The 136,792-nt window shown below is 52.4% G+C and overlaps 9 protein-coding genes across 18 annotated transcripts in view; 4 read left to right on the plus strand and 5 right to left on the minus strand.

Annotated features, from left to right (window-relative positions):
* Positions 1-8,134: 8,134 nt before the first annotated feature.
* On the minus strand, positions 8,135-42,202 carry USP31 (ubiquitin specific peptidase 31). 6 transcript variants are annotated; one of them, XR_007629175.1, is made up of 19 exons: positions 41,580-42,202; positions 30,691-30,828; positions 30,125-30,213; positions 28,989-29,081; positions 27,862-27,997; positions 27,201-27,345; positions 26,255-26,438; positions 25,418-25,529; positions 25,116-25,210; positions 24,519-24,596; positions 24,210-24,339; positions 23,336-23,455; positions 22,938-23,163; positions 22,387-22,545; positions 21,592-21,744; positions 18,537-20,601; positions 12,946-13,023; positions 11,933-12,486; positions 8,136-11,898 (listed from the first exon to the last, which is right to left on the minus strand). XR_007629175.1 is itself a non-coding variant. In XM_050317242.1 (16 exons), exons 1-16 carry the CDS (start codon positions 42,153-42,155, stop codon positions 19,061-19,063), a joined length of 3,975 nt encoding a protein of 1,324 aa, XP_050173199.1. In that variant the 5' UTR covers positions 42,156-42,202; the 3' UTR covers positions 13,277-19,060. The 6 variants fall into 6 exon arrangements, 1 of the variants encoding a protein (XP_050173199.1); XR_007629178.1 differs by having other exon boundaries at positions 8,135-12,483; positions 19,046-20,601; XR_007629177.1 differs by having other exon boundaries at positions 8,135-12,486; positions 19,046-20,601.
* A 453-nt stretch (positions 42,203-42,655) lies between these two features.
* Positions 42,656-54,100, plus strand: SCNN1G (sodium channel epithelial 1 subunit gamma). Its single transcript, XM_050317511.1, has 13 exons — positions 42,656-42,761; positions 42,937-43,261; positions 44,095-44,389; positions 44,818-45,011; positions 45,675-45,778; positions 46,290-46,453; positions 49,167-49,265; positions 50,446-50,563; positions 51,072-51,150; positions 51,236-51,293; positions 51,636-51,697; positions 51,894-51,969; positions 52,348-54,100. Exons 1-13 carry the CDS (start codon positions 42,731-42,733, stop codon positions 52,735-52,737), a joined length of 1,995 nt encoding a protein of 664 aa, XP_050173468.1. The 5' UTR covers positions 42,656-42,730; the 3' UTR covers positions 52,738-54,100.
* Positions 54,101-64,868: 10,768 nt separating this feature from the next.
* SCNN1B (sodium channel epithelial 1 subunit beta) lies at positions 64,869-75,485 on the plus strand. Its single transcript, XM_050317249.1, has 13 exons — positions 64,869-65,006; positions 67,080-67,398; positions 68,464-68,848; positions 69,543-69,736; positions 70,549-70,652; positions 71,101-71,264; positions 71,704-71,811; positions 72,507-72,624; positions 73,203-73,278; positions 73,465-73,522; positions 73,976-74,037; positions 74,416-74,491; positions 74,911-75,485. The coding sequence occupies exons 2-13, from the start codon at positions 67,088-67,090 to the stop codon at positions 75,274-75,276; spliced, it is 2,022 nt and encodes a 673-aa protein (XP_050173206.1). The 5' UTR covers positions 64,869-65,006; positions 67,080-67,087; the 3' UTR covers positions 75,277-75,485.
* A 2,607-nt stretch (positions 75,486-78,092) lies between these two features.
* COG7 (component of oligomeric golgi complex 7) lies at positions 78,093-93,756 on the minus strand. The gene is made up of 17 exons (XM_050317364.1): positions 93,501-93,756; positions 92,641-92,789; positions 91,870-91,986; positions 91,526-91,694; positions 90,436-90,518; positions 89,550-89,672; positions 88,002-88,200; positions 85,919-86,046; positions 85,212-85,366; positions 83,872-83,988; positions 83,288-83,353; positions 82,346-82,532; positions 81,337-81,477; positions 80,808-80,891; positions 80,370-80,484; positions 79,819-79,962; positions 78,093-78,402 (listed from the first exon to the last, which is right to left on the minus strand). Exons 1-17 carry the CDS (start codon positions 93,664-93,666, stop codon positions 78,236-78,238), a joined length of 2,310 nt encoding a protein of 769 aa, XP_050173321.1. The 5' UTR covers positions 93,667-93,756; the 3' UTR covers positions 78,093-78,235.
* Positions 93,757-94,016: 260 nt separating this feature from the next.
* GGA2 (golgi associated, gamma adaptin ear containing, ARF binding protein 2) lies at positions 94,017-104,508 on the minus strand. 3 transcript variants are annotated; one of them, XM_050317237.1, is made up of 17 exons: positions 104,428-104,508; positions 103,778-103,862; positions 102,873-102,948; positions 102,275-102,373; positions 101,221-101,344; positions 100,621-100,724; positions 100,092-100,172; positions 99,146-99,283; positions 98,925-99,006; positions 98,292-98,399; positions 97,951-98,118; positions 97,652-97,707; positions 97,225-97,376; positions 96,245-96,414; positions 95,680-95,849; positions 95,142-95,252; positions 94,019-94,549 (listed from the first exon to the last, which is right to left on the minus strand). In XM_050317237.1, exons 1-17 carry the CDS (start codon positions 104,459-104,461, stop codon positions 94,439-94,441), a joined length of 1,869 nt encoding a protein of 622 aa, XP_050173194.1. In that variant the 5' UTR covers positions 104,462-104,508; the 3' UTR covers positions 94,019-94,438. The 3 variants fall into 3 exon arrangements, 2 of the variants coding, with proteins under 2 accessions (XP_050173195.1, XP_050173194.1); XM_050317238.1 differs by lacking the exon at positions 100,092-100,172 and having other exon boundaries at positions 94,017-94,549; XR_007629173.1 differs by lacking the exon at positions 94,019-94,549 and having other exon boundaries at positions 95,680-95,785.
* Positions 104,509-104,640: 132 nt separating this feature from the next.
* Positions 104,641-111,076, minus strand: EARS2 (glutamyl-tRNA synthetase 2, mitochondrial). Its single transcript, XM_050317239.1, is given in 10 exon segments — positions 104,641-105,394; positions 105,990-106,125; positions 106,385-106,515; positions 107,618-107,771; positions 108,310-108,418; positions 109,217-109,689; positions 109,963-110,152; positions 110,299-110,454; positions 110,922-110,961; positions 110,963-111,076. Coding segments are annotated over 10 exon segments (1,587 nt in total). The 3' UTR covers positions 104,641-105,310.
* A 238-nt stretch (positions 111,077-111,314) lies between these two features.
* Positions 111,315-118,348, plus strand: UBFD1 (ubiquitin family domain containing 1). Its single transcript, XM_050317240.1, has 7 exons — positions 111,315-111,427; positions 111,723-111,989; positions 112,068-112,276; positions 113,373-113,438; positions 113,642-113,747; positions 116,679-116,761; positions 117,978-118,348. The coding sequence occupies exons 1-7, from the start codon at positions 111,403-111,405 to the stop codon at positions 118,086-118,088; spliced, it is 867 nt and encodes a 288-aa protein (XP_050173197.1). The 5' UTR covers positions 111,315-111,402; the 3' UTR covers positions 118,089-118,348.
* Positions 118,349-123,461: 5,113 nt separating this feature from the next.
* ERN2 (endoplasmic reticulum to nucleus signaling 2) lies at positions 123,462-134,810 on the plus strand. 3 transcript variants are annotated; one of them, XM_050317502.1, is made up of 22 exons: positions 123,462-123,587; positions 125,892-126,009; positions 126,546-126,579; positions 126,663-126,756; positions 126,860-126,932; positions 127,070-127,192; positions 127,278-127,379; positions 127,597-127,858; positions 127,953-128,031; positions 128,108-128,258; positions 128,673-128,794; positions 128,950-129,123; positions 129,245-129,494; positions 129,754-129,844; positions 130,112-130,301; positions 130,507-130,606; positions 130,743-130,942; positions 131,593-131,740; positions 131,862-131,989; positions 132,173-132,296; positions 132,571-132,638; positions 132,715-134,810. In XM_050317502.1, exons 1-22 carry the CDS (start codon positions 123,480-123,482, stop codon positions 132,904-132,906), a joined length of 2,931 nt encoding a protein of 976 aa, XP_050173459.1. In that variant the 5' UTR covers positions 123,462-123,479; the 3' UTR covers positions 132,907-134,810. The 3 variants fall into 3 exon arrangements, 2 of the variants coding, with proteins under 2 accessions (XP_050173459.1, XP_050173460.1); XM_050317503.1 differs by having other exon boundaries at positions 126,684-126,756; XR_007629202.1 differs by lacking the exon at positions 132,173-132,296 and having other exon boundaries at positions 132,715-132,733.
* Positions 134,811-134,913: 103 nt separating this feature from the next.
* The window catches only part of PLK1 (polo like kinase 1), a 4,943-nt gene continuing 3,064 nt past the window's right edge, over positions 134,914-136,792 (minus strand). The window contains exons 7-10 of the mRNA XM_050317504.1: positions 136,753-136,792; positions 136,136-136,290; positions 135,535-135,717; positions 134,914-135,169 (exon numbers count right to left, since the gene is read on the minus strand). The exon at positions 136,753-136,792 is cut by the window's right edge and continues 38 nt beyond it. Coding sequence (XP_050173461.1) covers positions 134,963-135,169; positions 135,535-135,717; positions 136,136-136,290; positions 136,753-136,792 — 585 coding nt within the window. The 3' untranslated portion in view covers positions 134,914-134,962. The remainder of the gene's footprint in view (positions 135,170-135,534; positions 135,718-136,135; positions 136,291-136,752) is intronic.

A 136,792-nucleotide genomic window follows, 5' to 3' on the forward strand; every position in this document is an offset into this window, starting at 1 on the left:
GAATGACTGAGATTAATTATTCTGCTGTTAATCCCTTGAAGGATCCAACCTGTCAGCTGAATTGAAAGCCCGTGATCCATCTCTCCTTGTCACATACTGTGGCTGGCATGTGGTGATGGTGGCTGCTGGGGGGCCAGGTGCCCAGGCTCACACCTGGCTCCATGCCCTGCCCTTTCCACCTCACCTGAGTGCTGGTTGGTCCTGATGAATTTGTGTGTTTTGAATAAATTTATTTATTTAAAACACACAAATTTTATTTAAAACATCCAAAGAGGCTGATGCCCTCAGCTCCATCTCTGCCTGCTGCAGAGCTGCCATGTGACAGTGCTGTGTTTAGTCATGGCACAGTTTTGAGACCAGTGCAGTCATTAAGCTCTCATCTTTAAAACAAAGATAAAATTATGTGATTAAGATCTAATTAAAGTCTAACTACCAGCACCATGAATCACTTCAGCACACACTTTAATGGATGCCTTTCGAAGCCATTGTGCATCTGGTTTCCTTCTGTGGCTGATGATTTCCCTGCAGGGACTGGGTCTTCTCAGGCTGATGTTTGTTCTCGCTGGCTCTGATTTGGCTGGGGACCACTAAAAATGTTTACATGTGAATGAGGAGCTTGAAAATCCATTTCTAACCAGACAGAAAATTTCATTTGACAAGCTCGTTCAGATGTGCTGTGTCTCTGCAGAACAGAGCAGAGCGGGGGGGCTCCTCACCCGCCACCAGCCCTGGCCTCAGCTGGGACCATCTCCTCAGCACTGAGGTGTATTGGTGTGGCGTGCTGGGTGCTTGGTGCCCCAGTGGCTTGGTGCGTGGGCAGTTGGTGGCCTGAGTTGCACTAAGTGAGGAGAAAAAGCAAATGAAAACCTCCCTCGTGGCTCTCGGGCTGTCCGGCCTGAGGGACAGCGCTATAATAATGTTGATGGAGAATATTGTCATTTTCCTTTTCCCCAGCAAATCATTGCCTGTCACTGTCCCAGCACTGCCTCTCCCAGATCAACACAAGCATTTTAAATCCCTTGCTCCTGCGCCCACAGCCTGCCAAGGCAGAGACTCTGCCAAGGACTGTCTCTGCCAAGGGCTGCCTCTGCCAAGAGCTGCCTCCCTGGGACCAGCAGACCTGCATCTGCTGGACATGCCGTGGTCTCACTTCCACAGCACGGCATGGCAAGATTCTCCCTCTGCACTGGGCACACCAGCCTGGCCCCGACGAGCCCATCTAGAGACCCTGACTGCTCTGTGAGGCCAGAGAGCACATTTCCCACTGGCTCTGTGCACTCTCCATGGGCTCTGTCTGCTCTCCACAGCCTCTGTGCTCCTCACAGCCTCTGTGTGCTCGCAGGCACAGTGAGCCTGTAACGAGCCAAGGCAGCTATGGCAGATCCCTCAACTCTGCATTGACCCTGAAGGATTATGAGCAAGAAGATCTCATATTGACATCAATCCAAGGAAGACAGATGGGGAAGACCTGGCAGAAGTGCAAGTTAAAATTATTAACACAACAGCCACCCTGCTGCTCACAGCAGCTCAGCCAGGGGAGCTGCTGAGGGATCATCCTACCTGCGGCCTCACAGCCCTGCAGGAGCAACTGGTGGCACACGATGCCAGCAGAGCTGCCGGGGTGGTCCTTTCCCTTGGAGCAGCCAAGCACTGTGACACCAGCCCCCGAGGCCCCTGCAGCAATTGACACCATCCAGGGCAGGATGTTCTGCACCTGCCAGGTGAGGCAGTGGCTGTGACCCTCCCCATGGCACTGCCAGCACTGTGTCCGTGGGAGCACGGCCCCATCAGCACCAACTGCTCCATCACATCCACAGAGTTTAAGGTGAAGACAGCCCACTATTTCCCTTGGGGAGAGCACAGTGAAACGGCTTCTTTCCTGTTGCTCACACATGTGGGATGGATGGAAATAGGTGTTTTAGGAAAACAAGGCAAAGAAAACTTACAGCCCCATTTAGGTTTGTTTGGTGTCTTTTTCAGCAGAAGGACAGCTCGTTTTCCTGGTGGTGACACATTAAGTGCACATGTATCCTCTGGGGATCGCAGCACTGCAACAGGTACCTTTGAGGCTCAGTGGGAGGGAAGATTATCATCATTAATCACTGCTGGGAAACAAGGCATTTCTCCAAACTGCACCCCCATATAATAGTGATTGTATACACACAGAGCCATACATCAAGGGAATGCTCCCTGGATGACTCAGCCAGCCAGAGGAGATAAAGGAATTGAAATTCAGGAGTGCTGCTGGTTTACATCTTCAGAGGGATGAGCTTCCTGAAAACGCTTGTTTCAACACAGCGGGGCTCAGAACTGGGTCATTTCTATAAGGAACTGGACAAACACACCCACTTGGTTTTGGGAAATACAGAATACCAGCAGGACAAGCCCAGGGGACAGGTGGGCTCATAATGCCCATGGAGCTGCCACAGGGGACCTTGGTGCCAGTGGCTCCCCTCACCCCTGTGCCAGGCCGTGGCAGCTCACACATAGACACTAACAAGCTCTGGCTTCTCCAGCTACCCACTTAAACTAGCATGGGTCAGCCCTGCCTGCAAGCACACAGCTTAGCTCAGAATCCAGTGTGGCCTTTTCCCACCTCCTCAAGCTCTTCCCTGGCTGCAGGGCTGGGTTGTGTGGGAGTGTGAGCGGTGCTGCACTGCAGCAACCGGCACTTATGTGTTGGTTCCCCTGACTGTAGGTGACTGGTTTGGGTGGCTATGGGAAGCACAGGCAGTTTGCACCTGGCTAAGCCAGGAGAAGGCAGACTGTCATGGGATCGATGAGGGGAAAGGAAGGGAAGAGCTTTGGCATGGATGGCACGGGGCAGAGGATGTTGCAGGACAGTCACACTGACACCCAGCACCCCTCCCTGCCAGATCCAATAGGACCTGGCTCACCTTCACGCCAGGACAGGGGCTGCTAGGGCAAACTTCAAAAGAGGGAGAAAATGTTGTTTCTCTGAGTTAATATTCCCTTGTGGATCTTGTTCTGCTCATTATTCTGGTCGTTACTTAAGCAGCAGCCGCTCGTCATTCGTGGTTTGGCGGTGAGAAGGGCTGAGTGCAAGAGGCTAATTTATTTTCTTTTAGTGCTTCTCATCCATGGCAGCCCCTGGCTGCTCCTCACCACTGGAAACCAACCAGAGGCATTTCAGATATTTCTAATGTATGACAGCAACTGGGAAACAGAAATTACCCTCTCTGAAATAATTCCTGAGACCAATTTCTTTTGGCACTTTGCAATGGAGACACGGAGGAGACATGGGCTGCATGTAGCAGTTTACCTTTCCTGAGCAATTTATTAGCCCTGCCATGTGGTTAGACCTCGTTCCTCTCCCCAGACAAACACACCTCATCCAAGGGATGGCACCTGGAGCTACTTTGGAGAGCAGAGGAGACGCAAGGGGCTTCCTGCTCTGCCCGACCACACGGTGCTCCAGCCCACCAGCACCTTCTGCCACATGGGGCTTTGATGAGCTGGGCTCTGGCCCTGATGGTGCTCGTGCAGCACTGAAGAGTTTGGTGGCCCCACAGGAAGGACCAGTGGGTGCCTGCCCGTGCATTCTGCCCCAGAGCCTGGCCCTGCAGCAGGGCATTAGGTGCGAGGGGCAGCAGGACTCAGTCCTCTCCTGCTCTGGCCATCCTCCCAGCTGGCTTCCTGGTTCCATCTGTGAGGAGCTGCTGGCATCCTCCACATGCTGGGACCCTGATGAGATCCAGATTGGGAGACAAATGATCTGCTCAGGATGCGCTGCCTCTGCTCTGTCTGCTCAGCCAAAATGAAATTAAAATATTGACAGAAACAATTTCTAGGGCGAAATTGGAAAAGTTACTCTCGGTGCTGGAGCTGAGCAACTCCTGCAGCCCGACTGCCCGTCAGGGTAGCTGGGACAGGCAGCGACCTCCAGCCCGGCAGCACCAGCGGGTGCTCTGGCATGGGGCAACAAGTTGTTCCAGCTGTGACATGCCACTGTGGACATGGACATGTGGGAGCTCCTGCAAGGGTACCAGAGATTTAGGCACAGTTTCCACTTATTTGGATACACTCAGAATTATCTTCACGTAATAGCTCGGGTAAATAAAGCAAACTTGACATTTTCTCCACATGCGCAATTTCCCTGGAGAGCCAGTGGTTACTGCTGGGAGGCCACTGCTCGCTCCTGTGCCAGCTGGGCATCACTGCCCTGGAGCAGCAGGGTCAGCACTCGTGTCTCTCCTCCTCTCACACTGCCCTAGCACCGAGCACCCGCGCCCCCCACACTGCAGCACTGCCACAGCCAGAGGAGGACGCAGCTCCTCGGGAAGATGCCACCACCACCACCCCCTGGCTGTGAGACAATGGTGGTAGCAGTTCCTCTGCCCCGTTTTCTAAAACCCACTTTCATCACCCTTTCCCCAGGGCATCAGAGCACTGGCCGGAGGCTGCTATTTCTGTGCCACCACCACACCCGGAACCTCATCAGAAGATGAAATCAGGTCAGTTTGACAGGACCTACTTCTGCTCAACCACACTGACAGAAATTTATATTTCCAGGCTCTAATTCTCCCATTAATTAAATATTGCAGTGGTTTTTCCACCTGTTTGCCCAGGATTAATGTCAGCCTAATTGGATACAGTTGTCCAAGCCATCTCACTCATTCACTCTGCTGTCTTTTCATACATGTTCTCCTCCTGCCTGGTGCCATGTTCCAGCTCTTCAGAATCAAGAGGAAAGCTCAAAGAGGAGCTGCTTCTGACTCTGGTTTAAACCCCTCTCTCACAGCCAGGCTGCCCAGGACCCTGTGGCAGCCCCTGGCACTGGCACTGCACTCGCTGCCTGCCCAGCACCCACACGGCTCCCCCTCCTCAGCCCAGCGCAGCTCGGACCTGCACTGGCACGTTTGTTTCCCTTCATCCTCACCAGCCACTGCACGGCATGAGCAGAGCAGGAGGTGATGCTGTCGGAGTGAGATGAGCAAGGGGAGGAGGGGACGCCCTGCACCTGCAGCCACAGCTGATGGAGCATTCCCTGCAAATCCCTTGGGACCAGAGGATCCTGTCTGGAGGGATGTCCTTCGCCAGGCACTGGGCACAGCTGACTGCACGGGGCCACCCAGACCTGCCTGTGGGAGGGTCATGAGGACAGCCATGTCCCCACGGCCACACGGACAGCCATTTCCCCCGTGGCATGACTGGCTCACGTGGCACAGCCCACTCTGCTGCCCTGCACAGCACAGCCCACATCACAGGACTTGCAGAGCTGTTGCTTTTCTTGTGCCTTTTTTCCCCACTTAAAATCTTCTTCTTGAGCATTTAATAGGTAATTTGCATATTGCAGATTCATTTCTAAAAACTTTTTAATGAAGGTGCTTGGCTGTGTATTTACCTGCCTGTGCCACCTGTCCCAGCTTGTGCCATAAAAACCACCACTAGTTGTGGAAAAGTTAATTAAAGGTAATCATGAAAACCTCATTAGTCCTCATTTACATAAGTTACACAGAGAAATTTCCTAACCTTTGATCCTGGCCGTCACAATCCATTAGATATCTCTGCACACTTAGTTCAAAGGCAGAAGCACATCTCCAATCCCCACTGCACATGCCAACCTCTGAGCTCCGCTCTCGGCTGCAAGGACAGAGACGGCCCGGCTGCTTCAAGTGCAGCTGGCAGAGGCTGGGCCAGCACATGCCAGTGTGCGTGGCACGGTGAGTGTGCCTGCAGCACAGGCAAGCACACCTGCACCACCGCATCAGCACGCCCTGCCTGCCCTGAGCATGCTCTGCCTGCCCTGCAGGAGAGCACATCCTGCAGCACCCAGGACCTGGCTCTGCCCTGGAATCCCTGCCCTAAGAGGTCTTTGTGGTCCCTGTCACCTCCACCTGGCACTGGCCTCTGCCCCCTGGCCCCAACCCAACTGCCCAGCAGCAGGAGCAGCACTGCCATGGACAGGAAAGATGAAAAAAATGCCTCTGGGGAACACCAAGTTCCTGTTCCCTGCACAGCTCCGTCATCTCCAGTACCAGCCTCGTCATCACCTCAATAACCTGTGTTGGTGGCTGTGCTGGGGCTTGGCACTGCAACTGGTGACAGTGGCAATCGCTCTGCCAAGGTGCCCATAAGCCACCACGTGCCAGCACAGCTCCCTCACTCCCAGCAGAGCCCAAGCCTCCCGTGCTCCCAGTACTGCAACAGCACAGTTAGGACCTGTCATGCCATAAAAATATTGGAGCATTAAATGTATTAGATAAAATTCCCTCTGTTATTAAAGTAGCTCACGTCCTGGAAATCTGAGCAGTGAGCAGTGCAATTTCACCCAGTGATAGGACTGGATTAAGTTCTTCCCACAAAAGCCTCTTATTGTATGAAAAAGACCATTAGCAACCAATGTTGAAATCAATAGGGACCGGCCCTGGTGCTGCAACACTCGGCTCAGCCGGCACTGCCGATAGCACCAAAGAGCCTGGGGCTCCTGCACGGACTCTGCAGGAAGGAGCCGGGCTGAAGCCGGAGCTGGTGCCGGTGCTGGCAGCTGCTCGGCAGGACTGGCCCCTGAGCACTGGGAGCTCTTCCCAGTGGGCAGCCGGAGCTGCGGGCACATGCCAGGGTAACAGGGCAAGGGATGGGAGCTGGCAAGACAGCAGACCCCTTCTCATCCTTCTCCCCAGAGCCTTTGGGGCTGCTCAGCTTTTCTTGTTATAAACTGGGCTGGGAGCTTCTCCCCTCAGCCCCTGTAAACAGCCACCACCGTTCCAAAGCCCTCTGCTCCAGGAGCCCAGCAGAGCCCTGACAGCCTGGGAGACGCTGGGCAAATTTTTGTTATAATATTTCAAATCTCACAGAGTACATGAGGATCCATCCAATGCTGGCACAGAAAGGAAAATGCTTCCCTGGCACTGCTCCAGACAGGGCATCTTTGCTGTGCTGACAGTCCCCCTAATTTAATTATCCTTGCTCCAGCACCCCTGTATCACCATTCCCAGGAGACAGGGTTCTCCAGAGGCCTGTTTTCAGTGATTCCAATTTCACTGCAATTTGCTGCCATCCAAATGCAGGACAGGAGCTGTGGGGCCAGCCAGGACCACAGGCACCTGGCTGCCACCAGTGGGTGGGTGGGAAATGACTCCTCTGGAGCACCTGGGGCTGGATTTCAGCCTGGGCTTCTGCTCCCCACAGGGGACACACCTGGTGGGTACAGCTATAGTCACACCAGGGCAGTGGCTTTGAGACGGAATTTCCAATGACTCTCTCAAGGGTAATTCACGCCCTGCAACAAACAGATGCAAAATACAAGCGAGAAGGAGAAAGCCCCTGGATTTTTAAAAGACGTAGTAACAGCAAGTGAGGGCAATACATTATTTAAAGGCTTTTCCAAGGAAAGAAAATAATTTCAGCTTAGTTAGCTTTTTAGGACAGCCTAGCAGAGAGCAGGGAGCGCAGCAGGCTGAGCACTGGAGCAGGGTGATGCACAGAGCCTGCTGCCAACGGGCATGTGGCAGCAGGACCAAGCACCACGGGGCTGCAGGTCCCACCCAGCACCTGTGGCTGTGGCCAGAGCACAGAGGGGATGCAGGGCCACAGCGCCTGGCTCCATGCGGGGTGCCAGGGACGTGCTGATGGGTGCTGTAGGAACGCAGCGGTGATGGAGAGCACGGCACAATGGGCACTGTGGTGCTGGGCACTCTGATGAATTAGGTGTCAGTGGGTTTAATCCAGAGTCATTAGCCATGTTGAATGCTTGCATATCATTTGTTAAATTAATGGATCGCTGGAGGTCATTCAACAACAAGAATGGGAGAGCAGGGTTATTAGTTTTTATCAGACGTTAATTGGCCAAAATCGATTACTTGTTTGGCATTTGCAGTGTTGTAGGGGTGTCCCCCCTGCAGCCCTCCAGCCGGCAGAGCGGCTCCTGCGGGGTGGACCCTTGGGCCGATGCCATCACGAGGGGCTCCAGTCCACCTGCTTCCCATCAGCTTGTCCCAGGGACTGATGAGAGGCACCCAGGACCCCAGAGTGGCCTGCCCCCCAGGCTGCCTCCTGCCCAGCCCAGGGCAGCACTGTCGGCAGTGGCCCTGCAGGTCTCCTGGCCCTTCCAGGTTCCCCAGTTCCCCCCATTTTCCCAGCCCTCCCACCTCCCTTGGCTCCCCTAGTTGTGGCACAGAGCAGCAAAACGAGCTGGGAACTCACTCAGGTGAGGCCACATCTATCTAACAAGCTTCTAAATGAAAACTAGCATTTGGACTTACTGCATTTGGGCTCAAAATTTGATTACATTTTTCTACAGCTGTAAATCTGCCTCCTTCTCTGCAACATTATTATTAAAGGCAGTATTGAATTGGTGGTGTGATACGTAAAATTTCAATCCTGCCTTTGACATTCCAGGAAGTTAAAAACCAATTACAGTGTGTGCTTTGCCTCAGGACAGAATGAATCATTGAACACAGCCACTTCACCGAGAGAAATTAAAGGTTGAAGCAGCAACATGGGGAAGGTATTAAGTTAAAAATCAAAGGTCAATTAAAGTAAAACTGAGTCTATTTTATTTTTTATATTTTGCTTACATTTTCATTCCTTTCTCATGAACAAGGAGGAAAAATAAACTTGCACTTGTATTTATTTGCCAGGTTATAAATTCAGGGTGAAGCTGGTTTCAGAAGCTGAAACACTGAGGTGAAAAAAATCCCAATAACCAGCATTAATCTATCTGCAATGAAGCCAGCACAGCAACAGCGTAGCACCTGTCCCCACAGCAGAGCAAGGGTCCCCATGGGACACTGTTCCCATCACCATCACCCTGAGCCCACAGGGTCCCACTTGGCCCCAGAGCTTGGCAGTGCCATGCTTGGACGGGCAGCACCAATTGCAGGTGTGAAAGAGGGTCAAATCTGGCACTGAGAAGTGCAAAGAGCTTTGTGTCCCACAGTCAGCACCTCCCTTGGGCCCACTGAGCACAGCAGGATGTGCAGGGTGGGAAGCACAGCGGGTCCCACAGCACAACCAGCACAACCAGCCCCACCACACAAATCACTTCATAAATCGGTTAAAGAATCACTCTGCTCCCTCCCTGACAGGGGAACTCTGGGAAGGAGATCACAGCCCATGAACCGATCCAGTGCCAGGGCGAACCAGCACCAGGTCCCTCCCAGCCAGGCATGACAGGAGCCCTGGTTTGCTGGATCCAGTGGCCATGCAGGGGCAGGATCGGTGCTGCCTGGCCAGGGTCACCAAAGCAGCAAACAGGGCAGGGAGTTATCTCTGAGCTGTGGCAGGAGCTGCTGACTCCTCCAGTGACACAAGGATCGGAGGCACTTCCCTTGCTCGGCAGGAGCCTGTTAGCACAAACACCTTCAGCGTGGTTCTAATAGATAATCCATACCTTGAAGTGCCGTCTATCATCTGCTTGTTACCCACGATAAATCATTCGCAAAGTATTCAAACGCTTCAAGACTGTCATAGGGGCTCCAGGAATTGCTTTGCAACATGCACAGTCTGCCTGTTAAAGGAGCAAATGGATTCACGGTGGAGCCAGGCAGTGCCAGGGGACACTGTTATTTACAGTCTGGGGCACAGAGCTGTGGAGCAGTGCGGGGCAACCCCTCCTGGCCCCCTGTTACCACTGCCAAGACAGTCTGATCCCAGCTCTGGAAATTAGTTAAGGCCATTAGGAAGCACAACTGTTTTCCAAGGAACCAGTTCTGCGAGATTAAAAACGGGAGCACAGGCACTGCCGACTGTGGGGTACTCACATCCACATCGAGTGTGAACCACAGGGAGACAATTCAGGTTCATTTCCATAAAACCAGAATTAGACAGTAGCTAACAGCAAGGAGAGCAGCTGTTACAGCACCGAGACACCTAAAACAACACTCCCTGGCACTGCGTGACAGAGACAGCACATCCACCCCAGGGATAACAGGGGTGGCTGGGCTGGGACAGTGACAGGGGTCACCTGCTCCAGGGACCTGCTCCCCAGGAACCCCACATCCCCAGACCTGCAGGGATGCACAAGCAGGACAATGACCCACAGGTCCAGGAATCCACCACCAGCCTTGACCTGCAAAGCCACCGACACCCATCACTAGAGGAGTGCGGCAAGGGGGCTGGTGGAGCTGGAGCAAGGACACGTGAATGGGTGGGGGGGTGCCCTGCATCAGAGCCCTCCACGCAGCAGTCCCCTGCCAACCCCAGCCCCAGCTTTGCCCACTGGCCATCACCTCCTGTCACCCACAGCAGAGAGACCAAGCTCCGGGCAGGAGGGGACACATTATGGACCCAGGTCCTCTGGCATTTAGGGCCAGGAGACCCCATCCAGACCCTCATCCACCATGGGACGGAGCACAGGAGACCAGAAAAGAGAGCCCCACACCTTCAGAAGCCACTCAGGCCACCCCTGCTCACAATGTGGCCCAGCCTGAGGGACTTTTAATGGTCCCCTTCCACCCATCACACCCTGAGCCCCACACCTGGGTACCCACTGTAAACCGGTAAATACACCTGGGAATCAGCCAGAGGCTGGTGTCAGCATTTCTTATTAAAAGCTGGGTTTTTGCTCTACGACAGACTAGCTTTATGTTCCCATAAATTGCCAACAGTTGGTCAGATCCCCACAGAGCCAGGATCGATACCCAGCCGAGGGGAAAAAGTGCTGAGGAAGGAAAAGCGATACTCCAATTAGAGCAAAATTTAAGAGTCCAGGGGTAGGGGTGACAGTGCCTAATGTGTTACAATTTATTGATGGTCTCCCAAAGATTGGGTTTTGTTCTGGCTCTCAGAGGCAGTTGTTAATAAATATCCAGCCAGGCAGCTGCAGCAACTCGCACCTCCATCCACTGCACCCTTGGCCCTGCTTGGCACAACCAGGGACCATTCCCACATGGTTCTGCTCTTCCAGCCTAACATGGGGTGTTCTGGGCTCCTCTGGTTCATCCATTGGTGGAGGGGCTCCGCTGATGCCCCCTGAGCTGGGACAAGGCAGCCAACAGCCTTTGTGTGGGTGGGTGGGTGCCTACCAGCCACAGACCAGGCTCTGGGGCAGAGGGGTCAAGGGAATGCCTGGCACCCCACCACCACCAGTGCTGCCCAGGGACACCTCCACCTCCCCCCGGGTGTCAGAAATTTGTGCCCAGCTCCCCAGTAATCTAATCCCAATTTACCACAGCATAATCCCAGCCCAGGAGTGACATCTGGGAGGCCCAGCCCTGGGCTCCCCTCCTGACACAGCTTTAACCACCACTGAGTCCTGCCCTGCTCTGTCCTCACTGTGCACCAAGCACCTGCGACGGACCCTCAGAAAGAGGGAGGCAATAAAATTAATCTCTTGAAGATCAAAGTTCTCATGTGTTTTCCATGGGCCTCTTGCTCCCTCCCAGCAAGGCTGGGGAACAGCAGCAGGGTCTCTGTTAAATCCCACGGCCAGAAAAACCCAGCTGGATTGGAGAAACATTGGCAAATATAATAAACACAAGTACATTAACTCTAATTCTGCAAAGCCTTTGGCTATATTAATCTCTCTTTAATGTAATCACCTATAAATAAGTGATGACCCCATGATTTAATACGACATCTGCCATCCCCATTTCTACACAAGTGAAGCAATGCCTCTAGTACGTGGTGAGGGTGGGACTCATGTGCGTGACTGCCCAGCACAGCCACCAGCTCCTCAGCTCAGCACCCAGGCTGAGGCTCTGGCTTGCCTTTCCCAGCAGGATAGACAGAAACACAGACCGAAGCTGCATGGCAGGGGCTGGCAGGGGCCATGTGTCCCCAGAGGCTCAGGGACCCGTGGGAGCAAGGAGTGATGCAGCACAGCTGTTGGCAAACACACCATCAGCATTTCTGTAACCAAAGCCAGGCAATGGGAGATCAGGATGGACGATTTGGAGATCTGGGGACCAAGGGGGATTCAAAGGCAACTCCCACCTTGGTGAGCACTGAAGGAGCATGGGGCACACACCAACAGTGCTGCTGACCTGTGTCAACAGTCCCCTCCCTGCAAAAACGTGCATGGAGGAGGAAGGAGGAGAGAGGAAAAAACCCTTGCAAATCAAAAATTGTGTTGAAAGGTGAGTTTGTGAAGCTTGACCTAGCCCCTGTTGCACCAATCTGAGGGCTTAATGGAGCAGTAGGATCACAGTCTGCAGTGGAAATGCCCTCCGAGAGCCAACCACATTGTCTTCCATTCTTCCCCGTTCTTCAGCCGAGAGGACATGCTGGACCACTAAAGCATTTTGCACCTCATTTGACCTGAGACTGGGCAGCCCAGCAGCCACAGGGATGGTGCCGGCAGCCACGGCAGCTGGAGCAGCTCTCCCAGCCCAGGGGGTCACCTAGAGATGATGCACCAGGGATAGAGGTTTTCCCTTCAGCAGCTGGGAGCAACAGCCCATCCTCCTCCTGCCTTGCTCCATCCTCATCCTCACTGGGCAGGTGGCAGGAACAGCCCATCCACATATTCCCATCTGGCAGCCACACGCTCCCCTGGGTCCAGAACCACCACTGCACACCCTGCTGAAGGAAAAATAGTGTTTAATTAGCACAGACCTGGAGGAGCTTCAAGCCTCCAGAGTCTGGTGACAGCAAGAAGGGAACAGGCCTTTGGCCACGTTGTGGGTAGAGGCAGTCTAAGGGGCTTCTGGAAGTGTGGGGGTCTGGCTGGGGATCTCTTGGCCTCAAATGCTGCAGGGCTTGGGTCCATAAGGTCCCTCCTGCCTGGAAGCTCAGTCTCGCTGCTGCGGGTGGCAGGAGCTGGTGGGCAGCAAGCAGGGATGGGGCTGGGCATGGCAGGGGACTGCTCTGGTGGTGGGAGGCCCCCCAAGCCCTTTCATGCTGGGGGCTGAGCCCAGACATGAGGCACAACAGGGCAGACAGAGAAGAATCCCACCTCTGCCTGGGCAGGCAGGAACCCCAAAACCCCAAAGAGGAGCCAGATCACATTCCCCTGCCCACAGGTTCACAGACCAAACTCACCGGCACAAAGGCTCTGGTGCAGGTCCCCCACCCGCTCTCGGGACCGTGGCCGAGTGCCGCAGGACCTGGGCTGATGGTCTGTGGAGAGAGAAGCATCAGGGACAACATGGGGAAAGGCAGGAACCCGTGTCTGCCCCGCCCCAGCACACAGCTCTGTGCCCAAATCCAGGCCTCTGTTTCCCCAAAGGAGCCCTGACCAGGGCACAGGGGGAAGGTTTCCAAGCCCATGCCCCCATCCCATGCCTGGAGCGAGGCAGGGAAGAGCATCCCGCAAGCGGGAACACGGCGAGGCTGGAGCCTGCAGCCTGGAAAAATGCTCACTCAGGCAGGATGCCTAGTAATAAATTTATTGTATTTTATTACATATTCCCCTTTTTGCACTTAATTCCAATTCCTCATATTCAAACTCTTCTTTCTGAAAGAAAATGATTTTTAACATAAAAATATAAATTCTGCATATTAAAAGTGCATACACCTTGAATAATAAAACATACAAATAAATAATAAAAGGCATTGACACAGTCTCATGCACTTGTCCTCAAATAATTTAAAATTTATGGTACAATGTTCAACCCCAAGTAAAGACAGCCTGCTTTCCAATTACTGTACAGGTCAAAAACATTAAAATACAGAGGAGAATATCAAAGGTGTGGGCAAACCCCACGTCCCTGTACCAGGTACAGTGATGTGACATGCAGTTTGAGAACTGTAGATATTCCAGTGTAAAATCTGACATTGTGTCCAGAAGAGAAACTGCATTTGCAACAGGACTTAAAATTCAATTTTAACCAATGGTGAGGCACAGGTGGTGAGCAAATCTGTAGAAATTCATACCTGGAAGGCCACAGGGCAATAATGGAACCACCTGTGGCCTGGATTCCCTTGTGTCACCCTACCCAAGGCAGTAGAGCACCTCCAAAGGGGTTTATTGCACTCACAAATGCCACACGAGCCTGAGGCCAGCGCGCATGTGCTGCAGGGCCGAGTGAGCCAGTTACACTTAGTTTTAATCTGTGTCTTATTTGCAGATAAATTGAGTGCTATCACCTTTATAAAAATAGAAGAGTCCCCTAAGCCTTTAGACCTAACAGACATTGTACAAGTCTTCAGGTGCTTTTCTTTTACAAAATAAAGCTCCTAACTGCTTTATGGTGCTTTTGTTGAGAAAAACATGTAGGACTTTCATCTCACCACAGATTAAAACTAAATTTCAGTTCCCTCCACAAGTAACATCAGATACTGCCAAATTCTTTTGGATTAGTATGCAAATGACAAAGATACAAAAAAAAACAGAACAAAAGAAAAAAACAAAAAAAAAAGAAAACACCACCAAACCAACAGTACAATTATTTGGAATGTCATTTCCAAAGCCCCTCCATGCTGGCTGACTGAGGTGAGGGCACCGGGCCCATGGGGCCAAGGACCAAGAAGCCCTCACCGGCTGCCCCAGCCATGCAGCACAGCCACCCCGGTGGGACCTGCTGTCCAACAGGACATGGGTCAAACCTTCCACCATGGGGTTCTGGAGCACAAAGGGGAAGCCCAGTCCCCTCCACGGGCAGCTGGGACTCTCCTGGGAAGGCAGGCAGAGCCCAGAGACCAGTATGGGCAGCACCAACAACTGGGAGCCGCTCCCCTCGCACAGACACTCGGCAGCAGCTCCTTGAGTGCCCTCCGTGAGCGCCCGCACAGCTGCCTGCCCCTCCTGACAGCGCTGAGCGAGCCTTTACATCACCTGGAATGACAGGCTACACACGGAACCCTGACCGGGATTGCCCTGCTAAGAAAAGAAAAAACAACACAAAACAGAAATCAGTTGTTCTCGTTTCCCCGCTCCGATCCCTCTGACCTTACGCTATGCTCCAGCCTTGTCAGTAACGCAGAATCCTGCAAAGGAAAGAGTCAAAGATGTGCAAAGGAAGCAGGAACCCAGGGACATGCTCCTGTGTGCCAGCAGCAGCTGCACCACGAGGCAGCAGCACAAACTCCAAGCGGTGCTCCGGAGCCTCTGGAGTGGCTCCAACACTGAGCACAGCCACGGCTGGGCAAGAGGCTTGCATAGTTAGTAGGGACATGCATCGGGGACAGCACGGCCATGCAAGCTGCCTGGCACTGAGAAAAATGGTTAGTCATGCTCAAGTTTTGGCTTCAGAAAGCAAACCCCTGCAGCGACGGCGGATGAGGGCACTTGCAGTAGGAGAAGTGCAATTAAGCTGGTAGCTTTCTATCCTAAGCATCTTGTTTTTATTAAGCCATATTTGATAAGTCTGAAAGGGTTAACAATTTATACACCCAAAGTGAGACACGAGTTACAGAGAACTGCAGGCACCAAATTGTCTATCAAATGTGATTAATACAAATAAAAGGTGCCTCTTTAATATACATCATTGAAAATGTGCTTGTAACTTGAATACTACTAAACACTATCCAAAAGACATAGCCCAAAAAGGGTAAAAAAAAGTCTCTAGGTGACTCCAGTAGGAACTGAGCACTGGAATGAAGGCGATGCTCTCCTGTGCCCAGAGGGCCAACTGCAGGAGCAAGTGGCAGACTAGGGACGTAGGGTGAAACACAAGTCACACACACTGGTACAGGTGAGTCCAACCCAAAGTCAATTGAAAATATGCTGCCTGGAAGCCTGTTTTGCCTTAGAGCTCACCTAGTTGGTTGGGGAGCAGGGACCCCACCGAACCCCCCTCTTCCCATGCATTTCCCACCAGCTCGAGGCTGCCCTGTACACCTTTGCTCCCAGGTCCTCGGCACAGGCGTCCCAGATCCCACCACCCCCAGCCAGGCACGGTTGTGGTGTTGGCATCTAGGACCTGGCAGATCTCTGTCTGGAGTGTTCCCTGGTACCATGCCACATGCTGACAGTTGGACAACCATACATGTGGACAGGAATTCCTATACCTGAAAGGGCCAAGCAAAGTCTAGTTTAAAGCAAGGAGAGAAGACTGATGTTGCGTTTCCCCAAATCCCTTGAATTAGGGCCTGCAATAACTTACATTTAGTTTCAGAAACATTTACCTTACATCACTGATGGAGCCCTGACTGTAACAGCAACAAGGCTTGGATTGACACTCCCAGTGAACAGTGTTTCCTGGACCCACAGCCTTCAACCCCCTCCCGTGCAAGGAAGCTTATTTACTACCAAAGATCCATGACACCAACAAGCAGAGGTGCAGAGTGACAAGTGGCTGCATTCCCAAGTGCTCTGTTACAAAAAGACTATGGAACAGGGACTGCGCTTCCCAGGGACCACAGGCACACACCTTGCACATTTTACCCAGTGCCTGCCTTGTATTCCATGAACACTCCAGCACACCCTTGTAAGTCAAACTGTTTTGCCTGAGGACACAGCAAGTCAAGCCCTCCTGAGCAGAAAACCCATCACAGAAGAGCAGCATCCCACCCGCTCCGAGATGAGGGCACTGTCAGTGCAGCCTCTCCTGCCCACTCGCGCTCCACCGCAGAGTAAGGAGCCTGTGCACCAGAGCTGCTGTTCCAGAGTGACAGAGAAATCCAGTTTGGCAGGATACAAAGAACAGATAGTGTTGGAGCTGGTAGCAATTCCCATCAGGAATTATGGGGAAAGAGAGCAAGATTGCATCTCATGGGATTGCAGAGGTTCAACTGCTTTTATCAGTTGCTGGAACACCAGGACCTCCATTCCCCTTCTGTCCAAATGGGAGCTCCAAGGACCATTCTCTTACCCCAGATACAAACACCGAACTGGCATCCAAAATGCCAGTTTGGACATGGCTTCAAATTCCCTTCAGCCAAGGCATGCAAAACTACCTCAAAACCCACACAACAGCTTCCAGTTCAAACTCCTTCAGTGAGCGATGGCATGAAAAGAAAATGTCAACTGATAAAAATAACCTTTCACAAATGTCCAAGGTAAAAATCACAGAAACTAGTTCTGTCTATTAAAAGATCCCAACCCGAGTCAGCACAAGCCATCGGAATTACATTCTTGCTACAAGAGTTGTTACAAGAGAAGAGCCAAGACAGTGTAAGACCTTAATACAGATAAAACCTTAAACAAATACTTCAACATCAACATTTCAGGGAGTAATTTAAGTACTACAACATGAAGCAGGTCTTATCTGCTCTGCTGGATATAACAGAAAATAATCCAAGAATAATCCAAGTCATACATTTCAGAAGCAAGCAATACAATCTTTGCTTCTTGTCACTGCAATAAATGAGACTGAAACACCCGGGAGAAGGAATGCATCGAGGGGACAGTGACACTGGGGTTAGAACAGTCAGGGCACAGCGCCTAGCACAGTGTTACACGTGCAGGCTGCAGGTGGTGCCGGGCTGCAGTGGGACATCACTGAGACATGGCAAAGGTGACACCACAGCTGGGCTCACCCTCACAGCTGATCCCAGCTCAGTCTCACACACACTCTGAGGTGCCAGCTACCCCCAGTCCTTGCCTCCCAAGCTTGCTGCAGGTGTGTGGTGAGCAGAGAAGTGATCATGGAGCAGCAAGGTGCCCAGCAGACCTGGGGGCAAGGCTGCCTGCAGGGCCAGCAGCACCTCAGCAAGGAAGGAGGTGGCACGGGACAGTTTGTTACACTGACAGGACAGAGCACACTGCCTGGCCCCAAGCTACACCCAGAGAAGCTCTGTCATCAGACTGCAGGACAGGAACAGACCTCACTAAGAGTAAAGCGTGCCCAGCACACTGCCCAGCACGTCGCGACCTACACGACAGACTGCTGCTGACATAAGCGATATGCAGCACATCAATACAAACTGCAGAATTCAAAACAAAAAGATTACACCACATGTATACAAAAGAACTTGAGGAATCCACCTTAAAAGGAATCTTACAGAAGTTGAGGAATCTACTCTGTAAGAAGGGCATGTAAACGCAGTAGATGTAGCGTTCTGACCCTGATAGAGGCTGTCACCCAAACAAGAAGGGGACCATTCTGCTGAGGGACGTGTGGCAGCCAGACCTGCAGGGAGGGGACAAGCATGCCAGGAGGAGGAACATAGAGCACTCTGGAGAACAGGAAAATTGCTCCAGGGGTTTGGGTATGGCCCTTCCAATCCCTACAAAGAGGCCTGTCAAAGCCTGCTCAGAGAGGGCAGGGACACACTTGATCTAAACATCACCTCTAGAGATAACGGAGGCTTAATCTCAACACTATGATAAGGGTCTGGGCACACTAGGAAATGCTTCCCAGGAGTTTAAACAGAAGGGTCCTGAGAATATCACGGCCACCCAGGTGTGTGGACACAGATCTCCTATAGCACTGCTTCCACAGCACCTCCACATGTACGAGCTGACCACCAGCTGCTGCCCAGGGATTTCTTCTGTCACACAGCAGAGCATTTCAGAAGAAAATAATTAAAGAGGACAGAGTAGAGGTTGCCTTAGGTATGGACAGAGCAAAACTCTTCATACACTTAGTGACAAAAAAATGCACATTACATTTCATGGAGAAAACCCAAACTTCCTTCCATTGGAATGCAAAAATTAAATCTATTACACAGACGCGCGCACACGGACACACAGGTACCTTTCTGTCCGTCACTAATGCTAGTCACTCCTATACTGGCTGAGTATATACCTGAGAAACAACATTAGTGTTGAAATATTGCCCTTTAGAAAGCTTGAAAATGGAGGGGAGCAGGGAGAGAGGGTTGAGAGCAGAAAGAAGCGGCAGTCTCTCCAGATTCCTTTGCATCCTCCACAGCTCGGAACAAGGCCATACACCAGTGTGGACACAGTCCACTCGGAGCAAGACCAAAGGAGTACCAGTTCACAGCTCTACAAAGCACACAAGTGTCAGTACAACCAGGGGTCAGATTCCAACCCTCAAATCTGAAGAAAGTTGTTGCACTTTCAACAGAGACTCCTGTACAAGTGCTATGGGACAGCTGCATTCATGTTCAACAATGACTCCAGCTAGGCTACTTGCACCAGTGCTGGCTGCCTGTGGCTATTTGGTTTGATGGCAGAATCAAAAGGCGCTTTAACAACTTGCAGTTAACTTCTCCTCAAAACATACATTAGGCACATGAACAAAAAAACTCAAGAGCTCAGAATAAATTAGCTTTTCAGCAGAAGAAAAGACACCTGGATTGCAGCATTTCACTGAGGTTCCAGAGAAGGCTGTACAGACACCTGCATGCTGGAAGGTAATTTTTTCAGCGGCTTGTCAGCAGACTGCTTGCCACTGGAAGGAGGAGACTGGACTCCAGGATCTAGCTGGGAAGACTTGGACTTGCGACTGGATAGCAGAGAATGTTTGTTGGGTGTGGTATCCTTTGAGACAAGTTTTTCTTTTGCAGTAATGTTGGCATTGGTTTGGGAGGCTGGTGGGACAACACCTTTCTCTGGTTTGTCCTCCAGCATGTTTTTACTGCCTGACTTGGAATTGACACTCCCTGTCTTTTTTGAGAGCATTGTTGTCTTCCCCAGGTCTGCCGACCTCCGGGTCTCCTTCTGCCTTAAGGCTGATTTAAAGAAAGACAACCCTTTCTCTTCTGACTTGCTGTCCCTCTTCAAACCAGAACGCGCCCCAACATTTGGAGACCGCAGGTTGGCCATGGAGGAGCTCCGCACGTGCTTGCTGTCCACTGCCCTGCTGTCGCTCCGGGAGTGGCTGATCCGCGGGGAGCTCGTTCTTGAGCTGCTGGTAACGCTTGTTTTATCCGACCCCAGACTTATCTTGGAGCCCTCCCTGCTGAGGCTGCGGTCGGAAGTCCGGCTCTTCCCAGCAGAAGAGCCCTTAGTCAATGAGCCTGATGGGGTTTTCTTGGCAGCTGTGGAGGATGGAGAAGAACCTGACTTTTGCCTCTGTTGCGCCGATGGGACAGATGCCTCCAGTGGCTTCGTGCTGTGATCCTTCCTAGCCTGAGCAGGAGCAGGAGACCCATGTCGCCCACTGGCCCTAGAAGAGTCTGTCTTACTTCTAGACCGGGAAACTTTCTGGGAACTCTTCGGTGGAGGAGAAGAGTGAGAGACTTTGGTCTCTTGGGTAGATAAAACCGTCCTTCCCTTCCTCATACTTTTGTCCGGCTCAGAAGCTCCCTTGGAGCTGTGACCCTTCTTAGGGGTGTCACGTGCCTTCTCTGCAGCCAGCCCCGTCCCACAAGGGGCTTTCACCTCCTTCACTGGGGAGCTGTCCACAGAATCGCTCTGGTCAACAAAGGCGATTTGATTGTTGTTATCAAAAGGGTCCAGAGCAGGGTGATTCCTGTCTGGCTGCACAGAGCTTTTACCATACCCATCTGAAAGGTCTGAGCTTGATGTCCTTACAACCGACTCTTCCCTGAAGGCCCCTTCCATGACAGCCAAAGGGGCTCTGCGAGCCGTCCTGTGCTCTCGCCGACTGCTGTCACAAGGTTCCAAGTAGCTACTGGAGAGATTCCTCAGGCTGCCAAAACACGAGGTGGAGACTTTGTCATCAGTAGCTTCCCCAATCTTCTCCAGGGTGGAAGCAGAAGTGTGCACTGGGGAATCTCCAGAGAAGCGCGACGGGGAGTTGGAGCGGAACTGGAGTTTTGCAGAGAGTGACCACGAGGGCCTGACACCGTTTTCACTCACTGCCAGTGGGCTGGTGACAGAGGATCTGGACGACAAGCTCTGACGCTGGACACTCCTTACAAATGGCCGAGTTGAAAATCCTCCTACGGAGAAAACAAGCAACAGTCTTAATGTGAAAGCCAAGCCTGCAGCTGGTTTATCCCACCCATCCACGTTTCCCTACCAGAGCCGGCAGCCCACCCACACCACACTAAGTCTCTGTCCATGCCTGCTCCAGGCACAGCTTCTGGGACAAAAGCTGAATAAGAAATCCAACAACTATTATTTGCTAGTGGTCACCCAGGAGTAACACTCTGAAGCCTGTCACTAAAAACCCAGATTCTTCTCTCATCCCTGAGCAGCAGGAGATCAAACACAGGGTTTGCACCTTGGAAGTCCTTGAAACTGGCAAGGGGTTCACCAGCTAGGATTCTGATTCTGTATTAAAGATTATTTCCCAGAGCATCCTATGAAAGGCAGAGTAGGATTCCTACCTCTAGATCAAGTGATGTATTTGTATTTACAAACACAAAATATAACTAAGCATTTTAGAAGTGTGACTTCCATGGCCAGATCTGACAGCTGTTACATTGCTGCTGCAGGGACACATCCACACGCTTCCAAATGCCCCAGCTGACCTGTGAAGCTCCACATTCTCAGAAATTACAAGGCACTGTGTGGAGGAGCCAGGCAAAGCCAGGAATTGAAGAGTTACCTGCACACAAGTGCATTTGAATCTTCCCCGCTCCCTGGGAGCAGTCAGCAGCACAGCAGCAGGCAATTAGCAGGCTAAGCTGTAGCACTGTGTCAGCCTCTCTGCCAAGGTGCTGCAGTGAGACCCAGAGAAAACACAAACACAAGAATTTCTTGATTGAGAGGTTTCATTTATAGTATTTGCTTTCTTTTAAAGGTTCCTGCCCTGCTCTCCTCCATCCTTTCATACCAGAGAGAAGCTCACCTGTGCTCCTACCAACCAGGCACCTGCCTCCCCCAGCTGCTGGAGCAACTGTCCCTTGTAACCACAGATTTTGCAGCTATTTTAGTAGGGATCTTGCTGCGGCCCAGTTTCCTGTCCCCCCCGCACTGATACACACCGTCATCTTCACTCCGTTCCCCAGTGAGCTCCACTGACTCCGAGAGCGAGGCGAGGGAGGTGCGGCGCGACGAGGCAGCCGAGGCGACGCTGGGCTGTTTGCTGCCAGGGAGCCGGCTGACCCAGTGCTCGCACAGCGACGAGCTCGTGGAGCCTGCAAGGACCGGGCACGGCAGTCAGGGACGTACCACACTGCTCTGGCTTCGGCACACAGCCAGAGCCTGGAGCTGGCCCACACGGCCACAGCAGCCAGACACTGCCAAGGGAACGGGCCTTTACTCTTATGGATCATTTACGGTCACAAGAGAAAGGCATAACTGCAACTTGTCCCAGTGTGCTGTGAATACCAGCGTGCAGGCAGTGCTTGAGCTGCCACCACACCACCACGAAAATCCCTTCCTTTCCAAAGACAGGTCACCAAGCCCGCACCTGCCCCCAGCTCACCCTGGATTCCACCAACACATGCGCTACTGGTGCCTCCTTGGGGCCGACAGCGCTGCCACAGGGAAGGAATAGGTCACGTTTTGATGTGCTGGTTTTGACAAGGGCAGCTCTGAACAGAGCCACGCTTAGGGGTGAAGGGGGCATCCCCCATCTCCACAGCCTCCCTGACACAACTGCCTTAGCAGAAGAGGCGGGAGGTTCTCATGGCCTCTAATGCACGCTCACAAGCGTTGCTGGGCTCCGGGGGAAAGAGTGAGGGCTTAAGCAGAGCTGGGTGAAAAATTCCTCAGAAAGACAAACTATCCATGGAAAACAACTTAGAGCCACCCTGGAGAGTGCCAGCAGGGCTTACCTGCCACCGAGCTGTTGGCAGACCACGAGGGGATTGCTGTGCGTCGCTGGTAGAACAGGATGTAAGCTGTCTGCTTGCAGACTTCGCTTTCAGAAAGTTGCTGAACTTCACTGTCATCGAAGCAGTACCACTGGCCATCAACAGAGTTCTTGCAATATGCTGAGAGATAATACATTACTGTGAGACTTTCCTCACTCCTACCACTCTCAGGTTTGCTGTATGATACTTAACATGACCTTATTTGCTATGATGGACTGAGAGGAGAATGAAAGGAAGAGATTTATTCATGCTTCATCTTCCAGTTTGACTAGCAAGATGGGAGCCTGAGGCTGCCAGAACACAATAAACATCTCACATTTCAGGACTTTGTCCAACATTACTGTTCAGAACAGAACACCATTTGAGATGGCTCCATTCACTTCACCTTCTGTTACTTGTGGCATTCCGCCTCCATCAGGGCAGAATGCCACAAGGGCTTCTGACTCCACACAGAAATATAACTGGTTTCTCTGTGAAAGGCTCCACCACAGACAACATTGCAGGACACTTGCCTGTATAGTGTCCCCCTTGCATGGTGCCATGGTGGTTGCAGACAGCATACAGGTCATAGATATAGTCCTCAGGATCCCTCCCAAGGCCATAAGGTCTCCTCCAAGGTGACCAGTGCGATGGCAAGCTCCAGCTGCTCTGGCTGCGTTTCACAACATGAGGAGTCATGTCCAAGCCACTCAGGGGGAATTTAACCATGTTCTGAAGTTTCATCCTTCGGTCTCCTTCCTGTGTGCAAAGAACAGCATGAGCTGCAGTGGCCCAAGGCCACCCAACTGGGAAAACAAAACCCAGGAGAGGCACGTGTAGGGCAAAGCAGCTGCTTCTGAAGAGAGGGGGTCTACTCAGGTCACTCCCTGGCTCTGCAGCAGTCCTCCAGCAATGCTGCAGGCATCCTTACCTGTCTAAACCTTTTGAGATGTATGATGAGAACATCAGGTAAGGTCCAGAGGCTCAGTGTGATGCTACCCTGCTGCAGCTGCTTGCAGTGTGGGCATCGCCATGCGTCATCTGGGGCAAGCTACAAGGGAGAGGCAGGAATGGGTATTGGTTTTCAAATTCTAAGGCAGCTTTCACCACATCACTGTTCCTCTGCTGCCCCAGGGCCCAGTGCAGACTGCCTCATCCCTCTCTAGCCTTTGTCAAGCTCATTGGAAATGCAGGGTTCCCAATGATGTTTTTCAAATTAGTGACAAGCAGATACACACGTGCCTCACACAGGAGGCACTTGTTGCTGCAAGACAGAATTCAGCCAGTGCTGCTGTGCAGAGGAGCTGTTTGCACCTTACAAACACCGGTCCCTTTGAAGTGGGGAAGAAGGAAAAACCAAGGCAAAAAGCAGGCAGGCTTAGCAGCCTGAGAAGGAGTATTCTCACAAGAAAACCAGCAGCAAAGGAGTCAGAACAGAAAGAAAGGTGTACTTTGGATATCATCTCTGACACTTCACTGCTCCCTGGAAACCCTCTTCCTTCCTAGTCTGAACCAGAGTTATACACTGCAGTGTCCTTCCAAAGACACAAAGGCGATATGCACTTCCCTCTACAGCCAAGTGCTCAGAGAACTCAGCATCCACATGTTAAGCTGTCAAACAACTCTTCCCTCAGCTGTGAAAGAAGCAGTAAGAGAGGGACTCCATTAGCAGCACAGGTAAGTAGTCTTGTGCTACAAATTTATTCTCCTGTCTCAAGGAATCACAGTTTATGGAAAAGAGCTGCTCCAGAGTGTGAGAGCTCCTGCAGCACATGGACCAGCCAGAGCACACAGTCTGTCCCTACCTGTTCCTCTTTGGTGTACAGTTGGAAACACTGAGATAAAGTGCAGATCTGAGGTTGATGATGAAGCTCTCTCTGCTGGCGGACGCTTTCGGAGTCTGGAATATACTCCTCTTCTGTATTCACAAACAAGCTGCACCAGGGAGACACCACATTTACCACCCGCTCCCCAGGCTGCCCCTGCAGACAGGGCCTGGGCACAGGTGAAGTTTGAGGGGGTCTGTTTGCTGAAGGGTGCACAATTCACATAAGCAAGCTGCAAGCAGTGCTCGTGAGGTGAACACACTTAAAGGTTTTTTATTTTATACTTACTAATCTTTAGTTTCTTTGTCCCATTCTACCACTAATTTCACATGAGCAGTTCCCCCCTGTCCACATGACTTCAATGCCCTGCAGAGAGGAGCAGACAGGAGTCAGACCATCTTTCCATCTGAAGCCTACATTATCTTCTGTGTACATATAATTTCTCTCCATGAGCCCTTCATCCTTCCTCCACTCCCACAGGTCAAGTTTGCAAAGCAGTAAAAGGAATTCACACAGCAAAACACATGGCAGAACTGGCAAATGCATTCACCCAAGTATGTGAGTTCTGCAAGGCACTGTACACTTGTTACAGAACAGGCATCTACCGATACTTCTAAAGAATAACAGACAAAAAAAATTATAAATGGGGGAGTAATATTCTCATTCTGTTCTCAATTTCTGAGGACAAACTCCAGATGGCATGTCACACAACTGAGCTATTCTTACACAGTTTCCTGCATTGTTTCCCTGCTCCTCAGGCCTCTGCAGTGCATTCCACACATCCACACCAGGACTGTCCCTTTCTGCACAGCTGCACACCGCATTTCCAGCTGACAAGCCTCTCTCCACTGCTGGGAAAGACCCAGCACCCAAGGGCCAGCTCACCTTTCCACTGTTGGGTGGCAGAGGGGTCGCTCCTCCTGAGGTAGCAAGTACGTTATGCCCACAACACTGACCACTCGCAAGCTGAACGGGCAAACCTGCAACAGAGAAAGCAGAGGCCACCTCAGGGGCTTCAACCCAACGTGCCCACGTGCAAACTGCTTTTGGCACTGGCTGTACAAATGTACAAATGTACAAGGTCTAAACATCCCTCCGCCAAGGAGCTGACAGTGGGCGAGGTGCAGCAACGGAGGCTGCGCACCCAACAGCTCCTCTGCGGTGACCACAGAGCACATTTGCCTCACCTGCAAGCAGGCTGCAGGCCGCAGGAAATACTGCATCTTCTCCAGAATTTCTTTCTGCAGAATATCCCAAGCAATTGTTTTTTCCAAATGCAACACAAAGGGCAAGCCAAACCTATGGGAAGAAGCAGCATTTGAGGGAGCAATGAAAAGATTATCCTGTTCAGCAATCAGATCCCCAAACTCTACCAATGCCCCTCTCCCCCTCCCCTCGTCTCAGCACCTATGGAGCTCAGCACACTCCCCCAAACAGGGCGTTTAGAAATTTGTCTTCAGAGGAGAGGGGCTTATCTTTGAGGCAATGCAGTTAGGGCTGCCCCTACAGAGGGCCCTTCAGAGGGGCTGCAGCCCCACTCTGTGCCCCAGTGACTGCTTCAAGCTGCAGAGCTTTGTGATCTGCCTCAGAGAGCTTCCTATGAAGTTCTGTGAAGCTTCAGTGGCAGAGGCACTTCCCAGGCTGTAGATGATACAAATGCCTTTGCCATGGCTGTTTCTCACTTCACCTCATCCCTATTTTGACTCCAGTTTAAAATTGCCACCCATCACAGGGTTTGGTCAAATGTGCTGCTCTCAAGCCAGGCAGCTCTACAGAGGGTGGTGTGTCCTCCCAACCAGGCTGCATTTGCCACCTTCTAGTAACACTGCACTACTTGAAGTTCACCAAAAATAGAAATATTTTGCTCCATCCATTAATGCTTTTTGATCAGCATGTTCTTTAGCACCTGATGTGAGCTGGGATGCAAGCTGCTGCTCCTTCACTTGGTGTCTGCACTACAGCAGAGTAAAACCCCAGTAAATTTAAGAAGCAGCCAGAAGAGCCAAACATCTGCTGCCAGTCACCTTTTGCTCTGCTGTCCAGTGCACGCTCTGTTACACACCAGCAAGACAATCTTGTCATTTGCTGCTGGTTTAGTAGAGGACTGTTCCAGTTTTCCAGACTTCACCATTCCTTGAGAGTAAGCTATTGTTCGGGAGTGCTCAGTGCCACATTTCAAGTTATTCAGGTTATTGTTCACATGTATTCCTGAAAAATTAGAAGAAAGGAAATGTTTTATTATGTGATTTGCTTCTAGTGCCCTGATGCCCCCTTAAGAAACCTTCCTTAGAGTGCAGAGGAGCAGACAATCAGAAGCATTTTCATCACTTGTATGAAGGTTTCAAAGAGCAATTACCTTTCACAGTAACTATTTCTTTATAGAAGGACATTATATGCAAGTGCCCCCTTACCTGAGTTTTCACAGCAGTTTGCACAAGCACCCACAGCTTGTACTGCCTGCAAGAAAAATTAAAGTGCCAGGAACCCTACTTGTTACCTTCCAGAATAAAATTTTCCTTTGATTACACTCCACTTGCCCAGGATGCCATGATTCCCTTTCATGAGGGGAGATGCAGAGAGGTTGAGGGGTTTGAGCTTGGAAAGAGAAAGTGTTTGTTCATTCCTGAGACTGTTTATTCATCACTGGAAATCTGATTTTAAATAACACAATTTCAGTGGCTTCATCTGGTCCCTAGCAGCTCTTTAAATTAAGCCTGACATGAATTTTCACATTAAGCCAGCCTAGACTGCAGCATCAGCCCTGGGAAGAGGCAGAAAGGAATGTACAGCACTGCTTGATAACCTCCCAGCTGACAACACTATTAAATCTTCTGCAACGAGCCTGGACAAAGTCAGAGATGAAATCAATACACCAGAACATCAACAGCTTGTGGGACACTTACTCTTTTCCCACACAAGCCTCCCTCATGAGTCACCTGAGGTGGGCATTAAGCAGAGTTATCGACTCACCTCTCTGACTGAGGATGCCCTCGGGCCTGAAGATCTCTGGGGTCTCAAAGGCAAAAATGCAGTCGCTCTCATGGATGGTGTCCAGGTCATCAGTGTCGCAGAAGGAGCGATGGAACCCATCGTAGTACATCTCCGTCAGCACGATCTGGAGGCAGCACAAGCCAATTGGAACCCCTCACACCACCCGCACCTGGCCCACCCGAGCTACCCCATCTCTCAGCTGGGATTTTCCTGCTAAGGGATGGCATTCCTCAAAACATCCTGGCACTAGCCAGCAGCAGGGAACAGGGAAGAGGATGGCCGTAAAAGAGAAGATGGGATAAAGGCAACACATGGGGAGGTTTTGGTGGGATCCAACAGCTTTCCTGAAGCTCCTCCTACAGAGGAATTCCTCGCCCAATGGTTCCCTTACTGCCAGCATGCAGAGATCACCAGGGGGTCAGGCAGGTCTGCACCATCCACTGAGGGCTATTCCAACATCACTGGGTTTCAAGCAGCCAACACACAGGGGAAAGCATGATCCAGATTTTCCACTCCCCTGCTTCCCACATTCAACTACAGGCAGCAAATTTCAATTCTTACATATCTGACAAGGGATGAAAGCCCCCTCACTCCCTCCCACTGCAGGGATGATGTGCAGGTGGGCAGCCCAGCCCATTACCTGCTCCGTGGGTATCTTGGTTTCTGAGGAGACAGCCTCCCGCAGCCTGGCCACCGTTCCAGAGATGGGCACAGCCACTCCAATCCGCATGCAGTGCGAGCACTTGCCCTGGTACACCACAGTGACAAAGAGTGGCCTGCAGAGAGCACGGGAGCGCTGCTGGGGCTGGGCACCTCAGGAGCAGCCTCAGCCCAGCCTGGGCACACCCAGGCTGCCCACCAGGTTCAGGGCCTTCCTGGCTGTCTGGATCCACCTCACACTGGAGTTATGCTCAGCTGCAGCCCGAAAAGTGCATTTGATTTACAGACTCCTTTCTTACTACATGGCCTGGGGTTACTCGCTCCCCCAAGAGGAACACCTCAAAAAAAGTCCCACAAAGTTAAAACCAAAACTGCCTATGACAAAGCAATCAGTTTTCTGGCAAGGAGCCAGCTTGGGACAGTTTGAGGTAGCACTTTAAGGCACTTAGCTGTTGCTGTGAACAGGTTACCTCCCAGCCCTCAATCCTGCCAGCAGCCAGCAGCACTACCTGGGTAGAGAAAAAGGGAGACACCTTCCCTGGAGAGCCCACTCAGCCTCCACCCGGTAGTGAAGCAGAGATTTCCAAAGCAAATGCGGCAGAGCAATGTTTAATCTCTCCTGTCATCGCTCTGTTCCATTGCTTCTGGAAGTAACATAAGTTTTCCACATCCAAAACACCAGGTGAAGGAGTTTGTTTATATCACGGATAGGTTTTCTGTGTATCTCTTTATCTTTACTCTGAACATTTTATGTGGATTTTTTTCCCCTCTCTGGAGCTTTTTTCTTTATTTGCAACAGCTGTCTTTCAAAAAAGCCAAACATTTTGCAAGAAAGCTTTTAACTTCACTCTTTGAAATTGGAGCAATCAGTGAGACTGTTTGAAAAAAAAAAAGCGTTTCATCCTTTTCCCCTTTCTGAAACAACTAAAAGGCTCAATTTTCCAATTTACCTGCAAAGCAAAAAATTAAAACCCCATATCTTCCCATCTATCTTTCTTAGAGATCTACCAGAGAGATTTTGCTGACATCTCTCTTCCTGCTGTAGCAGATTAAACAACACTACATGCATGAGAAACAGCCAACGTTAAGTTCAGGACAGTTCCATACCGCGTGTGGGGCAGAGGGATCGGCAGCGAGATGCAGAGGAAAGGGTCAAAGGTGTTGCTTTGCTTCTGGCAATGAGGGCACGTCAGGGAGGACCTGGAACAAACATGGGTAACAGGGCAGAGTTACACCTCACTTCATCAGGAATGTGAAAACCACGAAATCCCAAATAACAGCCTTCACACATCAATCTGGCTGTTCCTTTCTACTCGTCTCTAAACCCTTTTAAAGTAATTAGTCTCAAATATTCATTACAGGGCATGCCAGGAAATATTTCACTCCAGTCCCTGAATGTGGTTTTTAATAAACATTGCTACAAAACTAATAATTCACCAACAGTAGCTCCAGTGTGGATGGTCTGGAAAGGTTTTGTCTTTGGAGAGAGGTGAAGTGATAGGATAGGGATGCTGACAGTCAGCACTGAGGTGCACACAGCTCTTACTCAAAAGGGGAAAAACTCCAGACAAGAATTCTCTCACATTCACAATTAACCTGCATCTTACACTGGTTTTGTGACTTAGACCAGGCTTAAGGTTTCTCCTCTGCAAAGGAAAACTTGGCAAATACTGGGGAGTACGCCAAGCAATTACAATTCTTATAGGAGCACAGATGTAAGCCATCCAGGAACACTGGCAATTCAGCTGTTCTCTTCTATTGGCTCTGAAATTAGAAAGCTTACTTCCCAGAAAGTAGAGAAACTCATGGGAGAACCCCAAAGAGACAGTGACAGCTTCAGCTCAGAATTCCCAAGTCATAGGCATTCCCCAGATAACAGGCACTCTGCACACACCAGGGATCTGCAACTCCCAGGCACCTCCAGACCCTACTGTGGGCTCTTCCCTCTGATAGCCAGGGTGAGCCTCAGAGCATTGGGCTCTCCTGAGGCTTCAGTCCACTGAGTACTGACTCACTCTCTCAGGAGGCACTGGGGCAGGTGTAGTGCTACATACTGCAGGTTTATACAGAATATATTAAATTTGAAGTAATGAAATTCTCTCTCTCCTCTGGAGCAACGTCTTAGTTCAGACTCCCTTCACAGGAATTCAGAAACAGCTGTACTGGGAGCTAGTGTCAGTTTAGAATTATACTGGGGTCACCAGTATAAGCAATTTTGCCTCCACACTGACAAAATACCATACCTGTACTGGGCTTGAAAGAGTTCCTGCACGAAAGTGCTACTGATGGGAAAGGCTGGGCCCTCGAGCAGCACATCATCCTCCAGTGGCGGCTGAAAGAGAGAAACAAACTCTCGAGGCATACCCAGGTATGCCAAGCAGGTGGCTCCAGGACTCCAGTCAAATTTATGCCCTCCTTGCCCAAAACCACCCAAAAAATGTCACAAGATTTTTAACTATCAAGTGTGCTCTCCTCCAAGGGGTGGGCATGCAGGAAGGTGAGGCAGGCAGGGCAGCCCAGGGAAGAGCAGGGTGCTCACACCTGATGAGGCCCAGCAGCCCCCTGGTACCTCCCAGCCCTTGCAGAGCCTATGGCCACGCACACATGATTGTCAGGGAACCCTCACCAGGAATTAGTGGAACAGCTGGTTATATTCCCAGGGCAGAAACAAACAGTATTTTAACCCAAGCTTTTGTTCCATCTGACTTATTGGAGTTGAGAGGCCAACAGGGAGAACTACTTTAAAAGGAAAACCTCTTTGCAAAGTTAGAGCTGCTCTCCCACGTTGGCTCCCAGCAGAATCCCTCACCTTGAGCGGAGGCATGCTGCTGGAATTCACCACATTGTTCAGATCCTCGTGGACTCTGTCGAGGAGCCAAAGGAGGAACTCCTGGGCATCGTGCTGGGCATTCCCACGGTATTGCATCGCATTCTTGGACACAATGTTCTGCAGAGAGAAGGGACAGCAGTGCAGTGACAGCGCCAGCATCGGGCCCTGCCCGCACCAATGCAGAGAGGAGGCCAATTCCATCACCCCTACCCCTGCACCACAGGGTGTGACACTGCTCCCCTCATGTAATCTTGTTTGCTCAAGATGAATCAAAACAGCAATTTAATCTCCTCGTGCCCACTCGCCCTGTCTCACTCATTGCAGCTTTGGTGAGGTCACAGATTTCTCAAAAATTGATGCAGATGCTCTGTGCTAATCTAGGTCTACAATTCCTGGACTCAGTCAGGATCAGGACATCTAAATCACAAATGCCTCTACAATCTGATCATCATCATTCAGGTAGAGCAAAATTATTCCACATCAGCACCACCTCAAGCACTGGAACAGCACAGTACAGAACAGTCACCATGGAATTTTCTCCAGTGCATATCAAGGATCCACTATGCACAACTTACTCATCCTAAATACCATCTTCTACTGCCATCCCAGCCAGCCAGGTGCAGCTTTCCCTGCACACAAGGAACCGAGGTGTCCCAGAATGACTGACACCAGAGCAGCACAGCACAGGACAGGTGCTGCTGGACAAATGAGCTCCAAACCAGGGGGACTCAGCCACAGCTGCAATAGGCTGGCACTGCTGGGGATACACACTGAGAGCCTGGGGAAACATCTCATTTACTTTTGAATTTCCAGAAACACCATCTCAGAAGGACACCAATACACCCAAGGGATTTGTTCAGACCTGGGTTTTTTTCAGATACAAATGAGAAGGGCTTGAATCTCACCAGCAGCCAAAATCTACTCTTTGCAGATTTATCCTTGCCCTGCAGCTGTGGAGACACCTTTTATAATGCTGAAGTTTGCTCTGACTCCTCCAGCTGAGCCACACGTGCCCCTTCCTCAGGGCATCTCCTCCTACTACTCGAAAAGCCTCTGGGAACCCACACAAGATTTAGTAGGGAAAGCTGTTCCCCAGCATCAGAAAACACTTTCTCGGCTCCAGCTCTCTGATCTCATTTTTACCTCCACAATGCACCCCGAATGGCCAGCCAGCTCTTCTCACTGCACACTGGGGAACATGGCACAGGCTTTGGAGAATGGGAGCCAGGCACTAGCCCCTGCACTCAGCTGGAATTGCCTCTGATGGGCTGACCCCAGCACCTGAGCCAGGGTTCCTCCCTCAGCAGCAATCACCACCGCCACAGAAAAGCCGGCCCATTCTGCTGCTCCAAGGAGGCACCAGCTACAGCCGGGAGAGCCAGCCTGCTCCTCCCAAAACACCTTGGTATGGGGCAGCCACCCACACACACCCACTCCAGCAACTGTCCCCAAAGTCACTACCAGGCTTCTCTGCAAAAACAAGGCTCACGGCAAAGCTCACATCAGTCACACGGCCTCTCCCCAGTTCCCCTGTGCTGCGTGCTCCCGGGAGGAGAATCCTGCCTGGGATGTGCCCCGCTAGCACTGCGGCACCTTCACCCATTGGCACACCTGCGGAGAGACAAAGTGCTCCCACCAGACTGAGACTTACTGAGCAGGGTCCCCAAGAGGGACAGGGGCACCAGCAGAGGCCAGACAGAACCTGCAGAACAGGAACAGGCGGGAAGGCTGCAGAGCCAAGAGCCTGGCAGGCTGCACACACACCCCGTACCAGAGCTCTTCCGCTCCTCTAATCAGACTTTGCAACAGATTTGAGAAATGAGGTTGGGCTGCTCGCTTTATCCCTCTGAAAATGGGGTCACTGGGGGCTGGGTAGTGGTGATGAAAGAGACAGGAAAGGACTGATAAACATATACTCTCTATCCTCTATAATCTGTCCACCTGCCTCAAGGCAGCAAAATAATGGAAAACAGAAATAATCTGCTCTCATTACATATGCACAGCCCTTCTGACAGCAGATTTACTGCCCTTGCCTGTGCAGGGACCAGCACCCTCCCACATAAAATATGTGCACACAGCTTGAACCAAGGGAGTGGTCCCCAGCCAACACTCACCTCAGTGCCACACAGGTGTGGACCACAGCACTCCTGCTCAGTGCTCAACATAACGTTGGCTTGGGATGCTGCTGTAAACCAGTTTACGGAGGAGAGAAATCTCAACTAGCCTGTAGGCACTCAAAGATTAATGGAGACCAAAGAGCCTTCTCTGCTCCTAGTTCCCATTATGCAAAGCAAGATTCACCAGTAGAAAGAAAGTGAAAAAACATGATCCAAAAAATGGATCCGAGAAAGCCTCTTCAGGTATCAGCCTGATACCTCTCGCCCTCCTTCAGCAGAAAGCTTAGCTGAATGCACCCAGACAATGGTGCAAGGAAGGATTTAAGACATGTATGTGGAGACTTCCTTTGCAAAAATTATCTTTGTTCAAAAACTCTACACTGAAAATTAAATGTAGCCCTTAAATTACTCTGTCAAGTTCCAAACTGAAAGTTAATCACTAAGTGTGAAGCAGAGATTGCAGTCCAGTCTTAAGTGGTTATCTCACTATGTCTCTCTAGAACTGTTACCCATGCTGCCACAGTAACACACCTGAGTTTTAACAGCTGTACCCTCCTTCCCATCCTCCTGTGCCCAGGTCAGCATGCTGAGGGAATGACATTCCACAGGCCCACCGAGGAAGGAGGGCTCCAACAGCAGCGCAGGCCACAGCAAGGGCAAGCTCACTCTTCTCAGTGAATTGATCAGAGAGCCAAGAGAAAGAGCTGCTGAACCCCCCGTCGTGACCCCAGCAGTGTGTGGTGCCAATGCACCAAGACACGAATGGGTATGATGTGACCAGGCAGCACTGACACCCTCCCACTGGCCAGAACCAGGGGCCTTATCTGGTGTTATTTGTCCCAGTGAGCTCAGCCAACAGGCACTGCCACTGCAGCTCAAGTCCCCGTCTACACAGAGCTGAAGATAAAAGGGTCTTTGGCATTGGAAGTGAATCTGGTATTTCAAGTAAAAAAGGGGGCATGGGGGGTTTCTGTACAAAAACATAATAAGTAAGGACTTTGTGAATTCAGGCTAGTATTTATCATGGCCTTTCTCCCAGTGGCACCAGCACATCACTCCACTCCAGATGCCCTGGCTGTTCCTGTAGTGTGTCCCTGGTGATGCACTGTCCCACAGAGTGCTGCCAGTCCATACCATCCCTGAGCAGAGCAGCCATGTGTCTTGCTCAATATCTGTGTCACTGCTCGTCTCGGAAGCATCTCTATGATAACTGCTCAGATTTCCTTGACACTCTCCCAGCCTGAGCAGACTAAGGATAAAGAACTGCCTGTGGAGACACATCACAAGATGTTGGAAGTGATACAGGAAGCACTACAAAATATCAGATGCAATTTCCTCACAAGAGCCTCCGCTACAAAAACACTCCAGTAACAGCAGTGTGTTCCTAGCATCACTCACACTTTCTTCCAACACTGTTACACGTGGGTCCCTTACTGCTTAAACCTCTGCGGCTGCTGCCCCCGGGAATGCTGTGCCCTCCTCCCGACCCACTCCAGGAGGCTGCAGCTGCAAGGCAATGCCAGACACAGGGGGTGAGAAGAGGAGCAACAGACACAGTTGGAACAGTCAGTGCTGAGGGACAATTAAATCCTAGAGACATAAAGGCGCTGACTCGAATTAACAATTTAACAATTAGAGACAAATACCAGGAACTCCTAAAGCACAGTCCCCCCTTACCTGATGGGTCAGCACCAAACATAGTCCCACATGCCACCCTGTACCCAGCCAGCCCCCTCACAAGGCTGAGGGCCATGGGTATGAGAGCATTGGGGGGTCTCCAGGGCCCTGTGCTATAGGTGGGAAACTGCAGCCTCTTGCCAGCCAGACTGGCCATTCCTGAACAACTCTGGGAATATTTGATGGACAAAGTAAGTACCTCATCACTGAGCAATGGCCACCCAGCACCTCTCCATATTTACTTTCCAAGACCGCCCTTCCAGCTTGGCAGCAGGTCATGCCCTTGCCATAACCCCAAACTTTCCCTCCAGTTTTGCTTTTCATGGAAGAGAAGACAACACCACATTTTGCTGGTCCTGAAGTAATGCAACAGCATCTGCAACTGGCTGAAGATACAGAGTTAAGAAGCAAATGCTTTAAAAACACATGAAAAACACCATATATACCAACCCCCAACAGCTTTTAACCTCTGCCCCTAATCTGGTTCTGCTGTAAGTATAGGTGGCACATCTGACCCACCTCCATCCAGCACTTAACATCCTGTATTAAGAACGACTGCGGAATGATTCTGATGCAGCTGTTTCAGCTCTGAGGCACCAGGAGTGGGCATGGGCTCTGACACTCCCCCCCAACACCTTCCACAACTGTACAGGACCTGCAGCCCTTCCTCAGCTCAGCCCTTACAAGCTTGGCAGGAGGAGGATGGATCCTCCATTCCCCCAGATGTGCAAGCTCCATCACACAGGCACCCTAAATGAAGTGGCACCATCCCAAGAGCTAAAAGGAGGGGGAGGGGGGAAAAGTCAGAATTTCCTATCGATCCCACTCACTGACCTCTCCCTAATGCAGGTACCTTGCAACCAAACCAGTCCCTGCCTATCCATATAGCAGATTTACAACAAAGACACATTATCATTTTTATCAGCCCACTGCAAATTTAATAATCATTCATCTACTGCTCTAAATAGATGCAATAAATAAATCCAAACAGAGCTAAACTACTGGCCTCTTCTTTGCTGCTATTATTGTTCCAGATCACAAAGACAACTAGAGGAAAAACACCAGTCCACTATTTTTCAGCGTGGCCCTGGCAGGAAGCAGCTGTGGAAGGATTTTACACATGAACGGATGAAGCCAACTCGTTAGAGGCCTGACCCAGTGACACACGTGCACAGGAGAGAAAGGCTATTCTTTACCTTCCATTGAACAGTGAGTTATGCTCAACCACGTTATTTTTCTTTTTTAAGCCCACAGCCACACTTCTGTGTTTGGTAGGTTCTACAGCAGACACCTCATGAAGAACGTACCTAAATTACTCCCTCTGCTTGCACACACAGGTAGTGCTTTTCCCTCTCTGGAGATGCTCTTCTCTGGGGACAGCAATACCCAAAAAGCAGCACAGTTTAGGCCTCGGGGCTCACATGCCCACTCCCCCTCCCCAGCACTGAGGATGGGCAGAAGAGATCCCCATGGGCTGAACCTTACCACATCCACCAGACAGGAAAAAGGAAGCTTTGACGACAGTAGGTCTGTCCCAGCAGCCAGGGCAGGACAAAACACTTCTCCCTTGCTCCGTGGGCATCCAGAGGTGCCGGGCTCTGGAGGCAGCACCGTGTGGGACCTGGAGCTCCTTGCGCAGCAGTGTCCCTGCACAGCTGGGCCCTGTCCACCACAGAAGGGAAGAAGCACAGCTGCTTATGGGAACACTTCAGAAAACAAGCCAAGAGGAGCAGGGCAGGGAGCAGCACACCAGCACCAGAGGGATTCTCCACCACGTTTAACAAGCCTGGACAGGAAGCATCAGCCCACTGGTCCCTGCCTGACATCAATCTCCTGCCAGCAGCTACTCTCACCCTTCCAGGCTGAAGACTCGGTTAATCCTCATTATCCACCTTGCTTCAACACATAAAGAGAGAGTGAAGTTTGCCCAGATGATGCTATCAGGGGCTGCCATGTGTGCACATGGACAAAGAGGTGGATTGTGGGTGCTGCATTCCAAAACAGGCACGCTCCTTCCTGGGCCCTTTGCAGGAGTGCAGCTCTTGCCTGCCAGAAGGCACCACCATGAGTTGGTACTGGCTGCTGGGAAAATTCATCCCTATAAGGAGCAGAAACCCCACTTTGTTCAACAACAAGACCTTGTTTTCCTGCTACCCTAGCAGAGCAACCAGTGGGATTCAAAGGAATGAGGCACTGAGGAGCTGGGGAATGACACAAATATGAAGCAGTTCAGTAAAGAAGAATCAGTATATACCAATGTAGAGGATGGACACGAGGTCTGGGCTCAGCAGCCTGAGGAGTTCATGCTCCAGCTGCACACCTGCACCTCTCCCACTCTCTGCAGGCTCAGCTTTGGGCCCCAAGTTGGACACAGACCCTGAGATGGGGGATCTGATCACTACTGCTCCAGGGAGCCTCCCCATCCACTTTACAACAAACATTCACTTCAATAACACAGTCATATCCAAAGGAGTTCATTAAGCTTTGCTCAAATGGCAGCAGGAATGGGTTCACCCCAATCATGTGGCCGTGTACAAAGGCCAGTGTAGAGCAACACAGATCCAATTAAGCTGCCTGGGAACTCACTTCCCCTCACCACTTTCACTGGCTGCCAGGCACGACATGGTTCTCATACTTTCACCATGTGTCATTCTGCACAGGCAGCTGGAAATAAGGACCTGGGAGCAAGACAGAAAACACATTTTGGCAACGATGCACAGTTGCCCTTCCAGCCCTACAGAGGGTTCCCAGCCCCCAGGGCCACCTCGCAGTGGGGCCGCAGAGCTGCTCCACACTGGGGTCTCTTCCCTTGCCTCCCCCTCACCTGTCTCTCTGCTCCAGAGGGGAGCACCCACACCACCCTTCTGCTGCCCCCTCCAGCAGAACCCCCTCAGCAAAAAACATCCGACCTCCAGACCCCACCGCTCAGCCTTGGCTCCCTGGCCTTGTGCTGCACTCGCTCAGATCAAAGTTTGAAGCATAACCCTGAAATCCCCAGGAAAGCCTTCGGATTTCACAGATAAGTCAGACTGCTGCCTTAAGGCAGTGAGGATTTACTGCAGTAAACCCTTCCCAGGGGGTTTATGTGTGTGTGGAGGGGGAGTAAAACTATTGTAAGGAAATACACGCAAAGAAATAAGCAAAACAAAACATCGCCCCCAGTAATGTACTTGCATCTTATTGATCATTAACATCTAAAAAAGTCTAGCACGGCAAGTCTGCCAAGTGTTAGATCCCAGTGAAACACATTCCTGTGATGTCAAAAACTCTCACAATAATGATGTAGAAAATCTGTAACTTGCTTTTTGTTTCAAGGAAAGCGTGTCAACTCCAAATCCCAGAGCAGCTCTAGGGTAAGTCTCTCCAGTGTGATACCACCACTGGGAGCACCTGGATTGAAATGGAACAAGCACTTCAAGATTCCATGTTCTGTGGCCCCACTCAAAGCCCTTTTAGAGAAACACAAGATATGAAACACTAGGAATCAAGAGCCAAGGAACCAGGAGGGAAGGGTGAAGAGTCTTGTGTTTTTTCTTTCATATCCCTTTCTTCCATCTCCCTGTGCAGAGGGAGGACAGTCATCTCTCTGCAGAAACATTTTAGGAATAAGCAGTTGACCCTGTCCAGAACAAAATAACTGATCCTGTGCTAAGCACAGAGCAAGACAATTAAATATGATCTGGGAGATCCCACTTCACACATCACTGGTCCCGTCAGCAAAGCACAAGGGCTCTGGTGAGCAAAAAGGCTTGAGGCCAACAGCTCTACGTGCGGGACCGAAGGCTCCCCATGCCCACATTCCCCCCAGCAGCCCCCACTGAGAACGGCTCTCACCGCACCTGCAAGGGGAGGCAAAGATCTGGGCACATCAACACTTCCTTCGTACACATCAACAGTTCCTTTGTAACTTAGGACTTAGTGATTAACTTCCAAAGAAGCACCCAACTCAGCTGGCACACTGCTTGTCCCAAGTGAGATATTTGCACCAAGTGCATTCCCAAAATACCTTGAAATGGAAGAGTTACACATACCTACTGTGAAACCTCACATCAAACACAGATTTAAAAATAAATAAGGAAGCAGCACTTTTAACCTGGCACAATAATCCCTGCTCTACCAACAAGGATTCATTTTAGGTTCAGATCAAATTCTGATAATTCAACCCAACTGAATTATGGTGATTGTGCTGTATTTGCTGTACATGCTACAGGTGACAGTCAAGGCCATCTTTGTCTTGTAGGACAAAAAAAACGCAATCCCAGCTGTAGCACGCGAAGGGTCTTGTTAAACACTGACATGCTTCAGTGTGCAACTCCTCATGGCCTCAAAGTTTCAAAACAGAAAAAGCCTCATCGTCCACAGGAGACCTGAACTCCATGGAAAGCAAAGGCAAAGGATTTGCATAAGATACAGTTTTTCAAGCCCAATTAGTTCAAATCAAAATCCTTCTCGCTGAAGACCCCCACCATCACCTCCAAGTGTTGCAGACCAATTCCCAGTACAAAGGGTGCTCTGTCCTCCCTGACACTCCCAGAAACTTTGCAGGGAGGACAGGACAGCTCCCTAGAAAAAAACAAGCCCAAAGCCCTGCTTATACAATAGATGTTTGTCACCATTGTCACATCATCACAAAGGGGAAAGAGGAAGCACAGGCTGCAATATTGGCCCTTGTTATGAAAGCAGCAGCTTTGTTTGGGCAGGAAAACAAAACCCACTGAGCAATCAGAAGAGAAGGATTGTTAAAACAAACCGCAAAGAAACACAGGACCAATGGGAAGGTAATCCACAGCAGAGATAAATCCAGGAACCACCAGCCCTGTCATGGTGCTTCCATTCTGTTTCCCAGGAAGGGCTGCCCAGGCTCCCTTCTGCTCCCAGCCCAGGAACCAAACCCTTCTGCTTCCACCTCCCAGTGCACTCCTTCCCGCATCTTTTCCTGCTGCCTCAGCCTTCTACATCTGCTGCTTCCCCAAGCTTCCCCCAGCTCTGCCAGCACTTCAGACCTCCCCTCAAAGGGCACAAGCTCTCCCTCATCCTGCAAATACAAGACCAACCATTTTTCACAAACCCCTTGTTTCAGTTGCATTTTCCTTGTTTTCAGCATGACTCAGGAACCCTTGGCATGGGTTATTTCTTGAAGAGCAACTTCATAAGTGAGAAAACACTACCAAGAAAAACCAGTTGAGAGTAAAGAGCATCCCAAAACTCACCCCCTAAAAGGCCCCTGTTCACAAGGACTCCAAGACACACTCCCTTGAAAATGACTTCCTCTTTTCCGAGAAGCTTACAGATACAAGAACCAACAAAAAGATAAGTATTATCCTTTATCCTAAAATACATTTAGCCCCTGCAGAGAAGTATTTAGGAATTAGGAAGTGCCTTCGCCCAGTTACATTTGCTGCCAAAAGAGATAAAAAAGGCAACCCCCCCCATATTTCCAAGTATGCTGGCTAAAGAGCTTTCTGGCTACCAAATAAATACTACTGTCCATGGCTATTATTGTTGGAAGGAAAGCCCAGAATGACTCTCTTGAAAACTCTTTTCACCCTTACAAACAATTATAGCAAGGCAGATCAGGAATCTGACTATCCAGAACAAGCCTGGGGGGATGTTTTCTTTGTTTTATGGAGAAGCAGCAATTTCCAGAGTGAAAACGCCGATCTTTGCCTTTCTCCAGCCTAAGCCCATTGTTTACGTTTGTAAATGAACTCTGTAAATCTGCTGCTGAGAAAAAGTTTAACTAAGAACACTGAATTTAACAGCAGGTTCAGGTGACTTAACTGTCTTTAGAGGTGTTCATTTCCTATTAGAATTAATTGACCCGTATAAGGGAACAGACTTGACATAATGACACAGTCTCTCAGCACGACCTGGGCTGCCGGCACTGTGCAGTGCTGAACTAGACCGACTGGGACAAGATCCCCCCAGCAAGAGGCTTTTTAAAACCCCCAGAGTTCTCCTGGCAGGTAGAAGATGGATGGGCTCCAGCTCCACCCACGAGCATAACAAGCACTCACTTACCGTCAGTGACGCCTGCAAACAGCAAAGTTCCACTATAAATGCCCGTGGAAAATGGACTTAATTTAATCCCCGGCCCTGCTGCTCTTCTCCTGCTGCCACTCATATCCGAGCCCAGCTCCCACAGCCTGCCCAAGCAGCCAAGCCTGTCCCAGAAAGAGGGTTGCTCTCCCTTCTGACTCTATTTGCTCCACTGGCAGAAGAAAATTCTGCTTTCACCACCTTTTATTCCTACTATACTCAGGAGAAATCCACAATTTCTTCTCCTGCCAGAGCGCCTCGGGAGCAGTCAAGGCAAGTGCCCTGTGGTGCTGTGACAACTGGACACACCGAGAGGATCGGCTTCCCAAGCGTTCCTCCACGACCTGTCCCGACAACACCAGAGCCAGGCACCCTGAGAGAGGGCAGATGCCTTCACTCCAAGGCAAACAGCTGGGCTCCCCAGGGAATACCCTGGCACTGCTACGGGACTGGGTGGGTGCAGCTGCCTGGAAAGGCACAGGAGAGGCAAAAGGAAGAGGTGCAGGCCATGCATCCATCCAAACAGCCAACAGTGTCAAAGGCCAACGACACCTCGGAGAAGCCTCTGGGACATCCCACCATCCAGGAGCACCGAGGGAGAGCCAACTCCGGGACTCACCATCTCTACCTGCTGCACGCCCCACCTGAACACGCGGAGCCCAAGGCCGCGTCGATGACACTCTTGCTGTGTTTTCATGCATCTGAGCATCTCCTCTCCAACTTACTCTGCAAGAAAAACCTGGTGCCACTTGTCCTGGGTGCCCACAGCAGCGCCCCGGGGACAGGATGAGAGCAGCTCTCCAGAGCTACCGGCACAGAGCTGGCGAGGCCAGAGGGTTCTTCCCACCATGTGGGTGCTCGGCAGCAAGGCACCCACCGCAGCTGTGGTGCCCATGCGACAGGGGGCACGTTGTGTCACATTCTGAACTGATGCGACCCATGCCTGTGACACATTTTCCGCTGTCACTCCCTCCCCGCGGGCCCCGGCGCTCCGGGGCTGTCCCGGCGGCCTCGCGCTCGCTCCTCCCGCCTCACCTTGAAGTCGCGGCTGTGCTGCGGGGTGTACTCCAGAGTCCAGAGCGCCCGCACCAGCTGCGCCAGCTGCTCCGTGACCTCGCCGGGCGCGGGCGGCGGCCCGTCGGCGGGGGGCGGCCCGCCGCGGAACTGCTCCAGCGCCAGGAACTCGGCGAAGAGCTCGGTGTTGCTGAGGCACTGCAGGATGGCGTTCATGAAGCAGGTGTTGCCGTGGTTGCGCAGCCCCGCCACGCCGGGCACGGCCTCGGAGCCGCCGGCGGGGCGCGGCGGGGGCTCGGGGCTGCGCGGCGGGCCCGGCGGGAAGCAGCTGCCCAGGCCGCCCGCCGCCTGCGGCGGGGGCAGGCGCGGGGCGAGCGCGCCGCGGGGCTCGGGCTCGCTGCTGTAGTGCGAGAGCGTGGAGAGGGTCTTCAGCACGCGGCTCATGAACCCGCCGAGCGACCGCCCAGAGGGCGCCGGGACGGCGGCCGGGGCCGAGCCCGCGCCACCGCCCGCCGCCCGCCCGCGGAAGAGCCGCTTGCTGAAGGAGCGCTTCTCCTTGGCGCTGCCGGCCGGCCCGGGGCTGCTCACCCGCGACATGGCGGCGCGGCGCAGCGCGCATCCCCGCTCGGCCCTCTCGGCTCTCGGCCCTCGGCCCGCCCGGCGCTCGGCCCGGAGCTCAGCCCGGCGGCGGCCGCCGCATCCCGCCGGGCCGGGTCGGGCCGCGGCTCCGCCGCCTCACGGCGCCGCCATGCAGCGGGCGGGGCGGGGCGCGGCGCCACGTGACCGCACCGCCACCTTAGCGACGGGCAGACGCCGCCGCAGCCCCGCCATCTTTGCTGCGGGCGCGGCGGGCACGGGGCGGGCGGGGCCGGGACGGACCGCACCCCACGGCCCCGCCCCAGGCCCCGCCCCTCGGGCCCCGCACGCGGTGCGGGAGCTTCGCCGCCTCCCGCGGGGCCCGCCCGGCCGTGCCCGCCCCGCCCGGCCCGCACAGACGCGCCTGGTCCCGCCGCTCCGCGCAGCCCCCGCGGCCGCCGTGGGGCGGCGCTGCGCGGCCGCCGAGGGGCGGGCGGCGGCGGCGGGGCGGGCCGGGGCGGGGCGGTGGCGGGAGTAGGTGTCGCGGCGGCCGCCCGCCGCCTCATCGGCAGCGGCGCCGGGGCCGGGAGCGCAGCATGGCCCCACCGGGCCCGGAGAGCGGACGAGGTGAGGCGCGGCGTCTCCGGGAACGGGCGCTCCGGGGATGAAACGGCGAGAGCGGGGAGGGATGCCGGGTGGCGGGGCCGCGCGGGATGGGACTCGCGATCGCGGGGTGGCGGGGCACGGATTAGGGAGGGCGCCTGTCCCGCCGCCGCCCCCTCAATGCCCGGTCCGCCCGCAGCGGCCGCCACGGCCCCTGGTAAGAAGATCACGGCGCGGCTGAAGCGGACGCTGCCGGTGCGGGGCCCGCAGGCGCCGACGCTGAGCGAGCTGATGCGCTGGTACTGCCTCAACACCAACACCCACGGCTGCCGCCGCATCGTGGTGTCCCGCGGCCGCCTGCGCCGCCTGCTCTGGATCCTGCTGACCCTCAGCGCTGTGGGGCTCATCCTCTGGCAGTGCGCGGAGCTCCTCATGAACTACTACAGCGCTTCGGTCTCCGTCACCGTCCAGTTCCAGAAGCTGCCCTTCCCTGCTGTCACCATCTGCAACATCAACCCCTACAAGTAAGACCCGGGGGGCTGGCAGGAGGACAAGGGGGGGAGTCACCGGCCAGGGCTCACAGTGAGTCCATCATCCCCCACCAGCCCAACACCAAACCCCTTCCCGGGCTTGTCCCAGTGCTGCTTGTCAGCATTTTCCCTCCGCAGCACCTTGAGTGTAGCATCCCCACTCAGTGTTGATGCACTTCAGACACGTGTGGGTTACACTCACGCCCCTCATCTGGCTTCTGAGCTCAGCTCGGTGCATTTCGGTTTCTGCTCCAGACAGCCCCTATCATCTCCTTGGTTCTCTTCAAATTGCCTTCTTTCCAGAACCAAAGTTTGATGATTACAAACAGTGTCATCTCCTGAAGACTAGAAAGGGCACATCTGTCATTCCTCTGTTGCCTCTTTCTTTCCTTATGGGATATTTTGACATTATCCATCAGCAGTACATTTTCTCCTGTCAAATCACACTTTATGCTGCTGTCTGTTCTGCTGCCAGCTCCCCACACCAGTCCCTGCAGGCCATCCAGCTCCCTAGTGTCTCTACACAGATGCAGAAGTCTTATTTCCACATGTTCTGCCTTCTTGGGCTTCCTAACACGAGGAGCTTGTGAGTCTTGGGAGGGCTTTCTCTGTATTTCAGTCTGTTCTGCTTCCTGTGGTCCTTGCTCTGAGATCTCTGCACAGACATAGCTGTGTCTGCCCTCACCAGTATAAGAGAGTGAGTGGTGTGAGACCTCCACAAGGAATTGTGTCCTGAGCCATGGGATCCACAGCGCAGCAGGCAGAGCGCTGTGGCTGGGCGGTGAGGTGGGACGGGGTGTCACTGTGTCACATTGTCTGCCATGCAGGTACAGTGCCATGAAAGAATATTTATCTGAATTGGACAAAGAGACAAAAAAAGCTTTGGAGACTTTCTACGGGTTTTCCGAGGGCAAGTCCAAGGTACGCCGGTCAGTGGATGATTGGAACAGCACAGGGAGTGACTTCTTCCAGCAGATCCCTCTGCTGAAGGTCGAGGACTTCTCTAGGACAGCAACTGACCTGCACAGTGGGCAGAAGAGGAAAATAGAGGGAAGTGTCTTTCACAAGGACTCGTCCATCGTGAACTCCGGCGATTCCAATGACATCATCGGCTTTCAGCTGGTGAGTGTCACTGTGCCCTGGCCAGCAAGTTCCCTGTGGGGCAACGAAGGGCTGTTTGGGGTCAGTGTCCCTCTGTCTGGTTTAACTGCCTGCTCAGGTGGCTTTATTGTGAACGGTATGAAGAGCACCCTGTCAGCTCTTCTGCCCAAGCCTCCGTGGCAGCTGCAGATTAACCTCCAACTCCCTGGGAGGGAAATACCTTCCTGAAGTATTTCCAAATAATTTAGTGCCTTCTGTGACCTTTCCTTTGGGCCTAAAACATTTGGTTATATCACTTAGCCCTGAATAAAAGGTCTTTGATGCCCGTTTGTGCCACTGTAACTTCTTACGTGATTATTTTTGTGGAAGAAAAACACTATCACACATACCTTGTAGAATCCATAATTTCATTCCATGTGAAACATTTTTCCCCCTTTTGTGCTTGTCAGTGTGACGCAAACAACAGCAGTGAGTGTGCCCTGTACACGTTCAGTTCGGGTGTTAATGCTATCCAGGAGTGGTACAAGCTGCATTACATGAACATCATGGCACAAATTCCCCTGGAGACTAAAGAAAAATTGAGTTATTCTGCTGATGACCTTCTACTGACATGTTTCTTTGATGGCCTATCTTGTGACAAAAGGTCAGTGCACAGAAAATTCCTGCCAGCTAACAGCTTATTTCCAAGTCCATGATATGTAGGAATGGAATATTTGGTATTTGCTGAATTCCAGCAAATGACTGCCATTGTTTAAATCAAAGCAAATATTTGCCTCTTCCTGAAATTAATTATGCTCTTTGATTTAATTTGTCTTAGTGTTCTGCTGTACACATTTCAGATAAACCTATATTTATCCTTGGCAGAATCAAATCTACCTGCTTGTGGTTGTGGCAGTGCAATTCCTATGTGTCCTGCTAGAAGGAGAGGCATCCCGGGGGAGCAGTTGTAGATGGGAATGATAGTGTGCCTGTAGATACTTGGCTGTCAGATGGGAGAGGGCTCTGTGTATCCCCCACTTCCTGCTAGTTCTGTGAATCCGCTTCCCCCACCTTTTCAGCCTCCATTCCCACATGAAAATCTCCTCAAATTTCCTTTTCCTGATCTATTGAAGCAGATCATAGTGCCACGTAGTTTCAAGATATTCAGAGACACGCACCTTTCAGCAAAATAAATTGCTTAGAAGGAAAGACCAAACTCCTCATGCAGTCCTGCTCTGTCTCTGCCAAAACCAAAGCCCAGATGTGCTGCTTTTCTCCCAGAGACAGAACTGCAGGTATCAGTGTCGCAATGTTCGATTTCTTCCAGGCACTTCACTCGTTTCCATCACCCTCTCCATGGCAACTGCTACACTTTCAACAGCGGTGAGAACGGGACCATCCTGAGCACCTCCACGGGTGGCAGCGAGTACGGTGAGTGGGGGCAGTTTGTGCACGTGTGTTGTTCCAGGGCAGTTTGTACAAGTGTGTTGTTCTGGGGCGGTTTGCAGAGGAACTGTTTGATAACAAGTGTTTCAGTGAACTGGATCCTGCTGGAGCATGAGAGGTTGTTGGCTGTAGATGTACAGGCTGATTGGGGAAATGCCTGTTTGAACTAGTGCAAACTCTTGCTTGAGAATACAGATAATATCATTGCATCACTAATGTTTTCCAGCTGAAATCACTGCTGCCCAGTTATATAACTTTTTTAAGTGAGTTTCAGCCACGTTCTCAGCAGGTTTTATTTGTTTGTTGTACTCGGGGCCACCGAGGGATGTTACTGGCTGCAGTTGTCTAAGACTGACCCAGCAGAGGCTGGGCTCGGCTGTTACAGTTCTACTTAAGGCTGGATAACATTAAATAAACCATGCTGCCCTCCCTGACGGGAAAACGCAGCTCTGGCTCCTGATATAACTGTTCTGCGCCTGTTGTCTCTGCGGTTCAGGATTGCAGGTTGTTCTGTACATTGACGAAGCAGACTACAACCCCTTCCTGGTGACGTCCACAGGAGCCAAGATCATTGTCCATGACCAAAATGAGTATCCCTTCATCGAAGACATCGGCACAGAAATTGAGACTGCAGCAGCCACCTCCATAGGGATGCACTTTGTGAGTGGAAGCAATCTCCTTTCCAGGTGTACCTTTGCCTTGGGAGAGCTGTAAATAGGAATTGATGGGGTGTTTGCAGGGAGCCAGCAGCTGGAAGGCTTCTAAATACCTCCCACTCAGCAGCTGAAGTGCCCTGAGGAAAATCCTGTGATAGCACTTTTCTGAACAAAAGAGGCCATGGGAAAATCAGGTCTTTATAAATGCAACAGCTCTTGGGATCTTGTTTGTTCTCCCTTTTCTCCCAGCCCTTGGCTTTCCGGGGGATTTTTGGTTTTGATTTCACAGCAAAATCCACAACCACAGAAATGTGCTGTCAAGTGCCTCGTTTGGCTTTAGCAGTGAGCAGTGAGTTTCATGCCACGCAGGTCCCAGGGTGGAGGACAGGGAGCTGTGGGTCCCCGCGCTGGCCTCGGTCCCTTTAACTGTTTTGTGGGTGCAGTCCTCATTTTGCTGGGTTTCTGCCTATCCCGGCTGTAAAAACACCCTCGTGGGCAGCAGCTCTGCCTTTGGCAGCATAGCTTACCTGCTGTTGGCAAGGGCAAGGAGGGCTGCAGCTCCCAATTTCCTCATTTGGCATAATTCAGACAAAGCATTTGACCCAAAGGGCTTCGTTCCTCAGCAGAGCAGTGAAAGCTGTGCCAGATCCCTTTTATCTGGATGGGCTGTTAAGTGAGCACTTCAGCTCTGCCTTTCTTCCTGATGGTCGGTTGGAGCATCAGCCATCCTGCTTATCTGGGTGTGCCGCATGGAGATAGGCCCTGCATTAGAAAAGACATAAGAGGACTGATGTTTTAAAATGTGCAAATATTTAACTGTCTTCCAGCTGTCTGGAAAACTGTGGCAGCAACTGCTTGGTCAAATGTGACTGGAAGGTTTGCAAACTAGGTCGGTGAGAGAAGTCTCACAAGACTGTTTCTTTTAACCATCACACCCTACCATCACTGCAGGCAAAGTCTCGATATTTAATGTAATATTTTCCTGGCACAGGTTTGGGCTATACATTGCTATAGTATAAAAAACAAGATCGAGCACATCTCAGTGTCTGTATTTAAGAGATTTGGCATGAGGAAGGGATCCAGTTGCATCCTGATGTGGCAGCCAGAATAGAAGCTGGTTACGATTTCTGGTCACAGAACAAAAGCTGGTGATCATGGTCCTTCCGGGAAAGGACAACTCCAGAGAGCCTGCCGAGGGGGCCTCACTATTGTCAGGACAGGTCTGCAATACTGAGTTGCTGGATCAGTCCTTGTACCCACATCAGGAACACAGAGGAGGGCATAGCACGTGTGTCACACATGGTGCTGCTTGTTGGGCTCCAAACACAGCATCAGTGTCTGAGTATCACTCCTGGGTTTCTACTGGGTACTAGGACTGCCCCCCCCCTCCAAAAATATTCCAAGATATTTGGAATGCAAACAAAGCATTGCTTGGTTGGAGTTACAGTGCTCTAGTTAAATATTTAATTTGGAAATTATTTCAGTACCTGAAGGTACAAGTAAGCTTTTGTAGGAGTGTAAGCCATGACAAAATAATTTTATACAAGGGATCGATCATCTGCAAGCTCCAGGAGCACACAGTGTCCAGGCACTACATGGTTTGTGGAAGTTAAAAGCATATTAAAAGCTGGTTTTGTTCAGTTTTAGAAATGATGCATTTCTAACACTGAAATCACATCTTTCCCTCCAAAGAGAGGTTTGACCATCTCTACAAGTGCTGACTTGCACTGTAGAGGCCCAGAGCCTTCTCTTGTCAGTTGTGACCTCAGGAACCTGAAGAGCTGCGATTAGTGTCTTAAAGGTAACCACCATTTCTCAGGTTCCTGTTAAATTGATCCTTTGTATAGACTTTTTAATTCTAATTTTAAACTCTGTGGAGAAAGACAGGTGAATGGATTCTTAAATGGATGTTTCTTGTGGTTTCAAGCCACCTTGTTGTAAAGTGGATAATTACTGCAGAAAGATAACAAGGGCTGAGGAAGGTGAGGCAGTCTGCAGGAAACAGGTGATGGAGCTGGAATTAGGTCTCAGGAATCTGGGGGCTCCCAGCCCTGGTTTCACAGACCTTGCAGGCACTGACTTCGCATTTCAGAGCTCTTTGCTCTGGGCAGAGTTTGCAGAACAGGAAAAGGCCTTAGCGTTCAAGAGGAAGGGTCAAAGCAGCACCTGGAAAAAGACCTGAAGGAGACACAAGCATTTCATTTAGAGTGGTTTCAGAGAGGTGCTGTCGAGCACTAGTGGAGCCTCAAGTGCTGTTTACCCACGGCACAGGAGCAGCCACTGCAACAACAGCTTGTCAAGGTGGGGGTCCTCACAGAAAACCACCCAAAACCCCCAGCTAACAACTCCCCTCCCTCAGAACACTAACATCCAGGGTGAAGGATGCACAGCCTCTAGGACTAGGAGAGAACATACGTATGAATTACTCTGCTTTGAAAAATCCTTCCTGCTATAATTATACCACCTCACATTCCTGCAGAAGGTTTTAAGGACGACAGCAGAAAATCCAGCCAGAGCAGTGTTTTTATGAATATTAGAAACAAAAGGAACTTGTTTTGACAAGGGATTGACTAATCGTTTTAGGTGGCAAAAGGTAAACATGCTGTTCAAAGCTGCCCCATCACTTACAGTTTCAGAATTGGGATGAAGTGCCACTGAATCCTTTGGTTTCTCTGCAAACTCAAAAAAACCAAGATTCATTCTTTTCTGGTTCTCAGACTCGGTCTCGCAAGCTGAGCAAACCCTACAGTGACTGCACGGAGACAGGAGCTGACATACCCGTGGAAAATCTCTATAACAAGAGCTACTCCCTCCAGGTAAATCCATTACACTTGGTTTTATCAGTTGCTTGAAAACTACCTGCATGAAAAGCTTTATAATATTCTGTGGTTCAGGACCCGAGATTGGGAGCAGTCCAGGTGCAGGGTGTCTGCTTTAACCACTGATGTAAAATGCCACAGCACTTCTTAAAATACAACTTTTATTCCTAAGTGGTTGCTATTTGAAGTTCCCTCAGGCACCCTGTTAGATAAAGAGAGAACATGAGCTCATTAGGCAATTTTCAAGCAATGTGAGACTGGAAAATATTGGCCAAGTAAAGGTTGCAGCTTAGTAACCCTTGAAGCCAGAAATTGTGACCTTTAGGACTCCAAGAATAACAGATACCATCTAATCAGTATCCAGATAGCAGGATGTTTGTTTACAGAGCAAGTTTCCACTAATTTTGCATGGTTTCTGTAATTGGGTCCGCTTGGAGAATGTCAGTTGTTCTGGCACTCTCCACTTGAAGAATTGTACTTACATTAGCTGCTGCCTGCTGCAAAGCCCAGGCCTAGCCTGGATTTGTATTTCATGGGCAATATGAACTCTGCTGTGATGTAGTAAGATCATACAGACATTATCTCAGGTTTTTAAGAACAGTACTTCACCAAAACTCAGGGCTCATGAGGGCTGGGACCAAAAGGCTTGACTGAGATTTCAAAGAGAAGTTCAGTTCCTGCATGCCCCAGTGTTCTAGCACAAACCACAGCTCTGCTGCCATATTAATCCTCACAGCTTCAGGTCTCTCAGTAGGCACCATCAGAGTTTGGTGGAAGCTGTGGACATTTTCTCCTGTGAGTCACTTCCCGCACACACCTAGTTGGTGATTCATGGGCAATGTGCCGTGGCAGGCCAAAAACCTTCTCCTTGACTCTGGAAAGAGCAACTGCAACAGTGAAGCTTTTGGTGGTTGTAGGGGAAGCGGGGGCATTCACAGAACCCCATATATATATATAATCCTCAGAGAGAATTGTATTCTTAATCTCTTGCACTAGAGTCTCAACCCTCCATGGCACTTTCTGCCTGTGTTTGTATTCACTCACAGCAGAGCCTGAAGGTCCTGGGAAATGGGATTCCCATTGTACTGCTGCTCTCATAAGCAGAATGTTTTTAGGTGCAGAGGAGCCTGGACGTTGGTGCTGCCTCTTAGCCCCCAGCTCTGTTTTTTCTCCCCAGATCTGCCTGCACTCCTGCTTCCAGAAGGCCATGGTGGACTCGTGTGGCTGTGCCCAGTATGCACAGCCCTTGCCTGTGGGGGCCGAGTACTGCAACTACAAGAAGAACCCAAACTGGAGTGCGTATTGAAACCCCTCCACACTGCAGCTGCCTCAGTGCCCACTGCCAGCCATGTCCTCTGCAGCACCAACCCTGTCACACAGCCCTCTGCATGCCCAGCACCCCAAGTGTCCCCATCAGAGAGCCCCCTGCACCCCTCTATACCCCCCAGCACACAGCCCCCTGCACCCTCCAGTGTGCTGGGACGAGGCAAATCTGCCTTAACCCGCTTAAGCTCCCACACCCAGAGCCAGAAGTACCTCCCTTGTTCGCCCTGACTGGTTTGTGACACTTGGCCTGATGGCTTGTCACCTGTGCCTACCACAGAACAGTCGAGTGAAGGGCTTGACCAGGTGAGGCAGTTCATAGCATGAGCCACTTTTCAGAGTATATTTCTAGGGTAAATTATTTTATCCCCACCATCGCCTAGGTCACCTACACCCCAGATGCTGCACTCCAACCCAGGTAGCAGGAGACCTTTGCTTTTCTTTCTGGCTTCTCACACCTGTCCCACTCCCTCCCTGCAGTGTACTGCTACTACAGACTGCACGAGAAGTTCGTGAAGGAGCAGCTGGGCTGCCAGCAGATCTGCAAAGACGCCTGCAGGTGAGTCTTGGCCACGACCAGAGGTAAAGCACTGAGTGTGCATGGGAGTTGAAGCTCACAACTGATATCCTGCCTCTCTCTGCAGCTTCAAGGAGTGGGCGCTTACCACCAGCATTGCCCAGTGGCCATCCACCGTGTCAGAGGTCAGTCCCCAGTTGTGCTCCCCTGGGACAGCAGCCTGGCACAAGGCACTAAGCAAGGTTCAGCACAGAAGCAGAAGGCCCTGGGGTAGTCCTCAGCACTCAAGGATGCTGCTTCCAGAGGCCAGTCTGTATTGTCCAAGTCAGGGCTTCCCCTCCAAGAGTTCACCATTAAACTGAAATTTGGCTTGTAGTCTGGGAGATCCCCTTTGGGACAGCTGACCTGTCACACCCTCAGTTTCGGCACCCACACTGGCCAGAGGAGGCATAAAGCATCACTCCCTTCTCAGGGGATCTCTGCACAAGCACACAAAGCTACAGCAACATTTTCTGTCTGTTCTCCAGGACTGGATGCTTCGAGTTCTCTCCTGGGACAAAGGGCAAAAACTCAACAAGAAACTGAACAAGTAAGTCCCCCTGTGAGTTCTTGCCTTGCACCTCCAGCTCTGATACAATCTCGGCAGCCCTAATGATGGCAATTGGGGAAAAAGCTCCCTTGGAGCAGCCCAGCCCTACTGGTCCAACTGGTTATTTGCATAGTTTTTCAGTATGTTTCATGTTATTGTTTTACTAAACCCTCTGCCTGCCTCCTGCTTCCCTCAGGACAGACCTTGCCAACCTCATGGTGTTTTACAAGGACCTGAACGAGAGATTCATTTCGGAGAATCCTGCCAACACAGTAAGTGAGCACAGCTGATCCCTGCTCAGCCTTGGGGAGACACAGCACTTCCTCCCATGCAGGGGAGCAGTCCCACCCAGGCAGGGGCAGGAAGCTATCTTGGAGATGCGCCTTGGGGCTGGTCCTGCCCTGTGAAGCCCCTATCTGGGGCCGTGTCTCTGCCTGTCTGACCACATCTGGCTGCACTGGGGCAGCCCATGGGCTGCCTTCAGTAAGCCCAATTCTGAGCTCCTCCTGAAGCAGAGAGAATGACGCAGGCAGTAGAGTTTGGCCCACTGCATTTGGGAACACTCGGCACGCCCCGGCTCGGGGCACTGTAACAGCGCCATAAACACGTGCCCACCGCAGCCCGTCACCTTGTGCTCTCTGCTCTTCCAGCTTGTCATTCTCCTGTCCAACTTCGGGGGCCAGCTGGGCCTCTGGATGAGCTGCTCGGTCGTCTGCGTCATCGAGATCATCGAGGTCTTCTTCATCGACTCGCTCTCCATCGTCATGCGGCGCCAGTGGCAGAAGGCAAAGAAGTGGTGGAACAACCGCAAGCGGGCCGGGCCGGGGAAGCCTCCGCAGGCCAGTGACGTGGAGAGGCAGGGCCACGACAACCCCGTGTGCATCGACGAGGACCTGCCCACCTTCAACACTGCCCTGCGCCTGCCGCTGCCCCAGGACAGCCCCCTGCCCAGGACTCCCCCCCCCAACTACAGCACTTTGCGGCTTGAGACGGCCTTCACAGAGCAGCTGCCCGACACACTGGAGCTCAGCCGGCACTGACGCTGGTCACCCACCCACCCAGGGGCCCGAGGAGGTGGGTGCTGGACCAAAGGTCAAAGGCGTGGATCCAAACAAGCACTGAAGGGCTGCTGGGTCAGACCCTTAATTCAGGGATTGAACTGGCAGTCAAAGCCGCGCTGAGCAAAGCTCAGGCACAAAAACCAAGGGCTCAGAGACATTAGGAGCTTCAAGCAACATCAGTTCTCAAATTAATGATGGCAGAAGATGGCTGGAGCAGGATGTGGTGCTGGGCTGGGATGTCTCACCAGGCAGAGGTACACATTAGCCACCAACTGCACACACCCCATTGCACATGAGCAGGAATTGCTCCATAGCAGATTGATACTACATTGAGGATTAATGCTAATTACTCTCTGCTGTGTGGCTGGACTTGTAGCAAAAACCCCAGGCTGTCAGGAATGCAGCATGGCATTTGTTGGAAGAGGCATGACAGAGGCTTGGGAAGAGCACAAAACAGATACAAGGAGAGCTCTCACTTGAATTTTCATTAGAAACCTGTTTCCAATGATAGCCTGAGGAGCTCTTTATTCTGAGGTGAAGAGCCAGGATAGCCAGAGATGGGGTTGTAGAACAAGTTATTTCACAGCTGGGGTAGGAGAGCCTGAGTCATCCCCAAAGAATCATCTGAAAGGGCACAAAATCCAATTCAGAGCACAGTAATGAAGTGCATCCTCTGCAAGCTTGTTCCGTTCCACATCACTCAGCCAGCCCTTAAACATTACTTCCAAGGAGCTTATTAAGTGACTTCCCAGAAGCCTCACGGAGAGCTGGCTGCTCTTTTCCTGCTCAACCCCAGGCAAGGACTTCCTCCTGCAGCCACCCAGTTCCCCACCTGCTTGCCCTGGAGCTGGCAGTGCCTGGGGGATGACAGAGCCAGGCAGGGCTGCAGTGGCAGCCGGCAGATGCCTCACCCCACCTTGCCCCACCTGTGCAGATCCACAGAGCAGCATCAGCACCCACATTTCATCTTCTGTGCTCCAAGCCCTGCTCTCCCCCGTGGCACAGGCAGGCCAGGGCTCACACAGGGACCTCAGGCCCCTGGGCACGGTGGCAGTGCCCTTCCCCTGGCTCCCAGTGCTGCACCTGGCTCCTTCTGCCACAGCCAACCCTCCACTGCCTACAACATGCTGTGTGGATGCTGAGGATGAGCATAACCTACTGCACAGTGGCTGCTGGGGGTCTGCAGAGCCAGAGCGATTCAGAGTGTGTGAGGGGGTGTGAGTGTAAGAGTCTCCTTTCCTTTCTCTATGACTTTATTTTATATAGGACTGTGAGAATCCAGGAAGGTTCTTTAATGTGCAATAAAACCTATTTTAACTGAATTATTTAAATAGATGATATACTGAAGAAATAAAGATATATTTTTTTGTAACTGCTCTGTCTTAGTTTTAAATCAGCACTCTATGAATTACCTCCACGCAGGCATCCCAAGAGCCAGTAGGACTTTTCTGTGCCTGCCGCAGGGCTGTGGGTGCTCAGCAGTGCTGAGCTCCCTGGCCAAGCACCCCCAGCCCTTTGACAGAAATGGGATGGGGGGATGCTGCAGGACCTGGCTTGGGATCAGGCAGGAGAGACCAGGGGGTACAAGCAGAAGCACAGCAAAAACACCTTTTAGAAAACAGCATTAACCAGCAAGGGACCAAAGAGCCGGGAACCTCAGGTGTCCCCAGACAGCTCTACTCCTCGAGGAGTCCTTTGGAGACCACAGGAGAAGAGGCAACCAGCTGTGCTGTGCCTCAGGCCCTGCTCCAGGACTCAGTGACATGCCTAGGGTGAACTGTGGTGTGTCCCCATCACCTCTAACAGCATCAAATACCAACACTCATCACACCAGCCTTGCCCCATGGGCAACAGTGGCAGAACAGACTTAGGGGAGAATGAAGCAGCCCAAGGAGCCCCACACTCCAGTGCTACCCTCCCTTGGAGTATCCCCATTATAGTGGTGGGAATAACAGCAAAGTCCAGAGCTAAGGAACACCTGACCACACGCTCCTTCCTTACCAGCTTCGTGGTGCTGACACAGGAGCTGCTTTGGCTCATTTACACCTGACAGAGAAGCTGCCTCTCGATGCAGATGGGTCAGCTGTGACCCCAGCTCTCACAGAGGACAGCCTGCAAGGAACATACGGGCGGTGGGGCGTGGGTGTCACCTCCCTGGGAAAGCCAGCAAACATCACAAAGCAGGACATACCACAGTGCCTCTGTTCTGCACCCCTACCTGTGCATGCAGCAGCACACAAGAGACCTGAGCTCTCTGCAGGGTTTGTTCACTGCTGCTCCAGGAAGTGCTGAGGAAAGGCTGCCAGAGCTCAGCTTGCTGCTGGCACAGCTCCTTCCCCTCTGCTGAGCCACTCACTAGACCTCCTCTTCCTCTCAGCCTGCTCAAGTACCTCCACCCACTCTCAGCAGCCCTCCAACCCCTGGAGCTGGGTTAAATCAGCGAGCGCTAATCATGCAATCAGCCCCCTGAAAGGAGGGAACCCCCACAGCTGCTGCCCACAGAATCACCCTGCACCATGGCCGGGGAAGGCACCCACAGCCAGCACAGATCAGGATGTGAGTGAGAGTTTTGTGTTTCCAAAGCCTCCGCAGAGCAAAACAAAAGCCTTGGAAAATAAACAGTGGTGCCAACACTGCACAAAAGCAGGTGTAGGGACTGCTCAGACTTTATACTGAGAACTGCAGTTCCAGTAAGCAAAATATCCTTTGATGAAGAACAAGGCTGTTGACCTCCAGTGCTCCCAGCAGCGATGTCAGGGCTCTCCCACTGATAACTCAGGACATGTGTCCTGCCAGTCACTTTTTGGGATGAACACTCACTTTATATTCTCTGGAAAAGCACAGGTGTTCCGCAGGTGCTGTTTGCAGTTAGAGCAGGTGCGGCACCTTTTCTCTGTGTATGAACAATCCTCAGGAGGCAGAGAGCCACACAGATACAGAAATGGGTTACTTCATTGTGAGTTAAACACTGAACTGTGCTGACCTCCTGAGTCACCTCAAACATAGAAAACCATCTGGGATGGTCTGAGAGTCAGGACTGGCACACGCTGAACACCATAAACCCAAAGGGTTTGAGAAACTCAGCTCAGAGTTTATGGGAACAACAGGCTGTAAAATCTGTGGTTCAGCAACATCCCCTCCTCCACCTTTGCAGCTCCAGGTCAGGCAGGAGTCTGGGTGTCTTGCCATGGGAACTGTGTTCCCAGGAGACTCATGGCAAGTGGTGGGAGGCTGGCCAGCCTCTCGCAGGGCTCAAGCACAGGCAGCCCCCCGCTCACCATCATCTCCTGCAGACCTCACTCGCCTCCCAGCCCTGGGGTACACCTGTGGCCCGGACTCTTGGGCACAGATGGCTCCAGCCCCACAGCCCCACAGCTTCGGCTGCCCGGTACCACTGAGCTGCTGGGGAGCTGCTGCAGTACCCAAAAACACGGCGAAGGTGCAGGCAGCGTTGCAGGCACAGCACTGCCTCGGCACAGGATGAGCTGGGAGAAGTGTCAAAACAAACCTGCAGCAGCAGGTGCTGGTGACTCACTGCAAGGGCCACCGGCACACTGGGACCAGCCCTTCCAGGAGAGGAGGCACAGCAGAAATTCTCGCTCCTCCACAGCTCCTGTGGCAGTTGCTGCCAGATAGGAGAAAGTCGGAGGTGATGGAGGAGCTGTAGGAATAACATAGCTGAGGAGGAGAAAAATCCAGCTGCACACAGATTTTCTGGACAGCAGGAATGCTTTAGTGTGGGGGTGTCAGCCTGGAGACCTGACCCCAGCCTCCCTCAGAGCAGAGGGAAAGGGTGGCTGCCCAAAGCTACTCCCAGCAGATTCAGCCAGGAGGCACTGATAGGGTTAAAACTATCCAGGCCCCTTCCAGAGTGGCGACATCTGGGTGATATCCAGTGGTCCACAAACAGGTTTGGGAGTTAAATGCCTCATTAATGTAAATGGGGTTGGGCTGGGGAAAGGCATCTCCAGCACATGCCTATGGATAATCCTTACGGACTCTGAGCCTCTTCTTGTGCTCAAGCCCAGCTCTGGGGAGGCCAAATACGGCTGGAGATTGTAGGTGGTTTAGTTTTACCCTTTACCTTCAGGGCAGGCAGAGCCAGCGCCAGAACTGCCAGCGGCTGGAGCTGGGCAGCCTCAGAGCAGTTCCCCACACCAGACACCTGGTCTGAGCCATTCCCACCAGCCCAGCCTGTGCTCAGTGCTTTGGAAGAGTTTTCCAGCAGCCAGAGCATCCCAAGCTGGGGCTGAGCCATGGCAGTGGAGCCGTGGCAGCACCAGAGCGGTTCCAGGCAGTGTGAGTCAGAGGTTGACCTGTGGTTGCAGCAGCTCCCTCCACAGGGACATGCCATGGCAGGGCCCCAGCACTAATCCCGATGCCGACATCTCCCTGCGAACAGGACAGACCAGGGCGTCCGAGTCCTCACCAGCTGCCCACGCCTCCTCCTGCACAGTCTGTAACACCATCACAGGGCTGGACTGGCAGTGCTGGGCATGGCAACAAACCCTGGAACGAGACTGAGTGTGACCAGTGCCCAAGGTGAGGAAGGGGAGTCAGCCTGGGCATTTCCAGCCAAGAAACTGGACTGCCCTGCCGTGCTTCTCCAGCTGTGGGCGGTCCTGGCCCCAGATCTCCCTGCTGCTCACAGCCTCTCCTGGTGCCCCACGCCGTGCCAGGGGCTCAGTGCCATGCTGCTCCCGTGGGCAGCACTAGTGGCAGCCCTCAGTTCTGCCACACACCCACGGGCACCCAGCAGTGCCCACGTGCGCTTGCCTGCCTGGCCCCGCCAGCCCCACTGGCCCCACATCACCTTGGGCTGAGCTCAGCGAGGCGGGGGCTCTCAGGGGCTGGGCTGAACTAGCCAGCCCATGGCGTGCAATCACTCCCAACATGAGGTGCCAGTCCTGGGCACAGGGTGCATTCTGGAGCAACAACACCATTACCCATCACACCACTCCTGAGCAGCTTTGCTTCTGGAACTGACACGTCCTGGCAGCAAGGGCACCCCGAGCCCATGGAGATTTACGACATCTCTTTCTCCATCTGTCCCCCCTCTTCACAAAGAGCAAAGGCTCTTCTCTCACATCCCACTCATCCCACTTGGCCATTCATCTGTCTTCAGAGCAGTGTGGTCTCAGGATGCCCTGGCCCTGTGGAGCTGGGGGTGGCAGTGGGGGCAGTGGGAGTGGAGGTGGCAGAAGGCAGGGGCTCTGCCAGCCCTCCCCGTGCCTGTCCCTGTCCCTGTGCCTGTGCCTGTGCCTGTCCCTGTCCCTGTGCCTGTGCCTGTGCCTGTCCTGTCCCTGTCCCTGTCCCTGTCTCTGTGGCAGCACGGAATGCCGCACAGCGGGTTCCTGCAGCAGCTGACTGCACTGCACTGGGTTCTCCCCTTCAGCCTCGGCACAGGCAGCTGCAGGCTCAGAGTGCTGATCTGCTCCCCGGCCCAGTTGTAACACAGCCCAAGGTGTAAACAGGGAAACACCTGTCCCTGGGGCCATGGACGGTGTGTTCCTGCCTCTCTGTCCTCTGGTATCCTCACCTGGGCCTTGGCACTTTCCTGTAACACTCCCACACCACCTTGTCCCTCCCAGTCTTACATTTCTGCCTCAGTTTCCCTTCCAGATGGAGCTGGGTGGTAGCTGTAACCCCTCGAGGTCTGAGCCCTGCTGGGTGTGCTGCCAGCCCTGCTCAGCTCTCCGTGTCATCCCCTGGGACCATGGTGGCACTGTGACTCTGGGAGCCTTGCCATCGGCAGCGTTCCTGAAGCAGCAAGACATGAAGAACAGGAGGGAAGACTCTGTGGGGCCAAGTGACACAATCCAGTGTCCTCCCAGCTCACCTGCCTCCTGCCCAGCAGAGAGGAAAGGCCCAGGCACCGGAGCTGGCCTGGCCCCATCCAGCACCAGATATGGCAGACAGGATACAGAGTCACCTCTGCCTCCTTCACTCATGTACTTTGTCCAAATGTCTTTCTAGGGATTAAAACCACGCTCCCTAGATTTGTTCACCTGTAATTCCAGGTGTGCCACAGTCCCAGCGGGATGCAATCACCCGGAGCGCGGCTGAGACAGGAGCCGGCCAGAGCCAGGGTGAATCACCCTGTTGTCACAACGCCTCTCACTCCGGTACCTTCCTCCTGGTTTTTAAGACCTTCTCGCCCAAGTTTACATAACGAATCCTGAACAGTACAAACTGTTCCTCTAGGTACACACATGGGTAATGACCCCCACTTCAGTCTTGTTATAAAATATCATTGGTCACAAAATATAGTTGACATTTCCCCCAGAACAGGGGAGAGGACCATAAAGCACTGGCCCAGGGCATCTTTACAGTTCTGCGTCCCGCTGGTGCCACACTGGCACTCCCTGGCCTGTGCTGTGGCATTCTGGGGTCATTCTGAGGGGACTGGACCCCATTTGCAGCTGCCACATTCCAGGATGCTGGAGTCATGGCAGCCAGGGTATTTTTTCCAATAAACTTCCATGGTGGAAAAGACAAATGAGTGCAACTAACTCTCTGTCACAGCAATTAGAGCAGGTCTGTGGAAACCCCATCAGTGACAAATTGTCACAGTGCCACATCAAAAGCCTGCCCTGTGTCACCCGGGGGTGAGCTGGGACTCAGTGCCCAATGTCACCACACTGGGGCTGAGGGGGCCCCAGTGGGGTTTGCCCCATCCTTCCCACCCTGGAGGCACAGCTTGACTGTCAGAGCCACACGGTGTGACAGCACCAGAGCCTGGTGCCTGACCCTGGCATGGGGTGAGCCCCTCACCGTGGCCACCGGCTCCCCGAGCTGTGCCAAGTGAGCAGGAGCTGGGCCCCATCCCTCCCTTCCTCTGCTGCTTGTAAAACAAAACCAGTCTGGGTTTTACTGCCTGATCTTTGTAACTCAAACACAGGTCAGTTCACAGGTTTTACACAGCGGCTCCCAGCGCAGGGTGGCTGCAAGATGCTCACTGTCACTCCACTGGGATTTTATTGGTCACAGCTGAGTGACTTGATTTTGTTTGGTGAATTCTCTGGAAGTGCACGTGGTAAACCCGGCAATCACCGAGCTGCCTGAGCCCGTGCCGACTGCACGGGGCCGGGTGATGCCCGGCTCCCTGGGCACAGAGCGGCTTCCCCGGCAGGGGCTGAGGGCAAGTGATGGGCACCACTAGGCACTGATGGGCTCTGGTGGGCACTGATGGGGCCTGGCACACTCCTCCCCGTGCCTGCTGGCAGGAGGGCTGCCCGGACCCCCGGAGCTGTCCGACAGGAAGCCAGGCTGCAGACGTGACTAATATTTACCACGTTCATCTCGCAGCTCCTGCTCAGTGACGATCTAATTGGCAGGTGCAGGCACGCTGGCACTGTGACCGTGAGCCGTGGGCAGGGCTCCCCAGCTGGGAGGGGGGCCAGCTGGGACAGGCTGCCTGCAGAGCTCAGGGGCAGCAAAACCCCGGTGCCACTTCTGCTCCCAGGGCTGAAGAGCCTTTCCAAATCCTCACGGAATCCATGTGCACCGAGGAGTGACCTCAGTTCTGGCCACTGGTCTGGGACCCTCTCTGGGGCCTCAGCCCCCACTGTGCTAAAGGGCATAATGTGGCCAAAAACAACACAAGTTTGTGGAGAACCATATGTGAATGAGTCCTGTGTTTTTCCCATGGACCTCAACTCATTCCCACCCCCTGGGCTGGGATTTGGGGTGATTTCCTCCATGCAGAGCTGCCCTTGGGCTCTGTTCTTCTTGATCAGTACATCCAGACCTAACAGCATCCCATAAAATTTCCTCCTGCCTTTGTATCCACTGCAGCCACCATGAAAACATTTTCCTTCCTTCAGATGAGTTTAGGAGCAGTTTGTGTTTTGATCAGGCAAATAGAACCACTTTCGGGGCTGATTTTCCCCCTGGATCTGGTGTCCCAGCTGTATTTAGCTGCTGTCAGCAGTGCATCACACCAGCACAACACCCTGCTGTGAACACAATGCCTGGGGTGCAGGGGAGCTTCCCACGGGGTTTCAGCTGTATTTTCAGCAGTAGGTTTTTGCTTATGAAACAAACTTTCTCATAAACAAGCAAGAGACAACAGAAAGTCAAGCCAAACTCAAGGTCATTTGGCTTTGCTGGCTCTGCAGCTGATGTTCCAAACCCCAGAACAAATGCCACCCGCACTATTTCCAGTACTGGAGCAGCCAGAGCTGGTAACAGACATTGTTCTTTGGGAAATCAGTAGCGATAGGAGGGCAATTACTGTGACAGGACAGAGGAACCGGGTAAGTCCTGGTCCATCAAACCTGTTTGTTCCAGCTTCCCTTGTTGGAGACACCGCTCGAACACAATCCCACATTCCCCTCCTGACATAATGACATAAGGTACACTTGTGGCAGTTAAAAATAAAAATCCCCTTTGTTCCCAAATAACAGAACACAGGGACATTTGGGAAAGTCTGACCAAGTCCTGACTGAACAAGAACCTGCAATTATCTTTTCTCCCAGGAGGATATCGCTCCCGTGTACAATGCTCTGCTCTCAGTGGTGATTTATGGTTCTGAGGAGGTTCACACTTCACTGTTCTGTGTTCTGTGTGTTCACTGTTCTATCTCTCCAGATGCTCAAGGTTTTATCTCCAAATGTGTTCATGCAGTGGTGCTGGGCTGCAAGGACCACAGCACAGAGAGGGCTGGCCCCGGGGTAGGAAAATACAGAAAATAAATGGGGTGGGTTATGTCTCTCCAACACCTATGATGGATTAATTAACTCTGCTGCTTGGGCAAGGAACAATAGGAATCCTGGATTACAAGAGGAGCAAACCTCCACCCACCCCCAGACAGCTCCATCCACCAGCATGCCAGGAGCATACTCTGCCTCACTGGGAGACACCATCCTGGGGGAGATGGCACATTTCCAACACCAAACCAAACACTGAACTATTCCACAAAGCTATGGTCTGTTCCCATCCCCTTTTATCAAGGAGATTAAAGAACCCCCCTGTGTAAATACAGGTTAAATCTGAGTGACTACCCCTGGCTGCATGCCGGGTACATCCCAAATACCTGCCCGGCACGAAAACCTGCCCCCCTGCTGCAAAACCAGGCAGAGATCGGGTGTCAAACACCTGGCAACAGGGACAGTTGACACCAGGGAAGGTAAAGCAGCAAGGTGATGTCCTGGCACCAGGGACATCTCAAACCAGACAGAGACACACTGTGATCTGCTGCAGGGCAATGGTCACCAGACCTGAGAGTCCTTTCCAGTGCCTAAATGGGCTCCAAGAGCTGGAGAGGGACTTTGGACAAGGGCCTGAAGCAACAGGACAGGGGGGAATGGCTTCACACTGACAGAGGTCAAGGTAGATAGGATGTTGGGAAGAAATTCCTCCCCTATGAGGGTGGGCAGGCCCTGGCACAGGTTGCCCAGAGAAGCTGTGGCTGCCCCATCCCTGGAAGTGTCCAAGGCCAGGTTGGATTGGGCTTGGAGCAACCTGGGCTAGTGGAAGGTGTCTCTGCCCATGGCAGGGGGTGGAACAAGGTGACCCTTAAAATCCCTTCCAACCTAAATCATTCTGGGATTCTGTGAGGTTGGTGCCATTGATCCCAAGCTGCCGGTGTCAGGTGGTCTTGGCATGACGGGAGTAGGAGCAGCAGAATCAGCTGCCATTCCTCGGGATGTGTTACGAGGCAATCCAGGCAAGACTTCAAGGAGCCAGGACTAACCTGGGAGCGACTCCAGCCGGCGGGAGGGCGGGTTCAGCCTCCCCGCCGGGGCGGGACGGGGCGGGCCGGGGGAGGCGGCGTGGCCGGTCCCGGTCTCAGCGGGGAGCTCTGCCGGAGCCGCACGGGCGGCAGGTACGGGGGGACCGGGGACAGACTGGGGGGGGCCAGGAGAGGGGGTGCGGGGTCGGTCCTGGCCGGTCCCTTCGGCCCCGAGTCATCGCCGGGGGATGCCCCCGGGCATCTCTCTGCGGCTGCGGGCATCCCTCGGCCGCGTCTCGGGGCCGAAGGGACCGGCGCGATGGGGATGGTCATGGTGTCTTTTACACTGATATAGACCTGAAGTTACCCGATCTCTGCCTGGTTTTGCAGCAGGGGGGCAGGTTTTCGTGCCGGGCAGGTATTTGGGATGTACCCGGCATGCAGCCAGGGGTAGTCACTCAGATTTAACCTGTATTTACACAGGGGGGTTCTTTAATCTCCTTGATAAAAGGGGATGGGAACAGACCACAGCTTTGTGGAATAGTTCAGTGTTTGGTTTGGTGTTGGAAATGTGCCATCTCCCCCAGGATGGTGTCTCCCAGTGAGGCAGAGTATGCTCCTGGCATGCTGGTGGACGGAGCTGTCTGGGGGTGGGTGGAGGTTTGCTCCTCTTGTAATCCAGGATTCCTATTGTTCCTTGCCCAAGCAGCAGAGTTAACTCTCAGCAACATGACCCTCCTGGCATGTGAGACGCCTGGTTTGTCATCATCCTAGGAGAGAGGGACATCATGGGAACAGTAGAATCATAGAATGGTTTTGCTTGGAAGGGATTTTAAGGGTCACCTTGTTCCACCCCCTGCCATGGGCAGGGACACCTTCCACCATCCCAGGTTACTCCAAGCCCTGTCCAACCTGGCTTTGGACACTTCCAGGGATGGGGCAGCCACAGCTTCTCTGGGCAACCTGTGCCAGGGCCTGCCCACCCTCACAGGGGAGGAATTTCTTCCCAATATCCCATCTAACCCTGCTCTCTGTCAGTGTGAAGCCATTCCCCCTTGTCCTGTTGCTTCAGACCCTTGTCCAAAGTCCCTCTCCAGCTCTTGGAGCCTGTTTAGGCACTGGAAGGGTTTCCAAAGTTTCTCCATAGCCTTCTCTTCTCCAGGCTGAACACTCAGCTCTCCCAGCCTGTCTCCAGGGCAGAGGGAAACACAGGGTTAGGCAGGGGAAGAGGGGACAGAGTGTCCAACACATGGCACAGAGTCAGGCAAGTGCTATCTAAGCTCCCAGGATTGTAAATACTCCTGGAGTGCTGTGCTCGTGCCTGCTGGGGTTGGAGACGCGGAGGCGCCTGCGTGGATTGGAGCCGTGTGCTGTGACCGCTCTCCCTGCACACCACCAGCAGGGCAGAGCATCTGCTGGAGCTCCAACTCCACCTGGGGATGGGCTTTCATTGCTTGCTGATGTGTTACTGCTCCACTTTTCAAACTGTCAACCTGTAAACTTGTGAGGTAATAAAAAAAATTCCTCTAATTTGCAAAAATTACCACTAGAGAGCATGAATGTCTTCCCGAGGAAAACAAGGCCTTTCCCTCAGGCTCAGGGGGAAGATGTCAGGTGAACAGCTGGTAATCACAGAGGGATGATGCTGTGTGTCCCAGTAGAGAAAGTGCTGAGCAATCACAGAGGCATCAAGCTGGTAGTGTTGGGGTGGTTTTGCAGCCCAGGTCCCACCCTGGAGCTTCCAGGACTGTGCCGAGGTTTGCTTATGCCTTTATTTCTTTTAAGAGGGAATTGCCCCAGGAAAATCCCAGAGGAGATTCAACACAGTCAACACAATTGTTTCGTAATGTGGGAGTCTGACCTCACAGTGAGGTGGAGGAGTTTCAGCTGGGGTGATGCCGGGATGAGGCAGGGCTGGAATTGGCTGCTGGGGATAGGGAGGACACATCCACATCCAGAGGAACCCCACTGGAGCCAGGAGCAGGTTTATCTTAGGATGGCTTTTGTCATAACGGGGTGTGGGTGCTGCCAGGAGAGGGACCCTTGGCACCTTGTGCTCCGCAGGGTCTCGTGTCCCTGGGGTCAGCTTCCAACAGTCTGTGCACATGACCCTGGTGTGACCAGGGCAGCCTGGACCAGATGGGAAGCATGTGCTGATTCCCCTGAGCCACCTACAAAGGATTCAGGGCTGTGAGTCCACCAAGGGGGTGGCATCTCCTGAGCCCCCAGCCTTGCTCAGCCCCTGCTCCAAGACTGCTCTGCTCCCACATTCGGGAGGGGCTTTGGGAAGGGTGACAGTTGTCTGTGCACTGATGGAGGGTGGGTCTTGTTGTGCCTCATTTGTTACTTCTCTGCTCAGGCACAGCCCGCTGATGGAGCAGAGCAGGACTTGCTCCAAGTTGGCACCAAGTCTGGCACCAACCTCACTGTGAGCAGCTCTGGCCCCTGAGCACTGAGTGCTGTGCAGGGGAAGGAGCCCCCACGTAACAGGGGCTTGGGCAGCTCACCTGGAGCAGCTTCCAGCTGTGAGAAGGGAACAAGAAGTCTGTTTGGAAACACTCTGGAAATAAAGGTAAGAAGAAAACTGTTAAAGTGAGAAATTACATTGAACAAAACTACTCCAGGTACAGTCAAGTGCAGCTTTTGCTTTGTACCATTTCTTTTATCCAATATGAAAAGAAATAATAGCTTCTTCCAGCAATGGGAGGTTGATGAGTAACCCACAGAGACCTGTACACAAGTGGGGGTCCCCCCGTGGCAGGAGCCCATGCTCTGGCTGGGCCCATAGCTGGTGACAACAGGGACAGCCAAGGGCACGTGGCCAGCTGGGATCAGTTGGGTGGATCCTGCCCCACATGGGGCAGGGGGGTTTTAATTTCAATCTAATCAAAATCTTTTATTGGATTTCTTCAAAGCTGGAAAATATTTCCTTGTCTGCCTCCCCAGGCTCCCTGCACTTCAATGAGCTCTGACAATTCTGTTCTGTACAGACGGGGAAGGGGCTGAGCTCACACTGCAGGGGCTCAGGCACAACAGCTGCTGGAAATTTGGCAGAGGCTGAGCTTGTGGTTCCTGTTCTCCTCATATCCCTGCCCAAAACCCAGCCAGGGTCTGGTGCAATATCAGCTCCTTCCGTGAGCGAATTCCCCTCAAGCAATGGCAGAGGGAACCTCTGTGGCACAAGGTCACAGGATGAGCTGGTGATGGTGGGAGTCCAGGGGTCCAAGTCCCAGGACACATTCCCAAATCCCAAAGGATTTTTAAGAACAAAATCCTTTCCTGTGGGAGTAGAGCCTGCCCTCAGATCTTAGGGGAAGCAGCTGGGGTTTGTTCTTTCGGAAGTCCTCCCCCATTAAGGTGTCACCTACATATAATGTCACAGTTGATAGGGATGCCGTGAAAGCCTTCATCTCTCTTTGGATTGTGGAGTGAGACTTCAGAAATCTATTGGATTTTTAACTGCTATCAAACTCTGTATATGCTGCTCAGGAGATCTTGCAGATCTGGCCAACAGACCAAGGCATCAGTGTTACCTGTTTTTTTTTGGAAAGTACAAAGCACCCAGCTGCTTTCACTCCCTGGGGCCTTTGTGCACCCTTCCCTGCCTTCTGTACCTTTGTTCAGCTGCAAGTAACGCCGTGTCACTCTGGTTCCTGCCCTGTCAGTGCTGCTCCTGAGTGAACCATCACTGCTTTATTCCAGCACTCTTCCTTCTGGGATGGGGGCTATTCCCAGCATTAATCTTTAACTCTGCTCTCTTGCAGCTTAAATCTGAAAAATGTTCTGAGTGGCCGCCTCAGGTTCATTTTGAAATCATGCCTCAGGATGTTAAGATTTAGTAACACAGATTCTCACCTCAAAATAGCAGCACAAAATGTTCTATTTACTCACAAAATGAATGTCAAGTATGCAGCATCCCTCACCTGGGGGGGGGGTCGGGTCGTACTGATAGTATCTGACAGAAAAGGAATTTGGTGGAAGAAAACAATCCACTGTCCTTCCTCTGGTAGGCAGCAGCCCTGGACAGCATTCCTGGTCCTGGAAAAGGTGCTGCTGCTTCCAGCTCCCCTTCTGCTGCCCCTCCAAGTGCTGGGTACACTCTAACACTTCTTACCTTTAAGAAAAATTCCCTTAAGCCCCTTGTGAGGTTGAAGGCTGAATGCTATGAACCTGAGCTCTGCCCAAGACAGCTCCTGCGTGTACTGCTTGGTCCACCTAGTGTTGGCTGAGGCTGGGGATGGTGTTCCAGCTGTATCATCCTGAACACGGCATTCCCACTCACTGAGCAGCATCTGGTCAGGCATTGCAACACTGTGGGGCCCGTGGCCACACTTGGGAGTCACCAGGCACAGACATATCCTGCAGGTTCCAGTCAGTCAGCTCTGCTGGGGCCAGCAGGGACACCAGCATTTGCCACATTTGGAGCTATCAATGCCACAGCTCCTCCCAGGAGGATGGGGCATGTATTGCTGCCAAGGTGTGACCCTGTGGAACATCCACACTGGGTTCCTCCTGGTTCTAAACCAGGGCCATGACACCACAGTGACTGTCCCACTTCTGCTGTGCTGACAGTACAGGTGCACCTGGTGTGGCGCAGCCCTGCTCCTCCACAGAGCTGGTTTGAAGTCTTTTCCTCTGTTGGCAGGCAGCAGCATGAACCTGAAGAAGTACCTGGTCCGGGCGCTGCACCGCCTGCAGAAGGGCCCTGGCTACACCTACAAGGAGCTGCTGGTCTGGTACTGCGACAACACCAACACCCACGGCCCCAAGCGCATCATCAAGGAGGGGCCAAAGAAGAAATTAATCTGGTTCTTCCTAACGCTGCTCTTTGCATCCCTGGTGTTCTGGCAGTGGGGGATCCTCATCAACACCTACTTGTCCTACAATGTCACCTCATCTCTCTCCATCGGTTTTAAGACGATGAAGTTCCCTGCAGTCACTGTCTGCAATGCCAACCCTTTCAAGTAAGCTTTGATTCACCCAATTTGCCCATCTGTGCTCTAACCCCTCAGATACACTGCCAGTACTGCAGGCCTGGTCCTGTCTCAGATGTCACCTTAGGAGCATCAATTGACTCACCAAGTGGCACTAAAAAACAAATAAAGAAGAACAATACAAAGGCAAATGGCTCAGGGCCAGAGGAGGGTTCATCTGCCTACATTCCCAGAATGGTTTGGGTGGTAAGGGACTTCAAAGCTCTTCTTGTTCCACCCCCTACCACAAGCAGGAACATGTTCTACTATCCCAGGTTGCTCCAAGCCCCGTCCAACCTGGCCTTGGACACTTCCAGGGATGAGGCAGCCGCAGCTTCTCTGGGCAACCTGTGCCAGGGCCTCACCATCCTCGCAGCTGAGAATTTCTTCCTAGCAAAATTTCTGTACCATACTAGTCAATACAATGAAGGTTTTTGCCTCCCTGCAAACTTTCCTCAGCTCAGTAAAAAAACAAGTTTAGCTCACCTGCCACAGCTAAAATGAGTCTTTCAATCTTTCCCCACAATTCTTTTCCTTCCCCTTCCTCATTGTGAATGTTCTTTTTATTGCTCACACTCCAGTCATTAAGAGCTAGTTACACAGTCATGTCTGCCAGGAGCTGCAGAGAACTCAGTTGTGATTTCAAAGAAGTCACTGATTTTTTTTAGTATTGCTTTAAATTTAGAGTTGCTTTAAATTCATATCCATGCAACAGTGCAGCCCAAGGCAGGATGCTCTCAGCCAGCACAGGAATTGCTTTGGGGTAGTTTTTTCTCTACTTGTGTAAACTGTAGTGAATTACTGAACTAAAATCAATTCAACCCTATGCTGGCAGGTTCACCTCTGCAGCACTCCCTGTTTTTACCCTCTTGCTGCTTTTCTGCCTGGCTGTAGCTTTCTGGGATGTCCAAGCTGGCCGTGCTCAGCATGGAAGCTCCCACTGCTCTCCAGTAAATTCTAGGCAGCAAGCTGAGGTCCCCAGCAAGGTCCAAGCCAGGTGAGCTGCCACGTCCCCAGCACCGTGACACTGCCTGGTCACAGCTCCTTGTCCCTCAGGTACTCGGAGGTGAAGCCCCTGCTGAAGGAGCTGGACAGGCTCATCGAGGCAGCGCTGGAGCGGATCCTGCAGCCCACGCCGGGGAACGTCAGCGAGGACGTGTCCCCACCACTCGACCTGCGGCTCTGGAACCAGATCCCCCTGGTCCTCATCGACGAGCACGACAAAGACAATCCTGTCATCCTGGACATCTTTGAGACCAACCAGACTGCTGGGGGCAACGAGACCTCTGAGAGCAACGAAACTGCTGGGGACAACCAGAACTCTGCGGGCAACGAAACCACCACGCACAGCGAAAGCACTGCAGGGAACCAAACCACTGCTGCACCCGCCCCAGCCAACACAACAACAGAAGAGAAGAAGTACAAGCTGGCGGTGAAGCTGGTGAGAGGGGTCCCATGGAGACAGTGGGCAGGGGTGGGAGATGGGACATGTGGGCACCTTGGCAGGGATGCAGCTGGGAGATCTGTGTCTCCTCCCCATCAGCTGCCCACAGCTGCTCTGCCTCTGGTCCAACTGTGCCAGGTCTGGGGGCTGCCTGTGCTCAGACCCATGCCCTGCGGGCTGGAACCAGGGCAGGGGTGCTCCACACAGGCTCCCAGACAATAGACACGCTCACCTCTTCCTTATGTTGGGCACCCAAAATGCAGGGAGAGGCTGTGGTTGCTGCCCCTGCCCCTTTCCTGCTGTGGTCTACAGCTCAGAGGCACACGATGATCTCGCAACCCCTCACCCCTACTACCAGTGAGACTCCAAGGACCCTGCCTGAGCAGACCTTGGAAGCTGGGGCAACTCCAGCCTTAAAGGATTAGCCCCAAAGTAATGTTTTCCCTTGGTTTGTGAAGGTCACCCTGGGACTGACTGAAAACCTGCCCAGCTGTGAAACATCCCTGGGGTGGGACCATGTAAGCACAAGCAGTGTCACAGATGGCTCGTGGCTCTGTCTGGCTGTACCTTGCAATTCCTGGGAGCTGCAGGCAGGGCTGGCATCCAGTCGAGCATGTGGGGAGGGGGGGCACGCTGTGGGTCCCCCCACCATCCCCACGGGGACTCAGACCTGCCTGCCCTGTGTCCCCAGTGCAGCCATGAGGGCTCCAACAACTGCACGTACCGGAACTTCACCAGCGCGGCGCAGGCGGTGAGCGAGTGGTACATCCTGCAGTCCACCTCCATCCTCTCCAAGGTCCCGCTGCACGACAGGATCAGGATGGGCTACCAGGCAGAGGACATGATCCTGGCCTGTCTCTATGGGGCTGAACCCTGCAACTACAAGTAGGTGCACACTGAGTTCCCTGCCCCTTTCCGTGCCAGCAGGAATGAACAGACCTCCAGTGGAACAGCAAGGAAGTGCTTTTCAAGGTAGAGATCAACTAATAACAGGATTGGTGCTGGTCCTCAGCTCTAAAAACACTTCTGAGGGTGATCCTGACTGAAATGGGTTACTTTGGGACAGTGCTGGCTTGAGTCTGAGCTTTGGGTGGGCTGCTTCGTTCATGACATGTCAGGACTAATAGCACCTGGAGCTTCCCAGGATACTGAGTGACAACCAGGGGCTGAGTCAGCATATCCATCAGAGCAGCATAGGCCTCAGTTACAGCCTTTTTACTCAATGCATTTTAGACATCTTTGTTTCCTATGAACCCCAAATTCCTATTTCCAGTGTTAAGAAAGGGGAGCACACAGCAGCACCACAGGCTGTGGGGAGCCCTGGCCCTTCTGCAATGCTCCTTCTGCAACAAGGGCAGCAGAGAATTGTTGTCAAAGCAGGAGCTGTACCACCAGCCCAGTCCTGGTACCACAGCTCAGCCTGAGCAATTCTATCTCTCATCTGTGTGACCGTTCCTCCTCGTCCCAGCAGAGCACTGTCCCCAGGGCTGTGTCCCAGCACGCACAGGTACCTTGCTTTGCCTTTTTCACAACAGCAGATTGATTGACATGATATCAGCTGCAGTGCCTGTTCAGCAAACGAGGCAGTGGGAGGTGAACCCCAGCACAGCTGCCAAGCACTGGGCCCACCAGCTGCATTATCTCACACCCCTTTAGTCCTCCCAAGGGTCACAGTTTTACCTGTATGATTCTTCCAGGAATTTCACCCAAATCTACCACCCAGACCACGGTAACTGCTACATCTTTAACTGGGGCATGGATGAAGAGGCTTTGAATTCTTCCAACCCTGGAGCTGAGTTTGGTAAGGGAGCACTCTGCAGCAGAGGAGGGGGCTGGAGAGGCAGAAATGGGGGGTCTTTGTCTGTCTCTCGGTACCCATTTCTGTCACTCAGGACAGATTTATCATTCCTGTGTCACTGCAGCACTGCAGCAGGGAGCAGGGGCTTTACAGAAGGGGATAATTCCCGAAAGGGAAATGTGCCACACAGAAATAAAGTGACCACAAAGGTTACACATAGCAGAAATGCAACATCTGGACAGCTGAAATATCTGAGGCAACACCTGACTATTCCCAGCTATTCCTGTTCTGGACATTCACCATCAGGAGTGTTCCTGCACAGTCAGGCTGCCATGGCAGCCAGATCCCAACCTTTTCCCAAGGAACAGGGAGGAGAAAATAGACTTTTTTCCCCCTAGAGCCTTACCTTGCAATACAATTCCCGTTCTAAGTGTTTTGTCTGGTGTCCCAGGGTTGAAGCTGATTCTGGACATCAGTCAGCAGGACTATATCCCCTACCTGTCCTCCGCCGCCGGGGCCAGGCTCATGCTGCATCAGCAGAAGAGCTTTCCCTTCCTCAAGGATCAGGGCATCTACGCCATGGCCGGGACAGAAACCTCCATCGGAGTGCTGGTGGTATGTGTGGCATTCCTGGGGAGCAGATTGTCTGAGAATAATGTTATCTGATGGGACCCAGACCAAGTCTGCTTTAAGCCTTGGCTGAACTGGCTCAAACCAAAGGAGTCAAGGTGTGCACCAGCCGGGGGCTGGGGCAGTTTAGGGAGGCTTTTCTGTAACTGTCCTGGCAAAGGCTGCATTGAGCCCAGAGTGATGGGTTCAGGTCATTGCTGCCTCTTCCTCTGGCGTGTCAGAAGGTGCTTTGCCAGCCCCTGAACCCCTGCCTGGGTCTGCCTGGGGTAGAGGCTGCAGCCTCTTCAGCTCTGATGCTGCTGACTCTTTCGCTTTTGCTAGAGCCAGCAGGGAGCACAGGAATTACAGTCTCTGGAAAACAGTCACAGGGCCCTGGGGAGGAGCTGCCAAATAGCCAAAGTTTTCTGTTTGGGTTTCCTTCCAGGATGAGCTGGAGCGGATGGGCTATCCCTACAGCGACTGCACCATGAATGGCTCTGATGTGCCTGTCAAAAACCTCTACAGCCAGTACAACACCTCCTACTCCATACAGGTAAAACACCTTTTTAATCAAACAAAAGTGTTTAGGAAAAATCATGAGAGCAGTTAAATCTTTGGCTAGCATGCAGGATAATTGGGATGAGAAAGTTGAGTATTTGTAAACCTTGAAACTGTCGAAAATTAGAGTGCAAACACTAAGCACAGGTTAATTTGTAACAGGCTGTACCAGAGGGAGAAGCAGCCCTGGAGGGTACAATCCAGCAATAAGGGAAATGCTCAAACCCTTTGGGGTGATTCACAAATGCTCCCCCCTGAGATTGGGAGGGCTATGGGCTGGCAGTGGTTTTATATTTCTGCCTTTATATAATATAACAACTGGACCACTTTACCCAACTTTTGAAGATGCTTGTGTAAGGTTTAAGCAAACACTCGGAAGGATTGCGTTATTCCCTCGAGGTACTAACGCTGTCAGAGTTCTGTGTCCACCTAAAGTCACTTCAGAGCCCTTTCAGCAAAACCAGGCTCTTCCATCACTCCCTGGCTGCTCTGAACTCTGTAGATCTTTCCTATCACACAGAATTCCCTGCTTGTCCTACCTGCAGCTGTTAAATTTAATTATCTTCTCACAGACTTTGCTATTGTTTTGTGCTGCCTCATCCAGAATCCCCCTCCAGTCTTGGATGATTAATTCACACACACTGTGCTCGTGGCTCAGCCCCTGCCTAAGCATTCCTCTTCCCTCTCCAGGCTTGCCTGCGTTCCTGTTTCCAAAACCACATGGTTGAGATCTGTGGATGTGGCCACTACATGTTCCCTTTACCCAAAGGGGTGAATTACTGCAATAACGAGGATAACCCAGGCTGGGGTAAGAGCTCAACCAGCCCTGCCCGGGGCCGGGAGGGGCTGCAGGATCTGCTGCCGTGGCCACCGCAGCTGCTCAGTGGCTTTTCCCTGAGACACTGTCTGTGTGGCTGCCTGGGCCAGTGCTGGGCAGGAGGGGCCAAATCTTGGTCCTGGCTGTGGTCTGAGGGAGCCCCTGGGCACCAGAGAGAAAAAACACAGGGTAACGCTGCTGGCCTCCGTGCACCGAGAGTTTGAGTCCTGAAACAAACTGTCCCTGGCAGGGGCAGTGGGGGCTCTGGTGCTCCCCTGGGATGGCACAGCTCCATGCTGGCAGCAGCCGAGGCTGTGCCAAAAATACCCACCCCAAGCAAGCCACCTCTACAGGAACTCTCTGCAGAGAGTTACGGTTTATTTTTAATTCACTATTAAATTGCCTGAGGGATTTGCCCAGGTTCTCAAGGAAAGGAAGGTTGGAGGGGAAGATGGCACATCCGTGCAGCAGGGTCACACCTAATATTTATTTTGATAAACGAAACTGATATAAGCCAGTAAGCAGATCCTTATCTAAACAGGCACTTTGATTTTGTTTTCACCAAACAGCATATTGCTATTCCTCACTGAGATCCAGCATAAAACAACGACAGATCTGCATCGACTCCTGTAAGGAAACATGCAAGTGAGTACCTGAGCCTGACCTGGCCACTGTGGAGGTGGAGAGATCCTGCATTTCAGCTCCCATCAGTCCTGACCTTCTAAAACGGCAGCAAACTCTGCAAGGCTGGTTTGTTCTGTGAGAACTGAAGTTCCAGGGACTTCAGGGAAGGGGAAACCTCTGTACTAATTCTCTCCCTCCTCCCTCCAGTGACACACAGTACAAGATGACCATCTCCATGGCAGACTGGCCATCAGAAGCCTCCGAGGTAACCTTGATTCCTTGGTTTGAAAGAGACACTTGTGGCTACCTGTTCCCAGCCACCTGGACACTCACTGTTGTCAAGGCTGATATCCAGGTCCCAGCACCTCTTTGCTAAATTCCACATTTTTCACACACAAACCAATAGTAGAAACCAAGGTACAAGGTGGGAGGAGGGACCTCCCCACAGGAGCTCCTCCACCCTGGGGTTCTGCTCTAAGTGCCTGTGACAGCCCAAGACTGAGCACGCATCTTCCACACCGTGTGCGTGTGCAGCACAGGGTGGGCCTCCCACAGGACAGGGCAGGAGCAGCCACCTCCCCACTGTGGCAGAGCCCACCCACTCAGCTCCACAGCACTCCCCTCAGCTGCTTGGGGGCTGGGGCTGTGTGGGACAGGACACAGCTCTTCAGGAGCACAGGATGCTTCTGCTCATTCTAAACGGATTTTCTTTTTCTAGGACTGGATTTTCCATATTCTGTCTTATGAAAGGGATATGTCAACAAATGTGACTCTGGACAGGTGAGTGAAAGGAACAAGCACTTTATCTCCTCTGCTGAGCCTGTTAACATCAGACTGACACGAGCCTTGGCTCTGGGCCAGCGCACGTGTGTGCAAGAGCAGAGGGAAGACGAGGTTTGGCACATGTTCACCTGGGAGATGCAGAAAGCAGATCCAAAAGGCACTTCATGCATGTCCTCTGCTCTTCAGAGCTACAAACCACGTCAGGAAAACTCAAGTGGGCTAAGTAAAATCAGCATTAAGGGCAGCTCCTATGTCATAACATTTATCCCTTTGTACTTATGTCTTGGTGTCTGTCCATCCCATGGTCAGGCTGGAGCAGAGATATGGGTCCTCCACAGCCCAGCTCCTCACTGAGCTGGTTTTTGTTCCCTACAGGAACGGGATTATCAAGCTGAACATTTACTTCCAGGAATACAACTACCGTACCATCTCGGAGTCGGCTGCCACGACAGTGAGTGCCTGTCCCAGTCCTTCTGGCATGGCAGACACAGAAGCCACTCAGCCAGGACACACGGGCTGGGCTCAGCTCCCTGGGGCTGATCAGCCCTGGCTAGAGATGCCCCTCGCCAGCCAGTCTGTCACAGCCCTGGGGGCTGCTGTCTCCCACATTTGCTGTAATGAAGTGGACAAAGCTGCCTCCCCGGTCAGCTGTCAGCCCTCAGTCCCTTCCTCCCTTCCACCTCCCATCCCAGTTCCCAGCGCTGGGGAGTACAACCTGGCAGGGCAGCACCCACACAGCAGGGGACATGGTGGGCAGGTCCCAGGTGCAGGGGCCTCGCCCATCTTGGCACCAGCACACGGGGTGATGGACTGGGGGCAGATCAGGGATGGGGCTCCACCACCTTGGCTCACTCCACTCTTCTCCCGCAGATTGTTTGGCTACTCTCAAGCCTTGGAGGCCAGTTTGGCTTCTGGATGGGTGGCTCAGTGCTGTGCCTCATCGAGTTTGGGGAGATCATCATTGACTCGCTGTGGATCACCATCATCAACGTGATCGGCTGGTGCAAAGGCCTGAAGCAGAAGCGGGTGCGGGCGCAGTACCCGGACGCGCCTCCCACGGTGTCGGAGCTGGTGGAGGCTCACACCAACCTGGGCTTCCAGCACGAGGCTGTGGGTGCCCTGCCCAGGGACGAAACACTGCCCCCCGAACCTGGCCCCCCCCCCCCCAACTATGACTCGCTGCGTGTGCAGCCCCTCGACGTCCTCAGTCCCGACAGCGATGTGGAGACGGAGTGAGCAGAGTGCCCTGTCACCTCCTGCCAGCTGCCATCGCCACGCTGTGTCACTCACTGAGCAACCATCTACTCTCTGGCAAAGTTAGGAGGGAATTAAAAAGCCCTGGCTGTCCTCCCCCTTGACTGATCACTGGGAGGAAGCTCTGCCTAATAAACCCTGCAATAAACCTCACAGAATCAGCCTCTGGCTGAGTGTGTAGAGTTTGGCTACATCAGCATTGCTGTAAAATCATTCACCACTTCTCATTACCCGGTGGGTGGGAAGCAGTTCCCGCTGAGCAGAGTGGGGTGATGGCAGCAATGGAGGGCAGAGGACAGGACATCCTGACGGTGACTGCAAGGCCATGGCCTGGTGGATCATAGAACCACAGAAGGGTTTGGGTTGGAAGGGACCTTAAGGACCACCTCATTCCATCCCCCTCTCCAGCTCTCTTGGATGTAGAGACACAGCACAATGTCTGCTGCAGCTGTGCCACACCCAGGGTCAGACCCTTGGCATGGGACCAAAGCTACTTCTGACCTCTGAGGTCCCAGTATTTCCATCCCCAAATAACTACAGTGGAAACAGAGTGAAAGCTGAACCATTCCCTCACTGCTAGAGCTTGCAGGTGCCCCGTTGTGTTGCTGCCCAGGGTTTGTACCACTCGTGGCGCAGGTGGGAACAGCGGTTAGTGTGTGCCAAGGATAGACTCCATAAAGATTCAGGGGTGGGGAGGAAGTGCCAACCTGTTTAACAGTACCACTTTTCCAATAAATAAATAAAAAAACCCCAAACATTTAAAAGTTGCCTTTAGCTTCCCTGCTGGCAGCAGGGGCAGTCCAGTGCTGGCAAGAGGCGCATGGCAGCAGTTTGCAAGGAGGGGAACATACTGTGCTTGCCTCAAGGTGAAGGCACTGGGAGCTTTGGTGGTCCCCATGGGACTGGGCTGAGTGGGGCAGCAAGCTCACCCAGCCCCGGCCAGTCCCAGCCTCCAGCTTTCCCAGGAGCCCATCATAACCCACCAAGATCTGCCTTATTGAAGTACTTTTGCAAAAGTTCAAGAGGAAACACGATCATGTGGCTCAATCACGCGCCCAAGAACGCGATGTTCTGGGCACAGTGCCCAGCGCGGGGTGGCCACGGCCAGGGGGTCCCTGATCCTTCTGCACGGGAAGCTCCCCAAGCACAGGGTGCTCTGGGTCAGAGCTGCCAGGCAGAGCGGCCCAGGGTCCCTCCAGCTTCCCCCAGCAGCACTGCAAGTGGCGGGTGCAGTTGCTAATGACCACCCCCCCCAGGACAGAGGAACTGGGGTACGATCGGACAGCTGAGGTGCCACCAGCACGGCTGATGCTGCCCCACACAGGGAATCCTGTGTTCAACATTCACCAAATCCAGCTTCAGGGAGCAACTCCTTTACACGTCCAAACACTGCCCCAGCCCTTTCTTCCAGAGCTGGTTGTCAGTTAAAGGGAGAAGGATGAACAGCCCCCAAACACACTGCTCTGTATGAACCACCTGACCCAGGTAAGCTCAGTGAGCACCCAAACCAACCCGAGTGGTGACAGGGCAGACAAGGCAGTGAGAACACTTGTAAAGACAGAGGAATCCAGCTTTCTGTCTCCCCAAAGGGCTGTTTCCCTGTCTCCCCCACAAACCTGCAGCACAGCCCCCTTTGCCAAAGCATGCCAATGTGAAGGTACTAGAACTCACAACACAGTAGAGTGGGAAACAAGGACCCAACACCCTCCCCTCCTGATTCAGTGCTTGGTGTACACAGTGTCATCCTTGACAAAAAACTCAACAGAGCACTTTGCTTAAAACATGGGGAGTGCTGAGAGCAAGAACCTGGGCATCTCCTCCTGCACTCTCACCAACAGACAACAGGACCCTGGGATGGGCAGCAGGTCCCAGGCTGCTCCTTCAGCTCCTCACACCTTCATCCCCAGCCAAGTGCCTGCCCTGGGCCACCTGCCCCGTGAGAGGCACCAGCAGCAGGCAAAGAACAGCCCAGAAACCTCCCTGGCAGTGATGGGGCAGGGGAAGGGTGGGAGAGGCATGGCTGGCAAGATTCACCCTCCTCAAATCAAGGGTAAATGGAACAGAATGTTCTCTGCAGAACAGGGACAGCTCACCATTCCAGTCACTGCTGGTTTATGGAGGCGTCTGACAACTCATAAAAGTGGGAAGTGGCTCAGGTGCTTGGCTCCAGCTCTGTTCCAGCTGGGCTTTCCCCAGCCTGACCCACGGCAGAGCTGAGCCCAGCTCAGCAAAGGGGTTTCCTGCTGCAGCAACAGTGCAGGCACTGGAGACTCAGCTGGTATTGCAATTTTGGGACTCCTCTGTATTCATTTGTTTCCTAAGAGAGCAGACTGAGGCTAGATGAGATGTTTTGTATGCATCTATATAAGAAACATTAATAAATTCTACAGGAAAGCACCACTTTCCTTAAATTCCTTACAAACTTCATACCTTTCAGTAGAATTCTTGCACCAAGAACAACCTGCAAAGCTGGTTTTATTCTCAGGATCAAGCTTGATCAAGCCTCATCTACCAACTGAAGAGACTCTTCTTGGCTTTGTAACAACAACAGCCCTGGGCAATGGCCAGTGCCTGCAGGCAGAAGAGCTCCCAGGCAGCCTCTCTGTGCTGCACCTACCCCATCATTTCAGATACAACAGCTTAAATTCTCTGAAAAACCCATCACAAAGCACAAACTCTCCAGCATATGGCAGAACACTTCCAGCACTTCTCAGCCTACTCAGTCATCCAGAGAGTTTTTGGTAAATTTGGCTGTAGGACATCTTTCTTATTTCTAAAGAGGGAAAAGTGGAACAAGCTTTTCCTAGACAAAGACATTTATTAACAGCTGTCTGAAATAAATTCCCCTGGTCTCCAGCGGTATTTTCACTGTCCTTTCAGAAATAAAAACCAGTCTGAAGAGGTGAGCCCTCGAGCAGGGCTAGCAGGAGGGAGGGCAGAGCTATCCCTCCAGGCCCCTCATGGCAGCGATGCTGCCGGCCAGGCGGCGGGGCAGGCTCTTGGCAGCCTGGCGGAACTCCTCTGGCCTGGCCTTCAGCAGGGTCACGATGTTCTGCAGCGCCCGCGAGGGCTGCAGGCCGAGGGCATCCATCACGTTGATCAGGTAATCTGCAGGATTAAGGAAAGATGTGTATTTAACAGGTATCAGACACTGGGAAACGAAATGTATCCTTGTTCCCCACGACGCTGGGGATCCTGTCACCGAGAGCTCGCAGCCACAGGCAGCAGCAGCACAGGCTGGAGTCTGATGGCACTGCCTGGGAGGTATTTCTGGCTGCCTGGGCACGAGTTCAGACACTGCCCCTTCTGTGCAGGGGACTGAGACACCTTCTGCCGTGTTTCAGTACCTGCACACAACACCCTTGGGGTGGTCAGTCAGCCGGGCACGGGAGGAGGATCAGAGTGCCCCTGCCAAAGGCAAAGAGGCGGCACCGAAGCTGGGCAGCTCTGCCGAGTGAGTGTCTGTGGAGGCAGGAGGCAGTTCCAGCTCACTGATTTATAGGCAGTTGGGGAACTGAGGATGGCAGGGAGAATGCTAAGCAGCCAGCCTCTCATCCACTTGCTTGTTTTGAAGCCAGAAAAAAAAAAAGAAAAAGATTCAGGCTGAGTTCACTGATGTCCAAGCACACCTTCTGGAGAGCTGAGGAGCAGATACTGGCTGTATCCTCATTTTTGGGCTTGGTCATTGGGAAGTCAGCATCCCTGATTTACAACAGGAAAAGACTAAGTGGCATTTACAATAGCTGTAGGGATTCCTTGGTGGCCCTTTCAGCAGCCTTGGATAAGAAAAGCCCATCTCCTCCACATCCTGCACAAAGGCCTCCCCAGCACCCTCTGCCAGCCCTCTTTCAGTCAATCTGTGTGGCATGGAAGAAGGTAGAGATGAGCCTGTGCCAACTCTCTCCCATTTTGCTGCTCAAAATCTCGAGGTTCAAAGTAACTTTAGCCCGCAGCACCCTCAGAGCAGCAGGGCAGTGCCAGCCATGGCAGGAGAGCTGATCTGTAGGGTTAGTAAAAAAGGATGCTGCTCAAGTGCTCCACAGTTACTTTTACAAGGCCTTTCGCTGATCGTCCCTACTTCAGCTATCAAGGGAATGGACAAAATCAATCAGTGCCTTCTCTGCAATCCAGTGGAGCAGCCTCAACAGACTTGGCACGGGCTGTGTACCCCCTTCTGGCACATACTGGCAGAACACGGCACTCTGAGAAGGGGAAGACCAGGGCTTCACTGGAAAAGATCCTATACAGATCTTTCTTGCCAAGGCTGCCCTGCAAGTGAATCTGTGCAGAAGGACGTGGACTTCCACAGTCAGACAGACAAAGCAGTGAAGCAGCAGGAGCACCCACCGGAAAATCCCCCTTCCCCTGAAGAGGGGTGGGACAGAAAACACTGCAAGAGAGAAGCTGCGAGCCCTCCCCATGCTGGGGACCAACGTGCTGATGGTTAGAGGAGAAACCCGCAGAGCAGTCCCCTCCAGCCCAGCCCGTGTGTGACACCAGCGGGGCTCGGGGCCCCGTGCTCACCGATGTCCGTGCCCAGCTGCTTGGTGGAGTGCGGCGTGAGCTGCGGGATCTGCAGGATGACCTCGCAGTACGTCTGCATCGTGGCTCTGGCGATGGAGCCCAGCCAGTAATCAGCCATGTTATCCAGCTCGGGCACCTCGTCTCCTGCACGGACAACTGCCGTTAGCTGCCAGCACACACCCTCCCGCCTCCGCTGGGATCGTACGGAACAGAACCACAACTGGTGAATAACAACTGTTCTTTCCACAGGACATCGAGGCAGTCAGAGTTTATCAGCTGGTTTTAGAGTAATCAAAGCAGTTATGTATCCTCCCTGTACTATACAGCACTGACAGTGAGCTCCAGACCCAAAACACTTCCCTTCCCTTGGTTACTCTCCAGGTAAGTCATTTCCAAAGGGCGCACGGATGATCAGCTGGGATCAGGGCACTGACTGGCACATTTGGCAGGATCCTCTCCCAGGAGTAGTTTACAGGCCACACATTACACCTGTGTAATGTCAGGATGGGAAAGCTTTCCCCAGACACTCCAAGCCTTTGGTCTCACCTTACCTTGCTCTGGGGGGTACGGCAGTTTCCCGGCATGTAGTGCCAGTTCCAAAGCAGAATCCTCCTGAGTGACAAATGGCTCAAGGTGCAGAGGAAGCGACATAATGTATTGCCCAATCTAGAACAAAAGCACCAAGAGCTGAGTCACTGAACAAATGTAAGGCAAGTCCTTTACTAGAGAAAAAAAGTCACCTGCAGTAGAGCACACACGAAAGCAGAGAGCTGAGCCTGACAGCCACTCACTCACCTACAAATTGGCTCCTGTGCATCATTACACTTGGTACAAGAAATAGTTTTTCACAAGGTCAGACAAGCAGTCACTGAAACACTCATGGTAAGAAAGACCTGTACAGAGAACTGCAAGTCCAAGCAAGTCTTTACTCTCTGGAGCGTTCCTGGCAATTTGTTTTCTAGAGCAGAGAGTCAGTTCAGTTCTCTTACATTGCTGATATATTCCAGAGGGGTCAGACTGAAGTTTGGTAGGTCCTCTGTCAGAGTCTCACCAATGCCACCAGAACTCCAGCCCTGTAAAGCAGAAAATGCAGGATGAATCAATGATTTCCTGGAGCATGAATCCTGTCAGTATTTTAGGAAGGGGTCACCCAGCAACATGAACTGTGACTGCCCAAGGAATTCTAGAAAGAAGAACACAGATGGTGAGAAAACTGTTTCCTATGTTGTCCCTCAGGCTCAAAACAACCACCCTTCCCATCCAGCTCCCTGTGGGAAACACACGCTCACACAGTTAGAAAAGCAACACTTCAAACAAACACCAGAGCCTGCAAACATCTGTGAGCTGCAAAGGCCGTGGGGGAGGGAAGGGAAATTGTTCCACTGCCTGCAGCTTATGGGAGAAATGGGACACCAGAGGAAACTGTTCTGAAGAGGAGAAAGGAAAGCAACACCGACCCAAGGGATCCCACAGGTAAATCCTGCCTGTTCAGCTCTGCTCGAGGCCCCCACTGCTCACCTCCATCTTGGGCACCAGCAGCAGCTGCTGTTTGATTCGGAGGAACACGGAGTCGAAGGCCAGGTGATGTGCCAGCTGGTTGAGGCGGCTCAGGGCAGCTCGTGACGATGACAGCAGGTTGTGGTTACTGGTACCTTTCTCCTGACACACAGAGATACAAAAATACTTACATACAGAAGTCGTCAAAGTGACCACAGAGGAGCTGCATTAACATTCTTACAGAGGTTTTATGAGGCCATCCTAATGCAGCAGAGCTTTCCTCTGAGATGGCACAGCCTGTTTCCTTTGGAATGACCTATTCCAAGCAGTTATTCAAGACAGAAACTGCCACTGCTCCCTGAATTGTAAGCAAAGAATCAGCATTCAGTGAGTTCTACGTGAAGAGTACCCGTGGAACTGGACTGCTTAGCTAAGGTTTACACAAACGTAACACTGAAGGCAGAACTGCAGGAGTTGCAAGTAAATCAAGTGTAAAAGAAATCAAAACACTTTGAGGAAATAAAAGACTCATAACCTTGAATTCATTACTTCATATGACCAACGATGGCAAACATAACTTAGATCCACGAGAAGATAACTAGAGTCATTCTACCCTGTTCACAGACCCATGCATGACCAATCCTGCAGAATTCTGTTTCAGACTGGACATGGCAGCAGGGTGCAAGTGGCAGAGAAAGCCTCGGGAAGCTGGTGTGTGGGCTCCAGAATTTGAGATGGCTCCAACACAACCTTCCCAATGCTCACTGTGATAAAATCTGTGTCACCTGAGCTGATAAGGGCATGTTCACAAAACACAGCCACGATCTGAGGAGAGATGGAACAAGTCCAGACTTCCTGGGTTTGGACACTTCATCTCTCCACAGATCAGTGTCCCTGTGGAAGACTTGGAATGCAGCCCATGGAAAGGCTGCAGTCCAGGATGAAAAGTCATTAGGTTGGGGGGGGAATCCAGGTCTCATCTACCAAACGTGGGCCCAAGAACACACTGTAATAGAGGCACCAGAGCTACCTTCAGAGTGTAAAGCGTTTCCATAAGACTGGCATACTCGGAGGGATTCTCCTTCAGCAGATAATTGTATTCCTGCCAGGGATTCTTTATGGAGCTCTTCTTTTCTGCAGAACTGGTGTCCTGAAAGCCAGAAAAACTACATGGGCTGTAGGAGTCTGAGAGGTACTTCCCAGCAGTTGATAAAATCCTGAAAACAAGTACATAAAAGTCACCAGTAGAATCCTCTGAACTCAGTGTTCCAGTCCTCACACTGGCCCAAGGACCAGCACTGCCTTTGTGTGACTTCAAGGCAGAGTTCTCACTGGTGGAGACACTAATTACAGCCAACCCTCATGTCTACTGTGCAGCTCAAAAACTGCAAAAATATGGACACAAAAGAGAGAGGATTGTGCTCTCAGAAGAGCTGGGCAATGGGGCCCAGGCCCAGCCCACCCTACACTGCAGGCTGTGCTGTGCAGAGCATGGGCACTCGAGTCACATCCAAGCATTTTGAGGTGCAACAGGCTGAGCACTGCTTACAACAAGCAGTAACAAAAGACCTACGTGCTGCCTGTGCCTGACACTCCTCAGGTTACAGGGAATCAATCCATCAGTTAAGGCACACCTAAACCCATTTCAGCACATGATTCATGCCCCTTGTCACAAGGGTGCAAATCTTGCCAATTTGATCTGGTGGAAAATTCCTTCCTGACCCCAATCTGGCCCATTGGTAGCCAGCCAGGTATCCCAGGAAAGGGATTTTTGGGACTGTCTCAGGGCACACGACTGAGTGGAACAGTCTGTGTCCCATCTCTGACACGATGAAGGATGGGGAGGGGCAGTGGGGGAATCACAGTGGCTGTTTCCCCTCCATGGTCTACACAACCAAAGCACCTTGGGGTTTGTTTTCTTTAACTTGTTTCCTATGTTGACAGCTCATGAATTAAGGTCAGCAGTGCTCACCTATTGGCCAGCTGCTGCTCAAAGTCTCCACACTGATGAAGGAGTTCACCACAAGTGGTAATTATCCTGGGAAAGAATAAGACAAAAACACATGAGACTGGAGGCAGATAATTCCAGGCTCCCCCAGAGTACCCATCTCAGACAGAGGTCAAGTAATTGTGAAGTGCAATAACCAAACCACAGCCCACACATCTGCCAAGAGTCAGTGTGGTGATTAACTCTGCATCCATTTGATAACACACTGGATCTTTTTTCCCAATAATCTCATCCATGTGCCGCTTCTTGTCATCATGGTGAAGGTCAGCTCAGTGTCACTGGGAAAAATTCTAGGAGCTGTTGATATTACAAGTGATATGAGATGCAGCCTTGCTCAGGGCAGGGTGGGCAGCCCCACAGCCCTCCCTGTGCCAGGAGCAACCTGAAACCCATCACTGACACTAGTGCTCCCAGCAGCAATGCAGCACAGTGAGCTCAGCCCTGTGTTGTGCATTGAAAACTCGTGTGTAAACCAACCCCAAGTGACTCCCTTTCAGCTTTGGTACAAAAATCAGCTCTGAGCCAGGCAAAAATAAAATCCCCTTTACCGGACAGAGTTTTGGAATGCAGTCCAGTCCTCCTGGAACAGGGAATCTGATAGGACATCATCCAGTTTGCATTTCTTTCGTATAGACTGCAGTGTATTTGTGAAGTCAGATGTATACCTGCAGTGAGAAATGGAGCAGAGAGAAGCATCAGGGTAAGAGAACTGGTTGGAGAATAGTACAATGGCACATTCTGTGATTTGCTCAGTCAGTCCTCTATAAGGGCCATATAAGAACAGAAATATTAAAAGGAGTAAAAAGGGACACTGGTTCCAGTCCAAACAGGTGAATGTGAAGAACTGATCAGCCACAGCCCACTTGAGCCTACACCAGAAGACAACAGGAGCAACAGACACTGAGAGGCTGCCTCAATTTGCTACCTGTGGATTACCAGCTCTCCTCTCTTGTGAGAAGGAGAGAGTAAGATATTTTTGTTACCATTACACTGACAATGTCTCCTAGGAAAGACCAGGAAAGGTTTATGAGGCTCCTGCTACTCCAACATCACTTGGCCCTTACTCCAGGAACATGGTGACAACAATCTCATGAATTTGTTTTCTCAGCTACTCCCCAGATGAGAACACGGATAAAAGGAGAACATTTTGTTTTCCACACACCCCCCTTTTCTTTTTTAATAGTGCCCACAAGCTGGAGGCATGCACATTGCTCTGTAATTGCCTATAAAGAAGGTGAGATCAGACTTGTGCTTTCCTCTTCCCCCTTCCCACAGGGCAATAATACCCGATTCATACCTTGTGAGCAACCCTTTCAGTATTATGAAGGAATAAGGAGTTAATCAGTATGGGAATATGAAAGTGATACTTAAGGACAAGAACTTACAGTGAACCTCACTCCCTGGGATATCTCAACACTTACAGGCAGATCCTGAATGAGAGGACACTTGTCCCATTGAGTGTGTATTCAGAGAACCACAGATTCACTAAGGTTGGAAAAGACCTCCAAGATCATTGAGTCCAACCTCTGGACCTATTTCCCTAGAGAAATCTACTCAGATCTACTTTCATCACCTTATTTTGTTTTCATCTTATTCTGTTTTGGGAAACGATTCACCCTGCAGAAGTATTTATTAAAAATGAAAACTTAGCCCAAACAGAATAGAAGACAGCTGAGAAGTCTTTTAATTTAGCCATAAAAAGCTTCCATTTTCCCCTATGAAACAGCCCCTGCCCAAATGGAGCAAGAAAGATATCGATGATTCATAGTACAGTGAGAGACATCTTCTGCTCTCAGCCATTTTCCATAAAACTACAAAGTCCTTGGCCACAAACTGATCACTCACTACTCCCTCAGGGTAAATGCAGCAGTACCTAAAAGCACCTTACTTTGCAAACAGGGCCTTGAGGGCCTTCAGGAGCCCACACACTCCCAGGCCATCCGTGAGCTTGACGCAGTTGTCGATGGCTCCAGAGGCCAGAATGAAGAGTTTGCTGACTGAGTGGTTCAGCTCCTGGACACAGTCAATTACTTCCCAATGCTCCTAAACAACAACAACAACAAAGCTGAGCCTGACCCTTCTTGCAGGCATTAGAGAAAAGACACCTTGCGTAACACAGCGTTCTCTGGCATCCTCCAGTCCTGTGAAACTCCTGAGGCAGAGCCCTGCTGGTGCTTCCACCCTGCTGCACATGGACTGTCATAACAGCTGGGCTGCCAAACCAGGTCTGCAAAAAAAACCAGTTCTGCCAACAGCAGAATCTTCTACAAAAAGGACTTGCCTTCTCTGGGCCCTGTTCTTGATAAATTCAGTCAAACCTGAAGTAGGTTCTTGGTTAAGTGTTATTCTGGTAAAGGCAGATCCACACAGGGCCTGTTACTGCTGCAGGAGAGGAAAGGAGCTGACCTGACAGTGCTGCTGAAATTATCTTTATTTCTTAAACAAATCTACTTAGCAGTAAAAAATATAATGCAAGGAGGAAATATTACAAAAAATGAGAGGAGGAAAGAGAGCAGTAACCATGACAAAGACCCCTGTAATTAGTGGAAGCTGTAGCCCCTCCCCTGTGCAGCTGAGCAAAGGCTGGTACATTACCAAGGGCACTGCACTCATCTGGATGAGGAGATTCTCTTCTTCCAAGTCTCCATACTCAAGTTGGTAGGGCTTATAAGGACCATACACTGCTTCCACCAGCTCCATCACTTTCACCAGGTTCTGCTCCTCTACAAAGAACCAGACAAAGTTTAGTCTACAAAGAGATGAACATGCCACTAAAAAACTCGTTTCAAGCTACCTGCAGCAGTTCTTCCATCAGAGCATGCTGCCTGCACAGGCTTGGAATGCTGCCCAACAGCTTCAATCTCTACACAGATTGGGTTTTTATTTTTTAAAAAACAAGGTTATTATCTCTACCTGCTTCCTAAAATCAAGATGTTCTACCTCAACAAGTGCTTCAAGAAAATTATCACTCACTGCTCCAAAACAGCCTGGGTGACAAAAATCTATCACACATTCCAACCTACAGCAGAAGAACTGAAACCATGGGAGAATTGAAACCACTACTCTCACAGCATCAAACAGGGGTAATCCTCATTTAACAGAAAGCCTACTTCACACTTAAAATAAGTGACACTAATTCAACCCACTCAGCACTATTGCTACAGTGTCCATCAACCACAAACTCAGGATCTCACCACCATGCTTGAGCAGGGTGCTGCAAACCCAAACACAAACCAGGGCTGAATGATTATTTCTACATCAGAACTGGACACCAGCTGTTCTCATGAAGCTTTGCCAAACTCAAACCAGCAGTAAATCACAATTACTTTGAATCCTGGATATCAGAGAAGACTTTTACACCCTAAGGACAGGAAAGCAATGGAGTAGGCTGTCCAAAGCCAATGCTGTCTCCATGCCTGGATATTTTCAAGACCAGACTGACAATAACCAATGGTCTGACTTCACAGCAGATCCTACTTGGAGTAGGGCACTGGGCAAAATCATCTCCCAGGTTCCCTTCCAACCTGAATTACCCTGTGAATCATAGCTGAACTCTCCCCTCACATACACACACAGGAACAGGTTTGACTCTGCTCAGCTGAGTCACCTGGCCTATCCATTCCTGAGATATTTCTCTTCCCAAACATCTTACCCCAGAGCCAACGAGATGGAAATAAAGGCTTTAGGCTTTTATTTTTTAAACACGCTCAGACAGCAGTTCAGCAACTGTCTTCCTATTCCACCATCGTATAGAATCTGGCATCATTTTTCCAGGCCCTTTTTAATAATTTCTATAGTGACCCACAAATTAAGCTAGAAAATGGCTGATGAGTACACAACCACACAGACAACAAACAGAGCCAGTTACACTCCCTGACATTGCCCAGCAATCATAATTTACAGGATCAAGTAAGAATCTGGGTTTAAACAGCTCAAGACAATGTTATGAGGAACCAAACACAGGAAGCACAGCATTAGGAATGCTCCATTAGCTTTAATTTTGGATTTTCCCATAGCCAGCCTTTGAAGGGGCCCCATCAGATTCATAAAGGACTATAAATATCCAACAGGTCAAGTCAGGCATAAACCTGTGCAAACACAGCACCTCACTGCTGTGTGGTTTGTGGGAATTACTCAGCAAGTCATGACCAAAATGAGATGACAAACATCCCAGGGAGAGGAGAACCCAGGGCAGATTTAGAATCAAACACCGAGGATGCTGCTGGGAATAAACTACTAACAAAAAGCCTGCAAAATCAAATACAAGCATCCAATGGATGCAGCCTTCGAGCAAGTTTTCTTTTGTTTAGTGAGGTGTGACAATTCCAGGAAACTCCTCAACTTTTCTGCTTTGTGATCTCTCACAATGGGTCTCGCTGCCTCCCTGAAGACATTTCCTCATCAGTGAGACATAAGAAACAATAAAGCTCATAAAAGGAGAAGTGCTAAATACTATTTACCCTGCAGAGCCAGCCAGGACAGGGCTGCTTCAGAAAACTGACTGTTGTGTCAACAGCTTCAGTGTAAGATACACACACACAAAGGTGGAACTGCCACCCAACTGGGCAGTGCTGTAGAAGAAATAATTCCTCCCTCCACCTAAAACTAAACAAAATCCCACAGTGGGACTTTACAAAGGGACAGAATAGAATGACAGAACTCAGTGGCAGAGCCTTACTCAGGTTTGGCAGCATGGCCAGCTCCAGCCCCTTGGCGAAGTGGACAGTGGCATCGTGCAGCTCCAGCAGCTGGCTCAGCTTGGTGTCCTGGCCTGTCCTCTCCATGGCAGTGCTGAGGCACACAGGGATGGAAGGCACCAGTGCTCCCAGAGTTTGGATCAACAGAACAGTCACAATTTCATGGGGATTCTTGAAAACCTGTGGCAGCAGTGGTAAAAGCACATTACCTGGGAGGAACACAGAGCGGAGGCAGCAGCAGACACCTTCCCAACATGAGAAACCTCCCAGGGGGAAAAAACCAAAAGAGGTCTACTAAGGCTACAAGAACCCCACTGACATAGCATACAGGACAGACTGATGACAAAAGACTAGGACAATACCTGTGTACCACTGTGCTTTGAGTACAGCCACCAAGAAACTAGGAAATAGGCACAGGTCAAAAACTGAATTCAGCAGAACACAGGCACTACAGTGATTCAAAACCACCTGGCAGAAAAAGGCATTTGAAACAGAGCACTCAGTTTACACAGGTGTGTTGGGAACAAACATGTATCAGTAATATATGAAGAAATAGTACTGTATCATGAGCCAAATTACTGACCAAATGGGCAGAAGTCAGTATTTGAAAGGCTAGAAAGCCTGTAATCAGCTGAGAATCAGCCACTCCACTGGCATAAAGTGTGTTACAGCCTTTTATTATGAGTTTTTCATCAGCTGTTCTGCTTGCTTTGAAAGCCGAGATCACCATCAAAAAGGTCCAAGAGTTTTTCAGAAAGTAGAAGCAAAAGAGGAGACTGAGTGACACAAACTCTGCCCCCACATGCCATTTCTCACAATCCCCAGTTCAAAAATTATCTGCTAAAATGTAACCTGACATCTGACCTGTAAGTCACATCGAATCATTAAGCAGAAAAAACACATTTCAAGGAAACACTGAGCTCCTCTGCAGCACAGGCCTCGCACTGACACCGGCTTCATGACACGAAGATAAGAATCTCTTACCCTTCATGGATGAAAAACTCTCACAGGCTTAGCAATGTGAACTTATTTCTTCACTTCACTACAGGACAGTAACTTTTTCTGATCCTACGTTATTCTTGTCAGGAAAAACAAGCACACAGACTCCAAGGGGTGACAGCAGAAGCCATCAGATATCTTACAGAGAACGACATGTATCAGTCCAACACAACCTTGAGGGCTTCCTCCAGGCCAAGTGATAAAGCAACTCAGGCATTTCAAATGTCTTGCAACAGAACACATTTGCAACACCAACAAATTAGGTTTAACTTAAGATACAGATGAAAGCGATAGAGCAGTTTTAATGTCAATAACACAGCAACCTTGCTGTGCTGGAACACCAGACCTCAAATCCTGTCTGCAAGGGCTGCACAAGGAACAGAAAGTGGGTTGTCTCCCTGTGCACTGATAAGGCGCAGAGTGTTACTCAGTGTGAGCAGCCATCAGCTATTTGGAGCTTTGTGAGAATTCAGAGCGTGCTCAGCCCTGTCCTGTCCCACCCCTGCCCCAACATTAACCTGTCACTGCACCTGTGCTGCCCACTGGAGCTGGCAGTGCCAGGTCCCCAGCAGTGTGTCGTACAGCTCAGTCAGCTGGCGCTTCAAGCTCAGGTCACTCTGGCAAAGCTCCTGCCACACGGCCACCAGCTGCACCTGCCAGGGAACAAGAGCCATCTGAGAGGAGAATGGACAGGCCACAGGTCTTGTTTTTGTTATTCCAAATCCAGCACCTCCCAATGCACAGCACTTCTGCCAAAACACGAGGCCCACCCTTGCTCCTCTCTCCAGATTTCAGTGTAACATATAATTCAGCACCGCAGAAGGAAAAGACTTTCAGCATGAAGCCTGAGGCTTTTTAGTGATTCAAAGATTTAATTAACGTTGGTATTTTACTCATAAAATGAGATTGTAACTGATACCCCCACATAATAGTTGAAATACTTGGCAAGCCCCAGCCTTGAACTTAATCCTCAAAAGTCACAGTCATGTGAGAAATTTGAGGCTCATGTTATGGCTACAGAACTGTCTGGAATTCCAACTTTTAATCTCACCTGAAAAGAGTTTACAGAACTCAGCAGATGGCAAGTGGCAGTAATGAAGTTACTGCTGACATAGCCACATCCACAGAGAGCAAAGCAAAACCATGTGGCACAGAGAAATCAAGCAGAACACACATATCCCGTGTCTGCTGCAGAAAGAGACATGAGGATCTGAACAGAGAATTACTCCCGAAACACAGGGAGTAACTAAAGCTGTTCAGAGCCAGCAAGAGAAGGAAACACAAAAAGGAAGGGGTGCCACCTCCCTGCCACAGCAAAGGTGAGATCCGTGGGGCAGCAGCTCCCTCTGCAGTCAAAGCCCAGCAAGCATTCCAATTTTTAATCATAAAATGGTAAAACATTACCAAAACACTTACCTTGTGACATTTATAATAATAAGCAAGAAGCTGGGGCATCCGATCAACTTCAGTGAAAACTTTAACAAACATTTTTGCCTGATCTACACAAAAGAAAACAAGAGGCAGTCAGGATCAGCCTCAAAGCTGAGGGCGAGACATCAGTCTGAGCAAGAATTCTTCTCCTAAGGGAGCATGCAAAAAGACCTACCCAGAAAGCAACATTTCACCTCTTCTTTGCTTATCTCCTCAAACGGGAGAGAAACTGCCTAAAGCCCACCCTCAATCAAGAACAGGTAGCAGACAAGAGGAATGATTTTAACTTAAAATTAACTTCTTAACCAGCACAGGTACCTGGTATTGTCAGACAAAGACAGAGCATTTTCTAGAAGGAAATAATTGTTTTCCAGAAACAAGCCACTACTTACAAACCTGGAGCATTCCTGACAAAGGCCTCAGGTCTGCTTTCACCTGTCTTAAAACTGCCCCCTGTGCCTTAGACTGACCCATAGCACAGTGAGCTCCTGCAGAGAGCTTGGAGACACAGGTTCCTAAATAGCCTGGTTTGTACCCCACAGCCCCAGATGCCCCTGGGACCTTGAGGTGCACACAGCTGAGAGTCAACAACCAGAAAAAGTACTTTTCAGAAATGCTGACAGGAGCAGAGGGAAGGAAGAGTATAAAGGACAGTTCAAAAAGACGAGTTTTCTAAGCAGAGTTTATAAAGCCACTTCTACAAGGCAGCAAGGAGCCAGAAGGTTTCCAAACAAATTTCCTTCCTGATTACACCACCCAGCTGTAACAGAAATGCCCAGCAGCACCACAGTAACACAAAAACAGGTTTTGAAGAGGGAGCCTTCTGCTTACCTGAGGAGCACTTCTTACCTGGAGAGCATCCCTGACAGAACTAAACTACAACAGCAGGGCAGCCCTGCCTCAGCACCTCCATCTCAGGCAGCTGCAGAGCACAAAACATTCCAGCGCATCTGCTCCACCAGGAAAGCCCGTGACCCAGCACCAGAAGCCTTCAGGACACCAACTCCCCACACAAACACTGTTTTGAAGACAATATACTCTATGTTGATAGTAAATGACACCAAGCATTACTGACCTACAGACTGGGAGTTGAAAGCAGCAACAATCTGAGGGCTGGCCATGGCCTCCAGCCGGTTTTTCAGTGCCTCCAGGTGCACACACTTCTCGGAGTAATCCGGCGTGTCCACCAGCATGGCCAGGCTGCTCTGCATGCTCGTCAGCTTGGCTGAAATCAGGGACACATCCTGCCAGCAGCAAGGGCAGCCTGTTACCAAGGGTGACCTCAGAGCATCAGCACCAGTTTCATAATGACATTTCAAACAGCAACATGTTTGAGAGTCACTTCAAAAGCCTACTTTTAAACGCAGTTCGCTGGAAAGCTGAAGGCACAAAGATCAAACAGAATAATTCAGTATTTACTTGTGTTTTAAGAGTCTCTTCAATGTCTGCACTTAACGTGCTCCATTTGTCTGCTTCCTGAAGTGACTCAGCAGCCAACTGCATCCTGGACTTCACTTGATCAATCTCTACCAGGACCTGAAGAAAAAACAACACAATGTTGCCCACTGAAAAAAAGAGGTGACTGCCATGGATGCTTATTTCAGCAGAGTTATTTTTGTCTTGGACTTAAAAAAAAAATTGTATGAAAAGATTATGATACAAGGAGGAAGAAATGGGCAGAAAGAACTTGAGATGCAAGAGATGCAAAATGAACTTGCAAAGTCAAACAACAAAAGGTTAGTTTAGGTTAGTTTGAATTCTGCTCTTATACTTTTAGTATTCGCTTTGCTTGAAAATGCTCTGCACCCCAGGCAGAAAGCAGTGTCCCCAGCCAGGTACCAGTAGCTCTGAACTGACACTTGAGCAGCTGTTCCTCAGGACATGCAGACTGCACAGGCCTGGGTCACACCCACCTTTCCACAAATTTTAAATTTGACAAGCTGCAGATAAACACTAAGTATCACAGAATCACAGAATATGCCAAGTTGGAAGGGACCCACAACAACCATCGAGTCCAACCCTCAGCCTGCACATCCCCAAGAGTCACACCCTGTGCCTGAGAGAATCCAAACGTTTTTTGAACTCTGTCAGCCTTGGTGCTGTGACTCCTGCCCTGGTTGGGCCTGTTCGGTGCCCAACCACCCTCTGGGGGAAGAACCTTTTTCTAATATCTAACCTATAAGAACTGACCTGCATCGACTGAGCTGTGTCTTCTTCAAACTTCTTTATATCTTCTTTAACAAGGATCATCTGCTCCTTCAGGAATGTTGCCTCCTGTTTCAAGACTTCCAATTCCCGGAGGACTCTGGGCATGTTCTGGAGAGCCTGATGGCTTGTTTCTGCAGAAACACTGAGCAGTCAGTGAGGAGCGCTAAGAGCCCTTGCAGGAATGGGGGAGTCTTTCAATAACCTTATTTAATCTTCAGTACTTGAAAAAAACAACACAAGGCAACACAGCAAAACAGCAAGCAACAAAACTTCAGCTGCACCTTTAAAGTTTAAATATTTAGTACTTTACCATGGAACCACAAAGCCCTCTGAGACCAGAGTCCAACTGTCCCCAACAGTTCAGTGCTGTTCTTCAGCACTGCCAAGGCCACCACTAACCCATGTCCCCAGGTACCAATGTACAGGAGGCTTTTAAATCCCTCCAGGGATGGTGACTCCACAGCCCTCACAGCCTGTGCCAGGGCTGGACAAACCTTAAGGGAAGAAATTTTCCTTGTTATGCCACCTAACGCAGCCCTGGCAGGGGCTGCTGTTTGTCAGCGCTTAGCGCAGATGTGCTGGTGGATAATCACGGGGCCCCAGATCGGTGTAAGGATCCCTCTGTCCTGACAAGGTAGGCCAGGGCTGGATCGCCAACACGCCCTCGGGTGGCCCGCACAGGTGTCGCTGTCATCAGCCTTTGTGCATCCCAGGAGGACTCGGGTAGCGGACACACAGATGTCAGGAGCACACGAGCAGGGCTGAGCGGGGCCGCAAACCCGCACAGGACTCGGCCCGACACATCCCCACGCCAGCAAAGCCCCCCGGCCCAGCCCCCGCACCTTCCACGGCGTTGTTGACCTCCTGGATGAAGAGCTGCAGCTTCATCACCAGGGTGGCGGCGTGGGCGTCCACCTTGCCCGGGGCCTCCTGCTGCACGGCGCGGAACGCCGCGTTCACCCAGCCCTTCACCTCGAACTCGTCCGACAGGAACCGCGAGAAATCCATCGCCACGGCCCGGGCCGCGGGGGAACCGCGGGGGAACCGCGAGGACGGGGGGACAGCGTGGGGACAGCGTGGGGACAGCGTGGGGACAGCGTGGGGACAGCCGGACACGGCCCCGCCGCGCACCCGGAAACGCTCGGCGGGCCCGGGGCGGTGCAGGGGCGGTCCCGGGGCGGTGCCGAGCTGGTCCCGGGGCGGTGCCGAGCTGGTCCCAAGGCCAGCCCACTGAGTGGAACCCCGGTTCCCTCCGGGACCCCGAGCCCCTCCTGGCAGCTCCAGCGCAGCCCGGTCCCCAGCACGGCACTGTCAGCTCTCATCGCTCCCTTCGGTGCCGTTCCCACCGCTCCTCCCGCTCTTGCCTTACCCTGCACACAGACCCCAGGAAAAACGGGGTCGGGGATGTCCCTGCATCCCTGGAACAGCCCCTGCTCCAGGCACGCTGGCACGAGGGCTGAGTGGTGGTGTGGATTTACTTTTTTTTTAATTAAAAAAGTAGTGGGGAAGAGGGCAAATGGGCCCAGAAAGGGGCAGGAAAGGTGTGTATGACAGAAGCATTAAGGCGCCAGAGCCCTTCAGCAGGGTCCTGTAAATTGGGGTCAGCTACAGGGCAAAGCTGTGAGAAGTTCACACTCCTCCTGCCAGGCACAAAAAGGAAGAAGGAGATGGCAGGTCCTGAGGAAAGGAGTCATTATGGAGTTCTGGCCATCGCTGCTGGCCCCCAGTCCCTCCACATCCATTGCTAAGGCAACATGGCAATGTTCAAGCCAGCTGGACTTCAACTCCTGCTCCAGAGCTCTGCTTCTGGAAAGCCAGTCAGCTCTCCCACCTCACTGAAGGGCTGCACACCCTGTGTGAACACCAGTTTGTACCTCAACTGAATGGGATCCTGTGAGAGAAAGGAAAAGAGAGGGGCACATCATGATTACAGATTCCTGGGCCCCTGTCAGCCTCACCCCTCGTAACCTTACTGCGGTGAGTCACCTCTGAAAGGGGAGAGTAACACCAGCCATGTGCAAGCTCTGCACACGACAAGAAATGGATCTTCCTAAGACAGACAAGGAGCAACTGGGAGACCTGTGCAAGCCACCCAAAGGCATGTTGGCAATCCAGGCCTGGCCAGCCTTTTCAGAAACAGAGGGTTCTTTACACCAATCTGGGGTCTCATCATTCTTCACCAATGCAAGAGATCTGCCACTCATCAACTGTGCCTTGGGTGGCCTCGTGTTCCACCAGCTGCCAACACCTGCACAGCGTGAGCCTGGAGCCATCTCTGCGAGCAGATGGGGCAGAGCTGTGCAGGCCCCTGCAGTGACTGCCCATCCAGTCCTTCAGATTATAGCTCTGGAAAGCTGTTCCAGCAGGAACAGCTGTTCCCAGCATAGTCTCCCCTGGATCTTCTCATTATCAAGACTCTCCCCATCTTTCATGCAAACACCCCATCCACCTCAGTGACATTCCCAGTGCCCCACCAGCAGCACCTTGTGTGGGTTGGTGAGCAGCAGCACCTGAGACACCACCATGGGAGGAAGGAGGGGACTGAAGGCTGGCAGCTCAGAACCAGAGGCTGGCTGTAACTTTATTTTCATGGTCTGAAAGAGGAAACAAAAGGAACACTTTTTAGTCCACATTGGAAAAGATTACTGAGTGTTACTGAGCTGCAGAGCTGGTTAAAGATACGTCAGCCAGACTTTGTCACTCAGTGAAAAGCACAGCCTGCATCTAAAGGCAAATATTCCCAAACAGCCAGTTCTCTGCTGCACATTCACAGGCAGCACAGAGCCTTACCCAGGAAGCTGAAGCAGCAGGTCTGGAGCCCTGTCTGGCTGTAGCAAAGCCATGGATACACACTGTGAAACAGGCACCAGTCCCACAGGTACCACCACACAAGAGGTTCTCCATGCAGAGAAAGGGAGCCACACAATTTCCCGTGAGGAAGGTAAATGCCAAGCAAGAAATGGTGAACTTTCTCCTCAGGACATTTCTGAACATCTCTGCTACTTGTCACAGGCTTCTCACCTTTGGGACTGCAGCCTGGAATGCTATGTCCTTAATGGGGTGAGCTGAGGTGCTCAGCATGGACAGAACCATCACCAGCACATCTGGCCGGCCAGGAGCTGGATCTCTGGAAAAGTGGAGCATGGCCTTGAAACCATTCCTGTCGTACACAGTGAGTGGAGAGATACTGCCTGCCAGAGACAAAAGGAGAATCAGAATCAAAGCTGGCACTCCCCTCCCATCCAAGGGCGGAACAGGAAAGATGGGATATGGAACAGCAAAAAGAAATCACAGAAACAAACTTTTACTTCCTCCATCACACTCACAGACCAAAGATCAGCCAGGACTGGAAACTCCTGACTAATGAGTAGGGAGGACAAGGACATTTCTGTGTTAGGATCCCTAGCACCTGCTCAAATTCTCGGATACATTAAGCCCTTCATAGAACAGTCATTATTTGTCTCCAGCTGACCCACACAGCACGAAGGTATGTTCAGGGAAGAATGGCTGCTTCCCTGCAAAACCATGGAAGAGCTCTAGTAAGTCTCTAGTAAGCAGAGCTGGCACACAGAATGATTGCACTTACTCAGTGTAATTGAAATTAAAGGGACAAAAAGGTTTTCTAGAGAAGCATCACAGGGAGCTGGATGCAAAGAGGCAGCAGGCTTCAGCTCGTAGCCCGGACTGGGGAGTGGAGGATCTGCCACTGAGCTATTTGGGAGATCTGGAAAGGGCAATTTCATTGGTGATAAATCCCTGAAAATAAAAGCATGTAGAAAACTTTTATTAACTGGGAACACTACATGAGATAGACCATCTTCTGCTGTATCTGTCTATATTCCCAATCCCTCATCCCCTTTAGGTATAAAGAAACTACAAGCTTACACTCTGAGTTCTTAAGAAATTCAAAAATTCTCTCTATTTAATATGGAAGATGTTGCTGTTTCAAAATTCATTAAGGCAGATTTTGGTTCTGTTACTATAGTGAAACTTAGTTTAGGGCTTTGTAAGTCTGCTCTCCCTGTGCACAGCTTTCTGGAAGCCTCATCAGGGAGATTAGGGTAAATTCCAGATCAAAGACATTGCAAGAAGCTGGGACTCTGCAATAAAATCTCTTGTATTATGGCAGATTGGATAAGCATATTGTAAGTCCCCTGCTCTGAAGATCTGTGGATGATTAATTTGGTTTGTGAACTGTTCCAAGCTTCCACTGAGTGCCTGGAAACAACTTTCTCGCAGTATGGAGAAAGCTGAGGAAAGTACTTTCTGAGTGACAGGTTATTACAAAAAGACCTTACTGTTAGGTTTTTGTTCCCTTAGCTCAACATCACCTTGTTCCCAGGCAATGGGATTTGTCTCCCCGAATTTCTGACCCTTGAAAGGCCTTGGTGTGCAATTACGCAAAGTGCAACTAATAGGTGCACAACTGCAGGAAAGAGCCAATGTGCAGATGGATCACTTGATATCTCTAACCAGGGATAGATGACAGGTTTTCCTAGATCTCCCTGCTGTCAAACAGTATTCTTCCACCCCCAAATCTGACTGTATTATGCAGAGTTTGCTTACAAAGAGAATGTTTTGGTCCTGGATGGTGGAGAGAGCTCTTCATTCAGGCCCTGGAATTCACTCTTCCCTGCACAGCTGTCTTCCCAGCTCTCCTGGGGTCCCAGGGTTTGAACAGCACTTACAGCTTCACTATATTCATTGCATACAGCAGGCTAGAAAATAAGGCACTTCAGGTTCATGCTATAGAATAAAAACCCCTTCCACTGAAAAGAACCTTGTTTTTAATACCACTACTTAAAATAGAAATAAATATGAGTAACTTGGTTGCAAACTGCAGCTGCAAGATTCATTGAGAGCAGAAGGATTCCAGTTTCCCTTCATAATAAAGTAATGTAAAAAAGGCTGCCAGACAAAGCCAGACCAGGAATCATCTCTGATTTTTGTCCTTTATACCTTATGGACTGTTAAGTATCTGAGCATCACTCACCTCTGCTAAGCCAAAATTGGGTGGTGGTTTCTGTACAACAGGGGAATTGCTGAGACCTAAGAAAGATGCCAAAATGCCACAGATAGTTTACAGAACACACGGGTTTTCCAGAGGTTCTTCCTTTGCTGTATAACAGTGGTTTGGCTACAGTCTAAGACCACTAAAGACACTATTCCTGAAAGCATAGGACTGAAAGGCTCTGCTTTCTCTTGGGACTGACATTAAAGTCAAAGCTCTCCTCTCTTAATGAATCACCACAAACCCCAGTAATAAGGGTAGCACTGAACAGGACTACAGACCTAAGGACTGGAACTCCTCCTCGAGCAGGCACAGGGAGGTTGTGCTGCCATGGCGGGAGGCCGAGGGTGTGTCTGCAGAGGGGGCTGTGGGAGTCTGGGCTGTGGCCTCCAGCTCAGAGAAGTCCATCAGGGTGTAGCTCCTCATGCGCCGTGGGGCTGGTGGGCACACTTGGGGAAGAGAGTGAGAGTCAGAGAGGAGCATTTCTATCAACGGTTCACGTGCAAAAGATGATGATGGTTACATAATATTTTTCCTGTGTTATAAGATTTTCTCCACATTTATTCCCTTCCAAAACCCCTCCCCGCGGGCACACAGGAGCAGAGCTGCCGATGCTCCTCACCTGGCACACAGGCAGAGCCCCCTCCATCGCCGTTCTCCTGGTGGGACACAACCTGCCTGTACTGCCCGAGCGCCCGCGTCAGCTTGTCATTGGCCTGCAGGATCTCAGCTGGGGAAGAGAGGAGAACCAAAACAGTGACCTGCTAACGGGAAGGGCAGGGCAGTTCCACAGCACTCTCCAAACTGCTCGTGACAAAGGGACAGTGCACCTGAGGACCTGCCCGGAGCAAAGGCTGGTGGAGCAGCCTGTCCTCAGCTCCTCACTTGTCTTTCATTCCATTTTGCACACAGTACTGGTGATTTCAGACCTCTCTGTCATTTAGCAAGATCACCGTGAAATCCGATCCCATCTCTAAAGTACTTCCAGTCCCTGCTATTTCTTCTGCATTTTTCCCAGTGTACTTGAGTCTATAATCCAGCACTCCCCAGCTGAAGTGCCCTGGCACTTCCTCCTAGAGGGGCAGCAGGAGACTCAGTGCCATTCCCCTGGATATGGTGAAAATGGAGAGCTTTGCCTGTACCTTTGGATACCATGTGCCCAAGCACTCCCCTCCCAGAGAAAAGGTACACCCCTGTCACAGAACAGGCGACAAACTGAGCTGCAAAGAAATGCGAGGACAGTGCTGGCTCTTACCTAGAACCTCATCGTCAGCCACCGCCTCACTGGCCAGGCGGAAGAGCAGCGGCCTGAGCTTCTCACAGCGCTGGAACAGAGCCTGGGGACGAAACGTTTCGTGTCATTGCTCAGGACATCCCAGGCACGCTCATTCTTGTATCTCCGTGGTCACCTATAATTGATGCTCCCTCTAGAAGAGGGAGGAAGATGAGCAGTTATGCAGAAAAAAGAACATTTACCTGTAGGGTGTCCTGGTCAGCTGAGGATAATTCTTGTCTCCTGTAGTTCTCCAGTAACTCATCCATATGTCTGACATTCTCAGAAACCTCACTGATGGCGTTCAATCGTCGGGACACCTGAGCTGACTTTTCTTGCTCCTGTGATGAAAAATGAAATCAAGGTTGATGATGATTTGGCTGATATGGCCAGTGCATGTGCTTGGCTGGGGCACTCTGGGTCACGCTTGGGGAGTTCCTTCCTATAAATACCTTACCGCAGGTAGAGGAGACCCAAAGCAGGACAGGTGAGAACATGCCCCCAGCTGCATCCCACCTTCTTGCCAAGGGCAGAGAGAGAATCCCCCTACCCCACTCAGGGCACCCTGGCCCTGTGCTGCTCCATATGGAATCCATCTCACCACAGGCACGAGTGAGACTTCAAAATTCGAACTGGGACTTGGTGGTTTCTGCCACACAGAACAACATGCTCAAAATGACCGGAGGGATCTGTTAAACCACATCTCCTACATAAGCAGAGAAGTGGGATGCTGTTTCAGATGGAACATGAAAATGGACAGGCCGGACATGCACACACACACTCTGTGCAGGAAAGAAGCAGTCCTGTGCCGATGTGGCTGTTTTCCACCTAGGAACTGAGTTTATTTTGGAAACTTCCTACCACTACTGCAGTCCTACTGCCAGGATCCCACTGATGGGGAAGTGTCCCACCACCCAGGCTCCTGGGTATAGACATTCACATCTTCCCCTTCCTGACAGTGGCATACTTTGGCAAAACAAAACAAAATGGTCTCACACTGTAAATTCAGAATAATGAAGACTGAAAATGCCCCCTCCTCTGGGGCTGTATTCTGATCCAGTACAGAGGGTCTCCTGTCAAAAACTGAATGGCCACATCCCCTCCCACCCTCCCTGGCTGCAAACAGGCTTCCCCCCCAGGAGCTCCCACCTCTCTAACCACACTCTGGATCAGGCGGTTGGCTGCCTGCAGGTCCTCGGGGCGGCTGCTCTTCAGAAGCCTGGCCAGGAGCTGTCAGGGCAGAGATGAGCAGTGAGCAGCAGCCTCTGGGCACTGTGCTACAGGCACACATCACACACGAGACATTCCAGTTCCTGTAATCCTGGAAACTTGTGGGCTCCTGTCCCATGATCTAATTCAGGTTATAATGCTGCCTGCACAGAGTTTGGCTGTTGGGATTGGGAACTCTCTGGCTCGTCAGAATTTCTGTACGACCCGGAGAAGCCCTTCCTTGGGCAGGTTTCATAGAAACTGATGCTTTTCTATAAAGAAGTTTCAGTTTTTACTAAGCAAACATTTCTGACAAAGCCTCACAGCATTCTCTAGCTTTGTACCACAGGAAGGATCAACATTATTCTGAGACAGTTTCTTTGAAACAGCATAAGCTCCCAAATGTTACTAAGCCTTTTCTCTTATCAGTACAAATCAGAGGGTGCATCATGAAAACTCTGAGGTTTACCTTGGATTTCTCTTCATCTGTGTCAAAAATAGAATTCTGAGGTCTTGGAGAAGGCGGGGGTAAAATTTTGTCTTCTGGTAATTTGGGATCTTCTTTAACAATCCCTGAAACAGGTAACAGTAGCTGTTCAGTGCTGTCCAAGCTTCTGAAACCCTGATGCTCAACAGTGTGGGAGGTTTTGCGTGGGATTTCTGGATTATCACTGAGGACTATTAAATATAATGGAAAGGATAAAAAATTCAGCTCAGGAACCTTCTGAACTCATCTATCATAATCCTGGGAGAATATTCCAGGGGCAAAGATCATTCTGAGTTTGTCCTGTATCTTTTCCCTGCACACGGTGTGAGCACTGTGTGAACAGAGGCCTCCAGGCCAGCCTGAGCTGTGATTCAGGGAGGCTTTTCTTTGGTAAATCCTTTTAAACAGTTCCACGCACCCTTCAGTACCCAACCAGCCTGGGAAGTGTGGCTTTTGTCTCTTTTCCTTGCACACAGCATGTTATGAAAAAGCTGAGTCACAAATTGAAGGGGACAGATATCTGTGGGGGAAAACCACGTGGCCTGGGAGGCTAAAAAGGAAACTGAAATAACAGAACTGAACCTTGTTTCTTCAGCATCTGATAAGCATCCCGGATTTTGACTTCCTGGGGAAACCAGACTGTCCAGCTGAATATCACTTCTGTGACCCTCAGCTTGACTTTGTCTGAAGACCAAGTTCCATAGTACTGTAAACAAAATGGTAAAGAAAGATAAAATTTTAAGGTCAAACCCAAAGCACTGGTGCCAGATCTGGCCCAGGGATCTGGCCCTGAGGAGTTTGTGTCTGGAGACTAAGGAAAAAATGGATTCATAAGAGTTAATTCACAGTGCTTTTGGGGATTAGGGAACAGTGCATCTAGCTGTGTCTGTAAACAAAAGGAATGCTATTAAGTGTATGATAATTACATACATATTGTATGACAATCAAAATTAAACCATTTCAAAATTTTCTGATTAGTTATTGAATCCAAAATCCAAAGGAGGTTGTTTTATTTCAGTGAAAAGAGATCTGTGCTTAACTTTAACCACTTCCCTTAACTGCTGCAATGCAATCGCACCATCGGCCCCAGCCAGCCCCGGGCACAGGAAAACTGAACAAAACCAGAAACAAAAGTTACTGTCTTTTATCAGTGTCTGGATGTTTTCTCCAATTTCTCTTATTATTGCCTGAGAGCACTCACTTTAACATATCATAAAAACACAAACCTACCCAAGATCAGGCATTTCAAACTCGTATGAGGGGTACCTGTCCTGTCAGAGCAGCAAACAGAATTGTTTGCAGTGACATATTCTTTAAATTCTGTGGTTTCACTGGAATCTCATTACCAAGCCTGGGACTTAGAGAAGGGGTTTTGTTCTCCAGTTGAGAATTTCTCTGAAATCAGCTTTTTGTAGCTCTGCCCTCGGGCTGATGCAATGGAAAATGAAACATGTGCTAGTGGCAAATGTGTGCAGGACCCGTTGAAAGGGGCAAGTGATGACCGCGATGCCAAGAAGGTATTTCAGGCAGTCCCAGGCCTGCCCTGATGCAGAGGAACATGGTGAGAAGATCCCACAGCCTCTGATAAAGGGGGGCTGCATTTCTCATCCTGAAAGGCCCTGTAACCACCACCTACCTTTGGGGAAAGCACTTTAATCAGCTCATTCAGAAACCTGAATTTTGCTATTTCGCTGTGAAATCTGTCACCACAGTTGTTCACACAGGTCTCCAGCACCTGCAGAAAACAAAATGTTACCAACAGGAACTGTACAAACCAGGCTTAGGGAGCTTTCAAAAACTTTGCCATTTTAATCCTAAATCTAAGAACTTTCTGACACTGCATTCACAAATACAAGACACTGAGAAAATTGCGCAGCAAGGACACGTATTTTTCCTTCACCAACTTTCTATAGCAGCATGTTTAAGATTGTCTGCTCTGTTCTACCCGTCACTAACAACTTCCAGGCCACTGCCCTGTGGTGGGACACAAGTCACACAGACAGAGCTGCAGATGACAGAAACACCTCAGCTGAGTGAGATGGAGAGGAACAACAGCACCTACTCCCTCTGCTCTGCCCTGGTTCCTGTATTCCTTGTGCAAGGGAAAGTTAAAAGGGAGAGATATCCAAGAAAAACAGAAAGGGAGAGACATCTAAGGGAACAGAGAGCTGTACTGTCTGCTATGCTGTTCTACTCACCAAATTCTGTTCCCAAGTGTGGATGGAAGTACTTACTGTGAGTGCATGGAGAGCTTCCCTCTCCTGAGGGGACTGGATTTTATGTGCCAGCAGCCTCAGCGCAAGCAGTGGGCTGGGGAGGAGCAGAAGCAAGTCAGACCACAAGGTTCCCAGGAAAAAAAAATGCTGCTGGTTTTGCTCCACAGAGAAGAGCAACTGCTGGATTCACAACAGGAGAGACCCTTCCTCGGGCATGGTGCTGGCCAGGGCTGGCACACACACAGCGCGGAGCCCAGCGATCCCTGCGCTGCCCTCCGGCCGTGCCCAGGGGCTGCCCCTTGGAGGGAGCAGCGGGGACAGCCTGGGGGATGTCTCTGGGCAGGCACATGAGAGCTGGCTCTCCACAGCCCAGCCAGCCTGTGCCAGCTCCTGGGCACGACACAGGTGCCATTCTGTGAGCTCTGAGCTGTCTGCTCTAAGCACAGAGATGACCACTAAGCTTTCACAGGTCATTTGCCTAATTAGTCCCGGCTACTTCCCACGGAGCCCAGAACTCAGTTGGAAAGTGGGGAAGTCCCAGTAGAGATCACCCACCCCTCAGGAAGGAAAAGCCAAGGCTGAGCTCCCTCAGGGCTTCCATGCAGAACCCCACATCAGGAATCCTTGGCCAGACTCCAGAGGGTCTACTGAGGGCACGGCCGGCAGGACCTGATGCCTGGTGTTGTTCCAGCAATGGACGTCTGAGCCTAATCCCAGGCATCACCATCCACCAAACACATTGGCATACAGCTATTTCCAACTCATTTCCACTCGCAGGAGCGGCAGAGCCCACTGAGTCCATTCCCAGCTCCTTCTCCAGCTCCCCACACTCTGGTCCCAGGCCCCTTTCCCCCCCAGCCATGAGGGAAGCTCAGAGCCAGACACAGCCCAAGCGAACACGAAGAGCTGTGCCTCTGCCTTACCCCTCTGTGTCGGCGTTCACCTGGTCACAGAACCGCTGGATGCATTCCCAGTTTTCCTCAGGGATACTTGGGTCAGTGGCCTTGTCTTACAGAGGGAGAAAAATATGAAGGGAAGCAGCAGAGCCCAGCCTCAGTGTGAGCGAGTGGCTCAGGGCAGGAAGCGGCTCAGACCTCGCTGCTGCTCTGGGGGCTTTTGGTAACACAAATGGGATGAGCAGGAAACAGCTGTTACTAAAATCTGCCAAAAAATACAGTCCCAAGCACACTTTTTAAGTCAGGCACAACCTGACCACAGCAGATACTGCTTTTAGCACAAGAAATTTAAAAACCATTTCCAGGCAGCTCTCCCAGGACCATATGGCAAATGTTGTGCTGGAACACAGGCACCGTTTACCCTTTTGCACAGTAAATTGAGGGAAAAAAGTCTTTTTTTGCTTTATCCACTCCCCTGTTGTTCAACCAGCTTTGGTGGCCAAGTATGGACAGGAGAGTTGGGGAAGAGATACAGGAACATCACCCTAAAGGGGTTCTGTGAAGATGACGGGCCCTCACCCACAGAGCTGAAGCTGTCCCAGTGCCTGCCCCGTTTGGAAGTGGCACCGGAGCCAGCGGCCAAGGCAGCCCCGGACCCCACCCCCATCCCCACTCACTGAGCCACCGCTGCAGCTCCCCGGTGCCAGCCATGGGCTCCGCTCCGCCCCGAGCAGGAAGCAGATCCACCCGCCCTTGCTCCTTCCACGCCCCTGTGCGAAGCCCACGTGAGTTTCTGTGGTGTGGAAGTGTTCGCTGTGGGCGTGGGCCCAGTAAAACACCCCCCAAATCCCTTCGGCAGCTCCTCCCCTCGCTGGCGTGCAGAGCATTGGTTAGAACGGAACAAAAAGTCACCACATTAATTTAATGATTAAAAGGGCATCAGACAAAAGAGGAAAAGACATTCCAATCTCCGGATCAGGGATATTTTTGGCAGAACCATGCATATGACACAGTACACAGGGAGGGGAGTTCCCCTCTCCAAGCAGTTCACTTAGCTTGGCAGGACATCAGGGCAGCTAAGAAGGCAGAAGCTCAAATATATATATATTTCTCTCTATAAAAATACTTTCCCCACACAGTATTTCCTGGGGACCTGTGTTGCTGTAGCTGTAGGTACCCTGATTGTGAAGCTATCTCCAAAACGAGACTCATCTGCTGCTATCAGCAGTTACTTCCTGTCCGTGTGGTCTGAATTTAAATGCTGGTAAATGTCTGTTTCTCCCACCCTGGAAACCAGGCTCCCTGTACAAACCTGGCTCCTTACACAAGGTGACAGCAGGACGCAGCTGAATTTGGATTTGGTTTCTCTTCCAGACAAAGTGGTTTGTGCTTAGCGCAGGTCCATACAGATCTGGAAACAGCACAGACACCTGCCTGGTCCAAAGCCCAGTTCATCTGACCAGAGATAATCACGCTGAGATCAAAACCACAGGTGGAGGACAACGGCACGTGCTCCTATGCCATCGAGGAGCGGCCTGGCAGTGTCACTGCTGTTCCGTGTCAGCTGCACAGCGCTCTGTGGATCCGGCCACTCACTTCCTTGGGTCCCAAAGTCACCATCATCTCGGCCACGCTCGGCCCGTGCTGCAAACACAGAAGGAGTCACCGCACACGTGGCAACTGGCACTTCCAGCACGTGGTTATGTGTCATCCTGACCGAACCCACAGAGCTCTCGGATCGCTGTCAGAGCAAGGAGGGGGGTTCAACAGCAGCTCAAACAAGGGTTTGCAGTTTCTCCTCCTGAAGTCAAATGCCAGCCCTGGTCAGAGGGACCTGAAGGATTAATGTCAGAGCTGAGCCAGGATTAGGCTTTGGAGAATTTTCATAAAACTTGGTTTTGAGCTCTGTGACAGCAGATTGCACATAAAATCCCAGTTCTGCCCCAAACCTACAACTTTGCCAATGCTCCCTCCATGGTTGCTCGTGATTTTCTGACTTCAGATTCATAACCAGCATACTCATGCTCTGACACTGCTGCTGCTTCCAAACGTGCAGAACAGCTCTTATGGCCAGAGCTGCTGGGTACTGGCACATGTGCTCCACATGGAACTGATGCTGGGCCCTGTGAGGTGTCCCAGTACCAGTACCTGGGGCGGGGGGAAGAAGAAAAAGAGGGGGGGTGAAGGGGAGGGGGAATAAACAGGGAAAGGCTCCTATTGTCAGACTTCCTGTTTGTACCTGCTGCCCGCTGAGTGCCAGGCGGAGGAGCTGCATCACGCTGCTGTACTTGGTCTCTCTGGTTTGCTTCTGGAGGTTTCTCAGGTCTTTGTTCAACTCCTCCACGGTCAAGGCAGCTGCCTGCCTTGTCATGAGCCTTTGGAAAAGAAAGTGTCCTTACAGTCTGAGGACAAGAAAACCACAGGATCCCTATCCTTCACACCATCCCAGTGCCAGGGTGCTCTCTCTGCTCGCCAGAAGCAGAGCTCACTCAAAAGAGCAAGTTTAAGTCACAAAATTGTGCCAAGGACCTGAAAAACCACAGGAAAAGTAGAATTCTGACTGCCTTTTAATAATACAAATTTCAAAGATGAGGAGCCACCACTGACACTCAGCTGAGGCAGCAGCATACTTACCCTAAGACTAGTTTTCCTATTTCATCTGCTTCTGTAGAAATCATTTGCAGCTGCTGTCGGGACACCGAGGGCCTGACCCACAGGTAAGAGTAATCACTCGACACCAGGTTCTTCAGGAGGCTGATGTGACCCTGGGGAAAGAAAGCAAAGCTGGTAAGGCAGAGGGTTACACTGTGGGGACAGCAAACCCATCCAGCCTGTGCTTCACACCAAGCTGGAGACCTCCCCCACACCTGTACCTCACACTGCTCGGAGGAAATGTCACTGCCTGACATTGAGGCAGCCGAGTTTTCCAGCCCCAGAGCCCCTCGGAGGGAGCAGGGACACAGAGGTAGCTCAGGGGCCTGTGGCTGTCTCTGAGGTGCTGAGCCATGGGTGGCTGACTCAGAGCTGGCTGGGGAAGCACTGATTATGTTCATCTGCCCCTTCACCAGGCAGCGGGAAGCCACGAGTTACCGTCCCACTGCCACCATACAGCCATCACACTGGGACAGTCGGGTCCTGCCCCTACAAAGAGGGCTTTGTGCTTCATAAGGATACTACAGCAGCATCCAGGGGCAGACTGGGAACAGCTGGGCTCACCCTCCCCTGGCCAGCACCCCTTCACTGAGCTCCCAGCACACAAACCACCCTGGTTTCACCAGGAGCTTCATCTGCCTCAGCAGAGGCTGCGTGGGGACTCTGCTTCTAAGCCACAGGGCAGCAACAAAGCAGAACAGCTTACACTGCCCAGTCAGCAAAGGGGAGAGGTGAGCTGGCATGAGGGATCTGGGGGCTGGACCTTCCTGCCCCAGGCCAGCTGCTCCCTGGGCTACAGGAGAAGTGCAGCTTGGAGATTGTCAGCTTATCTAGACAAAGCCACAGCTGACCTGATCCAGCACTATCCATAGTTCTGCTCTGAGTGGCAAACAGAGAGGTCTTCCAAAAGCACCCTTTACAGTTCCATGATCACTTTCACAGCAGGGACATGTTGTCTCTCCATGAGGAGCTCTCTGCTAACTCAGCAAGGTATGGATGAGCTCATGACTCTGCAAAGACCCTCAGGACGTTCACCAGGCCCATTCCCACAGGTCAGCTGCCTGTACCAGGGGATTTTGGCAGCTAGCAAAATTTTTGGCACACGAGCACTGGAGCAGGCCATGAAGGTGTGTGCAGGCTGTGGGATTCCTTCATTCAGGAATCCCACAACACCTCAGCTCCAGAATGGTGACACAGTGCTATCACTGCTCATACTTTTCTCAGCAGGAGGACTCGCTCCACATATTGCTTTTCCAGAACCTCTGGATCTGCCTGCTGATCCCCATAGACGCGCTTCACCAGCTCCTGCAGCTCCCTAACGAGCCGCTGGCGCAGCCCTTCGTTCTCGATGTGACGGGTGAGGTGAATCCTGCAAGGGAGAAGAAACCTGCTTTTGGACTGCTTTGGGTTAGATTTGATCTAGTCACCCCAACCACATTTACCAGTTAAAACTGCGGAACTGTTGGAAAAACAACATTAAACCGCAGACAGACTTTCTACAATGAAGCATTTAGCTCTGGCGCCCCACAGTGAACTGAAGATGAGGCCACTCTTAGCAGCACAATATCCCAGTAGCATGACTGTACTTGCAGAAGAACCTTCTGGAAGCGTTATCTCTTTTCAGATGTTATTTTGAAACTAAAGACTTTGCATCCTCCCAGCTACACCCACCCTCTCCCTAGCCTTTCACAGTGTTCCCAACACCAGTGTCCAAGCACAGGACCCAAGAGGAGGCAGAAACAGTGTGAACAAAAACTTATACTTCCCTGTAGCACAGCCCAAGAGCTGGTGCATCAAGACCATGCTTGATCCCACAAACAAAACCTCCAGCCACAGCTAAGTGCTAGGAATAAATTCTCACTGGTGTGCTGTTCACTACATTTAAAAGCCACCAATGATTTTTTTACCTGTTGAATTCTGGGAGCATTTCAAGATCCAGGAGGGCAGAATGGGTGGTAATTCTGCCTATTTCAAACTGTGAGATCAGCTCCTCCAAAGTCCTCCCCATCTGCTTCTCTGCAACACAAGCCAAAGGGAATCACACAGGTGTACTCTCCCACTGCTTCTCCCCACAGGCCTCAGGCGCAGGGCTGGGGCAGCAGCATCGATGAGGAAAGGTGACACAGGACAGCCACTTGTGCAGTGCCAGCAGCAGCATGGTCACCCCTGGCAGGCAGGAGAGAGCTGGCAGCAGGCTCCCTCCCCAGGAGCAGGCTCTGCCAGCTGCTGGTGAGGCACTGGGAAATGGCACACTCTGCTTGGCTCCGCTGCCTTCCTCAGCAGAACACCCCCTGCCTGAGTCAGACAAAGAGAAGTAACACTCAGCCAGAGATTTCACTGACCAAGGAAGATTTCACTCCCAAGCAGAGCTCCCGAAACACAGGTTAATTTGTGATCCCCACACAGCAAGAGCCACAAAAGGAGACTGACTCAACTCCTCGTGGTCTGTCAGGTTAAACAAGAAGCGGGACAGACGTTAGACAGCACTGCAATTATTAACCAAGGCATACAAGTTTTCCCAAGAGTTCACAGACAGTTTTTCCACCTCGAGGTGAGGGTTGTCCCAGGTGGGAACTCATTAGGCACCAGACTCAATTTAAAAGGCTGCACAGAGGCAGAGAGATTTCCACCATTCCAGCTCCTTTCACAGGAGCTCTGCAGAAGCCCTGGTGGCATTTCAGTGCTGACTGGTCACTGACGTCCATTTCCTTACCCTGTCAAACACTGACAAAGTTCTTAGCTGTTGACATAAGTCCAACCCATTGTCCCAAGTCAGCACCAAGTGACCTGGCAGGCAAGGGCCTGTGGTGTTACCTGCAAATCCCGAGCCGCAGTTGGTGACGATGTCCAGCAGTGCCTCTGGCAGGAAGCCATCCCGAACAAAGCGCTCCAGGAAGATGTCCCCCTGCCTCTTGGACAACTTCCCACCATCCTTGTTCAGCAGCAGCGGGAGGTGTCCAAACTGAGGGGGCTCCCAGCCAAGGGCTTTGTAGAGAAGCAGGTGCTTGGAGGTTGAGGTCAGCCACTCGGTCCCGCGCAGCACGTGGGTGATGCCCATGTAGTGGTCATCCACCACGTTTGCCAGGTGGTACGTGGGGAACCCGTCCCCCTTGAGAATCACGGGGTCGCCTTCCACCTCAGCCACCTCGTGCTTGTTCCAGCCGTAGACCAGGTCCTGGAAGGGTTCCATGCCCTTCTCCAGCCGGAAGCGGACAACGCAGTCGAGGCCCTGTGACAGCTTCTGGGCCACTTCCGCGGGCGTCAGGTGCCGACACCGGTTGTCGTATCTTTGGGAGACGAGAACGACACTCTCAGTTCAAAACAGGCCAACCCCATCAGTCATTTTTACACTCCTAAAACCCCACACCGATCCCCGAATTTCAGCTGTAGCCTGCCCAGCACGTCCCGTCAAACATCTCCTCTCCGGAGGGCGCTCCCCGGAGCCTCTGAAGGTTTCTCTCTCCATGGGCAGCGACACACGACTCAAGTGTTTTGGCAGCGACACACAACCCGAGTGTTTTGGCAGCGTGCAGCGCAGAGGGTCGGGGCAGGGCTCGTACCGGGGGGTGTGCTGGCAGCGCAGGGCCTCCCTGCGGAGCAGCTCCAGGCGCCGGGGGGTGCAGAAGCAGCGGTAGGCAGCCCCGCTCTCCAGCAGCGCCGCGCTGGCACCCCGGTACAGCTCCAGCCGCAGCGACTGCACGTACGGCCCGCGGGGGCCGCCTCGGCACGGGCTCTCGTCGGGGGGGATACCTGCAACGGCAGCACAGCACGACTGAACAGCTGGGCCAGCACAGCAGCCCTCACAAAGGCAGAGTCACACCTGCCCTCAAAACGAGTTCCTGATCTCTAAAAGAGAAGTGTTCGGTCAGTGAAAAACGAAAGATGTTTCTAAATACCTGCCCAGTCCAACATTTCTTCTATTCCTTCTGCAGCTCCAGGCACCACCCGATTCTGATCTGTATCCTCCACTCTCAAAATAAAGGTCCCTTGGTGTTTTTTGGCAAAGATATAATTGTACAAAGCAGTCCGAAGGCCACCCAAATGCAGAAAACCTGTAATCGTGGGGAAATCAGAGGAGTGGGTCACAAAGAAGGCCCAGGGGAGAGTTCTAAACGTGAGCTGGAAGGGTGATGGATGCTGCTTGCAATGGCAGTGGGTCCCAGAGGTTACCGGGGCCAGAGCTGCACCGCACAGACACAGCTCCGGGGACCCTGACTATGGAAAGGACTTATGGACAACTCCTTCCAGGAACGGACTCCCTGAAGTGACCTGGAAACCCCTTGTGGGCTGGCACGTCCCAGGGAACACGACCGCCAGCAGAGACCCCGCACAGAGCGGACGGCACAAGGAGGTGCCGACAGGGCGAGCCCGGGAGGTCCCCAGGGAGCCAGCAGGTGCCTTCCCCGCACACGCCCCTCGAGCGTCCGAATTCACGTTTTCCAACCCAAAGCGCCGCCCCCGCCGCAGCGGAGCGCAGGGGCATGGTGGGCAGGGGCCGGGCTGGCGAGACAGCAGTTACCTGTGGGGCTGGGCCCGAACCGCACTCGCGGCCCCCGTGTGAGTCCCAGAGCCGGCCCCAGGGTCAGACCCGGCCCCACAGCCATGCCCATGGCCAGGCCCGGTCCCGGACGCCGCTCCCGCCGCCCCGCGCAGCGCGCGCAGCGCTCGCGCCATCGCTCCCCGCGCACGTGCCGGCGGCGCCGCTTCCGTCCGCCTCAGCCAATCCGCGCGCGCGCCGCGCCAGGGGCGGGGCGTCCCTTAAAGGCGCCACCGCCCTCCCCGCCCGCCCGCGCGGAGGGCCCCGGTGCCCGCAGCGCCGAGCGGGGCCCGGTGCCCGTCCCGCCTCCCCGCGCGCCGCCGCCGCCGCCCGGGGCGCGGCCTGCGGAGCCCGCACCGCCCCCGCGCTGAGGGGCGGGCGGGGGCGGCTACGGGAGCCGGCGCGGCCCAGGCGCGGTGGCGGCGTTTCCCGGCGTGCCCCGCGGAGATTGTACACAATCATCATGGCCGCCGCCGCCGCCGCCGATGGTACGGGGGGTGCGGGAGCCCGGGGGGGCCGGGGCCGCCAGCCCGCCGTGCCGGTGCGGGGCTGCTCCCCGGAGCCCGCGGTGCCGGTGCCGCCGTGTCGGGTACCCGCAGTGCCGGTGCTACCGTGCCGGTGCCGGTGCGGGTGCGGGTGCGGTGGGTCGGGCAGGGATAGGATGGAATGGGATAGGATGGGATGGGATGGGATGGGGGCGGCCCCGGGCACGCTGCGGGGCTGGAGCACGGCCGGGCCGGACACCGTGCCCCGGGCCGGGCTCTTCCTGTGCGCTCCCCGCAGGTGCCGAGGAGCCGGGCATGGAGGCAGAGGCGCAGCAGCTGCCGCTGGGCTGCGGCGGAGGGGCCGGCTCGCCGGCGGCGGGGAGGTCTCCGGAGGGCGAGGAGCGCCGGGAGCCCCTGCAGGCGTCCGTCAGCAACGGCGGCGATGCGGAGAGCGGCAGGGAGCTGGTGGAGCTGAAGGTGATCTGGAACAAGAACAAGTACGACGTGAAGTTCTGCCTGGACAGCACGGGGGCCGAGCTGAAGCAAAAGATCCACTCCCTCACAGGTGCGTTGGGGCCTCCGCCTCCCCCGCGCCTTCCTCGCCGCCCCGCGGGGTCCTCCTAATCGCTGTGCTTGTCTCTAGGCCTCCCTCCGGCTATGCAGAAAGTTATGTTCAAGGGACTTCTGCCAGAGGAGAAAACGTTGCGGGAAATCAAAGTAACGAACGGAGCAAAAATAATGGTGGTGGGCTCTACCATCAACGATGTGTTAGCAGTAAATACACCCAAAGAAGCTGCTCAACAGGAGGTCAAAGCTGAGGAAAACAAAAAGGAGCCACTTTGCAGACAAAAGGTTATTATTAACATCTCAATAATTGCTGGGGTGGGAGAGCTGTAGGATTTCTGTGGTTCTTCTGCAGGCAACTCTGGGTCCTGTTCCTCTTCAGAGCAGGATGGGGGTTCATTTCTTACAGCTTAGCGTTGGAAGGGCTCTGGGCAGGGGAGTTCAGCAGCAGAGAAGTGTTTAGCCCAGCAGGGACTGGGGCTTTGCTCGTGGTGCCAGGTACAGCCCAACATTTTGGACAAAAAATGGCAAATAACAGATGGTTGTTAGTGCAAACACAGTCCAGATTCATTCAGACTAAAATCTAACTAAGTTTTATTGGCATAAAAAAATTTGATCTCCAAAAACTGCTTAAAGTGAACACCAAGAGAGCAGCTCCTGCAGCTGTCCCAGCACTGAAGGGGACAGAGGTGTTGAATTCTCCTTTCGTATCTTGGAGCACAGCTCAGTAGGCTGGTTTGGTGGTGGGGCTAGTAAAAGGTTTCCAGTTCAAGGTATTACCAGCCATGTACCTTTCTCAGAACAAATTTGGTTAAAATTAAGTAGTGCGCCCTTGAACTGCAGCCTGCATGAAACATGCTGTTCGTGTTCTGTGGTTTATCATCGTTTATCATCTGAGTCCCATCGTTGCTTAAAGAAACCCGGCCAGGTACAAGCTGTGGTTGTGTATTTATTAGTTACTGTTGCTCTAATCCATTCTGGTTTGGTGCTGGGCTGCACTGGCAGAGTGGAGGGTTTCTGCCATTCCCTGGATGTAGCACTTGCCTGTTAAAACTATCAAAGTGCCAAATGGCATGTACGAGGTCAGAGTGGGATTCAGGGGTCCTGTGTGTTTTACAGACATATATTTATGTGTCTGTGTATTCTAGAACAGTTGTTACCCTTGGCATTATGTTGGGGCTCTTTTAATTTTTGTAATTTCTGTAAGAGTGTCTTAGTGCTCAATTAAGTTTGAAAATAACTGGTCTCCATGTGATGTCTCCATGCCTGTGACAGCCCTCCCTGCGTCTCGGTGCTATCAGGATGTGGTCAGGGGAGCAGCTGGAAGTACATTGCAAAGCTCTGTTGTGTTTCTGTGAATTTAATTTCTGTTTTTATATTTTAGCAACACAGAAAAGTATTGGATAAAGGAAAACCTGATGATGTGATGCCTTCTGTCAAAGGCGTGCAGGTGCGTGAATGTTATGGGCTTGAGACGCTCAGAGTGAGAGAAGAGACTTTTTTGTGGTTTGAGACCTTTCTCTGCTGGTTGAATTGTTTTTTGCTGTCTTAGCAGAAAGCTGGGAAGATGGATGATCCTTATGCTTAAAACATTGAGGGAATGTAGCTTGTGTGTCCCAGTCCCTCAGTGTGACTGTCTGTGTCCCTTTGCAGGAGCGCCTGCCGACGGTGCCGCTGTCTGGCATGTACAACAAGTCAGGGGGGAAAGTCAGATTGACCTTTAAACTCGAGCAAGACCAGCTGTGGATTGGTACAAAAGGTGAGCATCTCTCAGCCTTGGGGGTGAGCAATCGGTAGTTGGGCTGTGACTGAATTGTGACCTAGAAAAGCCTCTCCTGTGACTAAATCGTGTTTAGGGAATGATGGTGGCATTGCAGTGCTTCAGAACAAAACTTTGATTCCTCTTCTGACATGCCATTCTCCCAGATCATTGAGTAGTGCTGGATATTCCACTTCTCTTCCTGAAAATCTGGAGTTCAGTGGGTGCCAGCAGACTAATGGTCCAGTGTGCTATTCCTGGCTCCAAATGTAAATTATGATATTTGACAGTTCTGACATATCTCAGAAGCACTCCATAAATACGGATTTGATGCCAAGAGCACACAGAGGCTCAATGGCTTGGCCAAGACTCAGAAGGGAATCTCAGAACTGGGATTAAAACCAGGAGTGCTGGCATCTCTGGCACTGTCCTTCCAGCCAGAATTACTTGGCTGTCTTGTCCCAGCAAGGCACAACTGTGGTGCTGTGCAGAGGGGTCAGTTTGCAGTGGTGAATGGTACCAGGAAGAGCTGGGATGGACGTGGGGATAACGTGCCTTGCTGAGGATGTCTGCGTCCTGGTTTGGGCTGGGATATAGTTAGTTTTCTTCCCAGTTGCTGACTTGGATTCAGGGTGGGAATAATGCTGATAAGAGCTGATGTTTTGGTTGTTGCTGCACAGTGCTTACCCTCAGTCAAGGACTGTTTGGTGTCTCAGCTCTGTCCAAGGAGCTGGGAGGGAGCAGGGCCAGGACAGCTGGCCAGAGGAATATCCCACACCACAGAGCATCATGTCCAGTGTGAACTGGGGGGAGTTGGCTGTGAGGGGCTGGTCACTGCTGAGGGACAGGCTGGGCATTGGTCAGTGGGTGGGGAGCAGCTATGCTGGGCATCACTAGTTTCTCTTGGGTTTACTTTATTGCTATTATTATGATCAGTAGTAGTACTATATTTTACTTTGTTTCAGTTATTAAACTGTTCTTACCTGAACCTGTGAGATTTTTACTTTTTTCCCAGTTCTCCTCCCCGTCCCAGTGGGGCAGGGGGAGTGAGTGGCTGCATGGTCCTTAGTTGCCATCTGGGGCTAAATGGGACACTGGGATAATCCCTGCCTCCCAAGGAAGCTGTGCTCCTTCAGTTTGACCAGGATGGCCAATATACAGTGATGAGCAAGAGCAAAAAAAGTGCTTGCTCACTGTCCTTGCAAAGTAGCCTAGTTGGATGGTAATATTACCTCCAGCTGGTACAGTATTTCCAAAGTAAGCAGAAACCCTGGAAGTTTTTGACCTTTCCTTTGTAGGACAGACTTGACTGTGAAGATCTTTCTGGCTCTAAAATCTCTCTTCATCTCAGTTGCAGTTGTTTCTCTCCTGGGCAAAGTGATGGAACCAAGTATCGGGTGGTGCTTCTTCCTCTCTAGGTTGGGGAGGCAGATGTTTCTGTTACTGATCCTGTGTTCTAAATCCATTCTTAGTATTTAGGTGATTAATCTCTTCCTTCACCTTCCACATGAATTTCAAGTATAGTGTTTCTGAGGTGTTCTAGATTAGTCTTCCTTAAGCTTTGAAATTTGATTCTTCTTGTAGTCATCCATCTTTCCTGTAACCTGTTTCCCTACTTCCCCAAATTAGCAGCAGATTGCTTCCTCTAGGGAATGGCTGTAATTGCTGGCTGGTTTTGGGAGAACCTCCTTGTTGCTCTGAGAAATCCATGGCAGAGGCTAGCATGTCCAGGCTGAAGGAAACCCGCCTGGGTGTCCACACAGCTTGCTGGTGTTGGAAAGTTGGAGCTGGTTCTTCCCCCTGCAGCCTCCCTGGACCTCACAGGGCATTTGTACAGGTGTTTGTAGGGCAAAGTTTGCCCCGTTGCTCTGGTCAGTTCTGCAGAGGCATTGATAATGTGGATTTTGTCTATTGCTGGGATACTCTGAGCAGTAATTGGTTTGGGGAATCCTGAACCAGGGCAAAGTGAGTTTTTACCCCATGAACGAACTCACGAGTCTAAGCAGGCTTAGTTACAGCACTGAGGCAGAGGGTGTTTGTCCTTACATCACTGAGGTTATCTCCCTACATGCCCTTTTTGGGTAGGTGTTTTTTTATTGATTACACAAATCAATTAGGTCTATCTCAGGAACTCAGAGTTTGGTTTGTCCTTTGTAGAGTGTTTTGGGTGTTTTCTGTCTTGTATCTAACTAGATACTTTTAGGCTGATGCTGAACACTGGAACTGAAAGGCAGGATCTTGAAATTAAGCGTTCAGAGAGAAGTGAGGACAGAGCTGACAGGAAAACTGCCCTGGACCATGTACTTAGTTGCTCTCGTTGGTGCCTGTGGCTGGATGATGTTACTCTGCCATGTAACTGTAGCCTTTTTTGGTCCTGTTTCTATTTGTTTCTGTCCCTGTGTGCTCTTTTTTATCCCGTTGCCTGTGCTTCTCTGAACACTGCCCCAGGGTAAAGCCAGGCCTAGGCTTTCAGAGTTAGGTCAGCCTTTCTTCACCAGCTTTCAGCCCTGCTGTTTATCTGTAGAGTTCAATGTAATCCTTGGTAGTTGGTTCTGAGTATTCTCACACCCAGACTAGATTCCACTGGGATGAGCAATTCTGCTGTTCTGAGGGGATCTGTTCCTAATGGGAAAACATTAAATAAAGCCTGGGTTTTCCCATCGCTCAGTCTAGGCCCAAATCAGGAACACTGAAGTGCTTCTTGTGGTGCAGAGCAACTGTGTTTTGGGTTCTCTCGTGTTGTTGTGGTGCCAGCTGGGGGGGGCTGGTGCTGTGGCCACCAGGTCCTGGGCAGCAGGTACCCAAACTCATCTGAGGGGGGAGATGCTGACCTGAGGGGCTTTTGGCACCAAGGGAGGTGATATATGACATTGATATGAAGTATTGCTTCTCCACACGTCAGAAATAATACTCTGATCAATTTTAATGTAGAGAGAACAGAAAAATTACCCATGGGGTCCATTAAAAATGTGGTGAGTGAACCTATTGAAGGCCATGAGGATTATCACATGATGGTGAGTAATAGCGCTACTTTAATCGTATCCATCTAATTCCTTCATGCAGAACACACCAGGGAGGCTGTAGATTGGAGCAGGTTGGAGGTGGATGGTGGTTCCAGCCTCATGGGGATGGGAATGTGGGCTGCTGTCACAGTGTCGATATTTTGGGTCCATATTGAGTATCTGCTGCTGTGAGGAAGTCTGGGCTGGTTTCACACAAACATGAAGTGTTTAGGCATTATTTTGTATCTTCAGACTGTGACAGTGTTAAACCAATAAAAATACTTACAACGTAGCTCATGATTTCTTAGTGATATTTTTCAATTCTTGTTTTGATTTCTAGTGTCTATGGTATTTATATAAACAACAGGCTTTGCTGGAGATTAAAAGAAAAAGGGACTTGATGCCTGCAGTATTTTTTCACAACTGTAATGTTCTGAACAACTGGCATTGGATATAGCAAAGTAACAGTTCAGAAGAGAGCCGTGCTAATGTACTGTATTTTTGTCTGTTTCTTTCAATCTGTGGATTTTTTCAAAGTACAGTAACTAACTTTTAATGTTAAAGTAAGTTTCTTTCCAGTAAGAAGTCTGTTTCCTCCTTTATGGGGAGAAAAGAAAAATGTTTTACCTTAGAATTATTGCTTGCAGGAGGGTAGTGCTGTAGTCTCTGTCCAAATACTTAATTTTTGTTCGCCCATGGGAGAAAAATGTCCTCTTCAGCACATGTTGCAATAAATTTATCCCACAGCAAGGACAGAGGTTCTGGCACACCATGGTGCTCCTCTCCTGGGCACAGGAGAGAAGTTGAGAATAGGACATTATGTCTAAATATAAAATCCTATGAAATGTTATGACTATAAAAACACAGTCATTGTCTTGTTTAGTTCCTGTTTTGGCTTCTCAGCTCTGCCATCTCTTTAGAGACTCTGAGTTATGCTTCAGATTGTGTTCCAGAATAGCTTCCTCATGTTCTTGAAACTGGCTGTGAGTTTTGGTTGCTGCTGTGATGTTGTAAAAGGGAAGAGGTCATTGTTTTATTGGTACTGTGCAGCTTTTGCTTTTCTGGGATGCTCCTTTAATTGCCCTCCGAGGAGCTGTAGCGTGCACTGGGTGCTGGAGGGAGCGGCAGGTGGGACACACTGGGCTGGTTTGGCAGTGGCTGAGCTGTGCCTGTCCCCTGGGCTCAGCAGTTTGTTCCCATGTGTAAATGTTGTCATTTTTAATTGCAGGCGTTTCAGCTGGGCCCAACAGAAGCGTCTTACTACTGGGTCTATTGGGTCCCAACTCAGTATGTCGATGCAATCAAAGACACGGTGCTGGGGAAGTGGCAGTATTTTTGAAAGCACGCTCACCTCTGGCACAGGAAAATGACACAAAGCTAAGGACACTGCTGGGAGAGGCCTCCAACATCCCTGGATGTGACAGTCCTGGAACTTATTGATAAAACATGCTAAACGAGGCATGGATGGAAGCCAGAGGTGATGTTCTTTCACCATTAGTTTACTTTTAACTTAAAGATTTCACCATCCCTTTTCTGCAGTCAGCTTCAACCATATTTAAAGCAAATACAATGGAAATCAATAAATCTTAATTCACAAAATATTGTGTGTAATACACTTAAATCTGCTAAGAGCTGATCTTCCAGTTTAGTTTTAAAAAGAAAAGATTGCGATGTATTATTGAGGATTTTTTACATGGTTTGAACAAAACCAAATATTTTCATAATCTTTCAGTTATCAGCATTAGACTTAATTTAGTTACTTGGCTGTGACTGAGAATTTCAGGAGCAGCTTTTTAAGAACAAACTGTAGCCGTGTGCAGCGTTGCTGTTGGGTGAAGCCATATCCCACCAGCCCTTCAGGGCAGCTTCCACTCTTTGGTAGCAGAACTAATACTTTGTTTTAACCCAAAGATGCTTGTTTGGGACTTTTCCTTGCCTTTTCCCAACACGGACATCTCTGGGTTGGTCTCTGTAGCCTGTCTGGAGCAGATGAATTCCCTGGGGATGTTTTGTGGCAGGTGACCCAGTGCTGCCTGCTGTCCCCTCTCGTGACCGGTCAGTGGTTCACCTCCTGTCCCGGGCTGCTACAGTTTGGGAGCATTTTCTTGCATATTGCAGTCCAGAATCATTTTGCAGCTGCTGCATTGACACTGACACGTTGGATTGGAAACACCCTTGTGCTGCCTGGTGTGAGCAGGGGGACACAGTGACATGGATGGAAACACCGTAACACTGTCTGGCATGAGTGGGGTGACACCGACCTTCTAAAGGGAGGGAACCACAGAGTCCTTCCTGCCCTGTTTGAGGTGGGAGGAGCGGGGAAGAGAGAAGCTCAGATGCTGTTTTGGATCCTTAATAACCGCAGCAGTCTTTTGTGACCTGGATTTGAAAATTTATAGTGATTTTTGAATTCATTGAATTGTACCAAATTTAGATTACCTGTCCAGCAACTGATGTTTTGAAATGTAAATCACCTTCCAGCTTTTCTCCTGCTCCAGTTCACAGGAGGCTCACACCTCATGCTGTCTGAACTAAGGTTCCAGGCTCCACGTGTCATCCCAGCCGTCCACGTGCCATTTCTCTCAGGTGTTGTGAACAGAGCCCTCAGCCCTGGACAGGTGCATGCCCACAGCAGGTGCCATTGTGCAGCCAGACTGGAGCAGCTCGCACATCCCTACTCTGTGTTAGTGCTGGGGCACTGACATGGCACACAGCTGCTCCATACCAGTAGCTCCAACTCATGGAGAAACAGCCTTTTAGGAACAGCTGATTTTAATGTACTCCATGTGCACTTTTCCCTCTCCTTGAAAAAGCGCAGTTGAAACTCATCAGGTGCAAATTCCCAAATGAGTATTTGTTTTATTTTTATTTTACTTAGGAGACTGGGAAAAGCATTGGCTTTCTGGCAGGTGTTAAGGTCACGTATTTCCCTGTAGCCTCTTGATAGCTTTTGGGTTGCATTTTCTGTTAGAACAGCCATGCAATATGAATTTTAAAGGTGTTTCATATCCTACATAGAAACTAGTGATGTGCTTGTTACTCTTGTAGCTTGAGGTATTTCCCTTCTGTGTACAAGCCAGCAGCAGTGTGTCCTGACACGAGTGGCTTGGGGCAGAAGAGCCCTGCCAGCTCCCCTGGCTGTTCTGTGGAACGGCGAGGGCAGAGAGGAGCTGTCCTGAGTTAACTGGTGACAACGTTATGGAAGAAATGCAGCCACACACGTGTCATTTTTCTGATTGCCAGTCCTGGTGTTAAGGCTTAAATTTACAATTCATTATCCATTGGAAAGTGTGGGCGCTGCAGAATAAAGAAAAGGGGTAACACTGGCTCTTTCTGTCACCTGAGGTCACCTTGGCACTTAACCACCTTCCTGGTTGGGTGATGATCAGCTCCCATTTGCTCCTTGACTTGCTCGGACCTGTCTGTGCATCCGTTCATGTTCTGTTTCCTTTCCTGTTCCTTCGTCCCCTTGCTCCTGGAGAGGGCACGTGCCCGAGTTCCAGCTCCTCCCCAGCTCCTGTGCAGGATGCAGCGACCGGGTGAGTAACTCTGGGGCGAGTGCCAAGGGGGGCAGGTACTGCCCCGCTGCTGAGGCACCAGGACGCAGGGCAGCTCTTCACATTCCTGCTGCTCCTTGCCCAGGGGCACAGTTACTTTGCATCCTGGGCCAGGTACAACCCAGCAGCTCGAAAGAAACTGAACACAAACCCCTTGGTTACATACAAAGCCATTTTAAACATGAAAATACTGTAAACTAAGAAAATGTGATCCTGTTTAGGTGCTTCCTTTCAGGTTGGATTTGATTGGAAAAATGAAATTGTTTCACTTTTTTGTTCTATGTGCAAAGTTTGAATTAAAATATAGGAAAGTGACTTATAAAATGCGTTAGTTGGTGTTTATTGGCTCAATATCCCAGGTTTCGTGCAAGTTCTTTGAAATTAATATTCCAGCTGTAGTTAGCAGCACTGCTTTTAAGATTATTTCTCTTTGGGAATGATGTGGAGCCTTGTGTGTTCTGGCTTACACCAATTTTTCCAAGGCAGTTACTGACGTTAAGAAACACCCTCTCTTTAGTGGGATAGTGCCATGGTTGCCTCAAAGGCGTTGCCAGCCTTTCTTGGCTTTGGATTTTACTCTCTGGTCACTGTGACCATCCCATGGCAGACTCAGCGTAACCAATGGCCCTGGAAGGAGTTTGGTGGTTGGTCCTCAGTGAGACAGAGCTTGTGTGTAAAGTGCGAGTACACTCGGTATTTGGTGATAAAGATGGTTCTGAGATCTGTAATCTTCTGTAGGAAGTTAATGGTAAGAGCTGCACCAAAGTGTGTTTTGGTTAAATTACAATTTAACAAGGTGCTTTCAATAGCAACTGGTTCCTGCTCTGTGTAGGTGTGATTCCCTGGGAGCGTCCTGGGCTGCAACTCCATTTGAGGTTACACTAAGTGCTTTCTGGGTTTGCTAATTGCAGATTAAAGCATCCAAGGGGCAAATGTGGGTTTCTGCAGCACACAGCTGGTGTTTGCTGGTGGCTCCCAGTGCCTGGGCAGTCCCCTCGTGCCATCTTGTGGGGACCCCTCCCGTGTCAATCCCCAAGCTTGCTACCGTGTTCCGTGACACTGAGCATCACAGCTCACCTGTGTGCCATCCCTTTCCCTTCTCCGTGCCCAGTGCTGTGGGTTTCTCCTCCTTGTCTCAAGTTCAGTATTCCTTCTCCATTTCTGCATCCCAGGTGTAAGCAGTCTTGGGATCAGTATTGTGTTGGGAATGCAGGAGCGTGTTGCTTAGCCTGGTTGGGTTTGAACAGAGACTGTGTCTTGCATGAAGAGCTTGTGTTACACGGTTTTGTACTGAGTTTAAAGTCAATGGTTAATTTCCATTAATGACACTGATGAGGAAGGTGTAACTACAGTCAGGATGTTTTGGTGATGGTAGAGAGTGATCTGGACTCAAATGAGATAAGAAGCTGTCACTACCCTGGTGCTGTGCCCGTGGCACACACACACCTGCCCAGCCTGTACCTGCCAGGTACATGTGTGCTGTTCCTCCGTGCTCTGAAGGGCCAATTCGCTGCTGTGCCACTGCCCAGGTGCCACATTGGGGTCCACTCTGCACCCCCTGCCCGACAGCTATGGTCCCTGACCCCACCAGTGCCACTGGCACGGGCACAGCACTCCCTGCTCCCGTCCTTGCTGTGCCCACACCACAGGGCTTGTTTCCAGACTTTCTTTCCTTTGTTTACTTTTCTTCCTCTGTAACGTGGTTTTTCCAGTGGAGCCGTTTTCACCCTCTGTTCTGTACTCCAGCCTCCCCCCACCTGTTAGGATGAGGCTGTTGGCATCTTGTTTTGTTAATTAATGTCCTTGTCACTGGGGGGGGAGGAGGGGACCAGGAAAGCCGTAATAAGTCTTGTATGAAATATGGCCATTTTACCTTTTAGCCAAGGATTCACCTTTGTGACTCATGGAAATTCACTCTGTCTTATTCATACTCAAAGCAATTCATTCTTTGGTTTTATATTAAAAAAAAGTCTTAGATACTTGTGTCCACTGCAGATTTATTTTAAATGGAATATGTAAGTACCATGTATTATGGTATTTTTAAATAATCTATTGCCTATTTTGGGGGGAGGGGGGAGATGACAAATATTTAGTCTTAGATTTGCACTGCTGGATTTTTTAAGTGTAACCTTGATTGGTTATCCTTGTGTTTTATTCTGTAAGATTAGTCTTATGAATTAAAGTTTGATAATTAAATACTTTTTTGAGTGTTTCAATATTCTATATGTACTGAGCTGCTTCTTCCTGCATGAACAGCTGCGAGCAAAGGGTTTGTCATGAGTTTCTTTGCAGGGAGAGGGACACAGGCAGAAATTCAGGGGCTCCAGTGCTGGGTGTGACATTGGAGCTGTGGGTGCTGGTCACCCAGGGTGTGGATTCAGGTGCTGTTGCCGTGTGCCACTCACGCACAGGCTGTGAGTTACAGGATGGTCCCTCTCCACCCCCTGCCCAAAGCCAGACTTTAATTTCCTTTTACACCAAAATTGTCCTGGTCCTGCCGGGCTGGCCCAGCCCTGGCTGCGGTGTCACAGTCCCGTTTAAGAGCCCCCAAAGGTGCCGGGCTTTCAGCAGCCTCACCTTTGTCGCTGAACGGGCTCTCGGCTTCGCCTCCGGCCTTAGTTTCCTCTCCCCCCACCCAAAAAACCCCAGCGCCGAGACAGTTCAGGAGAGGCACCACACAAATAAATGCCCGAATCTGCTCAGTCGTTCTCCCAGCGTCCCAGGGGGCACGTTCCCGCTCGGTTTAGTGTCCAGGCTCCAATACTGAGTTCCCGGGGGGGGAATCCCACCGCTCCCCCGCTGTCCCTCGGGCAGAGCTGCCGGCACAGGGGGCTGGGGCTGGGCTGAAGCGGGTCTGAGTGTGCGGGGCGAACGGCCGGGCAGGGCTGCAGGGGCTGCCTCTCGTTACCGGGGAGAGGAATTTTTCCCGGCTCGGTGTCCGGGCGGCCGGGATGTGACCGCGGCCGAGGGAGGGATGCAGGGGGTGTGCGCTGCTCGCGGGGGCGGCTCCTCCTGCGCCTGACAACGATCGGGAACCGGGGAGGGACGGGGGAAGGGGCCCGGGGTGTCCCGGAGCGTGTGCGGAGCGCGGGGGGGCGGAAGCCGCGTCCGGGACCCGCCCCGGCCCCGCTGACTCACGGCGGCGGCGCGGCCCGGCCTGGCCTGGCCGGGACATGGGCGGACCAGCCGCGCCGCCCCCGCGGGGGCTCCGGGGGCTCCTGCCGCTGCTCCTGCCGCTGCTCCTGCCGCTGCTCCTGCCGCTCCTGCCGCCCCCGGCACAGGTACGGCCGCGCCGGGAGCTGGGGGTGCGGGGAGGGACAGTGCGGGGAGGCACAGTGCTGTGCGGGGAGGGACAGTGCTGTGAGGGGGGACAGTGCTGTGAGGGGGACTGTGCGGGGAGGGACAGTACTGTGAGGGAGGGACAGTGCTGTGAGGGGGGACAGTGCTGTGAGGGGGACTGTGCGGGGAGGGACAGTGCTGTGCCGGGAGGGACAGTGCTGTGAGGGGGACTGTGGGAGGGAAGATCGAGGGGGACAGTGCGGTGGTTCCTGCGAGGGTGCCTGTGCTCACTGTGCCCCGCGTGTCCTGCGGGAGGGCTCCGACACACGAGAGTTCGTGTTCCCCGGGTGGGACAGTGCGGGCAGGGACATCCCCTGCTCGGGAGCGCGGGGTCCAGCACACTGAGGGGCGTGCGTGGTGTGGGCAAAGGGGCCGGGGTGCTGGCCTGGGGGTCCCGTGGCCATCGCCGCGGTGCGATGGAGCCCCGGAGGTTGTTCTCCATCCCCACCCTGGGCCTGGCTGCTGCCGGGAGCAGAGTCCCCTTCCCTGGGCGCCCTCGGCCCCCTCCTGCCTGGTCCTGCCCGCGGAGCTGCTGCCTGGCAGGGTGGTGCCCTCCGAGCCGGATCCAGGTCCTGCTGCTGGTGGTGGTTCAAGTGGAGAGGGCAGCGTGCCAGGGTGGCTTTGGATGACATGGGCAGAGCAGCTCCAGTGAAGGAAGCAGCTGATGCTGGTGCCCTGTTGCTGTCTGTGCCCCGCTTCCCCCTCTGTCCTGGGGGAAGCGAGTGTCCCCGAGCTCACGGACAAGCTCTGGCCCCACTAGCATCGCTGCAGGGGGAGCGGGCTGAGCAGCTGGACCTTTGCTTGAGTGCCCTGTCACCAAAACACAACATTTTGTAGAAGAGATGGAAGAAACCACAGAGCATCAGGGGGAACACTGACAGCTGGGGGGGCCCAGCAGTCTCAGTTTCCCCCAGGCAGGTGGCCACACCACGGGAGCCCCGTGTCTGCCAGCCTGGCTTGTCCCTGAGAGCCCTGTGTGGTTGCAGGGGCTGGAGGAGTGGCAGTGGGGAGCAGTCCCCTTCCCTACCTGTCCCAACTACATCCTCTGGGCAAAGTCAGAGCTGGAAAACTTGCTCTGACCTTACCTGAAAATTAAGCAAGAAGAAAGGCAAATAAAAGAACTAGTCTGGAGACAGAGAGGTTCACGTGAGGTGCACTGGGAGGGAGCTGACGCGTGCTCCAGGTGACCTGGCTCCTATTGGGACTGCTGACTGTGTTGTTGCAGCTGGAGGAATCTCCTGACCCCACCATGCCACGGCCAGTCTGGTACCACGGGGTTCTGCTCTGCAGATGGGCACGTGCTCATACGTGGGCACTGGCTGGGCACTGGCTGGAGCCTCTCCCCGCTCCACAGCCTGGCCAGGCCCTCAGGCTGGATTCTGCCAACTCAGGCTCCCCGAGCAGGGCTGGGACTGTGGGGGGAGCAGGTCCGAGGGGTGTCCTGGAGTTTCCCACGTTGGATCTGCGGGCAGCCAGGAGTTCAGGCACTGCTGCCGAGTCCTGGCGTTAGGGAGTGCCAGAGCCACGTGGGTGCCGGTGCTGTTTGCTGATCCCTGTTTGCCAACGGGGTGAGGCTGGTGTGTGTGCCACTGGCTGAGCTGGCGCTCGCTGTGCAGGTGCCATACATGGAAGCAGCAGCTCCTTTTCCCAGGAGACTTTGCAATTACTTCCTCACTGTCAGGTAGCTGAAACCTGCAGCTCTGAAGGCCTAGCCAAGCAATCATCATGTCTCTGGCATGAAAAGTCACCCGGCTCGTTTGTTTCTAGAAGGAGCTGACAGTTGGGCTGCTCATGTCACCCTTAGAAAGGTGTCCAGGGTAGCTGGCTCTGGGGAGAGGAGGAGGAAGGCTGCTCGAGCCCCAGGACTGCTCTGGTGGGATGTGAGCGATGCTGCAGAAGCCAGGGACTGCGGGTGGTGGTGGTGCCAGTCACCACAAGTGCAGCTGCCCCAGTGCTGGGGCCACTGGCCAGGGGTTTATGGCACACAGCACCTCTGAGCAGTCAGCAACAGATGCGATTCTGTGATGTCCTGTGTGGGTAGAGCTGGAGGAATGAGCAGATTCAATATGCTGATGCAAGGAAATTTTTCCCTCCTAGTCTCACCTCGCTGGGGAGCAGAAGGACTGTGGGGCTCTGCCCCACCTCTGTGGGGTGCTGGGTACAGGGGCTGAACTACACAGAGGACCCAGACTGGGAGCTCATCTCCAAGTCTGGCTGAGCTCTCAGGGATGGTGTGTCTGCCGTAGTGCCTCAAAGGTGGTGCTGTGACTGTCCCAGAAACACTGCTCTTTGTCTCCACGCTGGATGGGAACCTCCATGCCGTCAGCAAGAGCACAGGGGACATCAAGTGGACGCTGAAGGATGGTGAGTAGTGACCCAGGTGGGGGTTTACTCACAACCTGGCTCCCAGAGCTTGTCTCTATCTGGGGTTTGGGGATGCTCCTCCAACCTGGCTTTTGCTGGATGGGCTCTGGGCCAGCAGTGCTTCCAGCCCTGGGGGACACTCCAGCCCCAGCCCCAGGCACAGCCCCAGGCACGACCAAGGGTGGGTGAGCATCTGCCATCGGTGTCTGTTCTGGGTCTGAAATGCAAACAGACTGTGTGACAGGGCTGGGTGACAGTGCCACACAGGGGGACAGTGCCACACAGGGGGACAGTGCCATGCAGGGTGACAGTGCCATGCAGGGTGACAGTGCCACGCAGGGGGACAGAGCCCCGCAGGGGGACAGTGCCATGCAGGGTGACAGTGCCATGCAGGGTGACAGTGCCACGCAGGGTGACAGTGCCTCGCAGGGGGACAGTGCCACGCAGGGTGACAGTGCCCCGCAGGGGAGCCAGCGGTGCCACGCTGTCCCACACACCGCAGCGCTGCTGATGTCGCCTCTCACTCTCTGTTTCAGATCCCATTCTGCAGGTGCCGGTGTATGTGGCAGAGTGAGTGTCATCCCCGTGGGCGGGTGGGCAGAGCAGGAGTCGCCTGGGCTCCACAACCTCCTCAGTAACTGCTGGTGTGACAGACAGGGTCTCCTCCTTCCCAGGCCAGCATTCCTTCCAGACCCCAATGATGGCAGCCTATATATCCTGGGAGGAAAGAACAAAGAAGGCTTGATGGTCAGTGAGGCTGGGGGGCTGTGGCATCCAGTGTCCCCCTGGGGTTCACCAGGCAGGGGGAGGTGACTCTGGCCCTGCATCCGTTCTTCTGTCGGTGTTGCAGAAGCTGCCATTCACCATCCCGGAGCTGGTGCAGTCCTCACCGTGCCGCAGCTCGGACGGGGTGCTCTACACCGGTATGGAAGCCCCTGTAGAGGAGGGGTCAACCAGGGGCTCCCAGGAGTCATGGAGGGCACCGGGCAGGAGCCCAGCGGGTGCTCTCATGGATGGGCAGGGCTGCAGGGACTCAGAGAAAAGGTATTTTCCTTCTCAGGGAAGAAGCAGGACACCTGGTTCATCGTGGACCCCAAGTCAGGGGAGAAGCAGACCACCCTCTCAACAGAGGCCTGGGATGGTCTGTGCCCATCCAGCCCCCTGCTCTACATTGGCCGGACCCGTAAGGGAGCCCTGCACCTTGACTGCCTGCCTGGTCCCAGGAATGGGGCTCTGGAGGTGACCTCCTGCCCTGCTCCTGTCCCCAGAGTACGTCATCACCATGTACGACACCAAGTCACGGGAGCTGCGCTGGAACGCCACCTTCTCCGAGTACTCGGCCCCGCTGTGCGAGGAGTCCCAGAACTACAGTGAGTGAGCTGTGGGATCTGCGGGAGCTGTGGGAGCCATGGGAGCCATGGGAGCCAGCATTTTTGCAGGACCCTGGCTGTGGGGGTGCCTTGGGATGATGGTGCCAGGGCCAGCAGGTCTCAGCTGTGCCAGTTGCCGGGGAGAAGGGGCAGCAACCCATGGCTGGTGGCAAGACTAAAGGTGACCAGGCGGGACCTATCCCTCTTGCTCTCCCAGAAATGGCACACTTGGCCTCAAGTGGGGACGGGCTGGTGGTGACCCTGGACAAAGAGAGCGGGGAGGTCCTGTGGGCACAGAATTACGGCTCACCCGTGGTCGGCATCTACGTGTGGCACCAGGACAGCCTGCGCCGCATCCCCCACCTCAACCTGGCCATGGAGACCCTGCGCTACCTGACCTTCCAGTCACAGGACATCCACGTCCTCAAGTGGAGCTACCAGTCCGTCAAGGACTTTGCCACCACCAAGACCCAGCTGCTGTACGTGGTTCCTGCACGGTGGCATTCACAGTCCTGGTGCTTGGCCGCCCTGAGCCGTGATGGATGGAGGGTGATGCTTGTCCCTGTCCTGCAGGCCAGCGCTCTATGTGGGGAAGCATGCGACCAGCTTCTACGCCCTGACGTCGCTGGTGCACGGCGGCGTGGCGCTGGTGGTGAGTGTCCCCGCCCGGGCTGAGCGCGGCGGGCGCCCGACCCAGCGGCACTTGCCCCATGAGCTGCCACCCCCAGCCCCAGGGCATCACACTGGCCAGAATCGACGGCCCCACCACGGACGACGTGACCTTGAGAGAGTCGGGGGAGTGCGAGATCACGCCCAGCACCGACGTCAAGTACCCGCAGGGCAGCATCACCGCGCTGCACAACCAGTGGCTCCTCATAGGTGTGGACCTACGGTGGGCACGGGCTTCCCCGTGTCCTGGCTCCAGGAGGGTGCCTGGGGGGGGCAACCTGAGCTGCTGGTATGCTTTGGGGGCACAGCCCAACCTGCTCTGTCCAGCAGGGTGAATGGGACTGAGGCTGTGAGTCACCTTAGGGGCTGCAGTGACTCTGGCTTGGCACTCGTTTCAGCCCATCCTTCTCCCCTCCCCAGGAAGGGCCACTGGACACCCCCACCCAGGGGTGAGCAGGGACCCTTTGAAGCAGGGCTTACCATTACCCATGCTCGGGGTCCCATCAGAAGTGTCCCCCATTCTCCAGGAGGGCCGGGGCTGCTGGTGTGCCCATGGCACTGCGGAGGTGAGGGACAGATGCTGTGATCAGAAGCAAACTGATGGTTGTTCCCCTCCTACCACAGGGCACCATGAGCTGCCTCCTGTGGTCCACACCACAATGCTGCGAGCCTTCCCAGAGAACCTGAGGAAGACCACGGAAACCATCATTCCCAGGGCTCCTCCTGCCAGGACTGTGTTTGATGATGTGAGCAGTGAAGGGTGCTGGGTCACCGAAGGGTCTGAGCTGCTTAGTGTGGGCAGTGGGTCCCTAGTGTGGGGTAGGACAGGGAGGGAGTCCCAGACATGAGTGCCCTGCAGTCTGTCCCTCTGGTGTCACCCAGCCCTGGGTGTGTGTTGCAGTTTCTGGCCCCGAGCAGCCCGGAGGAGCCAGGGATCCGCAGCGAGAGGCAGCTCCAGCCAGACCCTGCACCAGGGGAGCAGGTGGAGGTGTATCCCGAGGGCACCTGGGACCTGGTGATGGCTGGTGTTGGCACAGCTCTGCTGGGTGGGGGAGTCCTGCTCCTCCTGCTCATGGTGAGTGGCGGTGGCGGTGGAGGGTGAGGGACAGTGGAGCCCACGCTGCTGTGCCCAGCCCTGCCAATGCCCCAGCTCACTCTGGGCATGGAGCAGAGCATTCCCATCGTTTGTGTTCCAGAAACTGCAGCAGCAGCACGTGACGCAGCAGCAACAGCTGGAGGAGCAGATCCAGCTCCTGCAGCAGCAGCAGGAGATGCTGCTCCCAGGCCGGGTCTCCGGGGAGGGTGTTCCCTCAGGGCCTGGGAAGCCAGGGCTGAGCCAGGGAAGCACATCAGAGCTCTCACAGAGCGCCCACCTCTCAACCTGCCCAGAGGACCCGGCAAATGGGATGGTCAGCCTGGGTCCGGCTGTCCCAGAGGCTGCTGCAGGTGGGTGCAGGGGGAACGGGCAGGGTGTGGGGGCTGTCTGTCTGGAGATGCTGTCACCCAGAACAGGAGCAGGACGCCCACAGATGAGAGGGCTGCAGCTCAGCTGGGATGGGAGGAGGTGCTGGTCCTACTGCTGGATAAATGTGGGCTACATAAGAGTAGGGCCCAAGAAATGGCCAGATGGATAAAGAACTAGTTGTCCTCCATACAGAACTAATGCTTGGAGGCTGAAGGATGACTGTCTTCTCTTCCCTTGCAGATGCAGAGCCAGACCTGGTTGTAGTTGGGAAAGTTTCTTTTAACCCCAAGGATGTGCTGGGCCATGGAGCTGGAGGAACTTTTGTCTTCAGGTGGGTGACAGCGAGTGCCTGCCCTCGTTCTGCTCCCATTCTCCTTGGGAGCCACAGGGACAGAACCAAAGTGGCTGTTGCCCAACATGGTGGCTGCTGGTTCAGGGACTTTTGAGAACAAGCTGCTGCCTTCCCTTCCTTCTGATCCTCATCACACCTGTCCCAGAGCTGGGCTCTCAGTAACCAGGCACTGGGCATGGGGCAGCAGCACTGGGCTCTGCTCTGGCCGGGGGCCACACCTGGACACGCTGAGGGCTCTCTGCACAGGGGGCACTTCGAGGGACGAAATGTGGCCGTGAAGCGGCTCCTGCCCGAGTGCGTCCATCTGCTCGACCGGGAGGTGCAGCTGCTCCGCGAGTCGGACGAGCACCCCCACGTTGTGCGCTACTTCTGCACGGAGAAGGACAGGCAGTTCCACTACATCGCCATCGAGCTCTGCTCTGCCACACTGCAGGAGGTGAGCCCAGCCCCCCTGCCTGCCCTGGACATGGGGCCCACTGGGAGCCCTGGAAACAAAAGCCTTGGGCACAAACGGCCTCCATACAGGCTGGTCTCCACTCCTCGCTGTCAGCCTGGGGAGGGGTCTCTCTCCCAGGCAGCCTTGCCTTTGCCCAGTAAATCAGGCTCAGTTCCTCTCTCTCATTCCCTCTGTGTGGTTCCAGTATGTGGAGAGCCCCAGCTTCAACCGGCGGGGGCTGGACCCAGTGTCGCTGCTGCGTCAGACCATGTCGGGGCTGGCCCATCTCCACTCCCTCAGCATCGGTAAGGCCAGCACCCCATCCTTAGCGGAGGCTGCAGGGTTTGTGCAGGGGTTGTTGGGGCTGGCAGCATACAGGGCACTGGCAGAGTCCTGTTTGCTCCAGCCCTGCCAGGTGACACCGCTCACTTTCTCTTCCAGTCCACCGTGACCTGAAGCCCTGTAACATCCTCATCTCTGCCCCAAATCGCCACGGGCAGATCCGCGCTGTCATCTCAGATTTTGGCCTCTGCAAGAAGCTTCAGGGGGGACGACAGAGCTTCAGTCTCCACTCTGGTATCCCTGGCACTGAGGGCTGGATCGCGCCCGAGGTGCTGCAGGAGGCCCCGAAGGAGAACCCTGTCAGTGAGCCATTGCTGCCCCTGCCCTGGGTGCTCCTTGGGGCTGTTGTGGCAGTGTCCCCACACTGACAGTGGCCTCGGGGCATGCTGCTGGGGTGCACAATTAAGACAAGAGCTCTGAGCCCGAGCCAGCCTGGGCACGGGCACTCTGCTGCTTACCAGCACTACCCCAGTCAGTGGCTGCCCCAGTGACCCTGTCCTCGGGAGACAGTGCCCAGCTGTGTTCACAGGGTGTCCCATTGGGCTCCTGTCCTCAGAAATTCAGAGGGGGGAGGTTGGAGACTCTGTAGGTTGCTGCCGAGGTCACACTTCTGCTCCTCCGTTCAGTGCTGGGAATCCCATTCCTGCTGGAAGCAGCTGCTGTACTGGTCCTGCTGGGGCTGGCAGCTTCCCATAACCTCAGGCTGGGGTCTGTTTGCCCAGCCCCTGGGACACCAGCAGCCCCAGTGTGTCTGTCAGGCCGTGGAGTCCTGAATTCTGGCTGTGCCTCTGAAAGTCCCTTCCCTGACAGGGATCCGGCGTGATGGGACGTGTTTTTCAGCAGCTCTGCAGCCAATGGCCAATGGTCCACATAAAAGGATGGAAAACTGGGAGGTGAAAGCTTTCTTTAGCCTTTGCCTGAAGGTCCCATCTCCTGCCGTGTTTTGCAGACCAGCGCCGTGGACATTTTCTCAGCTGGCTGTGTCTTCTACTACGTGGTGTCGGGGGGGCAGCACCCCTTTGGGGACAGCCTGCGGCGCCAGGCCAACATCCTGGCAGGCTCCTACCAGCTGAACTGCCTGCAAGAGGAGGCTCACGGTGAGACCCTTCCCAGCTGAGGCCCTTTCCCAGTGGTGTGGCCCCGTGGGAAGCTCTGGGCTGAGGTGCAGCTCCTGGTCCTGGTGGGGGGGTTGATTTCTCCGCTGTGTTTCACCACCAGACAAGCTTGTGGCGAGGGAGCTGATAGTGGCGATGATCAGCCCTGAACCCCAGCGCCGGCCATCGGCCCCTGTGGTCCTTGTGCATCCCTTTTTCTGGAGTCAGGAGAAGCAGCTGCAGTTTTTCCAGGTGAGCCTGTGCTGTCGCACTGGCAGTGAACACAGGTGTGCTCTGAAAAACTTGCTGGGAATGGCTGTGTTTAGGTCAATGTGCTCATTCTGAGCTACTTTAGGAAGGGGTGGGGGCGTTGTTGGGTCTCTGTGGGGTGAGGGCAGTGTCATACCCACCCCATCCCTGCTCTTGGGGACACAGGATGTCAGCGACCGCGTGGAGAAGGAGCCAGCTGAGGGTCCTATCGTGTCGGCCCTGGAATCAGGGGCTCGGGCAGTGGTGAGAACCAACTGGAGGATGCACATCTCCCTCCCACTGCAGATGGGTGAGCATGGGGAGGCCAGGCTTGCCCCTGGGTCTGGTGAAGCAGATAGGGACTGGGAGTAGACAGGTAGTAAACTACCTTTACTGGCCAGGAGGCACCTGCTCATACCCAGGAGCTGAAAACCAGGGCAGGTAAAGGTGCCATCCCTTCTTTGGGAGAGCAGAGCCAGGCTGGGGTTTGCTGCACCCGGGGTGGTGCTGGCACTACAGGGCTGTGGCAGCCCATTGCCCCAGCTGTGTCCCACCTCGCTCAGTGTCTCTTCTGCTCTCGCCAGACCTGAGGAAGTTCCGCACCTACAAGGGGGGGTCGGTGCGTGACCTACTGCGGGCCATGAGGAACAAGGTACGGCCCCCCCGCTGCCCTGCCCCTGCCACCCCCGCTGCCGCTGCCCTCTCTGACCTCGCCCTCTCTCCTGCAGAAGCACCACTACCACGAGCTGCCAGCCGAGGTGCAGGCAGCCCTGGGCTCTGTCCCCGAGGGCTTCGTGCAGTACTTCACCTCGCGCTTCCCGCGGCTGCTGCTGCACACGCACGGGGCCATGCGGGTCTGCGCCCACGAGCGCATCTTCCACCCCTACTACTGCCAGGGGCTGCGGGGTGACGGCGTCTGAGGGGGACACGCTGGGATGGCACCGCGAGGCTGCTGTGGCCGCTCCTCCCTGCCCGTGCCCCAGCCCTGGGGGCTCTTGGAGTCCTTCTGCCCCTCCCCAGGGCCAGAGAGGTGCCCAGCATACGGGGGTTGCCAGCAGCTCAGTGTGAAGAGGTGGGCACAGGGCAACACTGTGCCTTTGCCTGGGGTCTCCTGAGCCCAAGAGGGACCCCCTGGGCAGTCACCTTTGCAAACACTCACAGTCAGACTCAGGGGCCTGAAGGCAGAGAACAAAGACCTCTCTGGGGTGGACTCCGTGCTTGGAGAAAGAGGAAAATGCAAGTTGTTTTCCCATGGGCAGGGGCAGCGATGCCCTGGCACAGCGAGGCCCTCAGGCCGCACTGGTCCTGGTGGGATGTGCACCAGGGATCAACAAACTTTGTCCAGGGCATTCTCCCGTGCCACGTGCCTGGGAACACAGCTGTTTGAGCTGTGACCAGGACCAGTACCCCAGTCTCGACGCTGGAGCTGAGCCCTCAGCCCCACTGGGGGCTGTGCTCGGCCAGGCAGTGCTGAGCAGCCACACCCAACTGGGACTTGCCTGTTGTATTCTGGCTTGCAAGGGCGTAGCCCTGTGGCACTTGGGGGGGCCTCCAGCACAGCCCCTGAATGAAGGTTTGAATCTCAGCTGGGCTGAGAACAAGGTTGTCTCCCTTTCAGTCCCCAGCAGCCTGTACCTGTGCCAGGCCTGAGCCCCTGAGCAGGTCACACAGCAGTTCGGGAGCAGCTGTCTCTGGGCACAAAGCAGGGAACTCACTTTTCCCTAGGGATTCCTTCCCTCAAACAGGGCTGTGCCTGAAGCTCCCCCAGCCTCTTCTGCTGCCCCAGGCCCACGTCCCGTGGGTGCTCTGGTTCATGGCATGCCCATGGGCACGTGTTCCCTATGAGCCAGCTGCCAATACTGACTGGGTGCACAGGCACACGAAGCCCCATGGCAAAGTTCCTCTGTGGAACAGCAATAGTTTTGTACAGTCTGATTCCTGTGGGTGCGGGGATGTGGGATTTTGTTACACAGGTAACAGGGTTCGTACCTGGTTTCTATTCAGAATATATTTATACAAAATGTTATAAAAAAAACCCTTGTCCTGCTTAAAGATAAATAGGCCTGAGGGCACCTGTGGGTGCTGGCAGGGAGCAGTGTGGGGAAGACCTGGAGGTCAGTGGGGTCCTGCAGGAGTCTGCTACAGATGACTTCTGCTGAGGCTGCAGTCATAATCAGTAACCATGTGGTAAAATAGAGCCAAACATCTGCGAAAGGGGAAGGTTCCCCAACACTGGAGAAGTAAACTCACCCCCCTTTCTCTGATCCCAAGACCATCTCCCAAAACCACTTACTCCCTTCCCCACTTCCCATCACCCTCTGCCAGTTTCCCTCTTGCTCCTTGTCAAGGGGAGCAGAGAGAGGCACACCCAGCCCCTGGCTGAAGTAAGGGTAGGAGGATGGTTCTCAGTCAGAGGGGAAGTCAACAAACTGAAGGGAACTGCGACAGGCTGGATGCTGCAGCAAACAATCTTTAATCAAGTTATGCAATATACAAAAGTTGAGGTTTCATGTAGCTTCAGTATTAAAAGGCCGACTGCTCGGTCTCACCCTGGGCATGTTCAATACCCTACCTGAGCTTCTACAAGAGGAACCGAAGCCCAAGGCACGAGTGCTGCCACGTATGGACACCTCACATGACATCTCCGCTCTCCCCCTGCTCTGCTCTCTCGAGAGCAGGCCCAGGTACCTCAAACAAGAGGGCTGGTTTGGAGCCAGGCTTTTGGCCTTGGGAAGTTAGAAAAACAGACTAGGTAGGGAATTAAAAACCACACTCCATTAGGAGTGAGGATCAAGAAACCTTTGGGCGTCAGTCAGAGGGACCAACATTGTTCCCACAGCAACAGGGGCTTCCTTGTGGCAATGAGCCCAGATCCAAGAGTGGGAGCCCAGCTGTGCCACAGGAGGGAAGCTCCCAGACCTCTCCCTCCACAGCTGAGCAGTTTGGCACAGATGCTGAGTCCAGCAAGAACAAGGTCTAAGCAGAGGGCTTCACTCTGCCCGAGCCAGACTTGGAGCTGAGGAGCTTCTCCACCATGGTGCGGGCGTAGCGCAGCCGGCTGGCCAGCTCCTTGCAGCAGCCGTGCTCCTCGATCAGGCTCAGCTTGTACGTGCGGAAGTCCCGTTTCTCATCGATGTATGTGACAGCAGCCATGAGAGGGCACAGGATGACCTTGGTGTGGTCCTGAGGGGAAGAGAACACACAGTCATCACCCTGAGCACTGTGCTGCTTGGGGACAGCATTTCCTGTAGATGTGCCACCCCAGCCACATCCACAGCATGGGGACAGGGCCCTGCTGCAGAATTCCTTCAGAGTGCAGCAAAGGGGCACAGCCAGCTCAGCACTGACTGCTGCAGCCTCCCTGCTGCTCCAGAGCTTGGCCCCTCCCTGAGTGAGGCACATCTAGGGGGGCACGGGGAGCCTCCCAGTGCTCAGCTCCCTGGGCAAAGCCTTGGCTCGGGTTATCAGCTCCTGCTGCCTTCCCAGCAGCACCACACGCAGCCAGAGTCCCTGAGCAGCTGGAGCCGCAGCCCTGGGAAGGGCCTCACCTGGAAGAAGTTGATCTGCACGGTGCCGTTGCTGAGGTGCAGGATGATGGCGCTGCGGGTCCGGAACCAGGTGCAGAGGTAGGGCAGGCGGGCCAGCTCGTCCCCCTCCCGCGGTGTGATGTTGGCTCCTGCCTTCAGCAGGTGCTCACTCATGTAGTTCCGGAAGTACTTCAGTAGTGTTATCTGCAGATGGGATGGGCTGTGAGGGGCTGAGGGTAACCCCGAGGCTGCCATTCACAGTTCCAGAGCCTCCTTACATCCTTCACAGCTTGAGGTGCCACTGCACAAACTCGTGCAAATCCTCAAAGTTAACTTGGACCATGATACTTTAGCCTCACTTTGCTGAACACTTCACTATACACAAGTGAAGAAAGACCTATTTCTGTGAAACTGCTCATAAATGAGCCTCAGACAGTAGAGATAAACAGAGCTGCTAGTGTCTGTCCCTGGGGCCATGTGTCACCAGTCAGAAGAAGCCTGAAGAGTGCCAGGTGACCCCCAGTTTGAGATGTTCCTCCCTAGAACCCACCCTGCCACCAAAGCCCAAGGCTGGCAGGAGTCTCACCACTCCCCAGCCAGGGCTGCCTTCCCCAGGACTGACCTTCTTGTTCAGAGTGGAGGGGTAGGACCTCACAGTGAAGTAGGACTCGGTGCTGTTCTGCTCAATGTACTGCAGGTTGTCCCCGTCATTGTACATGATGAGGCGAGTGGAGTCGTTGAAGAGAACCCCGACACTGTTGTCACACAGTTGGTAACCTGCCCAAAAGGGACCCTGTGAGGCTTGCAAACTCAGGGGACCACCAGTCGTGGGAAATACAAAGGCAGATGGCTGTATCCCCCAGGGGATCCCTGACAGGCACCCAACCAAGTCCCTGCCAGGTCTCCTTGTGAGAGTTCTGGGAGGCAATTTTCCACCTCTGTATCTGTCATCTCCCTTACTGCATCACCTGCTGCAAAAACAGCCTCAGCTGCCACCGTGGGTCCCTGTGCAGGCTGGGGAGAGCCTCACCATCTCATGCACAGGTAGCCCCTGTCCACCTTGAAGTGGCCAGGGCTGATATTCAGTGACCACTGCTCTGGATTCCCTGGGTATTTGGTGACATCCCTGGCAGTGGTCTTGGACACATCACAGGAACAGGTGATTAAAGACCAAATCCAGGCTTTCCCCAGCCCCTTCAGACATCAGGAAAGCCTGAAGCGTTGCCCCACAATATTTACCTAGTCCATATTTATCTGAGTAGTCCACCCATTTGCTAAC

This window comes from Myiozetetes cayanensis, unplaced genomic scaffold (genome assembly GCF_022539395.1).
Source record: "Myiozetetes cayanensis isolate MyiCay16 unplaced genomic scaffold, myiCay2020 scf20-37, whole genome shotgun sequence".
Taxonomy (NCBI): Eukaryota; Metazoa; Chordata; class Aves; order Passeriformes; family Tyrannidae; genus Myiozetetes; species Myiozetetes cayanensis.

What these genes read in the sequence shown, in the direction of transcription:
- USP31 (XM_050317242.1), bottom strand. Translation starts at nt 42,155, where the DNA reads ATGTCGCGGGTGAGCAGCCCCGGGCCGGCCGGCAGCGCCAAGGAGAAG. An exon ending in GGGCATCCTCAGTCAGAGAG is followed by an intron (nt 26,439 to 27,200) that starts GTGAGTCGATAA and finishes CTAATTTTTCAG; the next exon opens with GAATACATGTGAACAATAAC. An exon ending in GCAAGGGGGACACTATACAG is followed by an intron (nt 22,546 to 22,937) that starts GCAAGTGTCCTG and finishes ATTATCTCTCAG; the next exon opens with CATATTGCAAGAACTCTGTT.
- SCNN1G (XM_050317511.1), top strand. Translation starts at nt 42,731, where the DNA reads ATGGCCCCACCGGGCCCGGAGAGCGGACGAG. An exon ending in TGCAACATCAACCCCTACAA is followed by an intron (nt 43,262 to 44,094) that starts GTAAGACCCGGG and finishes TCTGCCATGCAG; the next exon opens with GTACAGTGCCATGAAAGAAT. An exon ending in CCTCCATAGGGATGCACTTT is followed by an intron (nt 46,454 to 49,166) that starts GTGAGTGGAAGC and finishes TCTGGTTCTCAG; the next exon opens with ACTCGGTCTCGCAAGCTGAG.
- SCNN1B (XM_050317249.1), top strand. Translation starts at nt 67,088, where the DNA reads ATGAACCTGAAGAAGTACCTGGTCCGGGCGCTGCACCGCCTGCAGAAG. An exon ending in CAACCCTGGAGCTGAGTTTG is followed by an intron (nt 70,653 to 71,100) that starts GTAAGGGAGCAC and finishes CTGGTGTCCCAG; the next exon opens with GGTTGAAGCTGATTCTGGAC. An exon ending in ACAAATGTGACTCTGGACAG is followed by an intron (nt 74,038 to 74,415) that starts GTGAGTGAAAGG and finishes TGTTCCCTACAG; the next exon opens with GAACGGGATTATCAAGCTGA.
- COG7 (XM_050317364.1), bottom strand. Translation starts at nt 93,666, where the DNA reads ATGGATTTCTCGCGGTTCCTGTCGGACGAGTTCGAGGTGAAGGGCTGG. An exon ending in CTCAAGGCCCTGTTTGCAAA is followed by an intron (nt 83,989 to 85,211) that starts GTAAGGTGCTTT and finishes TTCTCACTGCAG; the next exon opens with GTATACATCTGACTTCACAA. An exon ending in GCATTCCAAAACTCTGTCCG is followed by an intron (nt 83,354 to 83,871) that starts GTAAAGGGGATT and finishes ATTCTTTCCCAG; the next exon opens with GATAATTACCACTTGTGGTG.
- GGA2 (XM_050317237.1), bottom strand. Translation starts at nt 104,461, where the DNA reads ATGGCTGGCACCGGGGAGCTGCAGCGGTGGCTCA. An exon ending in GGAGCTGCAGCGGTGGCTCA is followed by an intron (nt 103,863 to 104,427) that starts GTGAGTGGGGAT and finishes TCCCTCTGTAAG; the next exon opens with ACAAGGCCACTGACCCAAGT. An exon ending in TTAAAGTGCTTTCCCCAAAG is followed by an intron (nt 101,345 to 102,274) that starts GTAGGTGGTGGT and finishes TTTTGTTTACAG; the next exon opens with TACTATGGAACTTGGTCTTC.
- UBFD1 (XM_050317240.1), top strand. Translation starts at nt 111,403, where the DNA reads ATGGCCGCCGCCGCCGCCGCCGATG. An exon ending in CGCCGCCGCCGCCGCCGATG is followed by an intron (nt 111,428 to 111,722) that starts GTACGGGGGGTG and finishes CGCTCCCCGCAG; the next exon opens with GTGCCGAGGAGCCGGGCATG. An exon ending in CTTCTGTCAAAGGCGTGCAG is followed by an intron (nt 113,439 to 113,641) that starts GTGCGTGAATGT and finishes GTCCCTTTGCAG; the next exon opens with GAGCGCCTGCCGACGGTGCC.
- ERN2 (XM_050317502.1), top strand. Translation starts at nt 123,480, where the DNA reads ATGGGCGGACCAGCCGCGCCGCCCCCGCGGGGGCTCCGGGGGCTCCTG. An exon ending in ACCACCAAGACCCAGCTGCT is followed by an intron (nt 127,859 to 127,952) that starts GTACGTGGTTCC and finishes CCTGTCCTGCAG; the next exon opens with GCCAGCGCTCTATGTGGGGA. An exon ending in TGCGGGCCATGAGGAACAAG is followed by an intron (nt 132,639 to 132,714) that starts GTACGGCCCCCC and finishes TCTCTCCTGCAG; the next exon opens with AAGCACCACTACCACGAGCT.